Below are 121,896 nucleotides of genomic sequence, written 5' to 3'. Positions count from 1 at the left end.
TCCCTGGGCAGGAAGTGGCTCCTCAGCCGGTGCAGGCCTCCCTGCCATTACCCAAATTGCTCCATTGTTGGCTGTGCGGCTGTGCACCTGCTGACAGCAGACAGCAGACAGCGCTGCGCTAACCTGTCATTAAGTGCCTGGGTCCCACCTCCTGCAGGCGGGAGGACCACAGAAGGCTGGGGGCAGCTGGGCAGTTCCCACTGCCCCGGGCCTCCAGGGGGTCACGTTCTCCCCACCGGCTCCTCCCCCGCCTGCCTCACCGGTGCAGGGCAGACACAGAGCTGGGGGAGGCTGGACGCAAGTTCCAGGCCACACGTGGCTGTGTGGCCTAGGGTCCCTCGGTGCCTGGGGCCTCCTGTTCCCCCCCCCCCGCCCGGTGCAGGCATGGGGCTGCACTGGGGACATGTGGCGGGGGGAAGCTGAGCAGGGTTCTGCGCCTGCCTGGGAAGGATTGCCACGTGCTGGTCAGGAGGAATGTGCATGGACCACAACAGCAAGGTGACACCACATCTCAGACCCCATTCGGATCCCTGTCTCCAAACGCAAATAGTCCTCCAGTAGAGAGGCTCTGGGATTTCCGTTTTGCAGATGATGCTCCTGACCAACGTCACATAGGAAGATTCCCCGTTACCAATAGTCACCGTGACCCCCAACCTCATGGAGACAACTTATTTGGCACACAGTTTCAGAGAGGAGAGGCCGCCGTGGCAGGGAGGGCGTGGTGGAGCGGAGGGCTCACATTACCTTCACCTGCCAGCCAAGAGAGGAGGTGCAGGAGGAGCCTGGAGAGATGCCGTCCTCCAGGACACGGTTCCAGGGGCCACCTTCCTCCATCGATTATTACTGTGTGTGTGTGGGGGGGGGTCTGTCTGTCTGTCGTGGGATTTGAACTCTGGGCCTGGGCACTGTCCCTCAGCTCTTCAGTGCAAGGCTAGCGCTCTACCACTTGAGCCACAGCATCACTACTGGTTTTCTGGTGGTTTATTGGAGATCAGAGTCTCATGGACTTTCCTGCCCGGGTTGGTTTTGAATCGTGATCCTCAGATCTCAGCCTCCTGAGTAGCTAGGATGACGGGTGTGAGCTACCAGCGCCCAGCTTTCTTCCTCCAGCTAGACCCAACTTCCCATCTTTTACCCGTCCAATACTGCTATCCAGTGAGGGATGAGCCACTCATTAGGTGAGAATGACTCTTATTTTTAGGTTAGTCACGTCCCAAAAGTCTTGCAGCTGGTAACAAAGCCCTCACATTGCTCAAAAGTTTAAATTCAGTGTGACATTGTCCAAAAGCAATGTACTCTTGCTGGGCGCTGGTGGCTCATGCCTGTAATCCTAGCTACTCAGGAGGCTGAGATCTGAGGATCACAGTTCAAAGCCAGCCTGGGCAGTAAAGTCCATGAGACTCTCATCTCCAATAAACCACTCAAAAACCAGAAGTGGTGCTGTGGCTCAAGTGTAGAACACTAGCCTTGAGCTGAGGAGCTGAGGGACAGTGCCCAGGCCCAGAGTTCAAGCCCCATGACCGACAAAAAAAAAAGAAAAAAAAAGAAAAAAAGAAATGTACTCTTTACCTGACTTATGTACATCACCTTTATAATAACAATAATAATTTTTTTTGGGGGGTCCGGTCATGGGGCTTGAACTCTGGGCCTGGGCGCTGTCCCTCAGCTCTTCAGTTCAAGGCTAGTGCTCTACCACTTGAGCCACAGTGCCACTTCCAGCTTTTTTTTTCTGCTTATGTGGTGCTGGGGAATCGAACCCAGGGCCTCATGCATGCAAGGCAAGCGCTCTACCACTGAGCCACCTTCCCAGCCCCACAATAAAAAATTTTTTAAAGTCTAAATTCAGGGCTGAAGGCCTGGCTCAAATAGTAGAGCACCTACCTAGCAAAAGCTCCTAAGTTTAAAGCCTAGTATCATCCAGGTGGCCAGTAACTCACACCTGTAATCCTAGCTACTCAGGAGGCTGAGATCTTAGGATTGCAAAGTCAGCCCAGACAGAAATGTCCCTGTAAAGTCTCTGTAAGACTCTTATCTCTAACCACTCAAAAACCAGAAGTGGAGCTGTGGCTCCATTTTAGCAAAAAGAGCTCAGGGACAGCGGCCAGGCCCTGATGAACTCATGAACAGCCCTGTGGCTGACCAAAAAGAAAAAAAAAAAAAAGTGCAGTATCATTAAAAAATCAAGTCCAGCCAGGCATTAGTGGTTCATGCCTGTAATCCTAGCTGAGATCTGAGGGTCACAGTTCAAAGCCAGATCAGGTAGGAAAGTCTGTGAGACTCTTATCTCCAATAAACTACTTAGAAAAAGCTAGAAGTGGTGTCATGGCTCACATGATAGAATGCTAGCCTTGAGCATAAAGAGGCTCAGGGAAAATGTCCAGGCCCTGAGTTCAAGCCCCAGGACTGGCAAAAAATAAATAAAAATTTAAAAAGTCCAAATTCATAGTCTGCTTTGAGACTCAAGGCAAACACTTAGCTGTAGATCCTGTTAGATATAAAACAACATACTTCCAGTACACAGTGGCCCATTCTAAAAGGGAGAAATGAGTTAGGAGGGAAGGATGGGGCCCAAGCAAGACCAGGACACCTGGCGTCCTAAAACCAGTCTTAGGCTCAAAACTTCAGGGTCACACATTAGGTTGGCCACTCACTGCTATGTTGGGGGCCACACAATGAAGGGCGGAGAAAGATTTCTTCCTGGCATGAGCAGCCATGTAATGAATCAGTCAAGTAACACATCGGCTGTCTTCAGGACACCGGCATGAGCTGGAGGTTTAAACAGACAAAGAATTGGAAGCAAAGGTGAGAGAGGGCTGCATGATGCATCCCAGCTTCCAGGCGCTTCCTCAGCCTGTGTGGTCAGAGGTGGCCAAGTGACCTGACTGTCCATCGTAGGATCCGGTCGGGAGCTCAGGTCACTGGCTCTGCTGCCCAGATCTGTCCTCACAGGTGGCACTGGAGCAGGCGGCCGGGACCGCATCGCTGCGTGGCGCGGCAGTCCCAGCGCTCCGGTTCAGAGGTCACCGCGTCACAGTTGCGGTGCTGCATCCCCTCACCTGGTCTCCGGCGGGACCTTGGGCCCCGATGAGGAGCTGCCAAGGTCCGCTGAACCACGTGTTCAAGATCCATGTCACCCCTCAGGGTGCATGCTGTGTGCATACTCGTATTCAGTGCAAGCCTGGTCTTCTACTATGGTGGAATATGCACACTTTTAGGCGCCTGCTCTATCTGCTGCAGTCAAGTTCACGGTGGAATATGCACACTTTTCGGCTCTATCTGCTCCAGTCAAGTCCACGGTGTGGCGTAGCCGCCACCACGTCCTTTTGGGACAATTCTCATCTTCCAACAGGCACCTGCGGCCCATTGTGCACCGGGTCCTAGCGGGCTCTCCGCGCGCAGCCGCAGCTCACCTCTGAAGACACGGCCATCCTCCTGCCCTCGCGGGCCCTCTGCCTGTGGCGGAGGAACCCAGCCTCTCTCCAGCTCCAGTACGGCACTTCATGAATGCCACATAAACAAGCACAGCAGGGCACCTGCAGACGCTGCCGTGCTGCTCGCCCAGCTCCCAGCCGCCCGCAGAACGCAGCTCGCTGAGCTCATTCCCGCCGCTGTCTAGCGGCGCCTCCCTCTTGCCTCCAGCTGTGTCCCAACCATTGGACATCTTAGCACATGCTCAGCACGTGTGTGTGAGAGCAGGGGCCACTGTCCTCAGCGTGGGCACGGACCTGCATGGTGAACCCGGGCCACAGTGGTCTCACAGGCCAGGCTCAGGGGCACGCAGCCGCAGCGGTGCCTGTGCTGCGAGGGGCCACGTGGCGGGCTGGCTTCGGCTTCGCAGCTAGGAGCGCCCATGGGGTGTCTGGGAAGGGCATTTGGTCACAAGCTCAGCATCAGGAAGCTGTGGCATGGGCGTGCCCTCAGTGTACCCGGGGACCCGTGGGCAAGGCAGCAAGGGCCGGGAGGCAGAGCTGTGAGCGTATGAAAGTGGGGGGGGGGAATTCACCACGTGCAGGCTGGGCAGCGGCCATGTGGGGTTCAGCACGGACGGTGCGCGGGCACTGGCTAGATGGCTGGGCTCTGGGTGGCTCTGGGGCAGAGAGAAGTAGAAGACTCGTGGCTGTCACCCGGTGCAGGTCACAGTATACACACCACGTGAGAACGAGGAGGCAGGGCAGAGCTGAGTAACACCCCCAAATCCTCGTCCTTCCAAAACTTCAGGAGTAAGCCCCATTGGTCCAAGTGGCCGGATAAGGACCTGGACGGAGAGTGGCTCTAACGGCTGGCACACTTAGGAAGAGGCTGAGCCACCACAGGGGTATGGCCAGTTAGAGGCACACCTGGGATAAAGCAAGACCTGCTCTCAAAAGAAGGGGGGGACAACAGATGGGCATGGAGGGAGATCGTACAGAAAGTGAGTCAGCCACAAGCCAAGGGGTCCGGGCTGCCAGACACTGGGCAAGACAGAAAGAACCCTGAAAGCTGGGGACGGGAATGCGTCGCTGGGGCTCCGGGGGAGAGACAGCTTCTGCTGTTTCATGCTTGGACGGCCCTCTCCACCTCCACCGGGGAGCCAGCTAGGCACGGCCTTGGGTCTGGAGAGCAGACGGAGAGCCGCAAGGTCCTCCCAGGCCTTGGGGGCGCCGCCCCCCAGGGCAGGGCCCGCTGAGGGCACCCGGACACCCAGGATGGGAGGCAGGGCCCACTCCCCAGGAGCAGCCATGGCGCTGCGGCTGCCGGGCAGCTGGATCACAAGCCCTGGCTCACGCAGCAGCACATGTATCAAACCAGGAACTGTGGTCCCGCTCCCGCTCCCATCTGCGGAGGTCAGGGGACTCCCCTGGTGTGGGCCAGGATCTCATTTCTCTGGAGCCCTGTAGGGCCCTTGCTTTCTCAGGCCTTTCATATAAGTCCCTGGAAACACAGCAAGTGTGTTTTCCTCTGTGTCCATCCACAGGAAAGCAATAGAGTAGGTGTGAACCTCTAGGCACCAAGACAAGGGAAAGTGGACAAGAGCCCAAACCTAGAACAAGTCATGTTAGTGAGGTAAGGCGAGCTCAGAGACACGGACAGTGGGTGTTTCTCTCCTATGTGGAAGCTAGATCTAAAATACACTGGGACATGATCAACTGCACAGGACTCTAGGAATTCACACCCAGTGAGACCAAGGAAGATGCTCTTAGGAGAGCATCACAAAGGAGCAAGGCCTCTGTGCCTCTAACCGTAGAAAATAATATTTATTGAGGGCTGGGAAGGTGGCTCAGTGGTAGAGCGCTTGCCTTGCATGCATGAGGCCCTCGGTTCAATTCCTCAGCACCACATAAGCAGTAAAAGCCAGAAGTGGGGCTGAGGCTCAGGTGGTAGAGCACTGGTCTACAGCTGAAGAGCTGGGGGACAGCGCCCAGGCCCAGAGTTCAGGCCCCACAACTGACCAAAAAAAAAAAAATATATATATATATATATATTGAAATGAACTCCAGGAAATGGAAATAAGAGGTTTTTTCTTTGCTTTGTTGGTTGTGAGGCTTGAACTCAGAGTATGAGCCCTTTCCCTGAGCTTTTTTGCTCAAGGCTAATGCTCTACCACTTTGAGCCACAACTCCATTTCTGGTTTTCTGGTGGTTCATTGGAGATAAAAGTCTCACAGATAGTTGTGTGCCAGTGGCTCACGCTTATAATCCTAGCTACTCAGGAGGCTGGGATTTGAGGATCTTAGTTCAAAGCCAGCCCGAGCAGGAAAGTCCATGAGACTCATCTCCAATGAACCACCAAAAAACCAGAAGTAGTGCTGTGGTTCAAGCGGTAGAGCGCTCACCTTGCGCTGAAGAGCCGAGGTACAGTGCTCAGACCCAGAGTTCAAGCCCCATGACCAACAGAAAAAAAAAAAAAAAGTCTCATAGACTTTCATGCCCCAACTGACTTTGAACTGTGATCCTCAGATCTCAGCCTCTTGAGTAGATAGGATTACAGGCGTGAGCCACCAGTGTCCAGCATTGCTTTTGTTTTGTTTTCTTTTTGTTTTGTTTATCTGTGTTGGAGAGAAGAAGGAAGGCACAGAAATGGAGGGACAAAGGGTGAACAAATATAGCAGCGGTACTAGACACTATGTAGAAAATGAACTATACAACTTGTAGGCGGGGACAGGAGGGAAAAACTGGGAGAGAGCCAGGGAAGGGATGACATTGTCCAAAAAGAAATGTACTCATTACCTGACTCATGTAACATCGCCTTTATAATAACAATTTTAAAAAGAACCCCAGCAAGCTAGGAGCCGAGCTGGTAGTAGCTGTGAAGTGCTGAGAGCAAAGACACCCTGTGTCCTGGCACCTGGTTAGACCTGACGCTCGGCTCCTAGAGCAGGTGGTGGGATCTGCAGTGAAGACTCCAGCCTGAGGGAAAGCAGAGGGCAGAATGCTGGCAGACTTAGAGACATCCTTATTCTGGGCCCAGGCCCCTTGCTTCAACCCTGCATCCAGAAAACCCAGGTCGGATGACCTCTCCCAGCAGATGGTCCACAGAACCACTGGATGGTGACTACCCACAGGGCAGATGCACTCAGCCTGGAGACCCAGCGGCCCCCGGCTGGGGCGGCACGACCCCACAGGCCAGGGCTTGTTGCTGGACGGCAGCTGCGTGCTACCTGCCGGGTACTGGCCTGCATCCCGAGAGAAAAGCCACCAAGAGAGGCCGGCCTGCTGAGGGCCTATGGGGACAGATGTTGCAGGCCCAGAAAAACTGCCGACGCAGACTGCAGGCAGCACAGACCTCAGGCCACTGTGCCGAGCGGGGGTGCTGGCCCACCACGGGACAGGTCAGCCATGTCCCAGATGGGCACTAGAAAGACATCTCCGTGGAAATGGCCTGGAGAACGGGCAGCACCGCTGCTCACAGGAGGCGGGCAGCGTCGCCGCTCAGGGCTCAGGGCTGCGAGCACCACCTGACTTTACAGCCTCCGAGGAAGAGACGCGAACGTACCCAGAATCTGTTACGGTGCCTCGTTCGTTCCACAAAGAACTGTTGCATTTCTTGGGGTCAGGTTCTCTGAGGCCACGGGGGACAGCCCGGAAGCAAAGCCATACTGCGGGTCCCAGTCCCCGCTGCCTATGGCCGTCCCTGAGTTGGGAAGGCAGGAGGCACGCCCGCGGGGCATCAAGTGGACCCTGGGGAGCAGGGGATGGGCAGGTGGGGTTTCCCTCTTGGAAACTTGCTAGGTGGGCAGGGGGTGCTGTACCTCCCGAGTTGTACCCCCCATTGGTCCGTTTTAGAAGGGAGACTTCATCACGTGGGAGGCACTCAGCCTGGAACCCACGCTTGGCAACTCCCTAAGCTGAGGCAGCCGGAGACACAGCTTTCCTTGTTGGTGCTTGCAGCTGTAGAGCCCGACCGCGCTCAGCTCACTGATGGGCGCGGCGCTCCTGTCACTGGCGGTGTCCTGTCCGTCCCTCGGCGACCTCGGTGGCGTGTGTGGTGAGGAGATTGCGGGCAGGGGCTGGTGAGTCCAGGACAACACTGCGACCTGCGTGTCAGGAGGCAGGGCGGCCGCGGCGGCTGGGGGTGGGCAGGGCGGGCCGGGGTCAGGCGGGCGGGCTGAGTGCCCCCTCCCCAGAGCACGGGGCGCACAAAGATGAAAGCGGGGGATAATTAATGCTCTCAGGCCTGGCTTGACGACAAACCCTTTGTGGCGGCCTGAAAGAGAAAGCAATAGACGCCAGACCCACCCCGGCCTCTGGAACACCAGGACCTTTGAAATCAGAAGACATTAAAATAAAGCTCGGGGTAAAAGGACCTGGTGTTCTAGTTGCAGATTTGATGTTAGATCAAAACTGGATTGCTCCTGAGAGCTGAGGCGCCGGCTTATTATTTGAGGTAGCCCAAGCTCAGTACACACAAGGACCAGCCTCCTGGGGCACGCCTGGTGGCGGCCTGCCCAAGACCCCGGTGGCCAGCTTTCCCTGTGGTCCGCGTCTCCCCAAAGGTGGAGGGTCTCCGTTTGCACTTGCACCCTCCACCTCATTTCTGAAGGCCCTCAGGGACCACAGAGGACCAGGCTGGGGGGCGGGGGGGGGTAAGAGGGTGCAGGTATCCTTGTCCAACGCTACCTGTGGCCACCCAGGCACTGGGTACAAATCCCTGAGCCCTGCCAGGGACAGAGTCCCTTCCAGGGAGCCCAGTGTTGGGTGAAGCACGCTGGCTCCAGGCTGCAGCTCCCCTGGGGAGGAAGGCTAGCATCCTCCCTGGGGGCTGGGGGGTGGGGTGGGGTCTGAGAAGCAGGTAGAAGGAAAAGAGCAGCCTCCACCAGGGGCTCGTCTCCCGCACCCTCACCCTGCCCGGATTCACGGCTCATGTCAGCTTCAGTTAACAACCCGCTCCCGCAGGCCTAAGCGGAGCCAGGAGCTGCGCCTGCCTGGATCGGATATTGGGTGCACTGAGTCGTGAAGCCCTGAGGCTGCTTTGGCCTTCAGCTCCGAGCTCAGCTCAGTCGGCGTTCTTGGAAGGAGTTAGTCCTCACCGTTCCTCCCACTGGTGCGCGGGGAAATCGTGCCAAGGTGCCCATGGCACCGACCGACACCAAGAAGCTGGTACTTGGCTGCTGCTCTGCTGGGCTGTGCCTGCGTGGGGATCAAAGGCTGAATTGCCAAAAGCACTAATGTGCTGGTGAGCCCGGGTCTGGCCTCTTCCGCTGCGCTCGTCCGGGCCTGCGCTGTATAGTGGCAGCGGCGGCGGCAGCGGCGGCGGCAGCAGCAGCAGCACTTGCTAACCTCAGCCAGCAGCCTGGCCCTCCTCCTAATTAGAGGTGTTAATTAGCACAAATGAGTCAACCTCAGCAAATTAGTCAGCGAGGCCGACAGGTATGCAGAGCACTTGGGAACAGACCGGGTGTCAGGCACTGGGAATGTTTTGCCATCTGAAGGAACCCTTGGCCACGGCAGGTGGGGGGGTGGGGGTGGGACAGGACACTTTGCCAGGGGAGCCCCAAGTCGGTGGGAAGTCAGAAACACCAACAGTCTCAAATGTTTACAAGCACTTCTCATGCATTCGAGGCCGCCCACGTCTTAGGTCTGCCGTGCCTTCTGCACAAGCTGGCCAGCCCTGCGTCAGCCTCTGGCCCCGGGCTCTACCACCGGAGAGGCCGGCGGCCCTGCCCCAGCCCTGCCTCCAAGTGGGCGCTGTGCAGCTCCTTCAGCCGCAGCAGCAGCTGCTCCAGGTTCTCCCCGGTCAGGGCCGACAGGGCGATGACCCCCTGCCCCAGGCGGGCTTGGAGCTGAGCCAGATGGGCTCGGGCCTGCGGGAGGTCAATCTTATTTGCAATGATCTGGTGAGGTCTCGTGGACAGGCCTTCTTGGTACTTCTCGAGTTCATACTTCAAATCCTCAACCTGAGTCCACGGCTCTGGCAGAGAAAGATCCACCACGAACAGGAGGAAGAGGCAGCGCTCGATGTGCCGCAGGAAGCTGAGCCCCAGGCCCTTGTTTCGGTGGGCGCCTCGGATGATGCCTGGGATGTCGGCCACTGTGGGACACCAGAGTGCACAATCATGGCCAGGGCTGGCTCCTGGATGACCCTAAGCCGGGGGCGGAGGGGAGAGGCCCAGCCCCCTCCACGCCGATCCCTGCGTTCTCCAGACCCTCTCAGGAACACCCTCATCTCCAGCAACTCCTCCACCCTGGGTGACTTAGCACCTCAGCCTGCGGTGCACAAAGGCTCTGGGGTACTCGGATCAGGCTAATGAGGAATACTGAACACCAGCCTGTCTTCTGGCTTCCAACAGGATTCAAAAAAGGGGAAATGGCTTCCTGCACTCTATGAATAATTTGATTACCGATAAAAATCATTATAGAGTACTTTGCAAATATAAAGTGCTATACAAATAACCTTACCAGCAGGCTTACTATTTTTAATGGGTACATTATCTTCTGGAAAAAAGTTTTCTTCTCTCAAAATGGTGCAGGGAAAGCTTTTTAAATCGCATGCAGTCTGCGTGGCCGAGGCTGCTCAACCCCAAGACGAGCAGAACCTGCGGGAGGAGCAGCCCCTCCCAGGGCTCCACATCGGAGCTCCTGTTTCTGAGACGAAGCTAAGGGTTCCTGTGTGGGGGTGGGGGCTCCGAACTTTGATACAGATCGACTAAAATACTTTCAATAAGGAAAACACACCACATTTTAAGCAGGAAGCTGAAGTCAGGAGTTACATAACGACTCCCCTGCTTCCCTCTGGGATTCTGGGAGCTCTACCTGCTAACTGCTGGTGGTCTTCGTAGTGGACGATCCCCACGTGGGGCTTCAAGGTGGTGAACGGGTAGGAAGCCACGGCAGGCTTCGCGTTCGAGATGGCTCGGAGCAGTGAGGACTTGCCCGCATTGGGGAACCCAACCTGCAAGGCAAAGCAAAGGGGGCGCCTGCGTGAGCCAGACGGCTGGGGGCGGGGCTGAGCAACAGGGCACACAAGCCCCTGTGCCAGCCACAGCACCCACGATGGCGACTGGAGGGGTGAGCACACAGCTGCAGGGGCTGGACCCACCATGCCAGCGTGGGCCACGGTCTTGAGCTCCAGGGAGAGAACGCGCTCCTGGCCCGGCTGTCCTGGGGTGCACGTTACAGGAGCGCGGTTGTCATTGGCCAGGAAGAAGCGGTTGCCTTTCCCCCCTGCCCCGCCCAGGGCAGCGATGTACTCCTCTCCCGGGCTTGACAGGTCGGCCACGACTTCTCTCCCCTCCTTCACCAGCGTGCCCACGGGGACCTGGAGAGCGGCAAGTCATCGGGGGGCCAGGGAGGGCAGGGTGGGGTACTACAGCCCCTTTCCTCTCAAGCACAGCAGATCTTAGGGGTGCTCGCCCTGTACAACACACTCCATGTATCGTTCCCCAGATGCGAAGTTGGCCAGGTGTCACGACACTGACCTATAACCCCAGCGACTGGGAGGTAGAAGCAGGAAGACCCCAAGTTGAAGTTCAGCTGGGCTACATAGTATGGCTACCTGAAAACACAGACTGACCTGCCCAGGTGGCTTTTTCAGTGTTTCTAAAACTTGGAGCTCAACAGAAGCATCGGGGAAAAGAGCCCTCACAGGGCAGGAGCGCATGGGCACCGGTGCAGCACCCCAAGACCTCACAGGGTCAGGCGCACCCCAGGACAGAAACGTCCATGCCTCCCCCACCTGGCTTACCTGAACGTACAGCACGGCACCACCCCGGCCAGAGCAGTTGTTGCTGCCACCATCTTCTCCAGCAAAACCCCTGTACTGGAACAGCACTGAGGACAGGGACTTGACCTGCTGGTCAACTAGAGCGAGAGCAGGAGCTTTCAGTGCCTTTGTGTTACCACAGAGCCTATCACCCACTACTCAGGAGGCTGAGATACGAGTTTGAAGCCGGCCTAGGCAGGGAAGTCTGTGAGACCCATCTCCAACTAAGCACCTCAAATCCCAAAATGGAGCTGTGGCTCAAGTTGGAGAGGCTAGCTTGGAGCACAAAGGATCAGGAACAATACCCAGGCCCTGAGTCCAAGTCCCAGAATCAGCCCACATGCAAACGTGTACACGTGTGCATGTCATACATGCGTGTGCACACACAAATGCTCAAAGCAGAACCAGAATCTTAAGAATCCTCAACTGTGTGTGGAGATGGGGAATTGAGCTGTAGCAGAGATTTCCAACTAGCAATGTGATTTCCTTCAGAAAACACTGTCATTTCTGAAGAGTTTGAAGTCACTCACAATGCCATCAATTAAAAAATAGCAGTGCTGAGTTTGGTGGTGCATACCTGTAACCCAGCCCTGAGGAGGCTGAGGCAAGAGGATTTTGAGGTTCAGGGCCAGTGTTGGCTTCACAGCCAGACCCTGTCTCAAAAATGGAACCACGCCAGGTGCCAGTGGCTCACACCTGTAATCCCAGCTACTCAGGAGGCTGAGATCTGAGGATCACAGTTCAAAGTCAGTCTGGGCAAGAAAGTCCATGAGACTCATCTCCAATAACCACCAGAAAACCAGAAGTGGTGCTGTGGCTCATGTGGCAGAGCACTTTTCTTGAGATGAAGAGCTCAGGGACAGCACCCAGGCCCAGAGTTCAAACCCCACAAAGTCAGAACCAAGTAAAACAAAATGCAGTATGTTTTTGCTGCACTGTACTGTGCACACGTCTGCTCCCACCTCACTTAGCATGTGAGGCTGATCGTGTGCTGAGCGCAGCGTTCGCTGGGATGGTAACTGAAAGTCTCGCCCTCTGACGTCTCACACCATGTTAGGTTGTTTTCCTGAGACTGAGACACAAGGACGCATGTTTTCTGTCATATGCAGAAGCTAGATCTAATAAACACGGAAACACGATCAATGCTACAGGTCTCCAGACATTCATGCACAGTGAGACCAAAGGAGGATACGAGGTGGGGAGCATGCAGGCGCAAGGCCTCTGTGCTCCGATCACATGAAATAACAGTTATCAAGATGAACTCCAGGAAATAGAAACAAGGTTTTCTTTTTGGTGATTTTTTTGTTTTCTTTTTTTTTTTGGTCTGATTTGTTTATCTGTCTTTGGGAGGGGAAGGGGGCACAGAAATGGAGGGATAAAGGATGAACAAATGCAGTACTCACTAGACACTGTGTTGAAAATGAACGATACAATTTGTGGGTAGGGACGAGAGGGAAAAACTGGGAGAGAACAAGGGAAGGGGTGACACTGTCCAAAAAGGAACGTACTTGTTACTGATGTATGGAATTGTAACTGCTTTGTATATCACCTTTATAATAATGTTTTTTTTTTTTAACAAAAACCCAAACAACTCTTGAAAGCATTCAAAGTTGTAGTTACTTACTTTCGTGCTGTTTACGAACATCCAGTTACAAAAATGGAATCTACACATCAAACTATGGTGTGCATGTCGTACTGGGGCTTGAGCTCAGGGTTTGGGTGTGTCTCTGAGTGTTTCCGGTCAAAGCTAGTGAAAAAGCTAAAGCTCTACTTCTGGCTTTTTTGATGGTTAATTGGAAGTAACAGACTTTCCTGCCTAGGCTGGCTTCAAGCCCTGATCCTCAGATTTCAGCCTCCTGAGTAGCTAGGATTACAGACGCGTGCGGTTTTTAATGCAGAAGTACATCAGGACAAGAAGGTACAGCTGGGATGTGTGCAGGCTCCTCCCCAGCTGTCCCCAGGGTACGTGCCTCTCAGGATGACGTGGCCACCATTGCCGCCATCCCCACCATCGGGGCCTCCGAACTCCTTGCGGGGCTCACTGTGGAAGCAGCTGGCACCAGAGCCTCCATTTCCTCCACGGACAAACACTCTGCGCTGGTCCACGAAGTGTCTTTTCTACAGAGAGCACAGGGTACCATGTGAACCCCCAACAGAACACACAGTCATTTGAAATATGCCTTCTTCTATTAAACTCAGAAGCTCATGCTAATTACTGATCTTGACTAAAACCCAAAGATAAAAACAGTGGGCGTTACATAGTGAGTTGGAAGCTAGCATGGGCTGCATAGCCAGACAATCTCTACAAACAGAAAAGCACTGCCCACAGGTCACTAAAATTGCAGGCTGAATGGCATGAGTGCAGACACAAAGTGGGGCTGGTAGAGAAAACATACTTCAAGGGGCTGGGAAGGTGGCTCAGTGGTAGAGTGTTTACCTAGCATGCATGAAGCCCTGGGTTCGATTCCTCAGTACAAAATACACAGAAAACGCTGGAAGTTGTGCAGTGGCTCAAGTGGTAGAGTGCTAGCCTTGGGCAAAAGAAGCTCAGGGACAGTGCCCAGTCCCTAAGTTCAAGCCCCAGGACTGGCAAAAAACAAAACAAAACAAAAACCTCAAGAAGGGCGTGGCATTTCTAACTGGAAGGAACATGGCCTGTTTGGCAAGCCCTCTTTGAACAGGGCGAGCGTCTACCTGCTTTCAACTAAAACACACTGCTAAAAATACAGGCCTGTCTTTACTAACGGCAGGGTGTAACGGAGCGTGGCAGGGCTTGAGGCAATCCCCACGCTTTCCACGATGGACAAAGAACCTTTTCTGTGGCCTGACACACTAGCGCTCCGCTGTTAAGCACAGCACAGCAGACAGAGTCTTTCTAAGCTCGGGTTTATTTTGGTGGTCCTGGGGCTTGAACTCAGGGCCTGTGTTTGCTAGGCAGGCCTCTCCCATTTGCACCATGCTTCTTTTCTAGCTGAGAGTCCTGCTTAGAGATTTCTTCTCAGGCTCTGAAAGCAGGCACAAGCCAGCTAAAGAATCAGAACTCATTACTAAATAAGTATTGCCAGGTGCTGGTGGCTCACGCCTGTCATCCTAGCTAGTCAGGAGGCTGAGATCTGAGGATCGCGGTTCAAAGCCAGCCAGGGCAGGAAAGTCCGTGAGACTCTCATCTCCAATAAACCACCAGAAAACCGGAAGTGGTGCTGTGGCTCAAGTGGTAGAGTGCTTGCCTTGAGTTGAAGAGCTCAGGGACAGCACCCAGACCCTGAGTTCAAGCCCCACGATCGACTAAATAAATAAAAAAATTTTTTTTAATTAAAAAAAATAAGCCAGGTGCCGGTGGCTCACACCTGTAATCCTAGCTACTCAGGAGGCTGAGAGCTGAGGATCAAGGTTCAAAGCCAGCCGGGGCAGGAAAATCCGTGAAACTCTTATCTCCATGATTTTTTTTTTTAGTCATGGGGCTTGAATTCTGGGTCTGGGCCCTGTCTCTTAGCTCTTCAGCTCAAGGCTAGCACTCTACCACTGGAGCCACAGTGCCACTTCTGGCTTTTTTCTGTTTATGTGGTGCTGAGAAATTGAACCCAGGTCCTCATGTATGCTAGGCAAGCACCCTACCACTAAGCCACCTTCCTAGCGAGACTCTTATTTCCAATAAACCGGAAGTGGTGCTGTGGCTCAAGTGGTAGAGCACTCACCTTGAGCTAAAGAGCGCAGGGATAATGCCAAAGCCCAGAGCTCAAGCCCCACAACCGACCAAAACAAACAAACAAAAACCAAATAGGCCAGGCTAATAATAAATATCAGTGCATCTTGTGAGTTCAGCTGTAGGCACAGTGTTCACACTGGAGCAGTACACTTGCTAGTTTTTCTTTTTGCAGGAGGGTTTGAACTCAGGGTCTACCATGTTAGAAAGGTGCTCTACTGCTGAGCCATCCCTCTGACCCATTTTTTTGCTGGCTACTTTTGAGATGGGGTCTTGCTTTATACAGGGCACCTGACTGGACTGAAAGCCTCCTGCATTAGGCTTCTGATCATGTCTGGGATGACAGGCATACACCACTTCAGCTTCCTTATATTGGGATGGCATCCTGCAGATTCTCTGCCCAGGAAGTGTGAACCTGTCAACCTCAACTTCCCATGTAGCTCAGGATGACAGCTATGTGCCACTGCATCCAGCAGTGGGTTGAAACAGTTTTTACTTTTTTTTCCTTCTTGTCAGTCATGGGACCTGAACTCAGGGCCTGGGTGCTGTCCCTCAGCTCTTCAGCCCAAGGCTAGCACTTTACCACTTGAGCCACAGCACCATTTGCGCTTTTTCTGCTTATGTGGTGCTGAGGAATTGAAGCCAGGGCCTCATGCATGCAAGGCAAGCGCTCTACCACTGAGCCACCTTCCCAACCCCGAGACGGGGTTTTTCTTGTGATTTTTTTTCTTTCTGGCCTTGAACTATGACTGTGATCCTCCTGTCTCAGCCTTCCAAGAAGCTAGGATTATAGGCATAAGCCACTGGGGCACCCAGAAAAGCACCTGCTTCTTTTTTTTTTGGTCCAGTTGTGGGGCCTGAACTCTGGGCTTGGGCGCTGTCCCTCAGCTCTTCAGCTCAAGGCTAGTGCTCTACCACTTGAGCCATAGCACCACTTCTGGCTTTTTTAAAATTTTTTCTTATGTGGTGCTGAGGAATCGAACCCAGGGCCTCAGGCATGCAAGGCAAGCGCTCTACCACTGAGCCACCTTCCCAGCCCCAGCACCTGCTTCTTATAGACTGGTACAGGAGACAAGCATCTAGGCCCTGGTGGCCACCGTATCCCTCGCTGAAACTCTTGGCATCTGTATTTCCATCCAACAGGGGAAAAGGACTCTGATTTATTCTTTTCTTAAGAAGATACAGTCTAGGAGCATATTCAGTGGTACAGCATTTATCCAACACATACAAGGCCCTGGATTTAATCCCCAGTACCATTAAAACACACACACACACACACACACACACACACACACACACACACACACGAGCAAAATAACCTGTGTTTTAGGAGTCTTCTACACTTGCACAAACCTTGAACTGCTGGCTCAAAGCTCAATGTGTAACAGGAGACAAGCGGAGTGACTGCAGGGAGACAGAACTTAGGTTCGAGGCTAGCCGGGGGATGAGGAGCCTATGGAAGCCTCAGCTAGCTCTCAGCCCTGACAATGCTCATCTGAACAAAAAACAAGGGGAGCCTTCACATGGAGCTTCTGGAATTGGTCAAAGAGCACCATGTTTTCAATAGGTTCTCATCAACAGAAGAGAAACTTACTGTAAAGGCTGTAAAATCTGTACAACCAAAGGCCTCCTTTCCAGAGGTCTGAAACTGGAACTATTCATACATACTAAAGAAATACCTAGCCAGGCTCCAGTGGCTCATGCTTGTAATCCCAGCTACTCAGGAGGCTGAGATATGAGGATTGCGGTTCAAAGCTGACCCCGGGCAGGAAAGTCCCTAAGACTTGAATAAATTACCAAAAAAGGCCAGCAGTTGAGCTGTGTCTCAAGTGGTAGAGGGCTAGTCTTGAACAAAAGCTTGGGGACAGTATCCAGGACCTGAGTTCAAGCCACAGGGCTGACAAAAGAGAAATACTGGTATGCCAGGTGCTCAGCTAGTGACAAATGACTGCCGCCTAAGGGTCGCGCAATGCCGGGCTTCGGAGGCCTTGGCCTGCTGCTCCTTGCACCAGCATGACTCTGAACACAGGCCCTGGCTCAAGAAGCTCCAGGCAGCTCTTGGCAGCAGTGAGGACACAGGATGGAGAGCTAGAACCCACAACAGGAGAGCCAGTGGTGGCCCTAGGCTTCCACTCACCAGTTTCTTCTCAGAGAGTGGCTTCTTCCCAGGAGGCTCCGGCTGCTTGGCGTGGTCCACAGAGCCCACCGAGAGTGGCCTGGACAAGGCCTGCTTTGGAAGGAGTTGGCCAGGCTTAAGACCAGCCCAGGGGCATGAAGCCCACTGGGCCACGCCCTCCAGCAGGGGGCAAAGGCTGGCTGAGGAGAGCCTGGCAGGTATCATGGCTCCTAGGAAAAGTCACATGGCATGGTGAGACACCAACTCACAGAGACCAAAACCAGAGCCAAGTGCCCAGTCCACAGCAGAGGCTGGGTGTGAGTCAGAAACAAAGGAGTGCATGGATCAACCCTGCTGACCTGAGAACGAAGCGCCCCCTGGAGCCTATTAAACTATTTTTGAGTTGGGGTAATGTCTCTTATAGTAGATTTACGTTATTAAGTCTTTCATAACATTGGATGGATTGCCCTGGGAAATGTCAAGTAACTTCCCAGGAAAATCTTCAGAAGGAATCTGAACCTCAAGTACCATCTCTTTTTTTTTTTTCTTTTTGGGTCCGGTCATGGGCCTGGGCGCTGTCCCTCAGCTCTTCAGCTCAAGGCTAGCGCTCTACCACTTGAGCCACAGCACCACTTCCGGCTTTTTTTTTCTTTCTGCTTATGTGTTGCTGAGGAATCGAACCCAGGGCCTCATGCATGCAAGGCAAGTGCTCTACCACTGAGCCACTTTCCCAGCCCCAAGTACCATCTCTTTAACACGAGATGAAAACACCATTTGCTTAGTATTACCAAGTTCTGTTTTGTTTGTGCAGTCCAAGGCTGCCACCCTGGAGTATGGGAGTACTAAGCAAGGGCGCCTGAGCACCCAGACTTTGGACCCGGAGCAGCTGCACATGCCGCCTCCCGACTCACCGGGAAGTGGACACGCTGGCTGAGGCTGACACCTGGGGCGCTGCACTGCGATGTTTAGTGCAGGGTCTGCTAACTTCCAGTCCCTTGGAATTTCCCGAAAGAGACTTCCCGCTGGCATTGGGTGAGGATGGGTCTACAGAGGCCAGGCCTTCCCCCTGGTGACAGCCTCCAGCAGAGGATGCTAGAGGCCACAGTACCCAGTCATGCCCATGTGGTAAAGCTGGCACGGAATCCTTTACCACAGAGCCTGGAAAGCTCTCAGGCTGGTGAGCGAAGATGGGACACACTGAAGGTCCTGCAGGCCTGAGCTCCTGATGGGGCCCCAAGCCTGCTCGCCCGTCCAGCCCTGCCGGTGCCTGTCCAACAAACGGGGAGCCACCAAGAGGGTTTTTCCCAGCAGGAAAGTCCACATGCCAACCACGCACGCACACTTCCTTCCTCCACTGAATGTCCCTTTCCTTGATCCTTTGACCCTGACGCTTGGCAGGTTACAGTGCACTCCAAAGGAACCTCCTCCTTCCTGCCAGACCTGTGACAGGGCTCCATCAAGCCACCCCTGCAGGTGGCTCCTCTTGGGTGGCCCGTGTGCCCTCTGAGCACTAGCCTGTAGCAGACAGGCATCTCCAGCTGTCAGCCTGTCTCCAGGGAACCTTCTCAAGTCATGTGGGACCTCGTTCTGCATGAACCACCAGTTTGTTCATTCATGTGCTCATGGCTTCTTGGTGTAGTCGATGAACTATTATCGTTCTTTTCTTTTAGGAAGTACTGGGGGGTTGAATGTAGGACCTGGTGCTTACAAAGCAGGCATTTTACCAAGTGAGTCACAACCTTTGCCCCTTTTGCTCTAGCTATTTTTGCAATTTTTAATTGTTATTTTAAAGGTGATGTACAGAGGGGTGACAGTTACATGTCAGGTAAAAAGTACATTTCTTTCTTTTTTTTTTTGGTCCAGTCATGGGGCCTGAATTCTGGGTCTGGGCGCTGTCCCTCAGCTCTTCAGCTCAAGGCTAGCACTCTACCACTTAAGCCACAGCGCCACTTCCAGCTTTTTTCTTTTTGCTTATGTGGTGCTGAGGAATTGAACCCAGGGCCTTGGGCATGCAAGGCAAGCGCTCTACCACTAAGCCACCTTCCCAGCCCTTCTTTTTTTTTTTTTGCCAGTCCTGGAGCTTGAACTCAGGGACTGGGCACTGTCCCTGAGCCTCTCTGTGCTCAAGGTTAGAACTGTACTGCTTGAACCACACTGCCACTTCTGACCTTTTCTGTTTATGTGGTACTGAGAAATCACACCCAGGCATTCATGCATCTAGGCAAGCAGTCTACCACTAAGCCACATTCCCAGCCAAGAGTACATTTCTTTCTTTCTTTTATTTTGGGTCCGGTCATGGGGCCTGAACTCTGGGCCTGGGCGCTGTCCCTCAGCTCTTCAGCTCAAGGCTAGCATGCTACCACTTGAGCCACAGCACCACTTCTGGCTTTTTTTTTGCTTATGTGGTGCTGAGGAATTGAACCCAGGGCCTCATGCATGCAAGGCAAGCGTTCTACCACTGAGGCATCTTCCCAGCCTCAAGAGTACATTTCTTTTGAGACAATGTCACTCCCTTCCTCTCTCCTAATTTTCTTTTTTTGGGGTGGTGGTAGTCATGGGATTTGAACTCAGGGCCTGGGTGCTGTCCCTGAGCTCTTTCACTCAAGGCTAATGCTCTACCACTTTGAGCCACAGCGGCACTTCTGGCTTTCTGGTGGTTAACTAAAGAGCCTCACAGACTTTCTTATTTTTAGTCAGTCGTGGGTCTTGATCTTAGCCTGGGTGCCGTCCCTGAGCTCTTCAGCTCAAGGCTAGTGGTCTACCACTTGAGTCACAGTGTCACTTCCAGTTTTCTGGTGGTTAACTGGAGATAAGAGACTCATGGACTTTCCTGCCCAGGCTGGCTTCGAACTGTGATCCTCAGATCTCAGCCTCCTGCGCAGCTAGGAATGACAGGTGTGAGCCACAGGGCCTAGCCTAGCTAATTTTTCTTTTTAAAAATAGGATCTATTGCCGGGTGCTGGTGGCTCACGCCTGTAATCCTAGCTACTCAGGAGGCTGAGATCTGAGGATCGCGGTTCAAAGCCAGCCTGGGCAGGAGAGACCGTGAGACTCCTATCTCCAATAAACCACCAGAAAACCGGAAGTGGCGCTGTAGCTCAAGTGGTAGAGCGCTTGCCTTGAGCTGAAGAGCTGAGGGACAGCTCCCAGGCCCAGAGTTCAAGCCCCACGACCGACAAAAAAAAAAAAAAAAGGATCTATTGTTTATGCAGAGACTAGCCCGGACTATGATCCTCCTATTTACACTTTCTTATGGAGCCGGGATGACGGACACATGCCCCCATGCCCAGCCCTCATTGGTTAAGATGAGAGTCTCTTGAACTTTTGACAGAGCTTTTGCAAAGTCCAGTCAGGAACAGCACTCGTGCGTGGTAAGGGCTCCACACCAGACCCTGCCACTGCGGTTCTAGAAAACGTTAAGTTCCTGTGTGCTGGCCCACAGGATAATGCCAGGAACCTCATCTGCATGGCTCCTGTAGCTGAGGATGCCTTCCTCGGAGGGGTCGTGGAGGTGCACAGGCTAAGCGGGGCCCTTGCGGGTCTGGAGCCGAGGCCAGCCGGGGCTGTCGGTTCCTTGGAGCAGGCGGAAGGACACGCAAGCGCGCCTTGCAGTGAGACTCGGCATCCAAGAACCCAGGGCTGGGAACAGGAAAAGCAATCGGGACACTGGGTCGAGCTCAGGCCCCGGCACTGGCACCGGCCCGAAGCCCGCCCCACCGCGGGCTGGGCTGGGCTGGGCCCCGGGCTCCTCCGTCCCGCCCCACCGCGGGCTGGGCTGGGCTGGGCCCCGGGCTCGGCCGTCCCGCCCCACCGCGGGCTGGGCTGGGCTGGGCCCCGGGCTCGGCCGTCCCGCCCCACCGCGGGCTGGGCTGGGCCCCGGGCTCGGCCGTTCCGCCCTACCGCGGGCTGGTCTGGGCCCGGGCTCCTCCGTCCCGCCCCACCGCGGGCTGGGCTGGGCTGGGCCCGGGCTCCTCCGTCCCGCCCCACCGCGGGCTGGGCTGGGCCCCGGGCTCCTCCGTGCGCGGCCGTCCCTGCACGGCAGGCGCAGGGAACGCAACTCCCGGGGCGTCCTCGGGGCTGAGACCACGATCGACAGCGACCCTGCCGGGCGCCGCATCCCCGCCCTAACCCGCCGGGCCCTGCCCGCCGTCCGCGCCCCACCGCCCGCGCCCCGCGCGCCCGCACCCACCAGCTCCGAGCCACGACTTCCGGGACGCCTGCCGCGGCCGACTGCTTCCGGGGCGGACCTGACCGCGCCTGCGCAGAGCCCGGGGGCCGCGCGGCGGGAGCGCCCCCTGCCGCCCGCGCGGGGACTGCACCGCTCTCCCCGCGGCGCTCACCGGGAGGACGCGACCGGCTCAGGAAACAGAAGCAACGGCTAAGAACGGTTTAATGAGACGGACAGCGTCGAGGACCGCCTGGCCTTCCAGCCAGGGGCCGCCTGACGGGGGGGAGGAGGCCCGGAGGGTCGGAGGCCGAGGCCCGGGGAGGGTCGGAGGCCGAGGCCCGGAGGTGCCCGCCGCGGGCCGCCGGCCGCGTCCATCGCCGCTCTCCGGGGGGGCCGCGACTCCCGTCCGTCCCCGCCGCTCGCCGGCCGTCCAGGACCGTCCAGCAACGTCACCTTCCCACAGGGTACATAAAACGGAGGAAACATGAAAGGACATCTGTCAGTCATCATTAAATACAGCAACGCCGAAATCAGGTATAAATTAAGAAACATGTACAAACTATTTCACAAAGTGCTCTTTAAAATATATACACAACATTCAAGACATTCTTAATGTAAGACAATTCAGATTGAAGTTTGGGTGATTCTTTTTTAAGTGACCTTTTCTTGCAAAAAGTATTCATACAGTGCTTAAAATTAACACACACACGCACACGCACACACCCCACAGCATATTCCCAGACTGGCAAGGAAGAAGAAAAACCATTTTCACAGTTCTCTATAATACTTAACATCTTCGGTGGGCAATTTCAGTCTCTGACTGAGTTTGCAAATTAGCTGTGTAGACACTTCCAGAAAAAAAAAAAAAAAAGACGCAAGTTGGAAGGGATAGATCACTTCCTAAATGAAACTGCTAGTGTTTCTGTCATTTAGCAATTAAGAACTCTCATTTCTGTAACTTAGTAAATATGGACATACACATTTTCAAGCCCTTATCAGTGTTAAGGGTTTTTAAACCCTCTGCCTACAAAATAAATGCTTATGTGCCCATGTGTGCTGATACGTTCAACAGCAGGGGGGAGAATGTTTTAGAACATTCTCACAGAAAGTGCAGACTAGCCATCAGCCACCAAGTCTGCACCTGACCTCAATTCTTCATCTGCAAGGGAAACAGTGCTGCTCCAATGCGCAGCAGAAGCCGTCTGGATTCATCCAAACAAGAAAACCAGAGAAGGTCTTTTAAATCGTAAAGCATTCAAGTCTGGATAGATAACTAATCTGTTCAACATAAAACATGAATTTAAGAAAAACACCAGCTTCCACAGGCCTCATATGTCAAGTTTGGAAAGCATCATTTGTCCTAAGATTTTAAAAAAGGACTCATAGTAAGGTGGTTATTACCTAAGAGTTGACCACATACCCCTATGCTGCTATATTAGTAAAAATGGAGGATTTTTCCTTTGACCATAATTTTCCAAGTTTGTACAGAATTGAAATTAAATGTTCTAGGATGTAAAAGTTACTCAGATTTCACTATATAAAACCTTCTTGTTTCTAAGAACACAGTAAAATTATTGGGATTGTTTTAAAACTGGGATGTGGAATTCAAATAGCTACTGAAAGTAAAGGAACAATTGCTTGGAAATCTGAACAAACAGGTCCTAGGAGAAATAACATAAAAAACAAACACCTTGCCACTGTTTGGAAATTGGTATGAGTAATTTAAACTATGTATAGACTAGGTTTGGGCATATTAAAGACTCAAATCCTAGAAATGACAGCACACAAGTACAGCTCTTGACAGCCTAGTGGGAGATGCCCCTTGCCTTCCAAGGCCCCACTGGGGTGGCCGGTCCCGTGCGCACGGCCCGGACACACTGGGTGGCACCTCACGTGCTCCACCCTCACGAACACGCTGACTCAGAACTCACCAATGCCTCATTGCTCTCTCATACAAAGACAGACTTTTTGGGGTAACAGGAACTGGCAAGAGACACAGGCACGCTCTAGAAAGGATGGATCACAGCGTCTCCAGGTGAAGCATGTTATCCTTGTCACCGCAGAACAAAACCTGGTGTGAGACACAGGTTTTCCCAGCCTGCACGGAGGCTCGGGAAGAGGAGGCCCTCAGGGCCGTGTCCAGCTACACACAGCCAAAGAAACTCCCCAGCTAGGCCCCAGTGGCTCGCCTCTGTCATCCTAGCTACTCAGGAGGCTGAGATCTGAGGACTGCAGTTCAACGCCAGCCTGGGCAGTTAATTCTGTGAGAATCTCCAACTAGCCACCAGAAAACTGGAAGTGGCACTGTGGCTCAAAGTGGCTGAGCACTAACGTTGAGTGAAAAATCTCAGGGACAGCGCACAGGCCCAGAGTTCAAGCCCCAGCACTGGCAAAAAAGAAAAGGAAAAAAACTAGGTGCTGGTGGGTCACATCTGTAATCCTCCTCAGTGGCTGAGATCTGAAGATCATGGTTTGATCTTCAGATTAATTAATTGAAGCCAGCCCAGGCTTCAATTAATCACAGAAAAAGCTGGAAGTGGCACTGTGGCTCAAGTGGTAGGGTGTTAGCCTTGAGCAAAAGGAGCTCAGGGATAGCGCCCAAGCCTGGAGTTGGAGCTCCAGGCAAAAAAGACAAAAAAAAAAAAAAAAAAAAAACCAACCCATGTGGCAACAATCATAAGAGGAGAAGGGGCCAGGCCGGGTGCTGGTGTGAATGTGCACACTAGAAAGTCTCTTAGATAACGTCCCATTACCAGGCACAGAACATTGATGACAAAATGATCCCCAAAGCTAGCTAGAAACATAGAGGACGGGTGGGGACAAGAAAGGAACTTCTCCACCGCATCGACAGACAATACCACACACAGCGCCGGGCACTGTGCCGTCACAGCCAGCTCAGCCGGCAGCACGCACGCACGCACGCGCCACACCCAGCGTGAATTGAGCACGCTTCACATGCAGAGGTGGCACTGGGTGAGGGGTGGCCGGCATGCCACAGTTCTGAAAACTGCCACCGGCCTGTCCATCTCCCGAAGAATGCATCGCACAAAGGCTCCAACAAGAACACTTGTCCCTTATTGCTGGTAGTTTCCATACTGGCCCTAAAAGAGATGGAGACACAGGTTACACCTTCCCGGTCCCAGTAAACGCGCTATCCGCTGCGAAGGCAGACTCCTCCCAAGTCACAGGATAAGAGGGCTGAGGTAGGAAGGAGGCAGGCAGCCTTCGCTCCAACCCACCAGGGAGGGGCCACCCCCATGTCACTCATTTAAATCAGAGAGGGTCATGGGGCTCCTTCCCTCAGTCTTGCTGGCTCCCTGAGCGTGGGGCCTGCCTAGGAGTCAAGTTCTTAGGCGCTGAGCTCTTGCACGTGACAGGCAGCAAGGCCAGCGCGCCACCACTCAGCGCGCCCACGTAGGATACGGTCAGTCAGCATGACATCTGAGGAGGGCGGACGTGCAGCCGCACCTGCATCTGGCAGGGCCGCAGACAGAGGCCACGTGAGCCACTGGCCAAGGGAAAGGTGCACTGAAGATGCTGGCATAAGGACACTGCCGCTCGCTTTGCGAGGAGGCCGGGAGGAGAAGGCTTGGGGGTCCGCTGGGAGGTGAGCATCTGGTGTGCTGCTGGTAAGATCTGTGACCTGTGTCCTCACGCTCAGAGCTGGCACTGCTCGGGGAACAGGCCGCAGCACCAGCCATGGCTCTGGAGGGGAGCAGCGCCTCCAGCCGGAGCTCTGCAGCCCAGGGTGCTGCGTTCTGTGCAGAAGCTCTCAGTGGATGAGGTCTGGCCGGGTCTGGCAGGGCAGGGGTGAGGTGTGCCCGGGACGGCGGGGCTGCGAGAGGGCCCCGAGGCCAGGCGCCTCTGTCCTGCTCAAGATGGTGGAAGGGGCTCAGCGTGAGGGCGGAGTGCCGTGCACTGTCCGCGCACAGTGCCTGGTGGACCTGCCGGACTCACCTGACCAGCTGCCCAGGAAGATCCCCCCCCCCCCACGGCTAACCCTGCTTCTCGGGCAGGGGCAGGCGCTCCAGGCGGGCACCTCCCTCCCTGTGCTGCTGCCAATCTGCACACCCTCCATCCTGTCTGTAATTTGGCAAACGTCAGCCCATCTTTCCCTAAGTCCCAAAGGCATCCTTTCCGGGCCTGGCTGGAGGCCGGCTCACCAGAATCTCCCTTGAGCTCCTGGATGCCCCGTGCTGCCCCAGGGCAGAACACCGGGTGGACCCAATGGGTCTCCGTGCCAGCCTGTGCAGCATGGCCGCTCACAGGGCACTGCGGATGGTTTGCTCTAGAGCGGCCTGGATTCATACTGTGCTGCTGCCAGGCTTCCGATCTGTTCACACCCTCTGTTCTCTTTAGCCCAGGCTGGTCTCGAACTTGTGATCCTCCTGCCTCATCATCCTCATTGATTCTTGGCATGTGCCACACAGCAGGGTGAGGAGCAACATCGACTTGGCTTTCATAGAAAACCATCAGAAGGCACACAGTGCTTTGGACGTTGGTTGGCTGTATAAATGTCACGGACACCAAGAATTCCTCAAAGGAGGCTGCAGACAACGCCCAAGACCACCCTCTGCCTCCTGCCCCCCCACCAATCCTTCCTCTCCATGTCTTGAGCGGAGCAGGTGATCTAACCTCAGGACCTTGGCATATCCCCTTCCTAAGCCACCCGCAGTCCCGGCCTGCAGACCTGCCTCCTCCAGGGCCCTGCCCCGCTCAGAGCAAGGAGCAGGTTCTCATCCCCTGCCCGTCCCCACCACCTCCCCCCACCCTCCTGCACACCCGGGCCACTCCCCGCCTCCTACACACACAGCAGCCTCCAGCTGCCTAGTCAGCCCAGTCCTTCCCACTAGCTCTGTCCAGCTGCGTCTTATTTTTTAAGTGGCAAAGCAAGGAGTTTGTGTGTGTGTGTGTGTGTGTGTGTGTGAGACAGAGAGAGAAGGGAGAGAGGAGGGGGGTAGAGGAGGGGAGGGAGGAGGGGGGAGGGAGAGGAATGCTGTTAAGGGAATGGTAGGCTGGAGTTGGATGGCTCAAGCCCTCTCTGGCGTCTTCTTGTAACTATCAGCACTGAAGGACATCACTTGCAGACAACCCCTAACCCGTAAGCCTCTTGCCCAAGCTTCCTCTGCTGGGCCCCTACTGACCCTCGGCTCCGGAGCAGTGTGGCTCCTGTAGAGGAGTGGCCACTTTGATGGCTAACAGGCAGAGCCCTGCCCCAGCCCTGTCCCGGTATCCAGCAGTGACCGACTCCTGCCAGGTGCACAATAAACATATGCAGCTGAATGGATGAAGAACTGTGCATGCAGGTCTAGCAGGGAGAAGCTGGCTGCGTGGGATAAGCAAGTAAGAGCTGACTTAAAGACCTCACAGGACTGGAGAACCGATGCTGGAAGGGCCCTGGAAGCCAATTAGTTCCATCCCATTATTCCTCGTGACCACAGAGCAACGTTCCTCTGCCTCCACAGACACAGTGGTCCGGGATGCCTGGAAACATCCAGAAAGCTTGCCTGTTCATAGCCGTAAGGCCGCTGCTGCTGGGCAGAGGGTCCCGTCTGTGAGGCTCTGTAGCTCCCATACTGCTGGCCTTGTCCTTGCTGGTAGCTGGAGTACTGCGAGGGGGCGCCCTGAGCAGGCCCTGCGGGGACGGGGAGGGGGGGAGAAGGGGAGGGGGCTGAGGCCAGCCAGCACTCCCCAGCAGGAACACCACCCCACATTCCTGGAGGGCTCCTAACACCCACACCGGTTGTAATGAGCAGCTGTATGGCAAGGGAGCCACGCAACTGGCTGGCCAGGCCCGCAAAGCCCAAAACTGTGCCCTACCAGACAGGCCCTCAGCCCAGCCTGCCTGCTGCTTCGGTCGGGTTACTCTGAAGGGAGTGGATGCTGTGAACTCACATCTGAACTAGGACAGGAGCTGGAGAGAGCTGCACACAAAGAAACACACCAGCGCTCTGATGAAAACTAAGCTAAACTGATACAGGGCAGAAGTCTCAAGCTTTTTGTTGTTGTTGTCATGGGACTTGAACTCTGGGCCTGGGCGCTAGCCCTCAGCTCTTCAGCTCAAGGCAAGTGCTCTACCACTTGAGCGACAGTACCACTTCCAGTTTTCTGGTGGTTTATTAGAGATAAGAGTCTCAGGGACTTTCCTGCCCAGGATGGCTTTGAACCATGATCCTCAGATCTCAGCCTCCTAAGTAGCTAGGATTACAGGTATGAGCCAATGGCACCCGGCTAAATTTTTTTTTTTTAGTTTTTTTGCCTGTCCCGGAGCTTGAACTCAGGGCCTGGGCACTGTCCCTGAGCATCTTTTGCTCAATGCTAGCACTCTACCACTTGAGCTACAGACACTACTTCTGGCTTTTCTGTTTATATGGTACTAAGGAATCGAACCCAGGGCTTCATGCATGCTAGGCAAGCACTCTATAACTAAGCCACCTTCCCAGCTCTTCTTTTTTTTTTTTTTTTTTTTTGTCGGTCCTGGGGCTTGAACTCTGGGCCTGGGCGCTGTCCCTCAGCTCTTCAGCTCAAGGCGAGCGCTCTACCACTTGAGCTACAGCGCCACTTCCGGTTTTCTGGTGGTTTATTGGAGATAGGAGTCTCACGGTCTCTCCTGCCCGGGCTGGCTTTGAACCGCGATCCTCAGATCTCAGGCTCCTGAGTAGCTAGGATTACAGGCGTGAGCCACCAGCGCCCGGCTCCCAGCTCTTCTTAAGTTTTTGTTTTGTTGGTCGTGGGGCCTGAACTCTGGGCCTGGGCGCTGTCCCTCAGCTCTTCAGCTCAAGGCTAGCGCTCTACCACTTGAGTCACAGCACCACTTCCGGCTTTTTTTGCTTATGTGGTGCTGAGGAATCGAACCCAGGGCTTCATGCATGCAAGGCAAGCGCTCTACCACTGAGCCACCTTCCCAGCCCTTAAGTTTTTAGTTAATTAATTTTTGTGGTGATGGGGATGGAACCCAGGGCCATGTGCAAGCAAGGCACTGAGCCACATCCCAGACCCTTAGTGTTTTTAGTTTTTTTTAATGGCTAAGATGGCTATTCCTAAACATGGAGATGTGACCAAAGCCGCCTAAAACAGGGTGGCAGTAATTCAGTGGTTTGGGGCCCAGCTTTCTGTTCCTGTCCACTGGTAAAGTCTGCAGTTTCTTAGTATCTTAAGGAGGGTCCCTTCATCTGCTCTACTCTTATAATTTAATACCAACAGCTTATAAAGTGTTAATTGGTCAAGGTCATAAAGGTCAAAATATATTTTTTTATTAAAAAAATTTATTTTTGCCAGTCCTGGGGCTTTAACTCGGGGCCTGCGTGCTGTCCTGAGCCTCTGTGCTCAAGGCTAGTGTTCTACTACTTGAGCCACTGTGCCACTTCTGAGCAGTTTTACTGCAGGTAAAGTCTCATAGATTTCCCTACCCATGTTGGCTTCCAATCATGATCCTTAGATCTCAGCTTCCTGAATAGCTAGGATTACAGGCATAAGCTGATACCCAGCTCCTTATTTATTTATTTTTAGTTGTGGGGCTTGAACTCTGGGCTTGGGCGCTGTCTCTCAGCTCTTCAGCTCAAGGTGAGTGCTCTACCACTTGAGCCACAGCACCACTTTTGGTTTTCTAGTGTTTTATTGGAGATAAGAGTCTCATGGAGAGGGGCTGGGAAGGTGGCTCAGTGGTAGAGCGCTTGCCTTGCATGCCTGAGGCCCTGGGTTCGATTCCTCAGCACCACATAAGCAAAAAAGAAAAAAGCCGGAAGTGGCGCTGTGGCTCAAGTGGTAGTGTGCTAGCCTTGAGCTGAAGAGCTGAGGGACAGCGCCCAGGCCCAGAGTTCAGGCCCCATGACTGGACCCTCCCCCTAAAAAAAAAAAAAAAAAGAAAGATAGAGCAAAAAAAAAAATCTATAGCCGGGCACCGGTGTCTCATGCTTGTCATCCTAGCTACTCAGGAGGCTGAGATCTGAGAATCTCGGTTCAAAGCCAGCCCGGGCAGGAAAGACCGTGAGACTCCTATCTCCAATAAACCACTAGAAAACTGGAAGTGGCGCTATAGCTCAAGTGGTAGAGTGCTCGCCTTGAGCTGAAGAGCTGAGGGACAGCGCCCAGGCCCAGAGTTCAAGCCCCATGACCAACAACAACAACAAAAAAGTCTCATGGAGTTTCCTGCCTGGGCTGGCTTTGAACCATGATCCGCAGATTTCAGCCTCCTGAGTAGCTAGGATTACAGGCATGAGCCCTGGCCCCTGGCACCAGCTCCTTATTTTTTTTTTGGGGGGGGGGGGTCTGGTTGTAGGGCCTGAACTCTGGGCCTGGGCGCTGTCCTTCAGCTCTTCAGCTCAAGGCTAGCGCTCTACCACTTGAGCCACAGCGCCACTTCTGGCTTTTTTCTTTTTGCATGCAAGGCAAGTGTTCTACCACTGAGCCACCTTCCCAGCCCCCAGCTCCTTATTTTTAAAAGCTGTTCTGGCTGGGTTCTTTGCATAGGTGAGGCTCTGGGAAAGATCTCTAAGGTTTAACCTCCAGCACAATGAATCAACCAATCCGTGTGTTCTGGCCAGTCGGTGTGGCGCTTTGTGACAACTCCTGACTCCTGTTTGCTCTGGACCTGACTGCACTGCCCTCACCGAAGTGCCCTCCCAGACTGCATGCAGTGCACCCTGGGCTCTGGGCGTGTCCCAGAATGCTGGGGCTTCTGGAGAGTGCCAGCAGACAGCCAAGACCTGCAGAGAAGGGGCCGACACCCTGGAGGAGTCCAGCGGGACTGGTGGGCAGGGCACACCAGAGCTGAGGCAGAGCTGGGGCAGACCCTGAGGCCCAGCCTCCCCAGGGAGGAGGCCTCCCCAGGGACGAGCTTCCATGCCTGTGGCTCTTTTGGTAAGTGGATTTCTGCTTCCTGCCTACAGATGCCAGAGGGCTTCCTCTGCCTGATGCTCTCCCCCTGCCCACTCACCTGCCTCCCTGGGTTCCTGACAGCAGTGTCTGTGGCAAACTTGCTGGCCGGGTGTGGCATCAGCACGCTCAGAGGGGAAGACACTCTGGAAGGAGGGCACTTCAGACATGGAGCCCGACTGCACACCCCAGCTGAGCCAGGTGAGGGAGAGGCAATCATGCTAAACACCCACCTGCACCCACCCAGCCTTCCTGCTCCTCTCCACCAGGGGGAGCCGGGCTCCCCAAAGAAGCACCAGGAGGTGCAGGGAAGACACTGAAAACACAAGGACACAAACCACAAGGACAAGGCATGCCAGAGACGCAGGAGCAGCTGGCAGAAGATGAAAGCTGCGCAGAGCAGAGGTGTTCTAGCTGAACCAACAGGTGGAGTTAACATCCATGCACTCATACCGAGATGGACAAGTCACTGAGCAACCAGGGGCGGGGGAGGGGAGGAAGGGGAGCATCGGGACAGGAGGGCAACCCCACCTAATGACTGTCTGGATGGGACTGGGGACTCACTTCTGAAGGGCAGATAACCAGGAGACAGGAACGCGACAGGGACGCACCCGGCAGACACAGCGCAGGCCAGGTGAAGAGGGCCACACCACAGGTGAGCCCTGCGGGTCACAGTGCGTGGAAGGGCCCCGCCCTGGTGCTTTCTCCCAGGTGACCTGGTCTCCCCTGCGGGAAAGCTGCCAGCAAACCCCCCGGAGGGCTCCTCAGGGGCGGCCAGCCCACTCCAAAGCTGTCCAGGCCATAAATGACGGGCAAGGCGAGAAGCTTCCAGTCAAGAGCCACCCCAAGAAGAAGTCATGAGGGGTCCTAGCTGGGGCTCAAGGACACTCCAAGGACGGGGAAAGCCAGTGGAGTTCTGTGCCCCATGACTGTGTGACGCCCTCGCACAGACCTCACAACCTCTGAGGCGGGAAGCGGACGGCAGTACCGCGTGGTGGCCCTGGGAGAGCAGTGTGCTGTGACCTGTTCCCCTCTTCTCACCATAGCCTTGCTGCTGCCCGGGGTAGCTCTGCTGGTTGGCGTACTGCTGCTGGGGGTATGTCTGCGGCTGCGCCGAGCCCTGCTGGTAGCCGGCCTGCTGCTGGCTGTACTGCGAGTTCCCTGCAGAGAGAACGACACCGCTCACGTCAGCCTGCGCCGCCGCCCCCAGCACCCTCGGGAGCGGGCGGCCGGGGCGCCCCCACCAAGCACTGCGGTGGAACAGAAAGCCAGGGACGGCGAAACGGCTGATAGTCCTAAGAAAGGGTAAGACGAGCACGGTGGATCTGTGTCCCCCCAAAAGACAACCTGAGTCTGAAACGGACCGTGACCACAGCAGGATAGCTGTGTCCCTGCAAGGGGAGGGAATGTGACAATACAGAAGCCATGTGACCACAGTGGGCAGAGCCCGGAGCACGCTGCTCCAAGCACGCATCCGCCCGGAGGATGGCTGGCGGTCACCAGAAACCAGAGGCGCCGGCACAATCCCGCTGGGGGGGGGGGTGCACCCACCGCCGCCGCCGCCACGGCCTCTACAACTTCAAGGCAATGAACCTGCGTGACGCGAGCCACCCCACGGCCAGCCCTGTCACCGCGGCCCCGAGCTGGCATAAAGCAAGTGGGCTAGGAAACACGGTGGCATCGGGCATCCCAGCCAACCCTGAGCCCCCTCTCTGGAGGCCACTGCTCTTCAGGGGCCCCCCGGGGGCCTCTGTATGGACAACTACTACCAAGGGATGGTGTGCAAAGGTGACTGCCCGATACAGCCACATCCGGCCTCTTGTCCTTGAGTCTCCTCATGCTCCCCACAGACACCAGGCCTGGAACGCTGCCGGGCATCTGCTTCCACTGGAAGCCAACAGGACCAGCGCAGAGTGAGCTGTGGTGGCCATGTTGTGGGCCCAGGTGTCTGCCTGCTCAGTGGCAGGAGCGCAGCTGGTCCATCGGGTTGTAGACGGCACGGGGCAGAGGTGCAGACTTGCCTCTGGTGAAGTGATGAGAACACCACCTGCTCACGAAGGTGAGCCAGCACTGAGGAGTGTGCTGGCAAGCGGCAGGGACCACGGAGCCCACACGCCACTGTGCTACCAACGCCTGGCCTGGCCTGGTTCTCTTATGCTATGTTCATTCTTAAGTCCTTGACCCAGCCAGGGGTAACAGCCCGGCCACTACACCTGCTTTGGGGGCAGGGACAGGGTAACCCTGAAGGACCTGCTTCACAAGGCTACCCAGCCTACCCAGAAGGCGGGGTAGGCGCCTGCACCAGGCAGGGAGCAGGAAGAACCAGACCCCAACTGACAGGACAGGAAGACAGCTGAGCATAAGGTAGGGAGAGAACAGGAGACAGCTCTGTGTGTGTGTGTGTGTGTGTGTGTGTGTGTGTGTGTGTGTGTGTGTGTGTGTGTGTGTGGTCAGAGAACAGGAGACAGCTGTGTGTGTGTGTGTGTGTGAGGAGACAGCTTGTGTGTGTGTGTGTGTGTGTGTGTGAGGAGAGAACAGGAGACAGCTGTGAGTGTGTGTGTGTGTGTGTGTGTGTGTGTGTGTGTGTGTGGTCAGAGAACAGGAGACAGCTGTGTGTGTGTGTGAGGAGACAGCTGTGTGTGTATGTGTGTGTGTGTGTGAGGAGACAGCTGTGTGTGTGTGTGTGTGAGGAGAACAGGAGACAGCTGTGTGTGTGTGTGAGGAGACAGCTGTGAGTGTGTGTGAGAACAGGAGACAGCTGTGTGTGTGTGTGAGGAGAGAACAGGAGACAGCTGTGTGTGTGTGTGAGGAGACAGCTGTGTGTGTGTGTGTGTGTGTGTGTGTGAGGAGACAGCTGTGAGTGTGTGTGTGTGTGTGTGTGTGGTCAGAGGAGGACAGCTGTGTGTGTGTGTGTGTGTGTGTGTGTGTGAGAGAGGAGAGAACAGGAGACAGCTGTGAGTGTGTGTGAGGCGAGAACAGGAGGAGACAGCTGTGTGTGTGGTTAGAGAACAGAAGACAGCTGTGTGTGTGTGTGTGTGTGTTTAGAGAACAGGAGGAGACAGCTGTGTGTGTATGTGTGTGTGTTTAGAGAACAGGAGGAGACAGCTGTGTGTGTGTATGTGTGTGTGTTTAGAGAACAGGAGGAGACAGCTGTGTGTGTGTATGTGTGTGTGTGTGTTTAGAGAACAGGAGGAGACAGCTGTGTGTGTGTGTGTGTATGTGTGTTTAGAGAACAGGAGACAGCTGTGTGTGTGTGTGTGTGTGTGTGTGTGTGTGTTTAGAGAACAGGAGGAGACAGCTATGTGTGTGTGTGTGTGTTTAGAGAACAGGAGGAGACAGCTGTGTGTGTGTGTGTGTGTGTGTGTGTGTGTGTGTGTGTGTGTGTGTGTGTAGAACAGGAGAAACAGCTAGGAGTTACCACAGCTCATGGGTGGCTTAGCTTCCTGGGTGGTTCTCCATCTACTTCTGACTTCTGCTACTGGAAACCAAGATTGCTATGTGGAGGACAATGTGACAGTTCCTCAGAAAGTTCAAATAAAGCCGGGCGCTGGTGGCTCACGCCTGTAATCCTAGCTACTCAGGAGCCTGAGATCTGAGGATCGCGGTTCAAAGCCAGCCCGGGCAGGAGAGACCGTGAGACTCCTATCTCCAATAAACCACCAGAAAACCAGAAATGGTGCTGTAGCTCAAGTGGTAGAGCGCTCGCCTTGAGCTGAAGAGCTGAGGGACAGTGCCCAGGCCCAGAGTTCAAGCCCCATGACCGACAAAAAAAAAAAAAAAAAAAGTTCAAATAAAGCTGGGCACCAGTCATTCACACCTGTATTCGTAGCTACTCAGGAGGCGGAGATCAGAAGATTACAAAGTAGCCCAGGTAGGAAAGTCCTAATCTCCATCTCCAAACTAGCAGCAAAAAGCAGGGCTGGAGGCATGAGTGAAGTGGTAGAACAACGGCTGAGCAAGTAAGCTAAGAAATGTGAGGTCCTTAGCTGGGCACTGGTGGCTCACGCCTGTTATCCTAGATACTCAGGAGGCTGAGATCTGAGGATCACAGCTCAAAGCCAGCACGGGCAGGAAAGTCCAGTGAGACTATTATCTCTTATTTCTAGTGAGACTCTTATTTCTAGTGAGAAAACCGGAAGTGGCGCTTTGGCTCAAGTGGTAGAGTGCTCGCCTTGAGCTAAAGAGCTGAGGGACAGCGCCCAGGCCCAGAGTTCAAGCCACATGACCAACCAAAAAAAAAAAGAAAAGAAAAGAAAAGAAATGTGAGAACCCTGATTTCAAGCCCTGGTATTCACATACAAAAAACATTAAGCAGGGGCTGGGAAGGTGGCTCAGTGGTAGAGCACTTGCCTTGCATGCATGAGGCCCTAGGTTCTATTCCTCAGCACCACATAAGCAAAAAGAAAAAAGCCGGAAGTGGCGCTGTTCAAGTGGTAGAGCATTAGCCTTGAACTGAAGAGCTAAGGGACAGCGCCCAGGCCCAGAGTTCAGGCCCCATGACCGGACCCAAAAAGAAAAACAAAAACAAAAAAAACCATTAAGCAGAACTGCCAATTGAACCTATGGGCCACACCTTGGTGTCTACTACAGCCACAGTGCAGAAACAACGACAGGCCGGGTATCTAGCTACCCACAGACAGACAAAAGGAAAAGCAGACTGTACTATACCCAGCGGACGCTTGTCAGCCAGCCTTCCCAAGGAGGGTCCGCCACACACCACACCTTGGATGAGGCTCCACTGCACCACGTGGAGCAAGCCAGGTACAGAAGGGTAAATGCTAACCCCGCTCCCAGGGTCCTCAGAGCACACAAAATCAGTGATGGGGAGCACGAGAGTGGGGCCCGGGGTGGTGGGGGCTGGGAGCTGGGTGCCGGGGTGGTGGGGGCTGGGGGGCTGGGTGCCGGGGTGGTGGGGGGCTGGGGGCTGGGTGCCGGGGTGGTGGGGGGCTGGGAGCTGGGTGCCGGGGTGGTGGGGGGCTGGGGGCTGGGTGCTGGGATGGTGGGGGCTGGGAGCTGGGTGCCGGGGTGGTGGGGGGCTGGGGGCTGGGTGCCAGGATGGTGGGGGGCTGGGAGCTGGGTGCCGGGTGGTGGGGGGCTGGGGGCTGGGATGGTGGGGGCTGGGAGCTGGGTGCCGGGGTGGTGGGGGGCTGGGAGCTGGGTGCCAGGATGGTGGGGGCTGGGAGCTGGGTGCCGGGGTGGTGGGGGGCTGGGGGCTGGGTGCCGGGGTGGTGGGGGGCTGGGTGCCAGGATGGTGGGGGGCTGGGTGCCGGGGTGGTGGGGGGCTGGGGCTGGGTGCCGGGGTGGTGGGGGCTGGGGGCTGGGTGCCGGGGTGGTGGGGGGCTGGGGGCTGGGGTGGTGGGGGGCTGGGGGCTGGGTGCCGGGGTGGTGGGGGCTGGGGGCTGGGGTGGTGGGGGGCTGGGAGCTGGGGGCCGGGGTGGTGGGGGGCTGGGAGCTGGGTGCCGGGGTGGTGGGGGGCTGGGAGCTGGGTGCCGGGGTGGTGGGGGCCTGGGAGCTGGGTGCCGGGATGGTGGGGGCTGGGAGCTGGGTGCCAGGATGGTGGGGGCTGGGAGCCGGGATGGTGGGGGCTGGGAGCTGGGTGCCGGGATGGTGGGGGCTGGGAGCTGGGGTACAATGGGAGCAGTTCAGTTCTGTAAGGCAGAGTTCTGAAGATAGCCAGGGCAATGGGTGCAGACAATGTGGAACTACTCCCTACCATCAGACTGTCCACTGACAATGGGGAAGATGAGACCAGACCCAGGCATGCTGGCTCACTCCTGAATCCTAGATATTCAGAAGACTGGAGAGAGCTGGAGGATCACAGTTCAAAGCCAGCCCAGGGAAAAAAGTCCACAAAACTCCATCTCCAATTAACCAGCAAAAAGCAAAGCTGGAAGTGGCTCAAGTGGCAGAGCACTGCTGAGCAAGCATGAGACCATGAGTTCAAACTCCAGTACCAACCACAAAAGAAAAAAACAAAGGTTAGGCTGGTTACACTTTCATAATAGAGGCCTTATAACCACAAGTAGTAACATTTTTAAAAAGCTATCAAAAATGTTGCCTTTAATGTTTAGTATCTTTCCCCCCACACCTCCCCTCCACTGACATCTAGACCAGGAGGCCCGGATTTGAGGCGCTGAGATTGCACGTCTTGTGAATTGGTCTTCTGTGTGGGGACTGCCCTCGTTGCCCCCTCTCCCCAGGAAGCCCACCCACTCAGGACCTGACGTGTCCTGCCCCGGCTGCCACTAGCCCGGGACCCGACCGTGTGCCCTGCCCCTGCTCCCCGTCCTGTGAGCTGGCTCTGAGGCAGCCGGGGGCGGGGAGGGGGCACACTTTCACCATAGCAGTGGTACGTGGAAGCAAGCTCGCCAGCAGCCACTGCCTCCGTGCAGGGGCACGCAGGGGCAGACACGTGGCCTGCGAGCCCCGACCAAGGGCCACGCTGATCTGACCTGCAGGTAGTCAGGCCTATTGGGGCCACGTCACACACGAACATGCCCCCCGGCTCAGGACTCTGAGTGCCTCCGTTCCCGCTGAACAACCACGTCTGTGAGGCTCTGACGAGGAGGCTGATAGAGGCTCAGGCCCCAGGCCGCTCGGCTGGACCCGACGGCAGACTGTGCCCAACAACCCCCTCCATACCCAGCCACACCTGTTTTCCAAACTCACAAAATCCAACCTGACTTCTGAGGTAAACCTGATTTTACCGGGCGACACCAACTGCTCTGGACGTGACCTGCTGGGGGCTTAGGGACTCTCAGTGCGGGCAGGCACTAGCTGGTGTGGGAGGCCTTAGTGCCATCTCCAGGCCTCATGTTTCTACACGCCCGGTGTCCTAGCCGGAGTGGAGGCCTCAGCATCGTTGCGAGGCCTCGTCTTCTTACCGCCCTCGTAGTAGTGCTGCGTGGACTCCTCGAAGGCGCGGTCGTAGCTCTGCTCCGTGTAAGATGATTGCTGGTAGGCGTAGTCGCCGTGGCCTGTAAGACAAGGCAAGGGCTGGGGCCTCTCCCTGCCCAGGCCCTGGGGCAAGGTGGCAGGGTAAGGCCCAGGAGACCCAGGGCCAAGCCGCGGCTCTCGCTGTAACATGCTGACATCGATCCCACTTCACTGGCTGCAGCCAGTCTGTGGTGATGGTCAAATCTGCCCGTGCCTCCCTGCATGTCCCAGCCAGCTCCTTGGCGTGTCCAGGCCCAGGGCATCAGGACAGCAGAGGGGCTGCACACCACCACCTTGTCCCCGGCACCAGGGCTTGGCCCGCAGCTGGCTGTTCTTTTTTTTTTTGGGGGGGGGTCCGGTCGTGGGGCCTGAACTCTGCACCTGGGCGCTGTCCCTCAGCTCTTCAGCTCAAGGCTAGCGCTCTACCACTTGAGCCACTTCCAGCTTTTTTCTTTTTGCTTATGTGGTGCTGAGGAATCGAACCCAGGGCCTCAGGCATGCAAGGCAAGCGCTCTACCACTGAGCCATCTTCCCAGCCCCGGCTGGCTGTTTTGATACCACACGCCACCCATTTCCCTGCTGGGCTGTGCACCCCCACCTCACGCTTTAAATGCCTTCTCCACAAACCCAGGATGACTTAACGATGATCTAGGAGGGATGCGAGCAGCAGAAGAGCATGGCTGGTGAGGGTCAGAGGGGCACGGGTCTGGGAGGAGCTGGGGCAGCGCCGGGGCGCAGGGCTCACCATCAGGGTAGTACTGCTGGGTCATGGGCTCAGCGGCGCCCTGGCCGTGGCTGTACTGCTCGCTGTAGTACTCTTCCTGGCCCAGGTACTGCTGGGAAGAGCCTGCAAGCATCAACACAGCGCTCAGGACCGGGGCACACTCTCCTGGCAGAGCAGCCCCGCTGCTGTGAGAACAGGGACAGACCAAGCCCCTCCCCATCCTCTCAGACCCCCTTGGTCCTCCGCCTGCGCACGTCTGCGAGCTCTGGGCCTTCGCCACAAGCCTGGGTCTGCAGCGCCCACCCCGGCTGGGAATGCCCACGACCTCACCTTGCTGGGAAGGCCGGTAGGGCGCCATGGGCCGCTGCCCCATCATGCTGCTCCCCTGGCCACCCTGACCCATCATGGCGATGGAGGACTGGCCCTGGTAGTGCTGGCTACTGCCCTGCGCCGAGTTGTAGTGGGACGTGGCAGCCTGCTGGTGCATCATGGGCACTGTACGACAGCACAGAGATTCCAAATCAGCCACAGGAAGCTCAGGACAGCAGCCCCCTCCCCCCCCCCGACCCTCATGTGCCAACTGACTCCCTCCTTGGGCTGGCCCTTTATGATTTCCTGGGGTTCCCCACGAGACCATTACCTGTAACTCCCCAATAACAGCTGCACATATGCCTGCCATGTGGTCAAAACTCCAGCCTTGGTATCAACTGTTTTATTATGATTATGATGATGGTGGTGATGATAATTCTGAAGCAAGACCCTGCTGAGTAGCCCTGGCTAGCCTCAAGTTCATGATGCCCCGCTTCAGCCTCAACGGGGGGCTCACAGGCATCCACCCAGCTGGTGCCGCTATTTAAAATGTGCCAACAAGTCAGCCAACATAGAGAGGGGCCCTGCAAACACGGCACAGAAAGCGGCCCTGCAATACTGCGACAAAGACACAGGCTGACCCACTGCAACAATGAGACATACAAGACACTGTGTGGAAAAGGAACTTTACAACTTGGTGGGGGAGGGGGGTTAGGGAGGTGGGGAGGGAAGGGATGGTAGGGGAAAACAAAGGAGGGGGTAACAATGCTCAATAAGAAATGTACTCATTACCTTCTTCATGTAACTGTAACCCCTCTGTACGGCATCTTTACAATAACATATATATATATATATATATATATATACACACACACATATACGTATACACACACACACATATATATATGAAAGTGGTCCTGCAGCTCCCACAGAAACTCACGTCCTGTGTTCCCTTAGCCTGGGAGGGGCTGGGCCTGCTGGCCTGGCCTGACCACACAGTCTGCTCAGAACCCCGGGAGCAGCACCGGCCACAGAAAGAGAACAGGGGCCACCTGTGATCAGGTTTCCAGTAACCACATTGCCAGAGCAAAAGAAATCAGCGGAAGTCAATTTTAATGATACATTGATCAGTCAGTATTTCCAAAATAAGTTTTAGCTTGTAATTACTATAAAAACGCATTTATGTAATAAGCTCTGAATCGCCTATCACTCAGGGAACTTCCAAACTGGGCCCTGCTACTCCCCAGCGCTCACAATCCCCAGGCCCGTGGCCTCTGCCGTGGGGGCCCGGGCCCAGGGGCTGCCCCTGCGCTGGACGAAGCCCAGTCTCTGGCTGGACACCTGTGGCTCTCCTTCCCTTCTGCTTTGGGCAGCTGGCAGGGCGTTCCCCGCACCAGGAGTGACTTACGCCCTACACCCCAGCGTATAGGTGTCCATCCAGACACGCAGCCAGCACCGCCGCACCTCAGGACCTCTCCAGAAGCCTCAGAGGTTCCAGCCTGCCCAGCCCTGCCCTCGGGGATCGCAGATGGGCAGCCCCTCTCAGGGACCACCCAACCTGAGCGTGAAGCGGCGAGTACCTGGGTTGGACTGCATGTTGATGTTGGTCCGAGACACGTAGTTGCCAATGGCACCCTGGCCCTGCATGGGGACGCTCTGCGAGGCGGGGCCCGAGTGGCTGTAGCCGGGCCCGGTTCCGTGGCTGCTGCCTGACATGCTCACAGAAGTGGTAGGCAGCGTGCTCTGCGCGGTCTGCTGCATGGACACGTGGTTCGGGCCTGCTGGGAGGGTGGAGGAGGCAGGTCAGCTGCTGGGGCTAGGACGCATCTCTGAAGGAAGTGCTGAGCTCCCTCCCTCCCTCCCTCAGCTGGCCTTGAGGAGGGCGGCTAGCAGGGTCAACACCATGAATGGCTAGAAGAGAAACATAGACACTAAGGAAGAACAAGTTGAGCTGTGTACTCGTTACACAGTGTTCTCAGGCAAATGTGGCAGCCTCACCCTCAGCAGAAAGTCCCCAGCGAACCGAAGCAGCCCAGCGCGACCGAGCAAGAGGAGCAGGGGGCCCGGGGCCAGAGCTGCAGCCTCCGCGGCTCACCCCACTGCGTGCACACGGGGCCCAAGTGTTCACAGTGGCTCTGTGACCGGGATGCAGGAGGATGGGGGTCACAGTGCCCAGCCCGATGAAGTCAGGACTGCCCCCCGCCACCAGCCACCCATGGCTGCAAACCTGCTCACCGTTGCCCATCTGGCCCTGCATGAGCGAGGCTGGGGGCAGGCCCGTGCTGATGGCATCACTGAGGCTGCCCTGCGAGTGCAGGCTCTGGCTGGATCCGCTCTGACTCAGGGCGCCGGGGCCCAGGTTCATGTTCTGGGTCGGAGGCTGTGGGGCACAGGAAGGTTGGGGGGGCGCTGACACTTGGGGATCGCACGCGCCCCCCCATGGAGATGCAGTTCCCCCTCTCCATATCTGCACCCCATTCACCACCAGCCACTGAATGCTTACAGCCTACAGCACCCGTGGACTAGCAAGATGGGGCTCCTGAGGCCCGAATGGCTCAGGCCAAGATGAGCCGACACAAAGACAGCGTCATGGGAACTGTTTATCTTCCCACACCTGGAGGTGAGAAGCCCACCACAGGTTAGAAGCATCCCTTCTCCCTCTGCTGGCCCTCAGACTCCAATACCACCCAATACCACCCCATTCCTCTTCAGCTCAGTGGGCCAAGTATCTCAGGGTCCACGTTCCTGCCACGGCCTGGGCCGTGCATTCACTTCACCTCCACAGCGTTCCATGCCCACAGCCCTGCCCCCCAGAACCCCACCCCCCGGGTTCTACATCCTCCCAGAAGCCCCCCCCCAGGACCCTACCCCAGGTCCATATCCCCAGTCCACATTCCCCCAGGACCCCACCCCCCAGGTCCTCCATCAGTGGCTCCTATTGTGCTCAGACGGAGCCCCCGGAGGACCCCGAGTCTCTCCAGGGAGATGATGGGTTGGGTAGCCCATCAGAGCTGATTGCCACTTTGTACTTGGGGAACTGATCCAGGCATCTATGTTGCCACTTCCAGGGGCCGGAAGAGTGGGGCGGGCACTACTGGTGCCGTGTGAGCCTGACACCTGGAGGCAGCTGCACCCGGCACTCTCTGGGCGCACTCCCCCGTGGCTCCAAGGCTACCGGCAAAGGATCCCGCTTCACAGCAAAAACTTACCTGGAGGAGATTGTATTTATAGCAAATCAAACAGAAGACAATAAAATATGTATGCTAACATCTGCAATATTTACTGTGCTGGAAATTTTTTCCCTTTAGGCTGTACTTGGAATTTGAATTAAGGGTTTGAGGGCTCTACCACTTAAGCCACACCTCCACCCCTTTTAGCTCTGGGTTTGTTCATTTATTTTGCCAGTACTGGGGCTTGAACTTAAGGTCCCATCCTCACTCAGTTTACTTGCTCAGGACTGGCACTCTACTACTTAAGCCTTGCCTTCAACCCAGATTTTTGGTGGTTAACTGGAAATGGAGTCTTACACTTTCTACCCAGGCTGCCTTGATTACAATCCTCCTGATCCTACTTCCCAGGATTATAAGGATGGTTTGGGAACTTGTGTGCATGCATGCACATGTGCATGTGCTCGCTGTTCCTGGGCCTTAAATGTAGTACCTGGGTAGTGTTCTACCACTTGAGACGCAACTCCACTCTTGGCTTTTTGGTGGTTAATTGGAGATAAGAATCTCATGGACTTTCCTGCCTAGAGTAGCCTTGGACTGTGATCCTCAGATCTCAGCCTCCTGAGACAGGTGTGAGCCACCAGCATACCTGACAGGAATCCTCATATTAAAGGGCATGGGCTAGAACTGCTCACAGTTCCAGAAGGGCTCGCAGCATGAGGACCTTGACTCAAGACCCAGTATCACAAAATAATTACTTTTTTTTTTTTTTTTGGTCGTGGGGCTTGAACTCTGGGCCTGGGCGCTGTCCCTCAGCTCTTCAGCTCAAGGCTAGTGCTCTACCACTTCAGCCGCAGTGCCACTTATGGCTTTTTCCGCTTCTGTGGTGCTGAGGAATCAAACCCAGGACCTTGTGCATGCAAGGCAAGTGCTCTACCACTGAGCCACCTTCCCAGCCCAAAATTACATCATTTTAACAAGTCAGCTCACAACTGGAGCGAGAATCCCCTCCCTGCCCCTCAGGGTCTGCGCTGAGTCCATGGCTACTGCTAAATAGGCCGAACCCAATCCCACCTCTGTCACATCTCCTCACCCCTGCAAGACCGGAAGCAAGGAACACATCCCTTCCCGGGGTAGCGGGCCTGGCTGGACCCCCGCGCTAGGTGAGGCGCCACGCCCGGCGCCTGGGTACGCACCGCGGGAAGCAGAGACTGCATGTTCTGGCTGGAGTCCGCGATGGTGGCCAGGTACACCAGGTTTCGATGCAGGAGCTGCTGGTACCTGCAGGAGAGGGACACGGCATGAGTGGCAGGGGTCACCACATGGTGCCCCCAGACGGACAGAGGCAGAAGCCATTTAACCAAGAGATCTGGACTTCCAGAGGGCGGAGAACAGATCCAGCTCATTCCGAGACAGTAGTTCACACACGCCACAGCAGATGGGGCCCGGGACTCCCACATAACATCATGGGGGCTCACATGCCTACCCGGGTTTCCTGAGGCCCTTCCCACGCCTCCAGGTAAGCCTGTGGCCAGCTGCTCTGTGCCCAGCCCCAGCGGTCACCACAGCCAGCCCGGCCTCCCTAGCGCTCCTCCCTGACCCCTTTCTCTCCAGCTGCCCCCAGGGCCAGGTCTAACCTCAGCCCTCGGACTGAGACGCTTTCCTCGGAGTGCACAAGGCCTCCCCAGTGTTTGGAGAAGGAAGAGTCTGCACTTCGACAGAGAGGTGGGAGGCCCAACCCGGGTAGCAAGCAACTTACTGGGCACACTCGGCTGTTTTGCCCTTGCTCTGGTGGTCCAGGATACACTGGATCAGGTGGTGGTTTTCGTCCAGCATCTGCGGGAGAGGTGAAGAGGACACGTCAGCCATCACGGCAGCTTCCTCTGCACGGCCAGAGTGCGTGGCCGGAAAGATCCGTCCAAGTCTGTAGCAAAGGACAAGACGCTGAGGAGTGCTAAGGACACCAAGCCAGGCTCCACATCCTCCCTGGACTGGGGGACAGACTCTCAAATCACAAAGACACTGGTGGATGCGAGCTGCTCACCATCGTGCTAGCACGGGGAAGGCTTCCCATGGGGCTGTGCTCAGCCTGGGCCTGTGAGGCCAGCAAAGAATAGCAGACTGCTCTGGTGAGACTGGAAACCATCTCAGCCCGGGGCCTGCGGCCGCACACCCACTGCTTCACCTGTAGGTCTGCCCCCAGCCTTGAGTTGGACAGGAACTGAGGCGGGACAGGATCACGCTGTACTCTGCAGAGGTCAGTACCTGTTGTGAACCTTTACTGCTTAAGTACCAAGTCATGGCCTTGAACCCCGACCAGACACTGGTCTTGCTGAGAAGCACAGGTGAGCCTGTGGACGCTGCTCTGAGGGCTGCCACCGGCTCCCAGACCTTCCCACGATGCAGAGGCACGGGTCTGGAGGCAGGCACACGTGCCTTCACCACTCCAGCGGAATCAGTACTGCTGGACTCTCGCCAGAAACGGTGCTTCCGGGTCTGTCCCTGCCCAGGTGGTGGACGAACCCAGAGTCTCTCTCGGAAAGCCCTAGGCTGGGCTCAAAAGCCACCCGGTTCTGTCAGGGGCCTGGGACTTCTTGCGACATATGAGGCCCTTTTCTGCAGCCCCCTTGGTGCCCCCCCCCCCCAGCTGGGGCTGCTGCCCGCACATACTCTGGCAAGTGTTGGCTGCGAGCTGGTGGAGAAGGTCGGCAGTGTGCGGGTAAAGACACACACTGGAAGTTCTTCCTCCAGAATGGCCACTGGGGGCGGCACTGGGGTGTCTGGGAGACCCCGGGGAAGGAGGGAGGGGACGGAGAGGAAGTGTGGCAGGCACAATGAGTCCCCAGGGGAACAAGCTCTCCGTTTCCACCACGGCCTCTGCTCACCCGTTCACGCGCTCACAAAGGACAAGGCCTGCCATCTCCTTCAAAGCACACACCTGATCTCTGCCCGGGAGGCGCCCGTAGGAGTGGCCGCAGGCAGTCACCTTGGAGCAGGTGGGAGTGACAGGGGAAGGGCACCTGCCTGCCCATCCCCTCCTGCTACACAGACCTTGTACTGCCATCCGCCCCAGGACTCCAGCTCCCACGGGGTCCCGGGCCCAGCCCTACAGGGCACGCAGCCCCAGGGCTCCAAGGCCTGCCCTACCTCATCTTCCTGCTGCCCGCGACCCCTCAGCAGACACGAGCTCCAGGGAGCTCCTCTTGCTGTGTTCTTTTGAAAGTTGCAAGGCTTCTCCTATACTCATTATGGTCTTTCTCTTTACTGTGACAAGACTCCTGCCAGAGGTGCCCAGCTCCGCAGAGGAGCCGTCTGACACGGCCAACCACCAGGGGGCGTGAGCAGCCAGGAGCTGCCTGGGGGCTTAGAGCAGGCTGGGGGTAAAACAGGGCACCCAGCTCCCCTTCCAGGCTGGCTGGAGAGAAACACCTCAAGGGCTTCTTTACTCCCTCAAGAGCCAGTGCTATCCTTCAAGATGTCCCGGCTCCTGCCCCTGCTTGCCCCATGAATGTGTTCTTTCCAAGACACAAGGCAGGCCCCATGTGCTCTGCATACAGGACAGTAGCTCGCCAAGGAAGAGGATACCATGAGCCCACCACACACTATGGCATACCAAGAGAAAGGGTCCCAGTAATTAAGACGCTTTGGAGCTTTGACAAGTATTAAGGAAATGTTTACTATAACTGTATTTTTATACAAGCCGCACCTAGGATGCTATCTCACTTCGATTAAAGCCATAGGCCAGAGGAGGGGATGCAAGCTGTAAACAAACCCTCACCTGGCTGCTGAGTGAGGAACAAGCAAGGCAGAACCTCCTAAGGACCAGAAGCACAGGGCCCAAGCAGCCGCAAGGTCTTCCTTCGTATGAAAAGCAAAAGGACGGGTGTGAACTGCAGAGCTGATGCCAGGGCTGGGCCTGAAGCCAGAAGACCATGGAGCCATGCTGTGAACCCCAAGCTGGCTCACAGCCAGGACCTCTCCCCAGGTAGGAGAAGGGGAACAGGTTGCTGGTATGTCTCTTTGGAAAGTGGCAGGTCTGGGAGGAAAGACACTAGATCTTGAAGGAGAGAGCACTCCATGAACACCACTGCTTGATTCGACTCGACAGCACTAACCCACGCTGACAGCACTGGTCTGTGGATAAAACCTGCCTTCGAGAGTCAGAAGCCAACGCTGAAGGGCTGGGATGCTACTCAACGGTTGAGCACCTGCCCAGCAAGGGCAGAGCTCTCGTTCAATCCCCAGCAACACACACACACACACACACACACACACACACACACACACACACCCCCAGCACCACACACACACACCCAGCACCACACACACACACACACACACACACACACACACAGCAACACCAGACATAGGAAAAAAGGATTATGAAGAAAAGAAGTGAAGGAAACAGTTACCGATAACCAAGAGACCAATCAAGAAAAGTTACTCTACACTTGAAATAACAAGATTCTACATAAAAGTAACATGGAGTCCGGTGGCTCCTGCTGGGATGTGGGGCGGGCACCCTGCCATCCCCAGCCACCAGGGAGCAGGGCAGGTCTGGGGGACACCTCTGGGCTCCAGCTCAGGCTCCCAGGCACAGTCACACTCTTGTGTTTTGGCCAAAGCCTGATTCTGACTGTGTCCCCATGTGCCATGCTTTGTCACTATAAGAAACGGGCTCCAGACCAGGCTGGTACTCCCCACTTCTGTGCAGGGTGCCCCGCCCCATACAGCCCCATGCAGGCCATCCACAACCCCACTTGTGACTGCAGCTCCCAAACCTCGGGCCCTCGCTTGCTGGCTGTCCTTTCTGGAATACTCTCATTAGACGCCACTGCCGCTGAAATGAGACCCATTGCAAACAGATCCAGGAGGAGGATCATCTGGATTAGGGCGTGTTCTGCACCTAGCCGGTGCCTTGGAAGAGGGAAGGATGGACACGAAAACACACGTGAACAGGAAGAATGTGGACAGCTGCTGCAGGAAGGCAGGCTGCACGCTCCTCCTTGGAACCCCAGGGAGGAGCTGACCTGGACACCTTGTGGGCCGAGTGTGCCGCTTGATGCCATCTGAGCTGTGGTAATGACACCGACATGGCTGTCTGTTCCAGAATGCCTCCACAAACAGGGTCAGAGATGCCACGGTATGCTTGGAGCATTTGCTGCGTCTGGGACCCAGGCCAGGACAGGGATCAGTAAGGAATGAAGTAGCCACGCGCTGACTCAGGAGCCCAAGCCATACCTTAAAGTACTGCACTGTTCACATGATTGCCAAGGAGTAGGAGGGAGGGGACACTTGAGGGGGGTTTTGATGGTTGAGTAGGAGTTGGCATGTCTGAATGCTACCCAGATACAATCAGAAGATAAGCTGAGTATTTCCTTGGCCTTCATGTCCAAACAGGCTTCTGAGGGGTCCGCTGCTTTCTCTACTGCTCTTAGCACGGACCTGTTAGCACACATTATGGGAAGAGTACACTCTTGTTTTTATAGTTCTGGAAATCAAATCCAGGGCCTTGTAAGTACTCTACAAGAGTTCTACTACTGAGCTACATCTCTAGCTCTTATTTTATTCTTTGAGACAGGTCCTGCTACATAGCTCAGGCTGATCTTGAACTTGCTATGCAGGCCATGTTGGCCTGAAATTCATAACCACTCCTCCTCGGTCTCCCACCTGCTGGGATCGAAGGTGTATGCCTCCAGAGCCAGTTGGAGAACGTATTTTACGTGTAGGGCAGACCCCCCCCCCCCCCAGCCAGGCTGCCTGGGTACACAGAGTCACTGCTGCCTGCTGGCAGGCGGCCCGCGGGTGAGGGGCTGAGGACCCACATCTGAGCCCGGGGCTGGCGCTGAGCAGGTCCCCCTCTCCGATCTGCTCAGGAAGGCCCTCTGGCACTTGCTCTTGCCGGAGAACCTGGGAAGTGTTCACGGAAAGTGGTGCAAAGCCCGCCTTTCTCCATACATGTTGGAGCCAAAGTAGGCTTTGGCTCCCGCGCCTGTCAGCCTGGCTGACAGAGCCTCTCCGGGCCGAGGCGACCGCACCCCCGGAGCCCACGCCCGACGCCCGACCCCGGGCCGGGCTCTCCCGCTTAGCCGGCCGGTGCTTCAGCTCCCCGCGGCAGGAAGTCGGGGAGATGCCCGGAGTTCAGCGAGGTCTGGGGGCCGGCGGGCGCCTCTCCACCTCCCCGGGCAATGCCAAGCCAGCTACAACCAAGCACCGCTCGGGCTCCAAGCCGCGCCACCGCGGCAGGGGTGGGGGGGGGGTCCCCAAGGTCACCAAGGCCGCGGGCGCTCCGGGGCGCACACCCAAGCGCACGGCCGCCGAGAAGCCGCGCGGGCAGCGAGAAAACGGGCAGAAAGTGCGGCCTGGACACCACAACGAGGGTTTGGCTACCGATGTCCCCAAGCCCGTGCAGCCGCCGGTGAGCCTCACAGCCAGGCCGGGCGCCGTTAGGCCCGCTCCGGCCCGGGACGAAGCCCCGCGACCCGAGGGGGCGGGGACGCGCCGCCTGCGGCTCCGCCCGGACCCGCGCTCGGGCGGCCCGGGCCCCCGCACTCCGGGGCGGGCCTTTGTGCCTGCGGAGCGGCGGCCCGCGCCCCCCTTCCATCGCCGGCGGCGACCCGCGGCCGCCGCCTCCGCCCCCGGCGCTGTCAGCGGCGCGCGACGCCCCCCCGTCCGGCCCCGAGCGGCGGCGGGTCCGGTGAGCCTCGCACCGCCCGGCGGTGCGCGCTCGGGGTCGCGTCGCGCCCGGCGAAGCTGGCGCAGCTCCCGGCCGGGCGCCCGGGGCCCGGCGCGGGGCTCCGCCGAGGCTCGGGCCGCCACGCCGCGCCGCGGCTTTGTTCGCACCCGGCGCCCGGCCCCGCGCACGCCCGCGCCCCCGCGCCCCGGGCCCGGCCCACCTTCTGGATGGTCTGCTGCGTGACTTCCCCTTTGCCCCTCGGCCGCGCGGACGCGAAGGCCACGGACATGGTGGCGGCGCGGGGCTCAGCCCGTAATCATCGGGGTCCGTGCTCCGGCGGCGCCCCGCGGCCCGCGGCGCCCATTCTCCGCAGAGCGGGGGCGGGGGCGCGGGGGGCGCCGCGTCGTGGGCTCGCCCGCTCCCGAGCCGGAGCTCTGAGCCCAGCCCCGCCGGGCGTCCGCCCCGTGCGCCGCCGCCGCCGCAGGCCAGGCCCCGCGTGCGGCCCCCTGGCGTCCGGCCCGCGCTCCGGGCCCGGCCCGCCGCCGCTGTGCCGCCCCCCGCGCTGGGCGCCGGTGGTTCTGTCCGCGCCGCCTAGCGCGCCGGCCCGCCCCGCCCCGCGCCCCGCCTCGTCCCGCGTCCCGCCCATCGCCCCGCCCCGTCCCGCGCACCGCTCCCCTCGTTCCCCCACCCCTCGCACCGCCCCGTCCCGCGCACCGCCCGCCTCGTCCCCGCCCCATCCCGCCCTGCGCCCCGCCTCGTCCTGTGCACCGCCCCACCCCGCGCCTCACCCCGCCTCGTCCTGTGCACCGCCGTGTCCTGTGCACCGCCCGGCGCCCCGCCCCGCCCCGCCCCGCCCCGCCCGGCGCGCCGCACGTCCCCCTGACGCCGGACGCCGCCAACGGCGGCAGCGTGGCCCGCGGGAGCGGAGCGGGGCGGGGCGGGGCGGGGCGGGGCGTCGGGCGCGGCGCCGCCGGTGAGTGTGCGCTTTTGAGCCGCTGTGGCCAGAGCTCCCCGCCGCCGGCATGAGCTACGACCGCGCCATCACCGTCTTCTCCCCGGACGGCCACCTCTTCCAAGTGGAGTACGCGCAGGAGGCCGTCAAGAAGGGCTCGACTGCGGTGAGCCGGGCGGGGCCTGCGCGGGAGCGCGGGGCCTGTGCGGCCGGGCGTCTGCGGCGGGAGCGCCGCCTCGTGCGCGGGGCGCGCGGCCCGGGGCCAGGGCCAGGGCGGCGGCGGGCGGCGCGGCGCTCCGCGGGATTCCGGGGCCGAGTCGGAGGGCTCGGGGAGGCGCTTCCACCGGGCGGCTGGGCCGAGCCCGCTGCCCCGCCGCTGAGCGGATCCCGGCGGCCGGGGCCATCTTGGCCTCGGCGGCGGCGGCGGCTAGCTGGGCGCGGACGCCGGGCCCCGCCGGCCCGGGTGGGCGTTCAGAACAAAGGGCGCCGGCGGCCGGCTGCCTCCGGGTGAGGCTGAGCCGCCGACGCGGGCCCCGGTCCGCCCGTCGCCCGGCCGGCCCCGGTTCCGGGCCTGGGCGGCGCTGTGGGGAAGGCGCAGTGACGTCTTCCCGACGGCCGGCCCCGGCGCGGGCTCCCGGTGGACGTCGCCTCCGCGCACGCGGGTCAGCGAGGGCCCACGCGTCCGCCCGCTCTCCCCTCCGGTGCTCGTGCGGCCCGCGGCCCCGCTGTCTCGGCCCCGGGCGCGCCGGGCGGCTCTGGGAGCGCTGCGGGGCCGTCCGCGCGTCCCGAGGGTGCCGAGGTGCGGGGCCCGCCACGCCGGGCTGTCTGGACGGTCGTTCCCGGTGTGTCTCGCCCTCGGTCGGGAGGCTTGAACTCAGGGCCTGGGCGCTGACCCTGAGCTTTTCCACACAAGGCTGGCGATCTCGCCCTCAGCCACAGGGCCACTTCCGGTTTTCTAGTGGGTGATGGGAGGTCATCTCACGGACTTGAGTGCGATCCTCAGATCCCCGTTCCTGAGTAGCTAGGATTACAGGTTAAACTCAGGGGCTGTCCGTTGCTTTTCCTCCCCTTTGTGGTGTCAGCCGTAGAGGGCGACTTTAAACAAGTCCACCTGGAGAACGCTCAGGCCTTCTCCAGACAGTGCAGAGTGGGGCTGACAGCACGGGGTGGAATGCACAGCGCTCAGACTTCCCAGTCTTTCATGGGACATGGGACAGTTCGACACCGCATTGTTAATGCTTACCTGTTAGTGCAGCTCTGTAGGTCTCTCTTGTGATGTTCTCTTCCTTCTTTCTCTTTTTGCCAGTACTAGGGCTTGAACTCAAAAGTCTTGGTGTTGTCCTTGAGCTTTTTTTTTTTTTTTTTTTTTGGTGAAGGCTAGCCTCTACCACTTGAGCTACAGTTCCACTTTTGGTTTTTTAGTGGTTAATTGAAGAAGAATCTCGTGGACTTTTCTTATCTCTCAGCCTCCTGAGTAGATTACTAGTAGATCACTACTAGTAGATCACTAGATTACAGACACGAGCCACCTGTACCCAACCCCGAGTAAAGATTGAGTACCTGTGACATATCCTGCACTAGCTCCACCAGAAATGGATCCATACCTTTGTGTGTTTGTGTGCACGTGTGTTGGTTGCACGTGTTGGCTTGAACTCGGGGTCTAGGCTCTCTCCCTAACCTTCTTTTTGTTCAGGACTATCAAGAGTTCTACCACTTGAGCCACAGCTCAAGTGGAGATGAGGATCTCACTTCCTGCCTGGGCTGGCTTTGAACCTCAATCCTTAGATCTCAGCCTCCTGAGTAGGATTACAGACATGAGACACTGGCCCTCAGCTCCATAGCCTTGTTTTTGAGGGTGTATGGTATAACCAGGGGAGACAAGTGGAAAGCCAGGTGTGGGTGTGCACACCTTCGCACAGGGCTGGCGTCCTCTGTGCCTGGTGGCACCGTACCACACTTACATGGCTTGTGGACTTATTGAAGGTTGGTGTTCGAGGACGGGACATTGTTGTACTTGGTGTGGAAAAGAAATCTGTGGCTAAACTACAAGATGAACGAACGGTGCGGAAGATCTGTGCTTTGGATGACAACGTCTGCATGGCTTTTGCAGGTATGGGTCTGCAGTCTTGGTGAGCTGAACTTGAGACTAGATGGCCAGTTATGAGACAGTATAAATTAGATAAATTGTTTCAAAGAAATGTGTTTGGATGGAGGGGGGGGGGGCTGATGGCTTCTCCACCTGCCTGGGTGAACAAATCCAGGCTCCTTCTGGCTGGGCTGCTGTAGAACAGTAACCTCCTCAGTGGTGTGCTACACCCAAGCCTGTGCCTGGGGCATGGAGACCACAGGCAGTTCCTTGCCTTCCCCAGCTGTTGGGGGCACCAGGTACAGGACAGCAGCCAACACATTACCACACTCACTCCCTTTTGCCCTTGGTAGATCCAATCCAGGACTTAGTTCACTTAGACGAAAGTAGGGAGAGGCTGGACTTACTCATGAAATTATCTAAAAGACTGGGTTCATGTGTTGAGGTTCTGAAAGTTTTACACATGGTATTCTCAGAGTAGTTTCTGGAGGCCATTTAGTTCCACTGCACCTCACTCAGTGGCCTCTGTCCTGTTGGAAGATGGGCCTGAGGATCAGCCAGAGGCCAAAGAATTACTTGTGTAATTCCTGTCCTTGGTTGGAGCTATGAGCAGCTCCGGCAGAAGCCTCTACTCACTGCAGGCCTCACCGCTGACGCAAGGATCGTCATCAACAGGGCTCGGGTGGAATGCCAGAGCCACCGGCTGACTGTGGAGGACCCCGTCACTGTGGAGTACATCACCCGCTACATCGCCAGTCTGAAGCAGGTGGGCATACGACCTCCTGCCGTCTCACCTGATGTGGAGTATGCACTGTCATATGGCTTATGGGCAGATGGGTAAACTAACTTGTAATCTAGTTTCTCCAGTTCAGTGGCACTGTTCTAATGTCATTCCTTTGTCTGGAGCAATCCTAGTTCTTTTATTCTGGAGGGAAATAGTGTTCATTTTGTCATCCTGAATGACCTTTTGCCAAGCAGGAGGCTAAGAACTACACTCTGATGATATGTTCATCTTTAAAATGTGTGTGCTTGGGGCTGGGAAGGTGGCTCAGTGGTAGAGCGCTTGCCTTCCATGTATGAGGCCCTGGGTTCTATTCCTCAGCACCACGTAAGCAAAAAGAAAAAAGCTGGAAGTGGCGCTGTGGCTCAAGTGGTAGAGCGCTAGCCTTAAGCTGAAGAGCTGAGGGACAGCGCCCAGGCCCAGAGTTCAGGCCCCACAACTGGACCCCCAAAAAAAGAAATGTGTGTGCTTGTCAAAATTATTTCCACTAGCCATAGCTAAGCTCCTTGGTGCTATTCCAGCCCCAAGTGGATCCTGAAAGTGAAAGTGCAGAGAGGAGGGGTGTTGAAAGCTATTTATAAATTTCATTCACTTGAATTGTGGTTTACTTGCTGGTGGCCTTAGTGGTTGAAATGTCACATAATTTCTTATGGTTGACAGCACTGTCTTTATTTTTCCTTCCAGCGTTACACACAGAGCAACGGGCGCAGGCCATTTGGCATCTCTGCACTCATTGTGGGTTTTGATTTTGACGGCACCCCTAGACTCTATCAGACTGACCCCTCAGGCACATACCACGCCTGGAAGGTGAGTGTATGGCCAAGACCAGGAGATTCAGGTGTTTGGGCTGCTTGTGGAGGTGACTTGGGAAATGACAGTTTGTGTGTTCCATCACATTAACTGATGTAAGAGCAAAAAATTGGTTCAACATTGCTGTTTGGAATATTAAAGGCATAAAGAAATAGAGGATACAGATATGTTTACATCTCCCAAAGTGTCTCTTGTTGAAGCACCAAGTCCAAAAGAGCTCTCTGCAGTGGGCAGTGGGGTCTGGGACATCTTTTCATCTGCTAGAGAAGGAACAGCAGACTCAAGGAGGGCAGTGTCTGGCTAGCCCGCAGACACTGGCTCTGGGTTGTCTTGCCCAGTGAACATACCTGGGTCATTTTTAGGCCAATGCCATAGGCCGGGGTGCCAAGTCAGTGCGTGAGTTCCTGGAGAAGAACTACACTGATGAAGCCATTGAGACAGATGACCTGACCATCAAGCTGGTGATCAAGGCACTCCTAGAAGTAAGTGCGAGTGAAACCCTACAAGGTGGGCATGTTCTGGGGATTAAACAGGTTGAACATGAACTCTTCCATCAAGCTGTGAAATCTGCTGCCCTAGTCACCCGGCCTTCCAGCAGCTTGTACTAATAAATCAAGGAACTAGAAAACCTGGGGTTACAGGCCACTGAAGCCATAGGCCTCACTCACACAGACATGTCTGGGATGGAGACTTTGGGTCCTGGATTAAAAAGTCTGTACAGGGGCTAGGAAGGTGGTTCAGTGGTAGAGCGCTTGCCTTGCATGCATGAGGCCCTGGGTTCGATTCCTCAGCACCACATAAGCAGGGAAAAAAAGCCGGAAGTGGCACTGTGGCTCAAATGGTAGAGTGCTAGCTTTGAGCTGAAGAGTTGAGGAACAGTGCCCAGGCCCAGAGTTCAGGCAAGTCTGTACAGGTCATTTCAAGAACAGCTTTGGGTGTAGACACTGAGGTTCAACCTCTAATACCAACAACCAAAAGAAGGAACTTGGATCTTGAGAGTGGAGTGCGTTTATCTAAAGCTGTTTTCCCTTTAAAGGTGGTCCAGTCAGGTGGGAAAAATATTGAACTTGCTGTCATGAGGCGAGATCAGCCCCTCAAGGTAATTGTTAAGCTTTTTTTAAGGGGGTGGGCAGCATTGGGAGGAGACATTCCACAGAGGTCTAAACTCATACTGTCCTGAATTTGCACCCTAAATGTAAGGATCATGGGCATGGACCACAAAGTCTGGCTTTCGCTTTACTTAAGGAATTTTCTCAGCTCTCAGTCCATAATCCACAGGGGGCCTTGGCAAAGACCCTTCCCTGGTGCCAGAACCATAGAATGGCCCTGTGACATGGTCTTCTGAAGGGGTAAGCTCCTTCCTTGTAAGGCTATCCTGTGATTTTAGCTCCCTGCAAATACCTGCAAAAATTCCCACTTTCCTTTCTGTGGACCGCTATGGAGCTTGCAGTGTTCACTTGGTGTCCCAAGGCTACCAGCTGCAGCCTGGCTTGGTAACATTGCCTCCTTTCCTTGAAGTCTCTCCAAGGTGCTGAATTAGCAACTATGGTTGAAAACTCATTACCTGGCCGCCCTGCCCAAGTGCACAGTGCCTGCCCTTTGGGGGAGTATAGTGTTAACCATGAATGTGTTTTGGATTTTTTTTGGTGGACAGATTCTAAATCCTGAGGAAATTGAAAAATATGTTGCTGAAATTGAAAAAGAAAAAGAAGAAAATGAAAAGAAGAAACAGAAGAAAGCATCATGATAAGACATCCTCACTTGGGCAGCCTTTAAATTCAATCATGGATGAGTCTCAGTGACAAGTGGGCATGTCCATCCAACTGCCCTTACTGAGTACCCAATAAACGTCCATATTTTTTAACTTTTTCATGTGAAGAGAACATGTATCTTGTAAGTATAATTATGGTAGCTTTTTGGGAATGATAATCCCCTCCCCGCCTCCTCTCACTTCTCAAATCTGAATGCTTGTGTTCCTTTTTGTCTCTGTACTAGACTCTTAAGTGACTGATGCCAGAGACTCCTGGCATCCAGTGGACTGGAGGTTCTTTGGGGCTTATCAATATAGTAACTACCTTTCATTCAAGTCCCCTAGTGACTGCAAAATGCGAGGGCAGAAGCACAAACAGCACTTGGTGTAAGACTTGACTCAGAATGCTGCTGCAGAGTCACTACTATGCTCAAAACTAGTTTTGACCCAGACGTGGTGTCACAAGCCTGTAACCTCTGCACTCTGGAGGCTGGGGCAATAGGACTGAGCTTGAGGCCTGCCTAGGCCACACAAAATTTTAAGTCAAAGAAAACTAGTTTTCTTTTTTGGGCATCTTGATAATTCTTTTTTGTTTGTCATGGGGCTTGAACTCTGGGCCTGGGTGCCATCCCTGAGCTCTTCAGCTCAAGGTGAGTGTTCTACCCCTTGAGTCACAGCTCCACTTCTGATTTTCTGGTGGTGAATTGCGAGATTAGTCTCCCAGACTTTCCTGCCCGGGCTGGCTTTGAACCTCGATCCTCAGATCTCAGCCTCCTGAGTAGGATTGCGGACGTGAGCCCCCAGCGCCCGGCCATTTTGACAGTTCTATTTTTTACTCTAAATCCTATGGGCCTGGCTATACTTTGTTCTCTCTGGCCAGAAAAAGTCCCTCTTAGGCTTAGTTCTGCGGTATTTGTTTTAGTCTCTCAGCCTTTTGGATTCTTGGGTTGCTCTTTGCATCTACCCTGCTACACTAAGCCTCAGCTTAGTTTCCCCAGTCTTGGGCTTCCAAAATGTGTAATTATCTTTTTTTTTTTGGGTCCGGTCATGGGGTCTGAACTCTGGGCCTGGGCGCTGTCCCTCAGCTCTTCAGCTCAAGGCTAGCGCTCTACCACTTGAGCCACAGCGCCACTTCTGGCTTTTTTCTTTTTTTTTTTTTTTTTTGCTTATGTGGTGCTGAGGAATCGAACCCAGGGCCTCGAGCATGCAAGGCAAGCGCTCTACCACTGAGCCACCTTCCCAGTCCCCAAAATGTGTAATCATCAAAATGATTGTTAGCTTGAGCCAACAGTAGGTTAGTCACCAGTAGTTTCCAGAGTATACAAATAGTATGTAAAGTAAATATAGGCAGCTGCAACACTAAGGAACCCTCCTTAGTATGCTCCCACCTGAACACGAACGAACGCACACACACTCCCCTCCTCCCCCACTAAGGGCTCTGTTCTGGAGCTGGATAGCCACAGGCTGGTACTAGGGGAAATCAAGGCAAAAACTAGGACTTGTCTGTCTTCACCCATGCCAGTTGGGTGATTTTTTTTTTTTTGGTAGGTCATGGGGCTTGAACTTGGGACCTGGGCACTATCCCTGAGCTTTTTTCCTCAAGGCTAGCACTCTACCACTTCTACTTCCAACTTTCTGGTGGTTCATTAATGGACTCTTTCCTGCCCAGGCTGGCGTTGGACCTCAATCCTCTGATCTCAGCCTCCTAAGAAGCTAGGATTATAGGCACCGGCCACCAGTGCCCCACTGGGTCACACCTTGCCGGAGCACCATCCAGAGCCCCCAATCCCCCCACCATCACCACGGTCTTGCACACACACATTGTACCTGCCTCTGGGTAGGCCTTGGATATGATTTGGTAGTTTTGGACAGCAGAAGAGAAAGTTTGAAAGCTTTGCTTGTTTATTTATAGTTATAATTTACATTACTCCAACAGAGCAGCCCCAATGCTGTTTTCTAATTCTTAGCCATGAAGTCCTACAAAAATAAACCCAAGTTTTTACAGTAACTTAACACAGAACTAAAGCCTTTATAGCTATTTTGAAGGAGTTACCAAGGTGCTTATTTTCAACAAAATGCCCTGTCAGTCAAAAGGACGCATGCTTATGCTGAAGATCTGACCCATTTACTCATGCAACAAATTTATACTCCCACCCTCCCTCCACCCACCTTTAAAACAAACACACAAGAACTATTTACAATCAAGAGAAAATAAGGTCAGCTGACCTTGCAAAAAAGACTGGCTCATTTCCAAGAGGACAAGAACACTCAAGTGTTCAGCCAGAGCCTAACGCTGGCTGACTGGGCCAGAGCCTGGCAGGGATAGGACAGGAGGGCCACAGGGTGCTCACCCACATGGCTTGTCCTGGGCTTCAACCCTACGCCTCCATGCCTGGGCAAACCAGGTTCCACACAACACTACGTAGCTAACATTCAGGGGTCTTCTCATAACCAAGTCCACCCCTTTCTGCCAGCCCCAACCCTGACGTTACTGGTTCATTACACAACATGATCCATGGGACACCCCCTTTCCCTGCCCACCCGCCCCACATGCCCAGCTCACCCTGTGCTAGCCCTGCCTGTCTCCTGAGACCCCACTTTTGGCAATGGGGATGCCAGGCCAGCAGCACCAGGGGCCAGATGGGTTATAGAGATGCACTTGGCCACAAGTGCCAAGTGAGATTTGGTTCTGTTTTAAAAGTCAAAGCTGTTGCTTAAAAAAAAAAAAAAAAGAAACAGTCACAAAGTGAGGATCACGCCTTCACTATAGAAACCTTTTGCAAATACCAAAACCATAAAATGAGGCTATACACAACCAAAAAGGAAATTAGGTCAAGACACCTCAGAGAGGTTACCCATGAATACTTCCCAAAAACAAATGGCTCCAATCAGACCATGTCTAAGTGAAGTCCAAAACATAAGTAGCAGTGTGGGATTTTCCAACTGAGTAAACAACGGGACCCACTTCTCCGTTAAGTGCATCATTTCCTTATGTCCTTAAATACACAGTGCCACTCCTGTGCCTCTTCAGCAGCAGCCTGCAAAGAGAGGAAAGGAAGCATATCTGCCGTACCTTTTGTTAAAGCAATAGCCCAGGATCACCAGCACTGCTGCCAGGAGGTAGTGGGGAGCTCCACCCTCCATCAAGCTGTGCCACCCATTTCGCTCACACTAGGGACTGGAAGGCAGCTACTGGCAGGAGGCCCTGGCCCCTCCAGGTCTTCCCTGCGCTGCAAAGGGACAATGCCCAGACCCAGGCTGTATACAAGTCACCTGGAACCTTTCTAATACCTGGGTGACTCAGAGCCAGAGTGAGCTGAACACTCTTCAAGAATGGTACTAAACAGCAAGCACAGGTGCTCACCCCAACCCAAGAGACCCAGGTCAGAGTCTGGCTGGATGTTCCTAGAAGCCCCTGGGGTGATTCTGAAGAGCAAGACTCTTCCGGTCTTGGCACCTCTCCAGCAACTACGCTCTAGGTACGCCAGGCCCAACACTTCCCGCCAAAGGGTCCAGTCAGTCACCACTCACTTAGGCTGTACCCTCACACCCTGCCAGTCCCAGCTCTGTGAGAAGCTGGGGTGCGCCGGGTTGTCCCACTGCCCCTGCCTCCTCGGAATCCACCTCGGGAACTGCGGCCACGAAGGAACCTCCCTGACACTCCAAAGGTCTCTGTGTTGAGCTTCCTCTCTTCAGCCCACGTTGTCCGCCTGGAACTAAATCAAAGAGGTGTATGAGGTTTTGAATGCAGTGGGCACTAACTCAAGTTTCTCAAACGGGATTCATCCTCCGCTCTGGGAAAAAATGAGCAGTTGCTAAGGGGTCTGAAGCTCCAGACTACATGCAGGGGTGCAAGCCACTTTTCAGATAGGCCTGTTTTTCCCTGTGTGGGCTACTTAAGATGCATCCATACCACCAGTGGCAAGGACAGGACTAATGGGGGACAAAGGAAGCTTTACTAGGTGGCAGGGAAGATGGGTGCTGGGAAGCCCAGATCCCAAGCAGGCCTGAAACTGGAGCAGGACACAGAACCCTTCCAGACTCAAGTTCTAGATGGAGGGCCACAGCCAGATGGAGCAAGGCCCACAAGAATATGCATCTGCTTTGGGGGAAGATGGCACCACAGCCCCTGCACTGTAGCTATCCACACATGCTGCAGACATGATCCTGTGTTCAGCTGTGTGCCCAGCAACTCCACAGGATGCTCACAGGCAGCCCCTGCCCTGGTGCAGAGCTTTCTGTACTCGGGCTTCGTTGACTTCCGTCCTTCAACTGCCCAGGCTGATATAAGAGCGCCAGTGGCTCCGCCTGTCATCCTAGCTATGCAGGAGGCTGAGATCTGAGGATCGCAGTTCAAAGCCATCCCTGACAGGAAAGTCCGTGAGACTCTTTTTTTTTTTTTTTGGTCCGGTCATGGGGCCTGAACTCTGGGCTTGGGCACTGTCCCTCAGCTCTTCAGCTCAAGGCTAGCGCTCTACCACTTGAGCCACAGCACCACTTCCGGCTTTTTTCTTTTCTTTTTTTTTTTTGCTTATGTGGTGCTGAGGAATCGAACCCAGGGCCTCACGCATGCAAGGCAAGCACTCTACCACTGAGCCACCTCCCCAGCCCTCCGTGAGACTCTTATCTCCAATAAACCACTAGGAAACCGGAAGTGGCACTGTGGCTCAAACAGTAGAGTGCCCACCTTGAGTTGAAGAGCGCAGGGACAGCGCCCAGGCCCAGAGTTCAAGCCTCACGACTGACCAAAAAAAAAGATAGGTGATGGGTACCTTTAACCCCAGCAACTCGGGAGGCTAAGGCAGAAGTATTTCGCAGTTCCCTCTACCACATGTTCAACTTTTTTTTTGGCAGTTTTGGGGCTTGAACTCTGAGCCTGGGTGCTGTCCCTGAGCTCTTCAGCTCAAGGCGAGCACTCTACCACTTGAGCCACAGCACCACTTCGATTTTCTGGTAGTCCCTTGGAGATAGTGTCATGGACTTTCTTGCCCAGGCTGGCTTCAAACCGCAATGCTCAGATCTCAGCCTCCTGAGTAGCTAGGATTACAAGTGTGAGCCACTGGGCGCCCGGCTCACCCTACTCTTAAGACCCCTCTTGCCTAGTGATCCAGCCTCCACCTGCCCTCCAGCCCTACTCTACTTCCACCAAGATACCATACAACGTGTTAACTTCTCAATGGCTGTCCACTCGATCAGAACACAGGGAACCACCACTATCACCATGACTTAAAAAGTCCTACTCCAGCCTCCCCACCTCTACTCAGCCCCACTTGCAGGCAAGCCCACACAGCCACCCTACTGCTGGGTCTGCCTCAGCAGCCCTTCTCTGCTTATGTTCTTCCCTAGGCATGCTCCCCTGCAGAGCAAAGCACGTGTTGGGCTGCTGGGCTTGTATAGGGTCAGCATGCCTGGTGGTACCCTGCAGGACATGGGGGTCTGGGCTTGCACACCACATCTGCTCTACAGACTGTATGTGGAATCCAGGGTGCTTACACAAAATATTGAAGAGAAACAGAAGGAATATGATCAGGTACCTCAAGTGGCAAGGTTCTCAGGCCACACAAGCCAGCAGGATTGGCAGGAAAGCTGGGCAAGAACACCGCATGGGAGGCCGGGCAGGGAGTGCAGGGACAGCAAGTCTTTGTTGGTGACTGCCAGAGGCTTCCCATGCTACATGCATCTTACAAGGCAGAACTCTTCTATCTATTACACAAAAAGGTAGGATCCTAAAACACAGCCAGGCACCAATGGCTCAGGCCTGTAATTCTGTCTACTCATGAGACTGAAACCTGGAGGATCCTGTTTCAAAGCCAGCCCAGGCAGAAAAGTCAGTGAGACTCCCATGTCCAAATCGCCAACAAAATGCAGAGGTGGAGGTGTGGTTCAAGTAGTAAAACACCAGCAATGAGCAAGAAAGCAGAATGAAGTCCAAGTCCCCATACTGATACACACACACACAAACACCCTCAAACATGAGAATAAGAGGTTCCAAGGCTGGTCTTCAAGCAAGAGCACTTTAGGCTCACAGAATAACTACCTTTCCTGTCAGACCACTGAAACTCTCACCTGGTCTTGAGTTCTGAAGAGATGTTGTCAAAGAACGACTTGGACTTGTCATAGTAGCAGTTGGGTCCGAGAAGGTCCTCTTCTGCAGGAGTTTCATCACTCTGGGTCACCACAGTCGGATCCTTCTCTTCCCCCTTCTCAGCTTTGTTATCTACATGGAAACAGAGCACAAGGAGCAGAAGCAAACATCATAACCCATCCCCCAGGTGGCTTCCCTCCAGGGATCTATTCAGCAGTTGTGCTTGGTACCCAAGTGCCTCACACAGAGATCTTTATCCTCACTGGAGGCTGCAAGAGTTGCACACACCCCAAATACCTCATCTCATTAGTTGCTCAGTTGATTATTCCAGTTTCCGGATGGGTCAGCACTTCAACTGGCTTCCCAGGAAAGGCTGCTCCAGTTATCTTTTTCTTTTGACAGCACTGGGGATTGAACTCAGGATCTCACACTTTCTAGATAGGTGTTCTATCACTTGAGCCATACCCTTAACTCTTTTTGCTTATTTTTTTTTTCTTTTTGTTGGTCAAGAGGCTTGAACTCTGGGCCTGGGCACTGTCCCTGAGCTCCAGCTCAGGGCTAGTACTCTACTTCTTGAGTTATAGCACCACGTCCAGTTTTTTTGGTGGTTAAATGGATAAGTCTCGTGGACTTTCTGCCTAGGCTGACTTTGAACGGTGATCCTCAGATCTCAGCCTTCTGAGGAGCTAGGAGTACAGGCGTGAGCCACCAGTGCCAGCCTAGCTCCTTTTAAAAAAATAGGGGCTCCCACTTTTGCCCTGCCAAGCCTGGACCACAATCTTATTTATACCTCTGGTCTACTTGGGATGATATCTGTATACCACCACAACCAGCCTATTATTTGAGATGGGGAGTCTAGCTTTTTGCCTTGGCTGGCCTTGAACTAAAATTCTGATCTCTACCTCCCTAGTAATTGGGATTACAGGTATGAGCACCCTCAGTCATTTTAACACATTGTGAAAGGTAACTCTTGGGGGATAACTTTCATATGAATCAAACCTTTAAAATTAAGCTTCTTCTTAAATTCTTTATCAAGCTCCTCTCTGTTGAACTGGGCATTTGCACTCTCAAAATCAAAGTCTCCTTCAAACTTGATTGTGTTTTCCTTGACATTCGCTGGACGGTTTTGTCCTCTGGAGCGATTCCTTGTCCGCCGATGCCCTACGAGGAAGACAACCATGGCTGAGATAAGCTACCAACCTGATGCTTTAAGCCTAACTTTGAAAGCACCTTATAGGCTGTTTACAACAGACAACAAAGAGGGGGGACAGCACATTGAAGCAGCACCTTCACCCAGCATCCTAGAAAGGGAAGAAAGCAAAGCACTGTCTGCTACTCGTGGCGCCCAGAAATCAAGTGGTAACAGGTGTTACCTGACCGCCGCCTTTGAGGCCTTCGATTCTCGTCATTCACCTGACCTGGAGTGTGCACAGCTGCTGGCTGGACTATATCTAAGGTGCAAAGGGAAGAGGAAGTAAGGAAAGCTCCTGCAGAAGCCAGAACTCAGCCACCAAAGCAGGGCACCAACATCACACAGGGCACCACTGGAGGGAGGCTGCCACATGGGCCTGCCCTGGGGAGTGGAGGGGAGTGTTAATACTTAAAAAAAAGTAACCCAGTGATCGGTGTGCCAGAGAAAACTGCAGGATTAAGAGTAAGTATTCAAATACCACTGGAGGTCTTGCTGCTTGGCTGCACCTGGCGCCCGCTGAGCTGTGTCCCTGAGGTGTTCTTGCTGGGTAACAGCTTTTTGGCATTCAGGTTATCAACAGAACCAGTCTGGACAGCCTGCTCCACCATAGGACTCTTGCCGACTGGGGTGGATGGAAAACCAGCTCCTGAATTGAGGGGAAGAAGGTTTAAAAACAGACAATAGAAGAAAGGCTTCCATATCTAACCACTTCTCTTCAGGCAGAGAGCACCTGCCTCATGCCCTCTAAGCACACCCTAAATCCAGGGCATGCTTCCCTAGACCAGCCCTTTCCCTCCGAGCCAGCCCAGGCAGCAGACGGCCAGGTATCAGGGTGCACCAAGGCCAGTTTATCTTGGGAATCCCAACCCTGAGCTCCAAGCTAGGGGAATGCCAAGGAAGGGAAGAAACACAATGCCTACCAACAGGCACCTCCTCCCCAGAGGTTTACAAACGACTTTCCTCCGAAGAGGCTTAAGAGTTTGGAGATCAATTCAGAATCAGAGACTCTATCATTCTGGTCCATGCTGGAAAAGAACCAGCGTAATCTGAGAGCTTCTAGGAAGCTGAGTGGCTAGACTTTGAAGTTAAATTCTAGAACAGTTTTATGAAAAATAGGACCAAGTGGTAAGAATTGACTGCAGTAAATAACCCTCAGCCTCTCGAGTAAATAAAGGCTCCTCATAAAGCAAGTAGAGCTCCCAGGTGACCTTGATAAGGGGTTAAACCTACAGTACTGTGAGATACAACCCCAATGTTTGGCCAACACAGGGATGGACCTCTGCACCTGCGAGAGTACACAGGCCACCAGGCCTTCCACTGCCTCCCTGTCTCCCAGTTCCCAAGATCCATGGGAAGTGTTGAGGGAATTTACTTAGGAAATGGGTGGAAGTAGCTAGAGACAGGAGACAAAGTGAGTCGTAACCATGAGGCAACTCATACCAGCCCAATGCAAATAAATGATACACTTGTAGTGTTATCTTGTACACTAGACAGAAATTAGAGAAACTCCTTAGGATGAAAACAAGACAAGCACTGCCAGTGTAGTTATCCTTGAAGAGTTCTGATGGGAACTAACCTGGACCACCTTCTCAGACAGACATGACTTCAAAGGAATGTACAGATCAAGAATCTCGGGTGTGTTGTGTGCATGCATACAGGTGTGTGTCAGTACTGGGACTTAAACTCAGGGCCTGGGAGCTGTCCCTGAGCTTTTCTGCTCAATGCTGAGATTCTACAACTTGAACCACAGTTCTATTTCCAACTTTTTGGTGGTTAGAGCTAAAGTCTCAGGAACTTTCCTGCCTGGGCTGGCTTTGAAATGTGATCCTCAGATTCAGCCTCCTGAGTAGTTAGGATTACAGCCATGAGCCACTGGCACCTGGCTGGTTCATGTGCTTTTTATGAATCCAAACCAGTTAAAACAATCTTGCCCTATGGCACATTTATGTAAATAGTCCTAAGAACAATGAATTTATTATTATATTCCTTTTTCTTTTTTTTTTTTTTTTGGTGGTACTAGAAACTGAACTTGGGGCTGGGAAGATGGCTCAGTGGTAGAGCGCTTGTCTTGCATGCATGAGGCCCTGGGTTTGATTCCTCAGCACCACATAAGCAAAAAGAAAAAAGCTGGAAGTGGCGCTGTGGCTCAAGTGGTAGAGCGCTAGCCTTGAGCTGAAGAGCTGAGGGACAGCGCCCAGGCCCAGTGTTCAGGCCCCACGACCGAGAAACCGAACTTAAGGGCTCACACCTGCCACTACCACTTGAGCCACCCTCAGCCTTTTTTGCTTTAGCTCTTTTTCAAATAGGGCCTTATGTTTTTGCCTAAGGACAGCTTCAGACTACAATCCTCACACCAAATTCCCATTACAGCTGGGCACACCCAGCTTGTTGGGGGCTTTTTACCTCAGTTGGCCTCAAGCACAATCCTCTCAATCTCTGCCTCAGTAATTAGGATTATGTGGTTACAACTGCTCTAACTCAAACAGTGGAGTCCAGTAGGACTTAGGATGCAACATGTGCACAGTCCAACAGTGCTAATGTGCCAAGAGTCCCAGGCAACTGCCTAGACGAAGTCTAGTAATGATAAAGGCTTGAGTTGTGTCAACAACCATAGTGCCATATGTAGAACAGATGTGCACAGTTGGCAGTGTAAGTACCAGAACTTGAAAGTAAATGAGAATGTGAAGGTCAAGAAATCCCACAGGGGCTGGGCGACGGTGGCTCACTACTGTCATCCTAATGACTCTGGAGGTTGAGATCTGAGGATCTCGGTTCAAAGCCAGCCAGGGCAGGAAAGGCCGTGACACTCTTATCTCCAATTAACCACCAGAAAACCAGAAATGGCATTGTGGCCCAAGTGGTAGATGCTCGCCTTGAGCTGAAGAGCTGAGGGACAATGCCCAGACTGAGTTCAAGTCCCATGACCAACCAAAAAAAAAAGGAAAGAAATCCTACAGGGGCTGCTCTCTCAGCAGATAGGTAGTAAGACAATGGCACTGACCAGCTGGCCTTCATGCTGTTCACCCCAAGGAGCAGGGAATTTTCATTCAAGTTCCCAATTTTGAATGTCCCCACACAGTGAACTATGGGTGTTTAGTCCTGACCCAGTGAACTACACATTGTTTAGTTTCTCTGCACCAATACAAAAGATGTTTAACACCCAACAAACCCCAGAGAATCATCTCTGTTCAAAGTGATTTCCCCTGCATAGTGGGCATGAATAGGTCAAAACAGACCCTAGATTCAGGCAGAGTGAACAAACGCTCCAATGACTCTTTCTAACCCTTCTTTAAAACTGTGAACATTTATCAACTCAGGCTATGTGCTGAACCAAATGAAGCCGTGTCACTGATCCCTGGGCCTAGCAAACAATCTGCTACGGCTCCTGTCATTCTGGTTCTCAGTTTACCCTCTGCTCTCAGACTGATCTGCAAGACAGCATGCATTCTCCAAACTGCTGTTACCCTTGGAAGCAAGCTGAGGTGGCTCTGAGGACATGTCAAGCTCTGAAACGGGCTGTGGAGATGGAGAAGAACTAGGGCTGGAGGCAGCGGCTGAGGCTGGAGGGCTTACCAACTTCTCTAAAGAAGAGAAAGCACACAGTCAGGACATACTTGTCTTATGTTTAATAAGCTTGGAAAGAGCCAAGCAACCTCTTATAGGCCACTCTGGTCATTCAAACTTATTTTAGAGACAGTGAGCCAGGCTGACAGGCCACCTGTCACACTAGGAATGGCAATCAAGACAAAAGAACTGGTTCAGGACCCAATTGATGCCCTTTGTCTTGGCTGCCTCATGCTGAAGCCTCAGCAAGGTTGCATGAACCACTATACTCTAAACATGGCTAAAGGGCTGAGTCCAGATCAAGGACAGGGTTGATCTCACTCTTACACTGAGACTGGTCAACTTGATTGAAGCCATTTTGAGCAAAGGATTTAGTGATACAGGATGTAAAAGGATGATGGGGCAGTATAGGCTTATAGTCATGCCTACAGCTAGAACTCATCTGTAAGTACATGCGTCAGCATTTCTTTTGTGAGGCAGATGCAGCAACACTTCCACTCAGACCCAGTCTGACATTTCGGATAATTTTGATTTGGATTTGGGTCATCTGGTGCAAAACATAAAACTGCTGCCTCTTACTCTCAGCTGACAGTTACTAAACACGCTAATAAGTTGAAGCTGCACTGGGTAATTTATTAAGCCTATGGTATGACATGACAAACAGTGTAGGAGCTGAACATGAGACACAGACATGTCCCCACCCTCAGGATCTGTTGTTCCCACTTCCTGCTGGATGCAGGCAGGGGTAGCTGAGCAGACAGAACAGTCAGTCACTCACCTAGACCTAAAGTGGCAGCATACTGCTGGCTGAGCAGGGAGCTGGCTGCCAGCTGGCCGTAGGACGGCATCCCTCTGAAGGGGCTGTAAGGCACATGTGGCTGGAAGGGCGAGGCAGAAGCAGAGCCCAGGGAAGACTAAACAACAAGACACAGGGTAAGAGCAGTGCATGGCCATCCTGTCACCCCAAGAGTCTGCATATACAGCATTGCTCGGATGGGAAGAAAGTGCCAGTTCTGTAAGACTGACGTGCTGGGGACTCCTGGGGAGTTCTCAGTATGGCCAAAGTGGCCCTTTCCCAACATTTCATTCCTAGTTGTACCTGTCTGTGTTCCAACATGAACTTCTACCTCTACTGAAACCTTTAACAGCTCCCTTCTGCCATGAGATTTCTGGACTCCTCAAAAGGAAGAGACACTATGCTGTACTGGAGACGTGACCGACTCCCACCACAGCAGAAGTGTAGCTGTGTGGCCAGAAACTACTTACACTCCCCCAAATGTCCACCTGCTGTCTTACTGCCAAGCCTCCAGGAGCATTGCTCCCATATAGGGACTTTACCATGCGGCCCTCCCCGCAGGCCTGGAGTGGTTCCTGTCCCTAGTCTCTTCTGGAGCACTGGGTGCCCGCCCTCAAAAGCCTGCAGAAGTTGGCCTGGGCTGCTCCAAACAGAGTCCATCCTCCTGTGCCTACCTTCAGTTGTCATTCCCATCTCACAACCCAGTGCAACATGAACCCCAAAGAAGCCAAGGAATGTTTAAATATACAAATGAAGACAGTATTAATCTGGCCCCAGTTTTCCTGGGCACGTGGCTTAAGACCTGCAACTTTCATGCCCCCCAGCATTGCACTGTAAAAACAGAACACGATTAGATAGCAAGTCCTGTCACTTCTGCAGGCGTCTCATGCCATTCCAGACTTGACTTCTCCACTTAAGACATCCCAGGTATCCCAGCTCCAAGCCAGACACGAAGCAGAGACTCCAGCACACCACCTACACTAACCTGTAGCCCTTTTTCCTGAGGGGCCATAGCATGTAGAACATGCTATCTCCTCTATGTTGTATCAACTAACACCTTCCATACCAACCACCTAAATGAATAATAGGCCACTTTCCATTAAGGGGCTATTCCTCAAGCACTCTGAACATGCTGGCCAAACAGATGACACTAAGTTCTATGTGGAAACAGTGAACACACGGAACAGCAGCAACACGCTTACCTGAACGATAGCAGGATCCTGAGGGAGTGTGTGCTGAGCTTTTGGAGGTTCACACACAGTAATATCTTTGATATCACTGCCCCGGAAAATGATGTACTCATAAATTTCCTCTCTTGGGGGAGCAGGCCTATCTGTGGGACGATCTTCAGTACCAAAGGACCTCACTTAGGGGTTGAGAAAAAGAAGGGTTAAGTTGTCATCCTAGGCCAAGGCCATTCCACCAGTCCTCTGACACTACAGTTGCCCAGATTTCTGGAAGTCTGGGGGTGTGGGGGGAGGACTCTGCCTTGATCGGCACAAAACACTGGTCACAATTCAACAACTATACAGTCCCAATTTCTGGAGGACAAAACCTACAAGGTTCAGTCAGTGATGCTTGGGAGACTGTAGGTAAAGAGGATAACAAAGAACATTTCATGAAAATTTTCACGAAGCTCCATATTCTCCAGGGCAAACACAGCAGTGTGCAGAGCTCAGAGAAAACAAGGTTTGCTTTGCCAAACCTACCTACTCACAGCTGACTTTGCAGGGGCACCACCCGTGGTTCTGGGCCTCAACCATCGCACAAGCCCAGGCTAGTAAGGCCGTAGTTAGACAAGAACCTCACTCTTCTACACACCATTAGCTTTGAGTAGGTCACAGGAACAAAGAAGGGGGGTCCTAGAAATGGGACCCCCCCCCAACACACCAGCCTCCCTTGTCTATGCGGAAATGGGAACCCAACTGACCCTCTTGGAGTATGAATCCTACTGTCCGGGGTCCAGGCGTCCTACCTCACTGCTCTGCCCTAAGGATCCTGGGTTCATCTAGGTCTGGCCGCAGGTTGTACCTAGCAGGCACACAATGAGCGGATGGAGGCCTGCTCTGTGCCTCTATTTCTCCAAATGGGGCTTCACATCAAAAGTAGTACAGCCCGGAGAGTTCAAGTGGACACAAAGCCTTCGAGTCTACCCAAGTCTGAGCACCAAGCTCCGGTTTCGGAGGGCTCGCCCGGCCCCGGGGCGGCGGGCTCCACACGCGCCCCGACGCCTGAGGGCCCTGGGGGCTCCGCACAGCGCCCCGGCTGCCGCGGAGCGGGCTCCCCATCTTCTCCGGAGAACGAAGACAAAGAGGCGTCGAGGCCTCGCGCTGCCTGCACCACCTCACTGACTCAAGCCTTCTCCAGGCACGCACGAACCCCTCGACGTCGGCGGCGCCCACGGGCGTCTGTCACCCAAGGGCAGCCCGCTTCGGAGGTCGGGGCTGGGCGCCCGACCTCCAACCGCCGGGGCTCCGTCCGGACGCGGCGGGCCCCAGCTGCCGGTGGGTTCCGCGAGCGCGCGCGGGGCCCGGGCTCCGCCCGCCCCCGGAGGCCGCGGGCCGGGCCCCCAGGGTCACCCCCATCCCAAGGGATTAGCCCCTCGGGGCACCCCGGGCCTCCGGGCGCCGCGGCCGCGTCCGGGAGCGCCCCGCCTCCGGCACCTGTCCGGTGGTCCGCGCGGCGGAAGGCGGCCGCGCCGGGCAGCCCGCCCCTCCCGAGCCCGGCTGGGGCCCGCGCGCCCCGCGCCCCGCCGCCGCCGCCGCCGCCGCCGCCGCGGGGAAGCCCATTGTGCCCGCGGGGGCGCAGGACGGGGGTCCCGGCGCCCGGAGCGGGGACCGCCCCGCGGCGGGGGCGGCCGGGCTGTTGGGGCGGCGGTTGGGCGCGCGGCGGCCGCTACCTTTGGCGAGCGCCACGGTGGAATTGTCGGTGTCGATGGTGTAGAGGATGCCCTCGTAGCGGATCTGCGCCTTGGAGATGAGGCTGATCTTGCTGCCCAGATACGGGGTGCCCGAGGAGCCGCTCATGGCGGCGGCCGGGGCGCGCCGGGCTCGGGGTACGAGCGCCGGACTCGGCCCGCTCCGCCACCGCGCGGTCGGCTGGCCGCCCGCTCCCGGCTACTCCGCGGCGCCGCCGCCGCCGCCGCCGCCGCCGCCCGGGCGCCTCCCGCTGCGCCCGAGGGGCCTGCGGTCCGCGAGCGAGCGAGAGAGCGAGCCGAGCGGAGCGCGACGCGGGGCTCTGTGGCGAGCGAGGGGGAGGAGCGGCGCCACAGCCACATCCGGGGCCTCGCGTCGCTACGCACCGCCCCCACACGCTCCCCGCTGATTGGTTCGCTTCGCCCACCGCCCTTTAAATATGGCCGTGCCGCCGGGCTGGAGGTGGGATCGCGCTTGCGCAGCAGGGCGCCGCCGGCCGGGAGGATTGGCTTCTCAGGCTCTCTGCTCCCCGCCCCCCACCTCCACGGTTGGCTCCCGGCGGGCCCCGCGCGTGGCGGGGGGGCAAGAGACGGGCGGCAGAGCGCGCGTGCGCAGGAAGAGCGGGTAGTCGCTGTTTGCAAACTAGGGAGCGAGGCTCCGCCTCCGCGCGTGTCGGCCCCGCCCCCGCCCCGCCCCCGCCGAACTTCAGGGCCTCGGGTCCAGGTCCGGGTTTGCTTTCCTGCAGTAGTGGGGTACAGGGGGTCACCCCCGACCCTCACCCACGCCCGCTCCCGAGGGCAGGGGCCGAGGAGGACCGCGCAGCCGGGTCTGGACGCGCCGCGCCCGCGTTCCCGAGCGCTGCCCGGGGTCCCCCCCACCCCGCGGCGGCCGTGCCCCTAGAGCAGACCCTGGCGGCCCGGGGCCGCAGGCCGCCGCTCGGCCGCGCGGGGCCCGCCGGACTCGCCGTTACCTGCGCGCGAGTTAGCGTGCGGAGGCTCACGGGCTCTGCTGCCCGGGCCGCCTTCGAACCGCGGTCCCCGGCGCAGGACCCGCACCCGAGCTGCGGAAAGACGTGCGGGTAGCGAGCGGCGCTTTGCGAGGGTGAGGTGGGGAGCCGCCAGCACCGCGCTTAACCCTGGGCGCCCCCGAGGGCGCGGCGCTTCCCTCACCGCCGCCCTGGGGACTTGGCTTGGTGCGGCTCCACCGCGCACCGGCCGGCCAGCGGGCCTGGGGGGGTAGGGTCCCGGCCGGCGAGCAGGCGGCGGGGGGTGCGGGGGTGTCCCGGCCGGCCAGCGGGCCTGGGGGGGTAGGGTCCCGGCCGGCGAGCAGGCGGCGGGGGGTGCGGGGGTGTCCCGGCCGGCCAGCGGGCCTGGGGGGGGGTGTCCCGGCCGGCGAGCAGGCGGCGGGGGGTGCGGGGGTGTCCCGGCCGGCCAGCGGGCCTGGGGGGGTTGTCCCGGCCGGCCAGCGGGCCTGGGGGGGTAGGGTCCCGGCCGGCGAGCAGGCGGCGGGGGGGTGCGGGGGTGTCCCGGCCGGCCAGCGGGCCTGGGGGGGGGTGTCCCGGCCGGCCAGCGGGCCTGGGGGGGGTGTCCCGGCCGGCCAGCGGGCCTGGGGGGGTAGGGTCCCGGCCGGCGAGCAGGCGGCGGGGGGGTGTGGGGGTGTCCCGGCCGGCCAGCGGGCCTGGGGGGGGTGTCCCGGCCGGCGAGCCAGCGGGCCTGGGGGGGGGTCCCGGCCGGCGAGCCAGCGGGCCTGGGGAGGTGTCCCGGCCGGCGAGCCAGCGGGCCTGGGGAGGTGTCCCGGCTGGCCAGTGGGCCTGGGGGGTGTCCCGGCTGGCCAGCGGGCCTGGGGAGGTGTCCCGGCTGGCCAGTGGGCCTGGGGGGTGTCCCGGCTGGCCAGCGGGCCTGGGGGGGTGTCCCGGCCGGCCAGTGGGCCTGGGGGGGGGGTGTCCCGGCCGGCGAGCCAGCGGGCCTGGGGGGGTGTGTCCTGGCCGGCCAGTGGGCCTGCGGGGGGGAGGGTCCCGGCCAGCCAGCGGGCCTGGGGGGGGGGTGTCCCGGCCGGCCAGCGGGCCTGGGGTGGGGGGTGTCCTGGCCGGCCAGCGGGCCTGGGGTGGGGGGGGTCCCGGCCGGCCAGCGGGCCTGGGGGGTCCCGGCCGGCGAGTGGCCTGGGGGGAGGGGGTTCCTGCCTGCCGGCCAGCGGGCCTGGGGTGGGGGGGTCCCAGCCGGCGAGTGGGCCTCCGGGGAGGGGTGTCCCGGCCGGCCAGTGGGCCTGGGGGGGGGTTCCTGCCGGCCGGCGAGTGGGCCTGGGGGGGGTCCCGGCCGGCGAGTGGGCTGGGGAGGGAGGGGTCCTGGCTGGCCAGCGGGCCTGGGGGAGGTGTCCGGGCCGGCCAGCAGGCCTGGGGGGGGGGTTCCTGCCGGTGAGTGGGCCTGGTGGAGGGGTCCTGGCTGGCGGAGTGGGCTTCGTGGGGGGATTCCCTGCTGACGAGTGGGTCAGGGGGTAGGGGGGGTTCCGGCCAGTGAGCTGGTGGGGGGTGGGGGGTGTCCTGAGCACCACCACTCACTCCACCCAACGAGCCCGGCCCCGGCCCAGCCCACCGGGAAGGGTAAGGGGAGGGCCCGAGCAGAAGGGAAGGCAGAAAAGTCGTCACAGGTCCTTCTGTTAGGAAACACCGCTAACTTTCCGGAATTGCTTCTTGTCTCCTGAAAGATTGCTGTCATACTTAGACTGCAAAGCACATACTTAACCTTGCCGGATGGGGAAAGAGAAACACTCCAAACTCCTGGAACAACACCTGCTGGGAATTTGTGTGAGCGCCTCAGTGACCTTCTGGCATGTTCTTTCTCCTCCCCTTTCCTGTCCAGTTTAGGAACCCAAGATCGTGGCTGGGGATGCCGCTCAGTCATAGAGCGCTTACCTGGCATACACAGGCCCTGATTCAATCCCCACAATTAATTGTGGTATGTGTTCATGCGCACACGGTGCCAGTGCTAGGACCTGAAGTCAGAGCCTAGCCACCGTCCCTTAGTGTTTGTTTTGTTTTGATTTTTTGCTCAAGGTTGGCACTTTATCTCTTGAGCCACAGCTCCAATTCCAGCTTCTTTGGTGATAATTGGAGATGAGTCTCACGGGTTTTCCTGCCCCAGCTGGCTTTGGACAGTGAGCCTCAATCGCAGCCTCCTGAGTAGTTCGGGTTACTTAGCTTTTAATTGATTGGAATCCAAGGCGTGGCTCCCGTTGCTGAACCTTGAGCCTCCATATGTTGGGACAGGAGATGAATTCTCCACTCACAGATACCTGATCCATTCTTACATGAGAGAGCTGGGCTGGGCACCCATGGCTTGCCCCTATAATCCTAGTTGCTTAGGAGGCAGAGATCTGAGGATCCTGATTTGAAGCCAGTCCTGGAAGAAAAGTTTGTGAGACCCTTACCTCCAATTAACCACCAAAAAGCCAGAAATGGAAACTGGCTCAAGTGGTAAAGCACTAGCTTTGAGCAAAAAAGCTCAAGGACAGTGCCTAGGCACCCTGACTTCAAGCCCCAGGATGTGTGTGTGTGTGTGTGTGTGTGTGTGTGTGTGAGAGAGAGAGAGAGAGAGAGAAACACTGGATCCTGAGCCCCAGCTCAGATTGAGGACTTAAGATCAGGAGAGGGGAGAGGGTGCTGTTTGCAGAGATTTCCAAGTGTCCACCAGGCTCCTAATCAGCAGCTGAGGACATTAGTCACAATGCAAGGTGCCCACAAAGGGCAGAAGCTAAAAATACACACAGTGCCCAGGTCCAGGAATGCAGGCCCTGCTGTTCATTTCTGGTGTCATGCCCAGAGCAGGAATGGAGTGTGCTTGAGAAATGCCTCAGAAGAGAAGCAGATGTGCTCAACTAAAATTTGAGTCCACTGGTGTCATTTTTTTTATCCTTTCAAAACACAACGTCAGTGTGCAAATCTGACAGGCCCACTCGGGATCACCAGCCAGTGAGCCACAGGATGGAAACGATGTGGGACTCTTGGGAAGCTCCAGACAGCTCAGAATCTCCAAGGCTATCTTCACTGGCATTTCATCCTCTTTTGACTCCTGGGATGCCTAGGGGGTTGCTATAGTAACCGGGAAGCCTACCTGGGCACTTCTTTTTGCAGAGTGCCTGCAGGGCAGGGCCCCCTCTTCTCCGAATGAGGTCATGTTTAACAGAAAGCAAGTCCAAGCTTCCTCAAACCTGCCCTCAGCCACACTGCTCCATTAGCTGACCAAGGACTCTCACCCTGTTCTGAGACCCACCCCCTGGCCCAAGTGGTAGACTAAAGCTAGGAAGGGTGCTACTAGGGGCACGGCTGTTTCTACTCTTGTGCAAGTCTGACTTGTTAACACCATAATTCTTTCCTTCTGTGTCTGCCTGAGCTACTCGGAAAGCAGAAGCTGCATTACAGCCCCCCTGACAAGAACTGCTGTGCACCAGGAGCCACAAAAGCAGACCGTGGCTGTGCTGCCCCAGCAGAGGCAGGCGGGCAGATGTGAGGCACTAGATGGGGAACCTGACATCTCAACCCATTCCCAGTGGCTCATGTTTTTAAAGACACACACACACATATGTACCAAAATGTGAAATTCCATTTACCTGAGAGTCCTGCTGCTGGGTTAGACAGAGAGAGTCAGAGGTGGAATTTATTATTGTGTGTGTACTGGACATTAGGCTAAGCCATGTACAACCTTCCAAGCAACCCTCGGGAGCATGTTTCACATTGGTGGGGGCGGGGGGAACGTTCATGGGGCTTGCACTCTGGGGTTTGGTACTGACCCTGAGCTCTTCAGCTCAAGGCTGAAGAGTTTTCTGGTGGTTAACTGGAGATGAGTCTCGCCGAGGGGCTGGGAAGGTGGCTCAGTGGTAGAGCGCTTGCCTTGCATGTATGAGGCCCTGGGTTCCATTCCTCAGTACCACATAAGCAAAAAGAAAAAAGCCAGAAGTGGCGCTGTGGCTCAAGTGGTAGAGTGCTAGCCTTGAGCTGAAGAGCTGAGGGACAGCGCCCAGGCCCAGAGTTCAGGCCCCATGACCGAACCCCCCCCCCCAAAAAAAAAAGTCTCACCAACTTTCCTGCCTGGTCTGGTCTGGCTTCGAATTGCAATCCTCAGATCTCAGCCTCCTGAGTAACTAGGTTTACTGGCATGAGCCACTAGCACCTAGCTCATGAGTCTCTTTTTGAAGGAAGATCTGTCAGTAGCCCTCATGCCCCAGGGCCTTATCCCGGTGTATGTGTGCTGGGCCACTCACCCATGGATCCCCAATCCCTTACCTGAGAGGAGACTCAGAGACCCCATGGCCTCAGGCCTGACCATGTATACATTCTCCCTGCCTGCTCCACTCTACCCCACTGTCACCTCTGTTGGTGGCAGACCTCAGAGGTCAGAGCTGTTCCTGAGCCTGTCCTGGAACAGTCAAACCCATCCACTCACAGAGACAACCAGGCGAGAGCATAGCGTGGTGCCCAAGCCCCCTCAGCCTCCAGTGCCACAGGTACCTTCCCAGTGTTGGCCATGTATACTGCTGGAGCCCCAGGGAAACAGCCTCCACCCGCCATGGTGGGCCTCACATGCCCGTGGCTGGGTTAACAACCTCTATCCTCTGTGTCAGCCTTGCCACCCGAGGCTGGGTCACACTTGGACAAGTCTCTCTCCTGCGACAGGATGCAGGCAGGCAATTGTTCCCTTTGGGAGAGAGGTGGGCTTTTTCTGTGGCTCGTGATTTAGAGGCAGGTGAGGGGTCCAACTCCAGACTCAGCCTCCCCCCGCCCCCCCACCCCTTACCCCACTATGGAGGGGCCTGTGGTCTGATTGAGTTGGATGTTAATTCATCTTTGAAATCCAGCCACTCTGGCTATCAAATCTGGGCTTGAGCTTTTCCTGTGCTTTCTACCTGAAATGAGGGCTTTCAAGCTGACCCTCATACTCTGTTTTCAATTGTTAATTGCCTGTAGCTCATTATTATCCATCTCTAAATGCGACTCAGTTAACAGCTCTCCAATGCCATCATGGATTGAAGTATCTGAGACAGTTTGACACAACTGGCCTCTAGCTGGTATGGTCCCCTCCACCGGCCCCTCTGCACCAGCTCGTTCACTCTAGATCATTCCTGGGGAAAACTCAACCACAGGCCAAAGTAAGGCTGTCTGGGCACCTCCTGGAACCAGGGGTGGGGATGATGTGAGTGGTCGGGTCAGGCCAACTTTCTTGGCCCACTCTGTCTCTGGCCTCAGGGTGTTGGGGATTCCAGGAAGCAGAGGCAGGGGTGGCCAAAGACCTTTGGGAATTCAGACTTTTGAGAGGAGTAAGCAGGGAACAGGACCAGGCAAGGGGAGCCCTGGACCATGATGTGGACCCGAAGATATCTGAGCCACTGGGGTGCAAAACCCCTGCCAGGCTAATGGGGAGCTCTGAGGACAGAGTCCAGGGTGGAGCTCCATACCGGGCTGAAAGAGCTGCCCATGAAGTCTTGCTCAGCAGCAGCTGAAGTCACCTGACCTGATGCTGACCGCCGGGCTGCCAGCCCGCACCACTTCTCCCAGCTGGGCAGCAGCCCCTTGAAGGAATCAGCAACCCCTTTCTGCTTCTGGTGGAGAACACTACCTCCACCAGGGGGAACCCCAGTGAGTCCCCCCTGGGAGATGGGGCAGAGTGCCCTGAGGAATCTGGCTGCCTTCTCCTTGGCGGCCCTTGGTTGGGCAGGATGGTGCCCTGCTGGGAGTCAGTGTGGAGAAATGAGACTGGCTCAGCGGCTCAAATAGGGAGAAATCTGGTGAGGAGTCCTCAAAAGTGGACGGAAAGCTGGGCGCCAGTGGCTCACGCCTGTAATCCTAGCAACGCAGGAGACTGAGACCTGAGGATGGTAGTTTGAAGCCAGCCCAGGCAGCAGTCTGAGAGACTCTTATCTCCAATAAACTACCAAAAAGCTGGAAGTGGACTTATGGCTCAAATGGTAGAGTACTAGCCTTGAGCAAAAGTCGCGCAGGAACAGTGCCTAGCCCCTGAGTTCAAGCACCTGGACTGGCACCAAAAAAAAAAAAAAAAAAGGTGGGGCTGCTGGGCACCGGTGGCTCACGCCTGTAATCCTAGCTACTCAGGAGGCTGAGATCTGAGGATCACAGTTCAAAGCCAGCTCGAGTAGGAAAGTCCATGAAACTCTTATCTCCAATAAACCACCAGAAAACCGGAAGTGGTGCTGTAGCTCAAGTGGTAGAGAGCTAGCCTTGAGCTGAAGAGCTGAGGGACAGCGCCCAGGCCCAGAGTTCAAGCCCCACAACCAACCAAAAAAAAAAAATGTGGGGCCATCTGCCAGTTAGTGGGCAGCTCTTGGTCTGCTTCAGCCTTCAAACGGTGGTCTGGTTCTTTATGACAGTCTTCTTCTGGAGTCAGCTTGAGGGGCTGTCTGTTTGTCTGTGTCAGGGACAACTCTCCAGACCTAAAGCATCCCCACAGGAAATATCAGGTTTTCTTCAGGTTTCCTGTCTCCTGTTAACCTAGACCCAGAGACTGGACTGCAGTTCTGCTGGAGATGGAGGGAGAGAGGAAAGAAGTAGGACTGGAATCCACCTGATACCAAGTCAAGCCATTTGCTCAGGTGTGGCCATGTGATCCTGGATAGCTAATGAGAGAAGGGCCCAAGACAAGACAATTGCTTTCCTGTTTGAATACAGTTTGTCTCCTCCTCAGGGGCCGGCACAGGTGAAGGCAGCACTGTTGGTGGGAGCTATGCCTACCTGGATACAGCCACCAAACAGGCACAGGTGGCCTATCAGAGGCCATGTGGCTGCCTTGGTAATGAAGAGCTTAAGAAGGTGGGGTTAGCCTGGCACCGGGGGCTCACACCTGCAATCCAAGACACTCGGGAGGATGAGATCTGAGGATCACAGTTTGAAGCCAGCCAGGGCAGCAAAGTAACCACCAGAAAACTGGAAGTGGCGCTGTAGCTCAGAGTGGTAGAGCACTGGTCTTGAGCAAAAGACTCAGGGACAGTGCCCAGGCCCTGAGTTCAAGCCCCACAATTGACCCCAAAAAAGATGGCTGGTTTGGCCACCACACCTGTCGCCCCTGCCTCTTAGGAGACAGAGCTTATCATGTTGCTTAGCTCTACTTTTTTTTTTTTGCCAGTCCTGGAGCTTGGACTTTGGGTCTGGGCGATGCTTGTAGGTGTTCAAGGCTAACACTCTATCATTTGAGCCACAGAGCCACTTCTGGCTTTTTCTGAGTAGTTTACTGGAGATGAAACTCTTTTGAACTTTCCTCCCCTGGCTGGCTTTGAGCCACAATACTCAGACCTCAGCCTCTTGAGTAGCTAGGATTACAGGTGTGAGCCCTGGTGCCCAGCTCTCTTTCCACTTTTCTTTTTGGGTCCGGTCATGGGGCCTGAACTCTGGGCCTGGGCGCTGTCCCTCAGCTCTTCAGCTCAAGGCTAGCGCTCCACCACTTGAGCCACTGCGCCACTTCCAGCTTTTTTCTTTTTGTTTATGTGGTGCTGGGGAATCGAATCCAGGGCCTCAGGTATGCAAGGCAAGCACTCTACCACTGAGCCACCATCCCAGCCCCCTCTCTTTCCACTTTTGGGGACTCCTCAGCTCAGTAACCTGTAGGTCAGGTGGCTCTGACATGGCCCCCACTAGTTCTTTGCCTGTTGGGGCCTGAGCCAGCTTTGTTTCTTCAGACAGGCTGCCCTGGCTTAGAGAGTGACTACCAGCCCAAGCAAAGTTAGTGAAAACCCTATCAGAAGAATGTACTGAAGAACCAAAAAGGCTCAAGGGATAACTCTATAGGTTGAGTTCTAGGTAAGCATGAGGTCTTGAGTTCAACCTCCCCCCCCCCCGTAAAAACTAATTCTCTCTCTCTCTCTCTCTCTCTCTCTCTCTCTCTCTCCTCCCCCTCTCCTTCCTTCTCTCCCTCCCTCCCCACCCCTCTCTGGAGTCTCCTGTAGCCCCTACCAACTCTGAGACAGGTATTACCCAAGGACCCTGCCCAGCCCTGAGGGCAGGCAGACTGGAGCAGCCCCAAGCTGCCTGGAGACCCTCCCCTTGGCTTTCAGCCCTCTGTGGCACTCGGTTGCCCCAGCCTCAGCGCTGCCAGAACAGCACGTTCTGTCACGGCATCCCCAGCTCCTTTGGATGGGAGCAGGCCTGGTTGGCTGGCCTGGGAGGTGGCAAGTCAGACACAGCCTCTGCCTCTATGGAACCTGAGGAGAGGGGCTTGATGCCACCACCTCTGCCCAGAGGTAAGTAGTGTGTCTACTTTTGTGCCTTAAAATCAACAGCTTTAGGGGTTGGGAAGGTGGCTCAGTGGTAGAGTGCTTGCCTCACATGCATGAGGCTCTGGGTTCAATTCCTCAGTATCACAGAAACAGAAAATGCCAGAAGTGGTGCTCTGACTCCAATGGTAGAGTGCTAGCCTTGAGCAAAAGAAGCTGAAAGACAGTGCCCAGGCCCTGAGTTCAAGCCCCAGGACTGGCAGGAAAAAAAGAAAAGAAAAAAAATGACAGCTTTGTTAGTAATTAACTTGAATGCTCTTATCATTCGCCTATTTAAAAAAAATACAGTCCAGTGTTTTTTAGGCCATGTTCAGAATTGTAAACCATGCCTGCAATCAAGTTTAGAACATGTCTGCCACATCCTTTTCCCATCCAAAATACCCAGCACCCACTCAAGTTTCCCCTTCCGTTAGCTCCACTAACCTATTTCCTGTTTCTATGATTTGCTCCCTCTGGATATTCATAAGAAAAGAATCATGTAAGGGCTGGGAAGGTGGCTCAGTGGTCGAGTGCCTGCCTCGCATGCAAGAGGCCCTGGGTTTGATTCTCAGCACCACATAAACAGTAAAAGCCATAAGTGGTGCTTGGCTCAAGTGGTAGAGTGCTAGCCTTGAGCTGAAGAGCTGAGGGACAGCACCCAGGCCCAGAGTTCAAGCCCCACAACCAACAAAAAGAGAATCATGTAAGCTGTGATCTTAGTATTTGGCACCTTTCATGAGGCACGATGTTTTCCCAGTTATTCCACAATGGAACATGTATCAGAAACCATTCTGTTTTATTGTGGGCTAATATTCTACCACATTTTATTTATCCATTCATTGGTTGCTGGACATTTGGGATGTTTTCCTTTTGAGACAATGCTGCTATGAACTTGGTATACAAGTTTTCTGTGTGGACCTATGTTTTCATTTCTCTTGAGTATATACTTAAGAGTGGGCTTTCAGTCATATGGAAGAACTACCCGCCTAGTTCCCACTCCGTTATACTCTTACTGGAAGAATGACGGTCCAGTTTTTCAGCATCCTCACTAATGCTTTTTTTTGGTAATGTCTCTTTTTCATGATAGCCATCCTCGTGGACGTGTGGACGGCGCTGGACAGCTGTAGGCCTCTGAGACCCCATGTGTGACTACACTCTTTGTGCACAGGCTGCATACCTGGTTGAGGACAGGACCTTTCCAGCCCTGTCCTCTGCCTCTCTCCTTTTCCCCGCTCCCCGCCTTCTGCTGAGCCCTCTCTCCAGGATCCTCAACATCTTCCCTCTGCTCTTAGACCCCCACTCCCACCTTCCTGATGACTCCTCTCCCCTACCTTGCGCCCGCTCTTCACCTACCTTCTGCCCTGCAGGATTTTACCCAGACAGATGTCACAGTCAAGGTCATGCGTGACCTCCAGGAGGCTAAGCTCCATAAGCTGCCTGGGGTGTGGGGCGGGGAGCAAGGAGCCCTCTGCTCCCTGTTTTCCTCTTCAGGGTTTCCTGCAGGGCTCAGCACCCAGCCCTGGCCTAGCTCTGTTGGACCCTGGGATACCACCATGTGGGACTGCATTCAGCTGCCCCCACTGCTCCCATCCACCTTGTCCAGGGTGCAGGGAGCTGTCCAAAAACAGGCCTCTTGATCTGTCTCTACCTACTGGTAGAGACTGCCCCCCTCTTTCTCATACTACAGTGGGGGAAATCCTGTTGGCGTCCATATAGAATCCACAATTCTAAATCCACAGTGACTGGCTGGCTTCTGGGTGTGGCCTCCCCTTTGACCACTGCCCTGCCCTGCCCCCTTGCTGGCCAGTTGCGGCGGGGGGGGGGGGGGGAAGGGGATGGGGGGAGCCAGGCTCCCAGGCTAATCCCTCCTCTTATGCTCTCTTGCCTGCACACAGCAGCTCTTGAACCTCGCCTCCTTTGGGCAGGGCCCCCTGTGTCTACCATCTCATGACAAAGTGTCCTCTCTGGCAACTCATCTTGGTTGGGGCTGTGGGTGGTCATGCGGGGGTGGCGGGGGGCCATGACTGGAGGGTGCTGGCCTCAGGAAAACCACTGCGTCCCGTGTGTCCAGAACCCAGCTCAGAGCCTGCAGTGCCAGCTTCCCTGTGCCATTGCCTACAGGATGCTGGGCAGGGAGGGGCTGAGGTCCACGACGCACTCTTCCAACTCTGCAGCCTTGGGCCACAGACTCATGAGGGGATGGCGCTGCTGCAGGGTAGGAGAGCAGGCGCTTATCCAAGGGGGCATGCTGCTGCCCGTGGCCACTTGATAAGTTAAAAGTAGAATTTATTTTACTGATTAAAATAAAATCTGGAAAATTAAGTACTTTCTCAAGAGACCCCATTTGAAGTACCTGAGCAGGGTTGGCTACTGGGAGATAGGGAAATAAAATTTTATTAGCTGGGTACCAGTAGCTCATATCTGGATCTTAGCTACTCAGGAGGCCAAGATCTGAGGATCATGATTTGAAGCCAGCCTGGGCAGGAAAGTCCATGAGACTCTTATGTTCAATTAACCATCAAAAAGCCAGAAGGGGGCTGGGAAGGTGCTCAGTAGTAGAGTGCTTGCCTTGCATGCATGAGGCCCTGGGTTCGAGCCTCAGCACCACATAAACAGAAAAAGGCCAGAAGTGGTGCTTGGCTCAGGTGGTAGAGTGCTAGCCTTGAGCTGAAGAGCTGAGGGACAGCGCCCAGGCCCAGAGTTCAGGCCCTATGACCAACATTAAAAAAAAAAAAAAGCCAGAAGGCAGCTGTAGCTCAAGTGGTAGAGCGCTAGCCTTGAGCAAAAAAGCTCAGAGATCACAGCCAGGTCTTGAGTTCAAGCCCCAGGACTGGCATTAAAAAGCAGCAGCTACAGCAGCTGGAAATTGAAATTTGAGGTTTGCTTGCTTGCACACTGCCAGGGGTGTCCATGAAGGGAGTTGGAACAGGGGCCTTTGACCCAGGTTTCAGCAAGCAGGGCAGACATGCCCAGGTTTTCTTCATGTCTCTTTGACATGCACATGACGTGTCTTGATGTCAGCAGCTCCTCACCCTGGGCCGCTGTTGATGACACTTGGGTTGATTCCACAGAGGACTTTCTGTAGTATTTGTCGTGCTATTCCTTTTTTTTTTTTTTTTTTAACGTCGTGGGGCTTGAACTCTGAGTAGCTAGGATTACAGGCATGAGCCACTGGCACCTGGCAATGTTAACTTTCATCACATGAGGTGGCAGTTGACTGAAAACTCCACCCTTGTACAGACAGCAGCTCATACCTCATCTCACTAGCCAGTTTGCTTTGGCGTCTGCCCTCCACACATGGGTTCAAGAATATAATCAACTCTTCCCTTTTTGCTGGGCACTGGGGTAATCCTGGCTATTCAGGAGGCTGAGACCTGAGGATTGCAGTTCAAACCAGCCCGAGCAGAAAAGTCTACAAGACTCTTAGCTTCAAATAACCACCAGAAAACCAGAAGAGACACTGTGGCTCAAAATGGTAGAGAGCTAGCCTTGAGGAAAAGAGCTCAGGGACAGCACCCAGGCCCTGAGTTCAAGCCCCACCAACAACAAAAAAAAAAAAAACCTCCCTTTTTCTAGACCTCTCCTTCCTAGGATGGCCATGGCCTCTCTGAGGCTGTCATTGCCTAGCTCTATCTACCAGCTCTTCAGGCCAGGAGGTCCCAGGCTTCTTCCTGGAGTTTTATCTACCTGGTGTGGCCTGGCAGTGCTCGGACCTCGGGGTACACAATGTTGGTTTCTGAGTTGGCCTGCTAGTGCCTATGCTCTGGTCAGTTCATTGTTTTGTACAGAGTTAAGGGGCGGCTTGAGGGCTGTTTAGCTCAGGAGGAATTCCTACTACCATAACAGAACCAGAAGGCAGGCCAGCCTTTGTGAACAGCAGCAAAACAACTAGAATTTAAAATTCACTTTGTACACATCTGCAAATCACTTTTGGGAGAAATGAAACTTTTACAGCCTCAAGACTTGTCACTCTTCATCTTTGATATCCTCTCGATGTATCCATTCTTTGCTAATTTTGCTCAATTAGGGTTTTCTCTGACTATAGGACTAACATTAGCTTTTTTAGGGGGGAGGCAGAAAAATTTAACACATTATTGTAAGACTGAACTGCTGGAACTCGTTCACTCAAACTCATAGACTGGCACTAATGCTTTATTTCCCCTGCATTTATACTAAAGACTGACCCAAAGATCAAAATGGAAAAAATTGATTTCTGTCTGTTCTGCTACTGGCAATCATATATTTAGGTACCATCTCATGGGAAAAAAGATTGTGTGTGTGTGTGTGTGTGTGTGTGTGTGTGTGTGTGTGTGATGGTCCTGGGATTGAACTCAGATCCTGAGTTCCGTCTCAGAGGGAAAAAATGATCTTTTAACCTTCAGAACTACTGATAACAGGAGATTTGTTTTATTTTTTTAATTTTAATTTTTTTTTTTGTCGGTCGTGGGACTTGAACTCTGGGACTGGGCACTGTTCCTCAGCTCTTCAGCTCAAGGTGAGCGCTCTACCACTTGAGCTACAGCATCACTTCTGATTTTCTAGTGGTTTATTGGAGATAGGCTTCTCACGGTCTTTCCTGCCCAGGCTGGCTTTGAACCACGATCCTCAGATCTCAGCCTCCTGAGTAGCTAGGATTAGAGGCGTGAGCCACCAGTGCCCGGCAAGATTTGTTTTAGAATGAAATATTTCCTGTTATAGTGGATTCATAAGCATTAGCTCCACATTTGTGGCACACTAGCTGGTATCTTCTGGATAATCATTATACTTTTGATAAGGATAGCACAGTTTGGTATTTTTCTTATCTGAAATGTTTATTTTCATTACATTAAATTTACCCATAAAAATATTCTAAAAATGTACAATTTTTCCTTAACAAAGTATAGTACAACATAAACCCCCAAAACAGAATACTTGACATTACAATTCAAAATCAAATTATAATCTTAAATATTTCCAAAATTGTATCTTTAAAAATATGTATAAAGTGGGGCTGGGAAGGTGGCTCAGTGGTAGAGTACTTGCCTTGCATGCTCGAAGCCCTGGGTTCGATTCCTCAGCACCACATAAGAAAAAAGCCGGAAGTGGTGCTATGGCTCAAGTGGTAGAGTGCTAGCCTTGAGCTGAAGAGCTGAGGGACAGTGCCCAGGCCCAGAGTTCAGGCCCAACGACCGGACCCAAAAAAAAAAAAAATGTATAAAGTTACTTGCAGTTTTGTAGAATTGACCAAATAATGGCTCAAAAGGGAAAGATTTTCCTTCATTCCTAAAGGGAAATCATGCTGGGCGCTGGTGGCTCACGCCTGTAATCCTAGCTCCTCAGGAGGCTGAGATCTGAAGATCACCGTTCAAAGTCAGCCCTGGCAGGAAAGTCCATGAGACGCCAATGAGCCACTAGAAAACCGGAAGTGGTGCTGGGACTCAAGCGGTAGAGCGCTAGCTAGCCTTGAGCTGAAGATCTGAGGGACAGCGCTCAGGCCCAGAGTTCAAGGCCCACGACCCACCAAAACAAACAAACAAATAAATAAAGGGAAATCATGTCCAGTAGAAGCTGGGAAGGTGTTCGGTCTCAGTACCGAAGCCTTACTTTGTGTATGTACAGACTAATCTGACTCCCTAGGAGCTCCCTTTGGCCCACACAAGGCTGCAGCGGGAACTGGGGGTGCACTGCCCCTGGGGTGACCTGGGCCTTTGGCCTCCACCAGCACAGTGTGTGGTGTTCTAGAATATCTTAAGTGTTGATGAAAGATGCCCACTTCCACTCGGATGTTGGGATTGCAACAGTAAAGCCTGTGCAGGCCCGTGGCTCTCCCAGCCTAGTGGTTTGTTCTTGGGGAGCGGGGAATGGACAGCCCTGCCCTGCCCAGCTTCCACAGGGCCATCCTCAGGGAGACTTCAGCAGGTAATGCCGCCAGTTGCCAGGGTGTAAAACCAGCGTGGCACCAGAAAGCAGGAAGAGTGGCCTGGAAGCCTGGGGCCACCAGCACCCGGCCTTTTATTTTTGAGACACTATTTTTGCCCATGCTGGCTTCTAACTCTTGATCCTCCTGCCTCAGCCTCCTAAGTAGCTAGGCTTACAGGTGTGAGCACTGGCACCCAGCATTTGATCTATGTTCTTCCCAGTCCTTTATTTATTTATTTATTTAGGCTGTCGTGGGGCTTGAACTCTGGGCTTGGGGGCTGTCCCTGCAATCTTCAGCTCAAGGCGAGCGTTCTACCACTTGAGCCACAGCACCACTTCTGGTTTTCTAGTGGTTTATTTGGAGATAAGAGTCTCATGGACTTTTCTGCCCAGGCTGGCTTTGAACCGTGATCCTCAGATCTCAGCCTCCTGAGTAGCTAGGATTACAGGCGAGAGTCACAGGCACCCGGCCTTTTCTTTTTGAGACACTATCTTTGCCCATGCTGGCTTCTAGCTCTTGATCCTCCTGCCTCTGCCTCTTTAGTAGCTGGGATTATAGGTATAAGCTACCATGCCCAGGTTACAAATCATTTATTTCTCTTTTATATTTGTATATATTAATTGTACAAAGGGGTTGTGTTATTTCAATACACGAGTAGAATATATTTCGTCAAATTCACCCTATAGCTTTTTATCTCCCTCTCCCTTATTAAAACAAACTTTTTTGGGTTTTTTTGGTGCTTGTCTTGGGGCATGAATTCAGGGCCTAGGCTCAAGGCTAGTACTCAAGGCTACAGCTCTACTTCTGGCTTTTTTGGTAATTTATTGGAAGTAAGAGTCTCATGGACTTTCTTGTCTGAGCTGACTTTAAACTGCAATCCTCAGATCTCAGCCTCCTGATAGGATTACAAGTGAGCCATTACAAGTGAGCCATCAGTGCCTGGCATTATAGCAAACTTTTTGTTGTTGTTGTTGTTGGCCTTGGGGCCTGAACTCTGGGCCTGGGCGCTGACCCACAGCTCTTAAGCTCAAGGCTAATGCTCTACCACTTGAGCCATGTGGTTCTGAGGAATTGAACCCAGGGCCTCAGACATGCAAGGCAAGCACTCTACCACTGAGCCACCTTCCCAGCCCCTATAGCAAACTTTTTAAACATGCACATAGAACTCTTTGGCATTTGCCCATCACCCTCCCCTCTCCTGGTTCAGTCATGTCATTTGTTTTTATTAGGTCTAGATTCTTCTATAAGAGAGAGAGAGAATGTGCAACATCTTTCTTAGTCTGGCTTATTTCATTTGATATGACTTCCAGGTCCCCCCATTTTCCTGTAAACAACATGATTCCCTTCTTTATGGCAGAATCACACTACATGGTATATATATATATGCCACATTTTCCTTATCCATTCATCAGTGGAGACCACAGGCTGTTTCCATAGTTGTTGGTAGTGCTGGTATAATTGTGGTGTGTAGATGTGTCTTGTATGATGACTTACATTGCTTCAGTTAGTGCCCCAAACTGTGACAGAAGGGGCACATAGTATTTCTGATGGATGAGGGGTCTTTTCCTCCACATCCACACCTGTGTTTGCTGTTTCTGTTCTTTATAATGACTACTCTGACCCTGCTGAGATGGAACCAGAGTGTAGTTTAGATTTGCGTTTCCTTTATGGCTGAGGATGTTGAACATTTGGTCACATGTGGACTGGCCATTTGTATTTCTTCTTGTGGGAACTGTCTGTTCAACTTGCCTTTTTCTCAATTGGCTTGTTATTCTGGTGCTTCCTTTGTGGAGGTCTTTATGTGTTCTAGATAGGCATGCTTCGTTTGATGAATAGCTGCTGAAGTTTTTCTGTCACTCTGAGCTCAGGGCCTCATGCTTGCTAGGCAAGTGCTCTTCTACTTGAGCCATATCCACTGGCCTTTTTGTTTTCATTACTTTTCTAATGGGGTTCAGCTTTTTTACCTGGGCCAGTGTGGCCACCATTCTCCTATTTATGTTTCCTGTGTAGCTGGGATGGCAGGCGTATGCCAGCATGCCCCGCTTTCAGCTTTTGTATCCAGTTGGTTTTGGATGCTTCACCACTGCTGGGCAGTCTCTGCCTCATATGAACTACAGCACAGACAACCTCTTACCAGCTTCTCCTGCTGGAGCATCTCAAGACAGAGACAATGCGGGCATTACAGCCATGGCTTGTCTCATTAGTGTGTGTGTGTGTGTGTGTGTGTGGTGTGTGCACGCACACATATGCATAGGCCAGTCCTGGCTTGAACTCAGGGCCTAGGCACTGTCCCTGAGCTGCTTTTGTTCAAGGCTGGCACTCTATCACTTGAGCCACAGCACCACTTCAGGCTTTTTCTGTATGTGGTACTGAGGAATCAAACCCAGGGCCTCATGCATGCTAGGCAAGTACTCTACCACTGAGCCACCTTCCCAGCCCTGTCTCATTAGCTTTATATTGAGGCATTTTGGTTTTCAATATTCTTATTAAAGTCTTTTTTTTTAAATATAAAGTCTTGCTATGTTGGTCAGACTGGCTTTGAACTCATGATCCTTCCCTGTCTCTCAATTGCTAGGATTGTAGTATGTAAGGGTCTTATTTTTTATGTTGCAATTGGTGTTTAATGGTCAGAATCTAATAGCTTTATATATGCCAGGTGCTGGTGGCTCACGCCTGTCATCCTAGCTACTCAGAAGGCTGAGATCAGAGGATCACAGTTCAAAGCCAGCCTGGGCAGGAAAGTCTGTGAAACTCTTATCTCCAATAAACCACTAGAAAACCAGAAGTGGCGCTATGGCTCAAGCAGTAGAGTACTCGCCTTGAGCTGAAGAGCTCAGGGACAGTGCCCAGGCCCAGAGTTCAAGCCCCACGACTGACAAATAAATAATAATAATAGCTTTATATGTTTTGCTAGTTAATACTTAGTGACAAACTGTTTTCAGGAGAGTGGGTGTGCTAGTCTGCTTTCTGTCACTACAACAAAATATCTGACATGAACCAGTTTATGAAGAAAAAGGCTTATTTTGGCTCACTGTTTTGTTGGTTTTGACCCAGCACTGGTCAACCCCATGGATTTGGGCACATCAGGGAGTATGTGGCAGAGCAAAACAGCTCAGCCTCGTGGCCAGGGTGCAAAGGAGGAAAGGACTAGGTCCCACAACTCCCTCTGAAGGCACAATCCAAAGACCAAACTAAGGACTCTGTTCCACTGCTCCCAGAGGACCAAGCCTTTAACCCACGGACCTTCGGGTGGTGTTCAACATCCAAATGACCACCCTGCAATTTCAAGGACTAGATTTTGGATTTCTTGAGCATGTAGGAATTATCCAAAGCAATGAGAACTTCTAAGGAACCACCTGATGGGCACCATGCCCCTCCTACCTCCCGCCCAGTAGTACTACTACCCTTCTAGTGGTAGGTTGCTCTTTCCCATTCCAGTCCCCCACGTATCCTATGGGGTAGGGAACTGGTCAAGCCAATAAGGGCCTTCTGACCTCTTCAAGGTCTTCTCTCTATAGGTGGGCAGACTGGTCACCTGGTGTAGACCAGATGATATAGATCTCCCCCAGCTCATATCCACCAGGCATAAAAGCAAATAAGTTTCAAGGCAGTGTCTGCAGATGAGCTGGAAATCACTCTGGGCTGGGTGCTGGTGGGCATGCTTGTAAGTCTAGCTACTCAGGAGGCTGAGATCTGAGGAGGGAGGTTCAAACAAGTTGGGTCAGTCATGTTTATGAGACTTTTTTTTTTTTTTTCGGTCATAGAGCTTGAACTCAGGGCCTGGGCACTGTCCCTAAACTTTTTTGCTCAAGGTAAGTGCTCTACCACTCTGAACCACTTCAGAAAACCACTTCTGGTTTTCTGGTGGTTAATTGGAGATGAGTCTCACGGACTTTCCTGCCTGGGCTAGCTTTGAACTGTGATCCTCAGATCTCAGCCTCCTGAGTAGCTGGGATGACGGGCGTGAGCTTCCAGTGCCCGGCTATGAGACTTACCTCCCCGGTGGAAGAGGAGCCATGGCTCTGGTGATGGTTGAGTGGAATCAAGCTTTCCAGTTGAACTTGGGAAAGGCCCCGGGTTCAAGCCCTATGCCTGGCCTTCATGTGTACATGCTGGTGCACACACACACATACCCCACTCTGGATATGAGTCCTAACTACAAGGATTGGCTTTTTTTTGTGTGGGTTGTGGGGCTTGAACTCTGGGCTTGGGCGCTGGCGTTGTACTCTTCAGCTCAACGTGAGTGCTCTATTGCTTGAGCCACAGCACCACTTCCAGTTTTCAAGTGGTTTATTGGAGTAAGAGTCTCACAGACTTTCCTGCCTGGGCTAGCTTTGAACTGTGATCCTCAGATCTCAGACTCCTGAGTAGCTAGGATTACGGGCGTGAGCCACCGGCGCCCGGCAAGGATTGGCTTTCTTTTTTTTTTTTTTTTGTCGGTCGTGGGGCTTGAACTCTGGGCCTGAGCGCTGTCCCTCAGCTCTTCAGCTCAAGGCGAGCACTCTACCACTTGAGCTACAGCGCCACTTCCGGTTTTCTGGTGGTTTATTGGAGATAGGAGTCTCACGGTCTCTCCTGCCTGGGCTGGCTTTGAACCGCGATCCTCAGATCTCAGCCTCCTGAGTAGCTAGGATTACAGGCGTGAGCCACCAGCGCCCGGCTCAAGGATTGGCTTTCTTATAACAAGTTCCAGCTATTCAAGAGGCTTGAGCTGGAGTTCACAGCCATCTCGGGCAACAGAGTGAGAGCCTCTCAGGCACAGGGAGAAGCCAGATAAATGCAGAGACAGGAGTGGTGCTGCCCCAAGGCCAGGACTGCCTGTGGCCATCAGAAGCTGGAAGGGCAAGGAGTGTGGCCTTGCCCACAGCTGACCTCGGACTTCTACAACAGAAGAGGGTAAATTTTTTGTTCTTTGAAGCATAGAAATCCTAAGTGAAGTGTGTGCGTCTGTGTCCACGCAGCAGTTATGAGCTACTTGGCTGTGGCTTTGCGTTGGTCATGCACAGGAGCTGAATCTGCACAGAAGGCTGCACACAGGGCCGAGAGGCCAGCCAGGAAGTGGAGCTCTGGGAACCAGCCCCATTTGCCCCACCCTCCCCCCACCCCTTGCTGTCTTCTTGGAGGTTTTATAGTGAAGAATTTCAGACAGACATGGGCAACACACACATTACATATGGCTCACAGCTGGAACTGCACAAGAGTCACTGACTTATGTATTTCTTTTTATAGTTATCCAAGTGTGTCTCAAGCTCCATTTTTATTGGGAAAGACAACACTGTATGGCTTAATAAATTGAAAGGCCCACAGAACTCCCCTCTTCCCCCCTCCTCCCCTGCAAGCTGTCACTTTGTCCTCAGCCCTGTTTGTCTGCAGCATGGTCAGTGTCTGCTGCTCACCAATGTGTTTACATGTGGTGTTTGTGTTACACTTGGCTTAATTGCCTCCTTTATGCAAACTACAGAAGTCACAAATGCTTGTGGCAATTTGTAAAGCCACACAAATTTAAGAAGACAGTTTACATTTAAGTGTCCAAGGTGACCAAAAAGCTGCCAGCATCTTTTGCCTTTTTTTTTTTTTTGGTTGGTCATGGGGCTTGAACTCTGGGCTTGGGCACTGTCCCTACGCTCTTCAGCTCAAGGCCAGCACTGTACCGCTTGAGCTACAGCACCACTTCTGGGTTTCTAGTGGTTCACTGGAGATAAGAGTCTCATGGACTTTCTTGCCTGGGCTGACTTTGAACCATGATCCTCAGAGCTCAGCCTTCTGAGTAGCTAGGATGACAGGCATGAGCCACCAGCGCCTGGCTGTCTTTTGCCTCTTGAATGTTAGGGAATGGAGGCCACGGGGCTTCTCCACTGTGCCCAGTTTCATGCTTTGGGTGGGGTAGCAGAGCTTCAACTACGGCTGCCCTACTCTTGGAGGTCTGTGATGCACAGAGTCTGAAATGGCCTGTAGGTAAACCATGGCCAAAAACTCAAGGCGGGTCCAGAGGGTGCTGTCAGCAAGGCCGGCTTAGCTTGCTGAAGCTCTTTTGGCTTTGTGGATATGGTGTTGCCCATATGAGCAGTGTCCTAGCCCCAGAGATAGAGGATGGGTTGCAATGGTGGGAACATCCAAAGTTATGTGAGCCTTTGGGGCGGGGAGCCTTGGAATCCTGGTCTCTTTGACATGGCATTCAGCTCTCAGCCCCAACACCAATGTAAAGTTTCCCGCTACAAGTTGCATAGGGGACTCATTGGTGCTTAGCTGATGGTTTGGTCTACTTTAATACTTTCTAACTGGTCAATATTTAAAAAATACTGGGATTTGCTGGGTGCTGGTGGCTCATGGTTGTAAGTCTAGCTACCCAGGAGGCTGAGATATGAGGATTGTGGTTCAAAGCCAGCCCAGGCAAGAAAGTCAGTGAGACTTTTTTGTTGTTATTGTTGGTCATGGGGCTTGAACTCTGGGCCTGGACACTGTCCCTGTGCTCTACATCTCAAGGCAAGTGCTCCACGGCTTGAGCCACAGAGCCACTTCCATTTTTCTGGTGGTTAATTGGAGATAAGAGTCTCACAGACTTTCCTGCCAAGGCTGGCTTTAGACTGAGATCCTCAGATCTCAGCCTCCTGAGTAGTTGGATTACAGGTGTGAGCAACTGGTGCCTGGCTGTGAGACTCTTACCTACAATAAATTATTCAGAAAAAGTCAGAAGCCTTGAGAAAAAGAATCTCAGGGATAGCGCCGAGGCCCTGAGTTCAAGTCCCAGGACCTGTGTACATGTGCGGGTACGGACATGCATGCATGCACGTGCGCGTGCGCACACACACACACACACACACACACACAACAATAAAACAAAAACTGAGATTTGGGCAGAAGGTAAGGCTTGAGTACCTCCTGCTTATCAGGTTCAAAGCCCTGAGTTCAAATACAAGTATTGCCAAAAAAAGAAAAAGAAAAGAAGTTCCAAGATCGTGGGGGGCTCAGTGGTACAGCAATTGCCTAGCATGTTTCAGGCCCTAAGCTTGATTCTAGAATTGCCACAACAACAAAACTTGAGATTTTAGACATGTAACACTCAAGTTTCTGCCTGAGCTTTTTGAAAAGCTCAGGCTGTGCCCAGGTGGAGCTTAAGGGACAGCTTGGGTCCACACCGCACCCTCACGCCTGCTTGCAGGTTCTAGGATAACCCCAGTTTTTTTGTCCCCCCCCTTCTTTTTTTCTGGCTGGTCCTGGAGCTTGAACTCAGGGCCTGGGCACAGTTCTTGAGCCTCTCTGTGATCAAGGCAAGCGCTCTACCACTTGAGCCTCAGTGCCACTTCCAGCTTTTTCTGTGTATGTGGTACTGAGGAATCGAACCCAGGGCTGCATGCTAGGCAGGCATCCTACCACTGAGCCACCTTCCCAGCCCACGAGGTTGAGATCTCAAACACTTTTTGCAAAGGGAGGCACCTTTCCTGGGCTAAAAGCCCAGGAAAACAGCACTGTCTTGAAGATACTCAGACGTGGGGGCCGGGCCGGGTGCGTGCGCGGAGGTGGGCACCGCAGTGACCACGTCGGTTAGTTTGAAGGCTGTTACCGTGTGCCGGGCCCAGTGATGCATTCTGCTTCGGTGAGCAAGCTGTCCCTTCTCAGACATTAAAAGAGTAGTTCTTGGGCCGGGAGGGTGGCTCAGGGGGCGAGCGCTCGCCTGGCACGCACGAAGCCCTGGGTTCGAGTCCTCCGAACGGAACGGAAGTGGCGCCGCGGCTCAAGCGGCAGAGGCTAGGCGTGAGCAAGGGCAGCCCCGAGCCGGCGCCAGCCCGATTCAAGCCGCAGGACGGGGGTGGGGTGGGGTGGGGGCAGCTGCCGGCTGTGCGGACACCTCGGCCGGCCGCAGGGCCCCGGCGTCCCCGGCGTCCCCGGCCGGCCGGCGAACAAAGCCGCACAAAAGCCGCGTCCGGGCCGGCCGGGCGGGCGGGGTGCTAACCGAAGCGCTTCCGGAGGGCCCGCGCCGCGGACAACCGTGACCCCCGCCGCGCCCGGCCCGGCCCGGCTCCCGGAGCCCGCGTCGCGGCCCGGCCGCAGGGCAGGGCAGGGCAGGGCAGGGCCGCCCGGTCCCCGGCCGCGACCTCCGCGGCGGCGCGGGCGGCGGGAGAGCGCCGTGACCTGCGCACCGCTCGCCGTGCCCGCACCTGCCGGCCGCCCTCCTCCCGCGGGGCCCCGCCCGCGGCCGCCGCCCGGCCGGGCCCGGGAACGCGCTGCCCGGCGCCGCAGGGTCGTCCCCGGCCCGCACTCCGGGGGCGCCCGCGCAGGGCCGCAGCCATTTTGGAGCGGCGGAGACAAAGGGCGAGCCCTGCGGCCGCGGCCGAAGCCACGAGAGGCCGGCCGAGGTCAGCCCGGCCCCGAGCGCCGCCGCCCTCGCCTTCGCCGTCCCGGCCCTGCGGCCGCCCCGGCCCGAGCGCGGCTCCAGCCAGCCTGCCCGCGCCTCGGCCTCTGGCGCTCGCAGCCATTGGCCGCGCCTTTTAAGCGCACGCCGCAGCCAATCGGCGGCCGGCGGCGCGCGGGCGGGGGCGGTGCACGCCGCTGCGCCTGCGCAGGAGCGCGCCCCTCCCCCCGCGCCGCGCCCCCGCCCGCCCCGCGCGCCGCCCCCCGCCCGCCCCGCGCCCCGCTGGAACCTCCTCCTGCCCAGGCGCGCTCGGCCGAGCGGCGGCGGCGGCGGCGGCGAGGAGGAAAGATGGCGGCGGGCTCGGATCTGCTGGACGAGGTCTTCTTCAACAGCGAGGTGGACGAGAAAGTGGTGAGCGACCTGGTGGGCTCGCTCGAGTCGCAGCTGGCGGCCAGCGCGGCCCACCACCACCACCTCGCGCCGCGCACGCCCGAGCTGCGGGCCGCGGCCGCCGGCGCGCTCGGGAACCATGTTGTGAGCGGCAGCCCGGCCGGAGCCGCGGGCGCAGGGCCGGCCGCCCCCGCCGAGGGCGCGCCCGCAGCGGCGCCGGAGCCGCCCCCCGCAGGTAGAGCGCGGCCGGCGGGCGGGGGGCCGCGGCGCGCGGGCCCCGGCTCACCGCGCCGCCCGCTTGTCCCCGCAGGGCCCGCGCCGGCGCCCGCCAAGCTGAGGCCGCCGCCCGAGGCCAGCGCGGGGCCCTGCCCGGCCGCCGCCGCCGCCGCCGCCGTCACCGCCACCGCCGCCGCTGCGGGGCCCGAGCCCGCCGCCGCCCCGCCCGCCGGCCCCGGCGCCTCCAAGCCCGGCCCGCCCGGCCCCGGCGCCGCGCAAACTTTGAATGGGAGCGCCGCGCCGCCCACCGCGCCGCACGCCGCACCTGCTGTCAGCCCGGTCAACAACGGGCCCGCGCCGCCGCCCGCCGCCGGCTCCGTCATCCAGGCGGCCCCCGCGCCCGCGCCCGCCGCGCCCTCGCCGCCCGCCGCGCCCGCGCCCGCCGCGCCCCCGCCGCCCGCGCCCCCCGCGCCCGCCGCGCCCGCCGCGCCCGCCCGGCCGCCCGGCCACCCCGCCGCGCCCGCGCCCCCCGCGCCCGCCGCCGCCGCCGCCGCCGCCGCCGCCGCGCAGAACGGGGCCGGGGCCGCCGCCGCCGCGCCCGCCCCGGTCCCCGCCCCGGCCGCCGGGGGCGCCGCGGGGCTCGGCGGGCAGCCGGGGGCCGGCGCGCCCGCGCAGGGGGGCAAAGCCGAGCCGCCCAAGACCGCGGGGCCGGCGGCGGGCGCGGCGGCGGCGGCGGCGGCGGCGGCGGGCGCGGCGGGCGGCGTGCTGCTCGGGCCCGCCATGCCAGGGGCGCTGCCCAGCCCCGCCGGCGTCCCGCAGCCCGCGCCCGGGACCCCGGCGGGGCTGCCCAAGGGCGCCGCCGCCGCCGCGACGCCCAGCCTGCCCCGGACGCCCTCGGCCACCACCACCGGCGGGATCCGCGCCACCCTGACGCCCACCGTGCTGGCGCCCCGACTGCCGCAACCGCCGCAGAACCCGACCAACATCCAGAACTTCCAGCTGCCCCCAGGTGAGCGGACGCGCGGGGCGCGGGGCGGGCGCGGGGCGGCGGGGCGCGGGGCGGGCCGTGGTTCCGGGAAGTTCTGGCTGGGCTCTGGGGCCGCGCCCGGGCCGCCGGGCTCGCGGGGTCTGTGGCGGCGGCCGCAGGCCCGGTCCCCGTCTCTGCCCCGGTGCGGGCCAGCTCGCTGTCCCGCGAGCCTGCCGCCCTGCTTTGCGGCCGCTGTCCGCGAGCGGCCCCGAGTCGTCCGGTCGCGTCCTGGGCCTGGGGCTCCGAGGGGCTCGGCCCCCGGGCGGTGCAGCCCCCCGGGTTGTCACCCCGTTTACTCTGACGAGACCTACTTGGGGCCGGGGGTGAGGCAGGGTGGAGACCCCCCTCCTAGGGTGGGGGGACCCCCACCCCGTGAGGCCGGGGGTCGGGCTTCCCCGCACCTCGGGAGGCCCCAGCGGGGAGTGCCCAGGGACCCGGGCGCGCGCTCTCCTTGTGGGCACCTCGAGGTGAGCAGGATGCTCCTGGGGCGGGGGTGTACTGTGTGCTGTGTGCGGGACACGCGTGCGGAGCGGTGCGTGTCTCGGGCACCGATGACTGTCTAACTTTTCCTATTCGGCTCTGCTCTGCTTCCTTGGAGTTTAGTTTGATGGACAATTTCTGGTTGGGCGCTGCGGGCAGGCCGCTTTTGTTTGGGGGTCACCAGCCAGCGTTCCCACTGAGTCCTGGGCTGGAGTGCCGAGTGCACTCCTCGCGTGGTCTGTAGTGACACGTGCAGCGAGCGGTCGTGGCGGCCCCAGCCCTGCCTGCCGCGGGGACAGCAGAGAGCATCAGGCTGCCACCGTGGCCTCTCCTGTCTTTTGAGAGAGCATCTCAACAGCAGAGGTTCTCTGGGGAAGCCCGTGAGGCTCAGGTCACTGGCCAAATGTCCCGCGGGGTCTGCTTCACTAAGCAGGGCTTAGGATGGATTGTCAAGCTTCAAGGAGGGGGGTGTGGCACACACAGTTCTACAGAGGTGCACTTTGCCACACAACATCTGCGGAGTGCTGAGAAGCTGGTTGGCCGTTTGATTGTGGCTCTGTTTTGCAGCTTAAGAGTCTTTTGACCTTTTGGTGGAAACTATGGCTGATGTTTACGTGTTAAAAAGGTAGTGTAGGGACTGGAGGCATGGCACAGGTCTTACAGTACTAGCCACTGAGCAAAAGCAAGTGTCAGATACTGAGTTTAAGTCCCAGTTGTGAGCTAAAAACAAACAGGTAGTGTGTAAGTTGTAGCCTCCAGTGTGACGTTCCACAGTACTTTGTGTTCACTGATGTACACTCTTCCAGCAGTCCCTCACATGTGCCTCTCTCAAGAGGAGGGCAGTGTACTGCCCTTTCATCAAGAGAGCCAGCCAGGTGCCTGGGGTGTCTGTGTTAGAGACCTGCTTAGCTGTCTGGGGCTGGCTGGGCTCCCTTGTGCTGTGTGAGGCCCTTGCAGGCAAAGCCCGTGTCTGTCCCCCTCCGAGAAGGAGGACATGCTTCAAAAGGCCATCACTGCTCTCAGTTGTGAACGTCTTGAACTTACTTCTGCCTCAGTTTTAAGGCTGGCTGTGTTTGATCAGGAGACAACCAACCCCATGGAAAAACTCCTGTGTTTCTGCGTCCCTCTCCATGTGGGTGAGCACAGACTGGGGCCTGTTGACATTTGGGTGGCAAATGTGGAGAGCTATGCTTTATAGTTGCCATCTCCTTTTCTGGAAAGCAGACTTACATTCATCTCCTCATCTTCCCCTCCTCGGATCTTTTGATGAGGAATTCTGATTAATTATGTTACTTTAATAGCAGCCTAAATTAAACAAGTATTTGGTGGTTAAAACCACCATTAACACTTCATGCCAAAGTGTTCTAATCATTCAAATCACAATGACAGGTTATAAATATTCTAGTTATGTAGATGACTGATCAGGATATGTTAGTGTTTTTCTAATTGATGTTTTTACGTGGACGTTCTCCATAATAAAAACATAGAGAGCCACAGTGAGTAACTTCTAGCAAAGTTCTTGTTTGGTTAACAACTTCTTTGGGACAAACTGAGGTGGAGTGGGGGGTGCTGGGGGGGGGGCGGGCAGAGTCTCAAGCTACACATAGGTGTCAAGTGAAGTAACAGCTCATTGGCAGTTGAGTGAAGTGTGAAAGGGGCTGTTCCCCTCCCAGTACCCTCCTTCCTTAGAGGTCACAGTGGGACAGGATTTCACCCTGAGGTTTGGAAGCCAGGCTAAGTTTCATCCTTATAGCTCACCAAGAGTTTTTTTTTTTGTTGTTGTTCCTGGTCCTGGGGCTTGAACTCTGGACCTGGACCCTGGCCCTGAGCTCCTTTGTGCTCAAGGCCAGGGCCCACTCGAGCCACAGCAGGACTTCTGGCTTTTTCTGAGTAGTTTGTTGGAGATAAGAGTCTCATGGACTTTCCTACCCTTGCTGGCTTTGAATTGAGATCCTCCGATCTCAGCTTCTTGAGTATAGCTGGGATTACATGTGTGAGCCTCTTGAGTAGCTAGGATTGCAGGTGTGAGGCACTAGCATCTGGCCTCACCAAGAGTTTTTTAACCAAGGCTTTTTTTTTTTTTTTTTGCTTATGTGGTGCTGAGGAATCGAACCCAGGGCCTCATGCATGCAAGGCAAGTGCTCTACCACTGAGCCACCTTCCCAGCCCTCACCAAGAGTTTTTAAAGAGCATGTTGAATTTGGTTTTTAGCAAACCTAGTCGTGATATTTTTTTGTCAGGACAGTTTTATAAATAGACGTCTATATTATTGTTGTTGGAATTTGTTGATTGGAAGGTGTCAGGGTAAGTTTTTAAAAAAAATTTTTTAATTTGCCAGTCCTGGGGCTTGAACTCAGGGCCTGGGCACTGTCTTTGAGCTTCTTTTGCTCAAGGCTAGCACTCTACCACTTGAGCTACAGTGCCATTTGAGGCTTTTTCTGTGTATGTGGTACTGAGGAGTTGAACCTAGGGCTTCATGCTAGTTAGGCCCTCTACCACTGAACCACACTCCCAGTTAACTGTGGATAAGGTTTATCCAACTGTGGATAAGCTGAGGACAGTGAGAAGACTTTGTAAGAGTTCTTTAGAGGTATCTTTGCAGCCACTGCAGAACCCTGGAGAGTGGTGCTGAGAACACGAAGAGCTGGGGTTGGTTTGTGTGTACCTTGGCCCTGCTGTAACAGTGGAGTCGTAGTATGATACAGTTGAAAGAAGAACAAATGGTAATGATGTCAAGGTAAAGTGCTGAAGTGTTTTTGAAAGATCCTTCTGGACAGGTACTTGTGCCATTTATTTCATTTTTTAAAATTTATTTATTTTTTGGTACCAGTTCTAGGGCTTGAACTCAGGGCCTGGGCACTGTCCTTGAGTATCTTTTGCTCAAGGCTAGTTCTACCACTTGAGACACACAGCTCCACTTCTGGTGTTTTTGGTGATTAATTGGAGAGAAGAGTCTCATGGACTTTTTGCTTGGGTGTCTTTGGATGGTGATTCTCAGATCTCAGCCTCCTGAGGAGGATTACAAGTGTGTGGCTTACTGGTAGAGTGCTTGCCTAGCGTGCATGAAGCTGGGTTCAATTCCTCTGTATCACATAAACAGAAAAAGGCTGAAGTGGTGCTGTGGCTCAAGTAGTAGAGGGCTAGCCTTAGGTCAAAAGGCTCAGGGATAGAGTCCAGGCCCTGAGTTCAAGCCCCAGGACAGGAAAAAAAAAAAAAAGATTACAGGTGTGAGTCACTAGTGCCCTGGCACAACTTTCCTTTTTTTCTTTCTTCCTTTTTTTTTTTTTTTTTTTTTGTGGGTCATGGGCCTGAACTCTGGGCCTGGGCGCTGTCCCTCAGCTCCTCAGCTCGAAGCTAGCCTCTACCACTTGAGCCACAGTGCTTCTTCCGGCTTTTTTTTTTTTTTTGCTTACATGGTGCTGAGGAATCGAACCCAGGGCCTCATGCATTCGAGGCAAGCACTCTACGACTGAGCCACCTTCCCAGCCCACAACTTGTTTCTTAAAGAAGGCACTTTGGCATTAAAAATTACCATTTTCCTTCATGTGCCTGTGTTTATTCTGCCTTCTAGGCGTTTACTCTTGTTGCTCTAGGATTTAGTTAAGGCTCTGGTTCCCATTCCAGAGCAGGAGTGGCCCTGGATGCTTTGGCCTAGGAACCATCTCTGGGTTACTTTTTCTTTTTTTTTTTGGGTCCGGTTGTGGGGCCTGAACCCAGCCTGGGCGCTGTCCCTCAGCTCTTCAGCTCAAGGCTAGCACTCTACCACTTGAGCCACAGTGCCACTTCTGGCTTTTTTTTTTTCCTTCTGCTTATGTGGTGCTGAGGAATTGAACCCAGGGCCTCATGCATACGAGGCAAGCGCTCTACTACTGAGCCACCTTCCCAGCCCTATTTATTTATTTATTTATTTATTTATTTATTTTTGGGTCTGGTCATGGGGCCTGAACTCTGGACCTGGGCACTGTCTCTCAGCTCTTCAGCTCAAGGTTAGCACTCTACCACTTGAGCCACAGCTCTGGGCTACTTCTTTAAGATGCTCCTGCAAAGTTACTGGGAGCAAGGGAGGGGGTGAGGTGTCAGGTCCATCCTTAGTGGGCTGCTCAGTGGGGGAAAGTGAAAATCTATTAGCTTGGACTGCATCCTTTGATCCCTGTTGAGCTGGGGCTTAATCTCCAAACTGGGCCACAGAGAGTGGAAGACTGGTTGAAATAGGGGTCTTGTGGCTGTATCTGGGTAGTCAGGTCTTCGACATAAGAACATTCTTGGAAGGTCAGCTTCTGTTACTCAAGAGCACAGCTGCTCTTGGATTTGGGATGCACACCTGGCTTATGGGGCCTCCATTCTCTGACTGTGCAATGGGGCTGACCGTTCTGTGAAGAATGAGGTTTTTGTTAGGGTGGCTGCACACACATGACAAGTGGCAGTTTTGATTCCTTCTGTTTCCCAGATCCCTAAGTTTCCACTGTTTCAAGCAAGATCTTGCTATCCAAGTAGCAAAATCTCCTTTTTAAGGACAGCTTCATTCAGGTCAAATCCACGACCAGGGAGGGTGAGGAGTTTGGTGCTGGGGCCCACACAGGCAGACGTCAGTGGAGAGTTACACAGGTTATCACAGGTGGGCTGTGTGGGAGGCCACCTCCCAACTGGAACGGCTACCTGCAGAGAGGGCTGGATAGGGGCTGGCCTTAGGCCAGAGACCTTAACCCAGTTTTCTTCTTGGTAATACTCAGGTAACAGTGACATTTGAATAGAACAAAGAAAAATAACTTTCCTGGAACTGTAAAGGACAGCATGGGGTAACTGCTCAGCCCTCTGCCTAGCATGGAACAGAGTCAGGCCTCCGATCATGTCCCTGAAGCCCTGCTGGGGTTGGGTGGATGCCTCACCAGGTGGCAGGGACTCTTTTTGTCTCTTGGGTTCAAGGCTGGCTCATCACCATCATCTGATCAGTCAGGAGCTCCTTGGTGGTGATGACCTGTGTTTGCATGTGTCTCTTAGAACTAGTGAGACTTGGGTTTCAGTGGAGCAGTAGATGGCCATGGACAATTAAGAGGCCTGATGTGTCTTGGCCTGATGCTTATGTGTGTATGGGTTTTGAGAGTACAGAGAAGGATCCGAGCCTGGCAAGAAGCTGGTTATCCAGCTGCCATGTGCAGGTAGAGCTGTGTGGGAAAGGGCAACCTGGCTTACCTATTTTGAACCTGGAAGATTGCCCCTGAACCTCTGTTCCAGTATTCTTGAGAATCATTGGATCAGAGTGTCACCAACTTACCTTAGCCCCCTGGCCTGGAAATAGAGCAGCTTATTGGGACATGGGACCTGCATATGCATGTTTGAAGTCAGGGTGGTTCCTCTTAGCTTCCCAAGTCAGGGTAAAATGGTAAGCTTTCCCTGTTTAAGTGATAACTTTTGGGGGAGTTTCTCCCCACCCCACAATCCAGGGCCTGGGCACTATCCCTGAGCTTCTTTTGCTCAAGGCTAGCACTCTCACTTGACCCACAGTGCCACTTTCAACCCTTTCTGTTTATGTGGCACTGAGGAATCGAACCCAGGGCTTCGTGCAAGCACTCCACCACTGAACCACATTCTCAGCCCTTGAAGAAATTTTTATAAATAGTTAGCTATATATGAGTTGATCAAAACAGAATTAGCAACTCTTTTTTTTTTGTCAGTCGTGGGGCTTGAACTCTGGGCCTGGGCGCTGTCCCTCCGCTCTTCAGCTCAAAGCAAGCGCTCTACCACTTGAGCTACAGCGCCACTTCCGGTGTTCTGGTGGTTTTTTTTTTTTTTTTGGAGCTAGGAGTCTCACGGTCTCTCCTGCCCGGGCTGGCTTTGAACTGCGATCCTCAGATCTCAGCCTCCTGAGTAGCTAGGATTACAGGCGTGAGCCACCAGCGCCCGGCAGCAACTCTTTTTGAAAAAAGTTTATTTGGGGTCTGGGAAGGTGGCTCAGTGGTAGAGTGCTTGCCTTGCATGCATGAGGCCCTGGGTTTGATTCCTCAGCACCACATAAGCAAACAGAAAAAAGCTGGAAGTGGCGCTGTGGCTCAAGTGTTAGAGCGCTAGCCTTGAGCTGACGAGCTGAGGGACAGAGCCCAGGCCCAGAGTTCAGGCCCCATGACTGGACCCCCCCCCCAAAAAAAAAAAAGTTTATTTGGGTACTCTGTTCTGGGGCTTGAACTCAGGGCTTAGACACTGTGAATTTGTTCAAGGCTGGTGCTCTATTCCTTGAGCCATAGCTCCACTTGTGGCTTTTTGCTGGTTAATTGGAGATTAGTCTCCTAGATTTTCCCACCTGGGCTGGCTTTGAACTGTGATCTTCAGATCTCAGCCTCCTGGGTAGCTAGGATTACAGCCCTGACTCACTGGCACCTGCCCCCCCCTTTTTAAATGTCATAAAAGTATTAGCTACTTGAAAATAACTTCTTTTTCAACCTTTCTTAGACTACAAAATGAGTTTTTACCCACTGTAGAAAGTAGAAAACAAAACTGTGAAGTAAACCAAGTTCACTATAGCCAGATTTTTTTTTTCTTTTTTGCTGGTCGTGGGGCTTGAACGCTGGGCCTGGGCGCTGTCCCTCAGCTCTTCAGGTCAAGGCTAGCGCTCTACCACTTGAGCCACAGTGCCACTTCCGGCTTTTCCTGCTTATGTGCTGCTGAGGAATCGAACCCAGGGCCTCATGCATGCAAGGCAAGCACTCTACCACTGAGCCAACTTCCTAGCCCAACTTTTTTTTAGGGCTTACCACTTCTATTCTGATGTGCACTTTTTTTTTTTTTTTTTTTAAAATTTCTGAACTGGATTAATTGAAATAGTCTCAAGATCCTGCTGAGGGTGGGATTTGCCTTGTCCTGCCTGTGTTTTGTACTCTTCCCCTGTCCTTCAGTGGTGGGCATCTGGTGAGTAGAACATTTTCAGGGCTTTGATAGAAAGCACATTACAGAGGGACAGAGCACTTTAAAACCTATGCTAAAATATGGCTTAGGAAAGGGTTCTTTTTAAAATTATTTTATTTTATTTTATTTTTTGCATGCCCCTTTCCCCTGCCCCTGAGCCCAAGAAACATGTATTTTTTTGTCATTGGTTGTGGGCTTGAACTCAGGGTCTGGGCACTGTCCCTGATCTCTTTTGCTTAATGCTAGCACTCTACCACTTTGAGCCACAGTGCCACTTCCAGGAAAGGATTCTATAGGAAGAAAGCTGTGTCTTGTTTGTAGTTGTATTTGTTTGACTAAGTGATGTGCAGAAGCATTTGCACTGGAGCATTAAAGAATGCATACTGACCAGGGAACGCACTGAGACTTGCCGTGGGATCTGAAGGCTCCAGGTTCCTGCTGTCCTGCTGTGGTCCTTGTGGCTGAGAGATGCAGTTAACCATGAAGCCTCAGCAAAGAACTTCTGGTCATGATAGGTACTTGTAGCCTGTGGTGGCCTGCGGGGCGTTGCTGGTATTGGAAGAGAAGGGCTAGCCTTATGTAGTCTGGGGTCTTTGTATAGGATAGGATTTCCCAGCATTTTGGAAGAAAACCCCCAGGCTGGCAAGGCCAGATGGAATAAAGCGGGGTGGGCATGTCTGGTCCAAGTTGCTGGGGAGTGCGGGTGTCTGAGTGTATTCCAGCAGGGAGTCAGTGAGGGTTGGAGCAGGGCCTCACTGACCGTGCATGAGAGCACTGTGAAATGCAGAGGTGCTGGGCAGGGGAGGACCTGGGGTAGGGTGGTGAGTGTGATGTGTGGGCAGTCATAGTACTTGTTAATGAGGGCTGAGGTTGGTGCTGGGGGACTGTTAGGCGAGTGTGAAATGAGGGTGATTCTGGCATTTTTTCTCTGAATGGGGCAGGCCAGGGTGGGGTTTGAGGTACATGTTCTGAGCCCTGAGCAGGAACCGTGGCGTAGCTTACAGGGGACATCATTGGGAGCCAGGGTTTGATCGCATGTATGCTGTGGGCCTCCTCCTAGATAAAGTTCTAGCCAGAGATGCTGGCCTAGTGCTGGAGTGGGAGATGGCATGCTCTGAGGCTGGGCAGTAGAGTTCACATGTAGGATTCCCTTGGGCGGAAGCCTCAGGGTCATCAGGAAGGGTGGCTGTAAGCTGAGTCACCCTCTTTAAGCTGTTGAGCTAGAGCCATGGTGGTTCAGGCATGTGGCCTTAAGGAGCAATCTTCTGGCTTCTTGGCCTTTTCCTGCTTAGAATAGACATGGTTTGTAGTGGTGTGTGTCTGTTTGTGTGTGTGTGAGTGTGTGTGTGTATGTGTGCGCGCGTGCACGTGTGTGTGTGTGTGTGTGTGTGTGTGTGTGTGTTACTAGGGTTTGAACTCAGGGCCTCATGCATGCCAAGTAGATGCTGTACTACTTGAACCATGTCCCAATTCTTTTTTTGGTTGGTCCTGGGCTTGAACTCAGGGCCTGGGTGCTGTCCCTGAGTTTTTTTGCACAAAGATTGTGCTTACTATTTTCAGCCACAGATCCACTTCTGTTTTTTTGGTGATTAACTGGAAGTAAGGGTCTCACAGACTTTCTTGCGTAGGCTGGATTCTAACCATGATTTTCAGATCTCAGCCTCTTGAGTAGCTAGGATTACAGTGCCCAGCTAGCCCCACCATCTTAAGCTCTTCATTGGCTTATGTAAGTAGCTGTGACCAAGGTCTGCTAAATCTAGACAGCTGCTTGGTATACAGAAGGGCCTCACACCAGCAGTAACATCTTCACCTGATCCTTGTTTTCCTTTAGCTATTTTTTCATTTTTTTCCCCCCACATAGTATCTCATGTTTTTGTCTGGGGATAGCCTCAGACCATACCCTTTTTCTTTCCTGTGGCTTCTGTGCAGTTGGGATTATACACATGTACTTCCATGACTAGCTTATAAGTTGAAATAGACTCACTTTTACTTTGTGCCTGGGCTGATGATACTCTGGATTTCTATCTCCTGTGTAGTTAGGATTAGGGATGTGAGGGTCTGGGAAGGTGGCTGGGAAGCCCAGAGTTCAAGCCCCATGACCGGACCCCCCCCAAAAAAAAAGGGGCTGGGAAGGTGGCTCAGTGGTAGAGCGCTTGCCTTGCATGCCTGAGGCCCTGGGTTCGATTTCTCAGCACCACATAAGCAAAAAAGAAAAAAAGCCAGAAGTGGCCCTGTGGCTCAAGTGGTAGAGCGCTAGCCTTGAGCTGAAAAGCTGAGGGACAGTGCCCAGGCCCAGAGTTCAGGCCCCACAACCGGACCCCCCCTCCCCCCCAAAAAAAGGATTATGGATGTGAGCCACTGACACCCATCTGCCCCTGCTTTTTGTTATTTTGGAGATGGAGTCAGCCTCTGCTTAGCCTGCTCACAAACCAAAATCCCTGTATCTCAGCCTCCTGAGTTACCACCAGTACCCTTGTGACATTATTGCTTTTTGGTCCGTAGTAGGCCTTAGCCTCTCACTGGTGCTCAGACCTGCTGGTGTAGAGGCCGTCTCTGGGCAGGTCTGCAGTAGGACCCTCCCGCCTGTGAAGGTGATCAGCATGCAGGTAGATGGCCTGTCAGGAATCACAGAGCCACTTTTAGAGGCTTGGAGCTGTGGTGTGTCTGCTGCTCCTATGTGTTCAGCTCTTGTGTTCAGTTTGGAGTTCACCTGTGTGCTTCCCACATCTGTGGTGGAAGGGTTAGGATGCCGGATTTGCTCGAGGAGGGGAGGGCTCACCATACCAAGAGATGACCTAGTCCAGCCTGATGGCTCCAGGACCCAGGGACCAGCAGGGATGGCTGTCTGTGTTTTGGCTTCTGTGTCGCCTGATAGACCTTGGGGACTCAGTAAGGCTCCTTGGTCTTGTGTTCCTCCTACCCTGGGCTGTAGGACCACCTCCAGGGCTACTTCATCTGCCAGGCATACCAGCTGGAAGTGCAGTGGACAGTGGTTAAGGGGCTCCCCCATTTCCATGGACCTGGCCCAGAAGATGCAAGTCGCTTTCTCTAATTCCAGCTTAGTGAACTTGGTAATTGTGTGTGCCTTAACCGTAGAGAGCACTGGGGAATTTAGCTGAGACGGGGAGGAGGAATTTTGGGGGGCAGGTTGAGCAAGGCCAGAGGTACAATCCATTGAGGTAGGTCAGTCAATAAATAAGTGTAATTCAGCAATAACTTCATCTATGTTGTGCTCTTGGTGGAAGGAGCCCGAGACATCCTGCCCATAATAGGGGTAGTGTTTGGGGAGCCTAGAGCTGTACAAAGAGTAGAGGTGCACTTCATGTCATGTAACTTATTAATGCAGAACATCTGATAATAGCCACTATCAGCTTGGAGCACCCTGAGTTTTCCCAGTAGCTTCTGACTAATTGGTTGGAGAGTCATCTTGGTGTTACTGATATTTAGAGCTGTGAATGTGCACTTGACTTCCTAGGGTGACACACTGAGATGTGGCTGCAGGGAGCAGTGGGGAGAGCCTACACCCTAACCTCTGCCTCACTTCTTGGGTCCTGTGATGAAGGGCTCAAAGGCCAAGAAATGTGTGACAGCCTTGTGCTCTGAAGACTAATCTAGAACTGAAGATGGGACAGCCTTTTCATCCTTGGGATACTTTGCAGGCCAAATGTGGCTGAGTGTAGGGGAAGTGTCACCTAGTGCTATGGTGAGGGGCTGCTTGGCCTTAAGAGCCTGTTTCTGAGTAGCTGACACCAGAGTCCTGGCATGTCTAGGGCTGCCACTTACTTCTCTGTCCATGACTCCAACAAGCCTGATTCTAGGCCTGGCTCCCAGGCTGGGTGCAGGAGCCCAGGTGGAATATGGAGCCAGTAGGATGTGCCTGAGCTCCATTCCTGGAAGGCATATGCACTGGGTGTGGTGTGGGCTGGTCGGTCCATGTGTGGGGCGCTGAAGGTCCTGTTGAGTTATGCTACAGGCTCTGCATGTCCCTGGAGCCTGTGGCTTGCCATGTTTTGTACTGCTGATATGCAGAAGCACCCAGAGGGGGAGCTGGCTTCTCGTGGTGGCGCTTGTACTGAGACTGGGGATGAGAGTGGAACATTTTTTTTTTTTTTTTGCCGGTCGTGGGGCCTGAACTCTGGCCTGGGTGCTGTCCCTCAACTCTTCAGCTCAAGGCTAGCGCTCTACCACATGAGCCACGGCACCACTTCCGGCTTTTTCTGCTTATGTGGTGCTGAGGAATGGAACCCAGGGCCTCATGCATTTGGGGCAAGCACTTTACCACTGAGCCACCTTCCCAGCCCCAGGTTGGAGCAAATTTTATAGATCATGAGTATTTAAAAATTTTTTTTTTCATGACAGTACTGGAGTTTGTATTCAGGGTTTTTTATACTTGCCTCTAGCTCTTTTTGCTCTGGTTATTATTATTTGTGCATACTAGGTACTATCACTGAGTTGTTGGTTTTTTTTTTTCCTCTTAAGGCTAGTGCTCCACTGCTTGTGCCACAGCTCCACAGCGGCCCTTGAAGTTTATTGGAGATAAGAGTCTCACAGAGTTTGCTGCCTGGGTTGCCTTTGAATCATGATCCTTAGATCATACTCTCCTGAGTAGTTAGGATTATAGGCATGAGCCACCAGCACCCATCTTTGCTCTTGTTATTTTTGAGATAATGTCTCACTTTTTACCTGGGTGGCTTGGACTGTGTGATCCTCTTACTCATGCGTCCTGCCAAAGCTGGAATTACATATTACCATACACAGCCTTTTCTGTTGCAATGGGGTCTGGGGAACTTACTGCACACAGGCTGGCTTTGACCCATCATCATCATCTTCCTCCTCCCCCTCCCCCTCCCCTCCCCCTCCCCCTCCCCTCCCCCTCCCCCTCCCCCTCCCCCTCCCCCTCCCTCTCCCCCTCCCCCTCCCCCTCCTCCTCCTCCTCCTCCTCCTCCTCCTCCTCCTCTCGTGGGTCTCGAATTCTAGGCCTGGATGCTGTCCCTCAGCTCTTCAGCTCAAGGCTGGTGCTTTACCACTTGATCCACAGGCCCACTTCTGTTTTTCTGGTGGTTAATTGGACATAGTCTCACAGACTTTTCCTGCCCTGGCTGGCTTGGAAACGCGATCCTCAGATCTCAGCCTCCTTAGTCGAGAGAGCCACCAGCCTGGCTCCATAATCTTCTTTAGCTCTGCTAGTCATACAGGTATGAGCCGTTGTGCGTAGCTTGTATCTTTCCCTCCTTCCCACCCTGCCTCCTTGTACCAGGGCTTGAACTCAGGGCCTCTTCTTGCTTCTTTTTGTTCATAGCCGACACTCTACCACTTGCACTATGACTCTATTTCAGCTTGTTGTTGTTGTTGGTCATGGGGCTTGAACTCTGGGCCTGGGCATGGTCCCTTAGCTCTTCAGCTCAAGGCTAGTGTTCTACCACTTGAGCCACAGTACCAGTTGAGCCACAGCACCACTTCTGGTTTTCTGGTGGTTAATTGAAGAGTCTCACGGACTTTCTTGCCTTGGCTGGCTTTGAACCGAGATCCTGAGATCTCAGCCTCCCGAGTAGCTAGGATTATAGGCGTGAGCCACCAGTGCCTGGCCAGCTTTTTTGCTAGTTAGTTGGGGAGAGAAGTCTTTTGGATTTGTCTGTCTGGGCTAGCTCCAAATCTCTATCCTTAGACCTCAGCCTCCTGAGTAGCTAGGATTATAGGTGTGATGAGTCGCTTGCGTCTGGCTTGTCTTTTTTTTAAAGTTTTTTTTTTTTTTTTGGTTGGTTGTGAGGCTTGATCTCAGGATCTGGGCACAGTCTCTGAATCAAGGCTAGCTCAAGGCTAGCGTTCTACCACTTGAGCCACAGCGTCACTTCCAGTTTTTGAGATAAGAGTCTCATTGGGATTTTTCTGCCTGGACTGGCTTCAAACTGTGATCTTCAGATCTCAGCCTCCTGAGTAGCTAGTATTACAGGCATGGTGCCTGGCAATTGTCATAGTTTCTGACAATCATTTATTCTTTTTTTTTTTTTTTGGTCGGTCATGGGGCTTGAACTCTGGGCCTGGGCGCTGTCCCTTAGCTCTTCAGCTCAAGGCAAGCGCTCTACCACTTGAGCTACAGTGCCACTTCCGGTTTTCTGGTGGTTTATTGGCGATAGGAGTCTCACAGTCTTTCCTGCCCGGGCTGGCTTTGAACCGTGATCCTCAGATCTCAGCCTCCTGAGTAGCTAGGATTACAGGCGTGAGCCACCAGCGCCTGGCTTCATTTATTCTTTTTAACAATTATTTATACTAGAGTATTTCCTTCGTTCTTGTAATGGTGTATTCTTAGAGCTGCTTTGAATCGGCCCCTGATATAACCACTGGCAGGTGTTGTGTGGTGCCCTTGGCAGGTGCCAGGTATACCTGCAGGCATGGAGATGTTACAGCTTTGGCTTTAATATCCCTGTGGCTCCGTTGTACCCTGCTGTTGGACCATCCTTACTGTTGCTCTTGCTCTAGGTACTCCTTCCCTACTTTGTCCTCTGCATCATGTCTGCTCCATAGAGAACTCCCATGGCTTCTTGGAAGCAGATTGTCCCCAAGGGTCATGCTCTGTGTTCCTGCCTCTGGGTCTGCTTCTACCCTGCCACGTGGTCAGCACCCCGTTATGGGGACGCACACTCACATTGAAGGTCTGCAGAGTTTGGCATTCCTGCTTGCTCCCACACGTCTGTGTGTCACTCTGGGCTGAGGAGATGCAGCTAGCTTGTCTTGGTGGGGTGCTGGCTCTGATAGTAGTGCTACTCATTGGAGCCTGTACCTCTGGGTGGCCTGTTGTTCCACCAGTGGTCTCTGCCACAGTCTTGTCAGTCAATCAAGAACACTACTCACTTGGGCAGTGTGGGGCCTGGTGTGGGGCAGAGTAGCTTGCATGCCTGGGGCGTGAGTCAGGGAGTCTCGGAAGCAGTGTGATCTGACTGCGGGTCAGTGGCTGGCATTTTGGAGGCCATTAATTGGGATGGGAAGCCATGCAGGAGCAGGGTGTGTGCTTCTGGATCTTAGATGCACAGACCTGAGTTAGTCATGGTCCTTGTCACGGCGTGGCCTCCTTTCATTAATGTGATGATTTTCATTCACAGTTTAATAAGCATCCGCACACATCCTGTCAGTTTGACCACACATGGCAGACACTGTCCCAGCCTTTGGCAGCTGTCATGCCCCTTGGGAATGCTCCATGGGCTCCTCCTCTTCACTCCTAGGCACACATGCCTCATGGGCCTCTTACTACTGCTCTGCCTATTTCTGGCTCTTTCCTGTGATGGTGTAAGTACCTGGCCTTTTTTCCCATGGCCATATGACATTTCTCTTGTGAAGGCACTGTGGTTTCTTCTGTCATGGCCATTTGGGTCATTTTTTATCACAAGAAGCACACTACTCTTTCAGGGGTCTTATGTGTACACGGAAGTGTGATGGGCATGAGGGGGTGGCTGTTAGCCTTGGGGATTGCTGAATTCCTGGCCACAGGCAGCTTGTCCACAGGTGTCCAGTTGTTGCTCTTCAGAGGTACAGGGGGACCATCTGAGAACAGGTTGTTTACTTTAATTATCTATAAATCTCGAGAATTTGGGTTGTTAGAGATAGAGTTGGACAGTCACCTGGTATGGGGAAGGGACAGCAAAAGTGACCTGAAATCTAGTTTTGTGCCATTCTGCATCTGGAGGTGGGTAGAGAGGACAAAAGAGCAAGGGAGCCCACAGTGGACACTTGAGGATCCTGGTACCTGGACTGTGTGAAGAAGGTTGATGGTTTGATGCATGACTGCCTTTTGGCAGTGGACTGGGCCAGCCCTGCGGAAGATGAGGATGCTCTGGGGGGTTTCAGAGAAAGTCTTTCGTGTGAGAATGCAGGCCACTGATAGGGGAACTGGTAAAAGACGGTTTTTTTTTTGTTTTTGTTTTTGTTTTTCAGTATGTGTGCATGTGTGTGAGCTTGTTGTTACTCAAGCTTGAAGTCAGCACCTGGATGCTGTCCATTAGCTTTTTGCTCAAGGCTGGGACTCTACCACTTGAGCCACAGCTCTACTTCTATTTTTTGGTGAGTAATTGGCGATAAAAAGTCTCACTGACTTTTTTGCCTTGAATGGCTTCAAACTATAATTCTCATAAACACAAAAACAGAAAACAAAAAAACAAAAAAAAAAAAAGAAGGGTTTGTGTGTAACAGAGTCTGACTTACAGATTTTTTTTTTTAATTGGTTGTGGGACTTGAACTCTGGGCTTGGACACTGTCCCTCAGCTCTTCAGCTCTAGGCAAGCACTCTACTGCTTGAGCCACAGCACCACTGGTTTTCTAGTGGTTTATTGGAGATAAGAGTTTCACGGACTTTCCTGCCCGGGCTGGCTTTGAACCTTGATCCTCAGATCTCAGTATCCTGAGTAGCTAGGATGAGAGGTGTGAGCCACCGGCGCCTGGCTGACTTATAGATGTTTTTAAGGAGAGAGAGAGAGAGAGAAAGAGAGAGAGAGAGAGAGAGAGAGAGAGAGAGAGAGAGAGAGAGAGAGAGAGAGAGAGAGAGAGAGAGAAAGAGTGTGTGTGTTTCTTTTGGTAGTGCTAGTAGTTAAACTCAGGATCTTGGGTTGCTAGACAGGCACACTGTTATTTGAGCTATGCTCTCCAGCCACTTTTTGCTTTATTTTTCAGGTAGCTCTTTGTTTTTATCCTGGGAAAGCCTAGACTGGGATCATCCTACCTACCACCTAGCTAGAATCAAAAGTGTGTCACTATGTTTGTTTTGCTAATTGAGATTGAATCTTGCTGTCTTTGTTTGGCTGGTCTTGAACCACAAGCCTTCCTGTCTTGGCCTCTTGCGTAGCTGAGATTACAGGTGTGAGCTTTTATTTTTAGCTTCCAAGAACAATTTAATTTATTTTGGTCGGTTGTGGGCCTTGAACTCTGGGCCTGGGCGCTGTCCCTCAGCTCTTCAGCTCAAGGCTAGTGTTCTACCACTTGAGCCACAGCACCACTTGAGCCACAGCGCCACTTAGGTTTTCTGGTGGTTAATTGGAGATGAGAGTCTCACAGACTTCTCCTGGGCTGGCTTTGAACTGTGAATCTCAGACTCAGCCTCCTGAGTAGCTAGGATTACAAGTGTAAGGCACCAGCGCCCGATTTCAAGAACAAATTTTCAGTAGTCCTAGTAGTGTTGTCTTACAATTCCTAATAGTACGTGACAGCAAAATGAAGTATTGTCAGTATTTCACGTGCCTGTTGTATCTGTGGTGCTGGTTTTCAGTACACTTGCCAGTGTGAGGCTGGTGTGAACTTCCTCCTCTTCTGCTGAGCCTTGGCCTGGCTGCACGGTCCTCCACCACTCCAGATCTTGAATTTCCCAAGATCAGTGGCCATGCACTGAATGCTGACTTGAAGCTGGGTAAAAGGAAGAACTGATCATGTAGAAGCATCTAGGAAGGGCATCAAGGGCTAAGCAGGAGGGGGATGCCTGGCATCACTGTGGAAGGAGGATGTGGGTGAAGTAGATGGCTGGAGCCCCTGTCAGGTCAGCCTTATGGAGGCCGGAAAGCTGGTGGCTGGCCCAGGGGACTGGTGGTCTCAGTTTACGCAGGGAACAGGGGTCAGCTAGCCAGAATGGGATTTCTCCCTGAAGTATTCCTTGTGGGTATGGACAACTCTGTCCGCTCTGAGACCCCTCTGCCCAGACCCTGCTGAAGGGCTCACTAAATGGCCACAGCAAGTGGAGGGACAGAGTATCCCGGAGAAGCCAGTGTGCTGGGGAGAAGTGCTTACACACTGCTGGATGTGGTTTCCAAGGCGGCCAGGCCCAGGGCTGTGACGGGGGGGGGGGGGGGGGGGGGGCGGCTCCTCAGGAGGAACTCTGGACACAAAAGGCTGAGAGTATGAGGAGAGACCGAGTCTTGGGCAAATAAGGCAAAGAGCTACCCTGGACGAAGGTAGCCTAGCTTGTCGTGGATGTGGATGCCGTGTGTGCAGGTGGCAGAATGTTGCTGGTGGATAATTCTGGTTGCACCACAGACAAGCCTGTCCAAAAGTGGGTGGCCTTTGGTTCCTGAGAGTCCTGCCTTCATTATTCTGTGGCTTTGTGGTCTGGTGCCGTGTAGGGATACTGGGCAAAGGCCCTGTCCTGGGGCTAGGCAGAGAACCCCAGAGAGTCAGCAGGCACCCTCAAGGACGGCAGTTGGCCTCGAGGTGGGCTGAGGAGGGGTTCCATGTTGCCCTGCATTAGTAATGCCGGGGTAGTGTGGGGCAAGGCAGCCTGCTTCCTCGTCTCCAGAGTTTTCTCTTCTTTCCAGATGGCTGTTTGTTTGCTCCCCTGTTCTAGGTGCTTCTCAGCCCTCTGAGTTATATAGTTGGAGGGGATCCTTCCTGCTTGGGTTTTCCCCCAGGTCCTCTCTACCTGGGTCTCAGATCCCTAGGTCCCCCCTTGGGTCCGCCTTGCCTGGTCCTTTCTCTTGGTTTCCTCCTGCCTGAGTTCTTCACTGCTCAGTCTCCCCCCGCCGTCCCCCCTTCCTGGGTCCTCCCTGCCAGGTCCTCTCCCTGCCCTCCCCCCAGTATCTTCCCTGGATTCTCCTGCCTGGCTTCTCTCCGCATGGTGGCTGGGCTTTCTCCAGTCAGCGTTTTCCTCACCTGGCTTCTCAGGGTGTCTAAAGGCAGATGGATGGCCTTGCCTGTGTGTAGTAGATGCAGTGGGAGTGTGGAGCTGGAGCTGCAGCAGGTGTATTGTATTGTTTGGCTAGGTTGGCTGGGTGGGGCTTCTGGGGGCCTGTTGGCCAAGTGTGTTCTTTTCTCTAGGGTTGGATCTGTCAGCTCACAGCCTAGGTGGGGCCTCATTGTCTGCACCTCACTCCGAAGCCTGCTCTCCCTTCATACCTGAGCTGATGTTTCTTGTTTCTTTAGTCTGTCATTGTGGAATTGGACCATTTATAGCCCTTGACTTTTTGTTTTGGGGCTGTAGGAGGCTAGAGAGGTAGTGCTGCCTAGACACTGTCCCAGGGGCTGTCTTTGCCATTGAGGGTACCTCTCTGGACTCCATCCCTCCCCCCAGATACTAGCAAGTACTGATACTTTGGGAGGAGTTGTCAGAGGACTGCCTTCAAGAAGGGTGGGAGGTAGGACTGAGGTTGGGGAGCCCAAGAAGCTCAGGCTGGTGGGAGGAGGGTGTGGCAGAGAAGTGAGAGGGCAAGGGATGGAAAAGGGAAGGGGTAGGAGGCAGGAGAGAGATGGAGGACAGGTTCTTCTTGGCTCAGGACCAAACCCTCCATCTGTATCTTTGCCCTGATTGCTGCTGTGCCCTGTCCCTAAATATGCCGCGTGTGTGTGTGTGTGTGTGTGTGTGTGTGTGTGTGTGTGTGTGTGTGTGTGTGTGTGTGTGTGTGTGTGTGTGTGTGTGTGTGTGGTGTCTTACAGTGTGTGTGTGTGTGTGTGTGTGTGTGTGTGTGTGTGTGTGTGTGTGTGTGTGTGGTGTCTTACATAAGCCCTGCACTTACGATTAAGTGTGGCCTGGCCTTCCTGCCAGCTTTAGGAAGCAATTACCTTCTTGGTGAGTTGGTGACCGTGGGGTAAATGAGAAGATGGGATCCATCTTAGATCATCTTTAAGGGGGTAAGGCTCCTTCCTCACTGCCCTCAGGATCCATTTATTAGATGTGAAGCTGAGTACCTACTGGTGGCTAGATGATGGGCGGGGATTGGGTAGACACAGGAAGTGGAGGACTGGGGAAGGCATGGTCCAGGGTATTGAGGAGTGAGTTATCGTGGGTGTGAGAGGGCTGTGGCTCAGGAGGCCTTGGGTGTGGGGAGACGTGTAGACTTGGAAGCGTGCAGGATAGAGCTGCAGAAGATTGTGGAGCAGAAGTATGAGATTGCCCGACTGGTTCTGGTGCAGGGAGGGACGGGAGGGACAGGGCAGCATCGCAGGCAGGAGCTGAGGACTTGGGTGCGCAGTGCCCACACCCACGCCCTGCAGGGCTGGTGTTCTACATCCACTATGCAGGCAGGTTGGCGATCCAGGGTGTGTAGTTCTGACCCTTGGTGTAGAAGATGAGCACGAGCACTGCCATGTCTGGAGAAGGCACATGGGGGCAGGTGCCAGCTGTTGGATGGGGAGGCTAGCAGAGGAACGGTAGCACCCTGGTAACCTTGAGGGCGTAGGGTGCAGAGGGGAGGAGAGGGCCATACATAATTAGGGTGTGGCTTTCAAATGGGGATCCTACAGATTGGCGCGGCAGAGCAAGTCTCATGAGTGTGGATGAGGCCTGTCTGGGAGCCCAGCTAGGACCCGCTGACCACCAGCTAGAGTAGAGGAAAACAAAGTCAGCCTCCAGTGCTCTTGCCTGGTGTCATGCACACTGAGCCGCGCTCTTCAGGCGGTGGCTTCCCTCATGGGACCTGCTTCATGGGTCTCTGATGGACTCAGGCACACACACTGAGTTGTAGGCTGGCTGGCCCACCCACAGGGGGCAGTTCCTAGTGCCCTTGCAGGCATGTGCAGGGTGCGGTGTCTCTGGTTCTCCAGATGAGCGTGCACGCAGGGGTTTTAGTGAAACATCTGTAGAATGCTGGAGTGCTGTATGGGCTCAGGGGACCCAGAGCCCCCCTCTCACCCTCCCCTGCAGAGCTGGCAGAGGAGTGACTCCACCCCAGATCCCTCTGGCTTTGGGGCGATGTTGATCTTTGATTCCTGTCGCATATAGCTTTGCATTTACAAACCACCTTCCCCAGACACAGCTCTTGGCGGGCAGACGCTTCTGATGTTGATGGAGGGAAAGGGTGGCATGGGAGGAAGAGTGGTTGGGGGGTCTCGCCTGGAGCAGTCTTCTGAGAGTTGGTGCTTGCTCTTGGAGTGTCACCTGTGTCTGGAGGAGGAATTCCAGGTTGTAAGAGTAGGTGGTTGTTTCTGTGATTTTTGCCATTTTTTGGTGTGATTGAAATTTGATAGTGTTTATTTATGTTCTGTGACATTCTTACCGTGGAAACTAGGGCCACTTTTCTTATGGCAAAGCCTGATTTGTTCCAAGCCAACTGATGTGCCTTGGGGTTTGTGGCAGGAGCTCTGTACTGGCAGAGGAGGGCTGGGCTGCCTGCCACAGTGTCTTGGGCAAGTGTCCCTTCTGCAAAGGCCCCCCCTTGTTGTGTGGGCTCCTGAGTGCATGGGATCTGGGCTTGTTTTAGACGGAGGGAGGTGAGGCCAGTGTGGTGGGGCTTGGCTCCTGGAGCCTGCAGGCCTGACTCTAGTGGCCTTCTAGAGAAGGGGGTGAGCAGGGAGCGTGGGGTCTAGGGCACTGTGGATTGCCAGTCTTAGTCACTGTGGCTCGCATTAGCGCTAACATCACCAGCGATGTTGAGTTGCTAAGAAGAGCATGCTGGTGGACGGGCAGCCTGGCGACTGCCATGGCGTCTGCGTGACTGTGTCTGGGGAAAGGTCTCCTAGGATGAATAGCCGGACCCACAGAGCAGAAAAATGAGTGGATTAAGAGAAAACTTGTGTAGGTGACAGACATTGTTAAGGAGATGAAAAGGCAAGCTCAGGGACGTGGAGAAAACATTTATATCCTCACAGTGAGCTTGCATCTAGAACACGCAAAGGGCCTTTGTACATGTTAGGAGGACACAGGTCTTTTTATTTAAGAGTTGAAGGTTTAGAAATGGGAAGATGCAAAAGTGGGCAGTAAGCGTGTGAAGTCTCTCACATTGTTAAGGGAAGTGCCAGTTAAACCCCAGAGGGATGCCATGCAGGTTGTATTGGCCATGCATGTGGTTCTCCACCCTGCTAATGAGGACGTCTGAGTCTGAGAGTGAAGGCCAAATGTAGGGCTGGCTTACCAGAGCCAGCAGTCCTGCTCCCAGGAGAAAGGGAACTCACATTCCCGTGGGACTCTTCATTGAGAGTCCCAAGGAGTGGTGAGAGGAGAGGCAGAGCTGGGTGCCTGCCGCGTGCAGAAGGAGTGTGTTCTGACACAGTCAGCAGCGATGCCAGTGACAGCCAAGTGAGAGGCCAGGCAGGAAGGCATGTATTTACATGAGTCTGTCTGTTCCCCAGAGAGCCTAGAAAAAGCTAAACTAGGAGATAGATGTATAGTTCAAAACACTTTCTTGCTTAACATGTGTGAGGCCCTGAGTTCCACTACCAGTAACGCATGCATGCACGCAGAGCTAAATTATTGCAGTCTACACCGGGGCTGGTACAGTGTAACTTCAGGGGACTTTGTGAATAGCCAGGGACATTAGCATCTTAATTGCAATGGTGGTCACCTAGCTGATTATGCCCAGCTCATCAGATTATATGCTTAAAATGGGTGAGATTATTTTTATAAACTGTATTTCACTGAAGTTTTACTGAGGGTCATAGTATCTTAGGAGGAAAGGTGATTGATCCTAGCTGTGGGCAAGTTTGGGGTTTTTTGTTTACTGATTGCATTGAATCCCAGGAGCCTGCCATTTTTATTTTTTATTTTTTTATTTTTTATTATTTATTTATTTATTTATTTTGGTCCGGTCATGGGCCTGAACTCTGGGCCTGGGCACTGTCCCTCAGCTCTTCAGCTCAAGGCTAGCACTCTACCACTTGAGCCACAGCGCCACTTCTGGCTTTTTTTTTTTTTTTTCCTGCTTATGTGGTGCTGAGGAATTGAATCCAGGGCCTCATGCATGCAAGGCAAGTGCTCTACCACTGAGCCACCTTCCCAGCCCGAGCCTGCCATTTTTAAACCTAGAGGTCAGAGGTTGGTCTAACCACCTGGCTTTTTGAAACAGCCTCACTCTGTTGGGTCTGAAGCTGGTTGCACATCTTTTCTGTCTTAATTTCCTGAGAGTCAGTGTTGAAAAGTCTGTGTAAGAGGCAAAGGAGAGTGTCAGTTGTGTTTATAAATAAGTTTTCTAGCTGGGCGCTGGTGGCTCACATGTGTAATCCTAGCTACTCAGGAGGCTGAGATCTGAGGATTTCAGTTGGAAGCCAGCTAGGGCAGAAAAGATCCTGGGACTCTTTATCTCCAGTTAATCATTCAAAAACCAGAAGTGGAGCTGAGGCTTAACATGGTAGAGTACTTGCCTTGAGCAAAAGAACTCAGGGACAGCACCCAGGCCCTGAGTTCAAGCCCTACAACCTACAAAAGAAAGAAGTTTTTGGTCTCCAATAGGAGTGTGGATCAGCAGACACACACCAGGACCTTCTGGTTCCCTGGGAGTCAGTTCCATCTTCATTTGTTCAAATGGAAGCATTTGTCTTGTGTGTTTCCTGTGGAAGATGTCCTAGGTCTGATTTCCCCTCTGGGTTTCTTGGTTCCAGTAGTGACCATTACTGTAATTCCCTCCTTCCTTCCTCCTCATCTCTCTCTTCCCACTTCCCTCCCTCCTCTTTCTTTTGTTGGTCATGGGGGCTCGAATTCAGGGCCTGGGCATTGTCTTGAGCTTTTTTCACTCAAGGCTGGCACTCCACTTTGAGCCACAGCACCACTTTCTTGGTTTTCTGGTGGTTAATTGGAGATAAGAGTCTCACAGACTTTCCTGCTGGTGCTGGCTTTGAACTGCCTTCCTCAGATCTCAGCCTCCTGAGTAGCTAGGATTACAGGCGTGAGCCAGCAGTGCCCGACTTTATTTATTTATTGATTTATTTTTACAAATAGGACTTTTTGTCACTCTTAAAAGTAGGAATTTTAAATGGATTCTTGGACTTGTTGATTCATTCAAACTTTGACACTGTTCTTGTCCCTAGTAGCTTTTCTAGAATTATGACCCTTCACCATGAAGCTCCCTGAGTTTTCTCTGTTCAAACATGGACTTCTTCAGCGGTTTTACCTTTCTAACGAGGCAACATGTGTCAACAGCCTGCAGGCTTTTTCTGGTGTCTCAATGCTGTCTAGAATCTACTTAACTACTTATTTCGAGTCATTTGTCTATGCTTCTGGGGTCATGATTTCCATCATCTTCCAGATTTATGGAACCTCTTGGTATGAACATAGTAGGTTTTGTATATCTGGTGTTGACATTAAAAAAATAATAAAACCAGGGCTGGGAAGGTGGCTCAGTGGTAGAGCGCTTGTCTTGCATGCATGAGGCCCTGGGTTCCATTCCTCAGCACCACATAAGCAAAAAGAAAAAAGCCGAAGTGGCGCTGTGGCTCAAGTGGTAGAGCGCTAGCCTTGAGCTGAAGAGCTGAGGGACAGCGCTCAGGCCCAGAGTTCAGGCCCACGACTGGATCCAAAAAAAAATAAAAATAAAAATAAAACCAGTACAGAACAGAAGCAGCACATAACCGTCTGTATAGATGTCTTGACATCAGAGCTTCAATCATGGTCTGACACTTTTTGACCATGGAACACATTTTTTTAGGAGTAAGATCTGTGCTATGGAAGTCAGGCAATTTTTGCCCTGAACATTCTCAGTAATAAACTTGAATTTTCTAAATGCAAATTCATTCTGCATATCAGCAATGCTCACTTCAAACATGCCCCTGAGGCCATCAGATGTAGTTTTGGTTCCTTTCCTTGACTCCTGTGACTAGTGCTTTCCCACTATTTCTTATATTGGACATGGCTAGTGTTTTCACAGCATACTAGTCTGTCTTAGAAGATACATCAACCGCTTTATCCTTAGCCTCTTTTTGCTTGCTTTTGAAGGCACTTGTTTTTGCCTATCACTGTGGTGCTGTTGAGAGTGAAAAAGGGCATTTATTTAATTAACATTGTGTTTGACATGGAAGATCTCAGAAGTAAAGACAAAATGACCTGTGAAAACTTTTTTTTTTTTTTCTTTTGCCTGTTTTGGGGCTTGAACACAGGGCCTGGGCACTGTCCCTGAGCTTCTTTTGCTCAAGGCTAGCACTCTATCACTTGAGCCACAGCACCACTTCTGGCTTTTTGTCCTTAGGTGGTGCTGAGGAATTGAACCCAGAGCGTCATGCATTCAAGGCCAAGCACTCTACTACTGAGCCACCTTCCTAGCCCTGAATCCAGGGCTTTATGTTAGGCAATTCTACCCCTAAGCCACATTCTCAGCCCTGGGAAAGCTGAGTTTTTTTTTTTTTTTTTTTTTTTTTTTTGTTTTTTTGGGTCTGGTCATGGGGCCTGAACTCTGGGCCTGGGTGTTGTCCCTCAGCTCTTCAGCTCAAGGCTAGCGCTCTACCACTTGAGCCACAGCGCCACTTCCAGCTTTTTTCTTTTTGACTATGTGGTGCTAAGGAATGGAACCCAGGGCCTCAGGTATGCAAGGCAAGCGCTCTACCACTGAGCCACCTTCCCAGCCCCGGAAAGCTGAGTCTTTAAGGAGCACTTTTAATTAGTGTTCTGTAGTTCCTTCTCCCTAGTGATATTTTATCATTATTATTTTTGTTCTTAAGCAATCCCCTCAGGTTGTTTTTTTGTACGTGTGTATGTGTAAAAACAAGCAAATATATACAATCATGCACATAAATTTGATTGATTGATTATTGATTGATTTAGTGTGCTGGTCCTGGGGCTTGAACTCAGAGTCTGGGTACTATCCCTGATTTTTGTGTGCACGAGTGTTCTACTAATTAGTGTTCTACTAATTGAGCCATAGCTCCACTTCTGGCTCTTTGGTGGTTAATTGGAAATAAGAGTTTCATGGACTTTCCTGCCCAGGCTGGCTTTGAACTTCATTCCTTAAATCTTAGCCTCCTAAAAGCCAAGCGCTGGTGGCTCACGCTTGTAATCCTAGCTACTTAGGAGGCTGAGATCTGAGGATCGTGATTCAAAGCCAGCCCGGGCAGGAAAAGTCTGTGAGACTCTTCAGTAAATCACCAGAAAACTGGAAGTGGCGCTGTGGCTCAAGTGGTGGAACGCTAGCCTTGAGCTGAAGAGCTGAGGCCCAGAGTTCAAGCTCCACAACCAACCGTTCCCCCCCCCCCCCCAAAAAAAAAAGGTCTTAGCCTCCTGAGTAGCTAGGATTATAGGTGTGAGCTACCAGTGCATGGCTTGTTTTATTATTATTATTTTTCTTGTTGGTCATGGGGCCCGAACTCTGGGACTGGGCACTGTCCCTCTAGCACTCTACCACTTGAGCCACAGCGCCACTTCTGGCTTTTCCTGCTTATGTGGTGCTAAGGAATGGAACCCAGGGCCTCATGCATGCAAGGCAAGCAGTCTACCACTGAGCCACCTTCCCATCCCTGGCTTGTTTTATTTTTGAGAGAAGATCTCAGTGTGTGGGACAGGCTGGCCTTGAACCTGTGAACCTGTGATTCTCCTACCTTACCACCTAGATCCTGGGTCATGTGCTCTTTATGATTTCTTTTCTAACACCAAAGCTATTATACATATTAATTTGCACCTTGGTTTTTCTTTTTTCTGAACTCGGAGATCACCATCCAGTGGAATTTTCATTGAAATACTTTAAATTTAATACGTAGTATACTTTGAAAAGAAATTACTTTGAATAGTCTTATCTTTCTGTAGAATCTCAACTCTACAACTTAAAATTATATTTTGGAAGGACAGAGTTAAAAATATACTTTTCTTTACCAAGGTAGAAGGCATGTAATAAGTTAGTTTTGCCTGGGCCATCTGGGTGGAGATGAGTCAGTTTTCCAAGAGAGGTTGGTGGCTTCATGCTTTTACTTAGCCTTTTTTTTGTTGGTCGTGGGGGGGTATGAACTCTGGGCTTGGGGCACTGTCCCTGCGCTCTTCAGCTCAAGGCAAGCGATTGTAGATAAGAGTTTCTTGGGCCTGTGTGGACTAGCTTCAAACCGCAGTCCTCAGATCTCAGTCTCCCCAGTAGCTAGGATTATAGACATAATTCCAACATCCCACTTGTTGGAGTGGTTGTCGTTTTTAGTCTGTTTTGTGGTAAGCCATGGTACACTCCTCTCTTGTGACACCTTGTAAGTTCAGGTTGGTGGTAGCTTGCTGTTTTCTTTCTTAGGGTGTTTTTGGCTTTGGTGAGAATTGCAGAAGCTTGCCAGTTTTCACCTCCTTATAGCACCTTGTATCACCAGGCTTCTCTCCTTCTTCAAGTCCTACAGTGAGGGAGAAACTCATTCTGTGTGCCCACTGCTGCTTGTGGTGGCTTTCTGGTGATTGGATCTTATCTGTCTGCCAGTTTTCTTTGTATTGTTTCTTCCTTACCAGTTTGTAGTTCCTCCTGCCTGTGACTACCCTTCAGAGTCATGTGTGGTTTTACTCTAAAGTTTTAGTGGTGTGCACGTGCTGGTACTAGACCTTGAATCAGGCGATGTCCCTTAGCTTTTTCACTCAAGGCTGGAATTCTACAACTTGAACCCCAACTCCAACTCTTTTGGCTTTTTGGTAGTTATTTGGAGGTAAGAGTCTCATGGACTTTCTTGTGCAGGCTGGCTTGATCCTGAGCTCAGCCTCCTGAGTAGCTGGGATTATAAGATAGGTTTGAGCCACCAACACCTGGCTAAAAGTTTTTTTCTTCTACTTTAAGCCTTTAGTCTTCCTGGTACCGGACCTGAGGATGCTGTGGACAGGGGTCCTATGTTCACTTTTCTCCACTTGTGAACAGGGTCCTGGCATTGTCCTATTCTTATTTGCCTCCCTGGCTGGCTTCATGGTAATGGTGTTTGAGGTGTGTGGCTCTGAAGGACCTTCATCAGTGCTGTGTTCTTAGTTGATGTACTCTTCCCCTTGTATGTTGACTGGGTCTGTGTTGGTGCTGCTGTTGGCATTTTGTTCTTGTTCATGAACTTTGGAGCTAACCCTTTCAAATATGGGAAGTTCTTTGTAGGATATTGTGGTTGGTATGCTGTTGATCTGTTTTTGGGAGAATTGACATTGACTGTATAGAGTAGTAGCTCTGTATCCTTGAATATAGTTTATTACTCAATTTAGTTAGGCCTTGTGCAACATTTTTCAGTTAGTTTTTTTTTTTTTTTTTTTTTTTTGTTGTTTATTTCACCTGTCCTGGGGCTTGAGCTCTGGGCCTGGGCCTGTCCTTGAGCTTCTTTTGCTCAAAGCTAGCACTCTATTCCTTGGGCTAAAGCGCCACTTCCAGCTTTTTCTGAGTATGTGGTACTGAGGAATCGAACCCAGAGCTTCATGTATATGAGGCAAGCACTCTACCACTAAGCCACATTCCCAGCCCTCAGTTAAGTTTTATATATTTTTTCCAAGTGGGTCTTGTGCATATTTTGTTAGATTTGTTCTGGGGGTATTCTTGAGTTTATTGTTGTTACTGCTTCCCACAACCCAGACCCTCACATGTGCCAGGCACACTAGTCTACACTGCTTCCCACAACTCAGACCCTCACATGTGCTAGGCACACTAGCCCACACTGCTTCCCACAACCCCTGGTGGGTTTTTTTTCTGGTGGGTCTGGGTCTTGAATTCAGGACTTGAGCACTGAACCTGATCTTTTTTGTTCAAGGCCATCACTCTACCACTTTAGCTACAGTCCCATTTCTGGCTTTCTGGGTAGTTAATTGGAGATAAGAGTTCACAGACTTTCCTTCCTGGGCTGGCTTTGAACTGTGATCTTCAGATCTCAGCCTCCTGAGTAGTTAGGATTATAGGTGTGGGCTAACTATTAGTGGTTTTTTTTTTTTTTGACAAAAATGCATTTCTAATTTTTTCATGATGGTGTTTTAATTACAGTTGAATTTTGGGTATTAATTTCATGTCTAGCCTTCTTACTAAACT

General features: G+C 54.0%; 5 protein-coding genes across 11 annotated transcripts in view; 2 read left to right on the top strand and 3 right to left on the bottom strand.

The window, feature by feature from the left end:
• Positions 1-9,011: 9,011 nt before the first annotated feature.
• LOC138841336 (mitochondrial ribosome-associated GTPase 2-like) lies at positions 9,012-21,222 on the bottom strand. Its single transcript, XM_070042028.1, has 7 exons — positions 21,187-21,222; positions 17,019-17,227; positions 13,149-13,296; positions 11,161-11,276; positions 10,516-10,734; positions 10,230-10,368; positions 9,012-9,507 (listed from the first exon to the last, which is right to left on the bottom strand). The coding sequence occupies exons 2-7, from the start codon at positions 17,220-17,222 to the stop codon at positions 9,113-9,115; spliced, it is 1,221 nt and encodes a 406-aa protein (XP_069898129.1). The 5' UTR covers positions 17,223-17,227; positions 21,187-21,222; the 3' UTR covers positions 9,012-9,112.
• A 90-nt stretch (positions 21,223-21,312) lies between these two features.
• On the bottom strand, positions 21,313-48,340 carry LOC138841337 (calcium-responsive transactivator). Of its 4 annotated transcripts, XR_011376393.1 has the most exons (12): positions 48,072-48,340; positions 42,935-43,011; positions 42,372-42,456; positions 40,244-40,388; positions 39,589-39,789; positions 38,030-38,194; positions 37,721-37,822; positions 36,924-37,016; positions 31,081-31,200; positions 26,673-26,800; positions 23,097-24,266; positions 21,313-21,618 (listed from the first exon to the last, which is right to left on the bottom strand). XR_011376393.1 is itself a non-coding variant. In XM_070042029.1 (11 exons), the coding sequence occupies exons 1-11, from the start codon at positions 48,138-48,140 to the stop codon at positions 24,240-24,242; spliced, it is 1,212 nt and encodes a 403-aa protein (XP_069898130.1). In that variant the 5' UTR covers positions 48,141-48,340; the 3' UTR covers positions 21,335-24,239. The 4 variants fall into 4 exon arrangements, 3 of the variants coding, with proteins under 3 accessions (XP_069898130.1, XP_069898132.1, XP_069898133.1); XM_070042029.1 differs by having other exon boundaries at positions 21,335-24,266; XM_070042031.1 differs by having other exon boundaries at positions 21,335-24,266; positions 39,589-39,786; positions 48,072-48,339.
• A 462-nt stretch (positions 48,341-48,802) lies between these two features.
• LOC138841335 (proteasome subunit alpha type-7) lies at positions 48,803-54,349 on the top strand. Its single transcript, XM_070042027.1, has 7 exons — positions 48,803-48,969; positions 50,787-50,913; positions 51,531-51,655; positions 52,355-52,477; positions 52,843-52,962; positions 53,517-53,579; positions 54,135-54,349. The coding sequence occupies exons 1-7, from the start codon at positions 48,874-48,876 to the stop codon at positions 54,225-54,227; spliced, it is 747 nt and encodes a 248-aa protein (XP_069898128.1). The 5' UTR covers positions 48,803-48,873; the 3' UTR covers positions 54,228-54,349.
• A 1,760-nt stretch (positions 54,350-56,109) lies between these two features.
• LOC138841334 (protein LSM14 homolog B) lies at positions 56,110-69,067 on the bottom strand. 4 transcript variants are annotated; one of them, XM_070042023.1, is made up of 10 exons: positions 68,767-69,065; positions 67,070-67,233; positions 65,850-65,985; positions 64,972-65,088; positions 61,986-62,153; positions 61,689-61,766; positions 61,315-61,476; positions 60,297-60,447; positions 57,762-57,946; positions 56,110-57,268 (listed from the first exon to the last, which is right to left on the bottom strand). In XM_070042023.1, exons 1-9 carry the CDS (start codon positions 68,891-68,893, stop codon positions 57,775-57,777), a joined length of 1,275 nt encoding a protein of 424 aa, XP_069898124.1. In that variant the 5' UTR covers positions 68,894-69,065; the 3' UTR covers positions 56,110-57,268; positions 57,762-57,774. The 4 variants fall into 4 exon arrangements, with proteins under 4 accessions (XP_069898124.1, XP_069898125.1, XP_069898126.1 ...); XM_070042024.1 differs by lacking the exon at positions 61,689-61,766 and having other exon boundaries at positions 68,767-69,067; XM_070042025.1 differs by lacking the exon at positions 64,972-65,088.
• A 23,555-nt stretch (positions 69,068-92,622) lies between these two features.
• Positions 92,623-121,896, top strand: part of LOC138841333 (transcription initiation factor TFIID subunit 4-like) — a 68,692-nt gene continuing 39,418 nt past the window's right edge. Inside the window, exon 1 of the mRNA XM_070042021.1 lies at positions 92,623-93,895. Within this exon, the coding sequence (XP_069898122.1) occupies positions 92,629-93,895 (1,267 nt within the window). The 5' untranslated portion in view covers positions 92,623-92,628. The remainder of the gene's footprint in view (positions 93,896-121,896) is intronic.

Source organism: Dipodomys merriami, unplaced genomic scaffold (assembly GCF_024711535.1).
Source record: "Dipodomys merriami isolate MVZ:Mamm:240054 unplaced genomic scaffold, mDipMer1.0.p SCAF_316, whole genome shotgun sequence".
NCBI lineage: Eukaryota > Metazoa > Chordata > Mammalia > Rodentia > Heteromyidae > Dipodomys > Dipodomys merriami.
The sequence above is the reverse complement of the archived record's forward strand: the minus strand, read 5'-3'. Positions and strand labels throughout refer to the sequence as shown.

Coding starts and splice junctions, on each gene's coding strand:
- LOC138841336 (XM_070042028.1), bottom strand. CDS start 17,222: ATGATACCTGCCAGGCTCTCCTCAGCCAGCCTTTGCCCCCTGCTGGAG. Junction 13,297..17,018: donor CACTCTCTGAGAAGAAACTG/GTGAGTGGAAGC, acceptor TGCTCTCTGTAG/AAAAGACACTTCGTGGACCA. Junction 11,277..13,148: donor TGGCCACGTCATCCTGAGAG/GCACGTACCCTG, acceptor CTCTCGCTCTAG/TTGACCAGCAGGTCAAGTCC.
- LOC138841337 (XM_070042029.1), bottom strand. CDS start 48,140: ATGTCCGTGGCCTTCGCGTCCGCGCGGCCGAGGGGCAAAGGGGAAGTC. Junction 42,457..42,934: donor AAAACAGCCGAGTGTGCCCA/GTAAGTTGCTTG, acceptor CCTCTCCTGCAG/GTACCAGCAGCTCCTGCATC. Junction 24,267..26,672: donor GGCCTTACGGCTATGAACAG/GCAAGCTTTCTG, acceptor CATCTCTTTTAG/GGCCAGTATGGAAACTACCA.
- LOC138841335 (XM_070042027.1), top strand. CDS start 48,874: ATGAGCTACGACCGCGCCATCACCGTCTTCTCCCCGGACGGCCACCTC. Junction 50,914..51,530: donor CGTCTGCATGGCTTTTGCAG/GTATGGGTCTGC, acceptor TACTCACTGCAG/GCCTCACCGCTGACGCAAGG. Junction 52,478..52,842: donor GCACATACCACGCCTGGAAG/GTGAGTGTATGG, acceptor GGTCATTTTTAG/GCCAATGCCATAGGCCGGGG.
- LOC138841334 (XM_070042023.1), bottom strand. CDS start 68,893: ATGAGCGGCTCCTCGGGCACCCCGTATCTGGGCAGCAAGATCAGCCTC. Junction 67,234..68,766: donor CACCGTGGCGCTCGCCAAAG/GTAGCGGCCGCC, acceptor TCAACCCCTAAG/TGAGGTCCTTTGGTACTGAA. Junction 60,448..61,314: donor GAAGAAGCTTAATTTTAAAG/GTTTGATTCATA, acceptor GTTTCCATGTAG/ATAACAAAGCTGAGAAGGGG.